This window comes from Xenopus laevis, chromosome 8L (assembly GCF_017654675.1).
Source record: "Xenopus laevis strain J_2021 chromosome 8L, Xenopus_laevis_v10.1, whole genome shotgun sequence".
Classification (NCBI taxonomy): domain Eukaryota; kingdom Metazoa; phylum Chordata; class Amphibia; order Anura; family Pipidae; genus Xenopus; species Xenopus laevis.
In genome coordinates, this window is record NC_054385.1 from 73013481 (window position 1) to 73121175 (window position 107695).

The window sequence follows — 107695 nt, forward strand, 5'->3', positions numbered from 1 at the left end:
TGGGGTGTCACTGGGGCATGGTTCCAATGCTAGTTTCCATACTGTAATGATTGTGAAGAGTAGATATCAAATTCTGTAAAAGTTTGATATCATGTAATCAGCATTAGGTTAGCAACATGGAGTTGTAAAAACAGCACATGCACTGCGCTTGTTATAACAAGGAACAAAGAAAAAAACATAAAAGTAAGTGAGTGTTCAGTGTCGGACTGGGACACCAGGGGCCCACGAAAAAATCTTAGACTAGGGGCCCACAAGAAGACCTTAGATCAGGGGCCCACTCTCAGTACTATTATTATTACTCTCCTCACGCAACCTCTATTCTCCTAGTCTCTTTTCTTTACATACTATAATCTCTTATTCAATTTATTTAGTCTCTTTGTTGTCATAGAAATAGGTAATGGCCATGAAATATGCCAAATGTTTTGAAGCAGGAGGGCCCACTGACACCTGGGCCCACCGGTACTTTTCCTGGTATCCTGGTGGGCCAGTCCGACACTGTGAGTGTTCATACCAAAACGATTAAGACACACTTATTACGAATACAAAATACGTGTATTCTTTGTATTTTAAGTCCCCATTATAGTGTGGATTTTCATATGAGCGTTACATCAGTACCTTTAATTTTCAGGCTATATAATACCCTAAGCCCAACCCCATACTTAGAAGTGCCCAGGCTTCACACCCAAAGGCCAGTCCTGGGTAAAGGTCATCCCATATTTATGCCCTAACCTCGAATACTGCATAAATATGCAAGTCACTTACACTTAAGGTATCTATTAAAAAAAAAACAATGCAGTTCTAACAATGAGAAAAAAACATTATACTATACATTACATAATATTTATAAGGGAGGCGGAGAAGTAATTTCAAGAGGTATACATAATGTATGTAAGGGTTTCTCAGTGTCCTGCTTCAATTGGCACAGTTCAGTTGCACCAAAAACTTGGGGTGCACACATTACTTGCATGCCAAACACCAAAAATAACATCAGCGAACACCAGAAATTATGCCAGGCAGACCTAAAAACATTCAACATGAAGTCCAAAAACATTGCATTGTGGGGAAAAAACATGGTGACTGTGTTCAAAATTGCACTTTCCTCACTGTGCCTTGGTAAGTGAAATGTGCCCTTGTAATTAGATGTAAGTAGATATAATCTTGTAACATATTTCACCAACTCCCACGTTTCCTGTTATGGTTGGTTGTATAACATACAATCAGAAAACCATACTGTGTGCATGATTCTGTACCTCCAGGGAATGCGGCTGAGATATAAAATAGACCTTGGCATTTCAACTATACAAAGGCCCAAACAGGCCGAGATATAACTCTAAATCATAGATCTATGATGACACCTTACAGCAGCCTCTCTGGCATTTGCTAGAGTTTACATATTGCCAGTATGAGCCTGAACTCACCCCAAACAATTTGCCAATCACCATTAGGGTGGTGACACGCGCTAAGATTCTGGGGAGGTTAGAAATCTCTTCTAAGGGCGACTAATCTCCTAGAAAAGCTTTCCCACCAGCTCCAGGCGACTTCGGAAAACAAAGTGTTCCAAGTGCCATCCCGCTGGCGATTTACATTCTAGCCGGTGGGAAGGCATTTAGGGGTGATTAGTTGCACAAAGAAGAGGCGATTTGTCGCTGGGTGACTAATCTCCCCAAAATCTTAAAGTGTGTCATCACACTGAGGGGCAATTCGACCATCGAATTGAAATACTTCGAATATCGATTTTGAACTTTTCTCATCGAATTTGGGTATTCAGCGGTTGCAGTAAAATCGTTCGATCGAACGATTAAATACTTTGAATCGAACGAATTTACTTTGACTTAAAAAAACTGCTGTAGAAGGTCCCCATAGGCTAACATAGCACTTCGGCAGGTTTAATATGGCGAAGTATTGAAGTCGAAGTTTTTTTTAAAGAGACAGTACTTCGATTATTGAATATATAATTCAGTGCTGTGTAAAATATCAGTGTTATATAAATAAGAATACTAATAACACTATGTTTAACATGGGTAGGTTTTTTTTTGCACTAAATAATAGCACTTCAAAAGCTTGCCTTTCCATATTTGTTCTATATACTTACTGAGCACAGTTTAAAGGTATTGTAATTAATTTTTGGCACAGTATACCCTGGGCAGTACCCTGGGCAGTTTTTATTATTTGCCTTCTTCTTCTGACTCTTTCCAACTTTCAAATGGGGGTCACTGACCCCATCTAAAAAAATGTTCTGTAAGGCTTGAAATGTATTGTTATTGCTACTTTTTAATACTCATGTTGCTATTCTGGTCCTCTCCTATTCATACTCCTGACACTTAGGGGCAAATTCATCAAGGGTCGAATATCGAGGGTTAATTAACCCTCGATATTCGACTGGGGAATGAAAATCCTTCGACTTCGAATATCGAAGTCGAAGGATTTTGCGCAAATACTTCTATCGAACGATCGAAGGAATAATCGTTCGATCGATTATTATCCTTCGACCAAAAAAAGTTAGGCAAGCTTATGGGACCTTCCCCATAGGCTAACATTGAGCTCGGTAGCTTTTAGGTGGCGAACTAGGGGGTCAAAGTTTTTTCTTAAAGAGACAGTACTTCGACTATCGAATGGTCGAATAGTCGAACGATTTTTAGTTTGAAACGTTCGATTCGAAGTCGAAGGGCGAAGTAGCCCATTCGATGGTCGAAGTAGCCAAAAAAACACTTCGAAATTCGAAGTTTTTTCTCTTCTATTCCTTCACTCGAACTTAATGAATGGGCCCCTTAATCAAATCAATGCATGATTGCTGAAACTGCAAACTGGAGAGCTGCTGTATAAAAAGCTAAACAACTCAAAAAACACAAATAATTAAAATGAACACTGCAGATTGACTCAAAATATTGATCTCTACATCATACTAAAAATGAATTCAAAAGTCGGGGCGTGGCCTAACCGCTGATGTAGTGAGACGCGTCTAGCCAGAGCTCCGGTGCAGTTGATCCGTTACAGTCGATCCTGTGGCCCCACGGGCACCAACCACGGGCACCAATTTATCCCTGAGGGTGCCGGACTACCCCTGGAAGGTACTAGATGGGAGGCATTAAAAAACAGCCAACACAGCGACCAGCAAGCTGGACAAATATGTGCGACATCCTAACCAAGATGGCGCCCGCTTGTGCAGAGTTGACCCGCCACCTCCACCCCCTCCTGATCCGGCCGGGCCTGAACCTCCACAGCAACCAGAACCAACACTCCAGGAGGTCCTGCAGGTGATTCAGGATACACGGACAGCAGTGGAGGTAAAGATTGACACTAGGGTGGAGGAGGTAAAGATTGATCTAGCGCTGCTCTGTCAAGATCTTCAAAATTTGAGAGAGCGAACAGCGGAGTCGGAGCACCGGATCTCGGACCTAGAGGACACTACAAGAGAGGTTCCACATGCGATCGCTGATCTCCAGAACCAGCTGAAAATCTGTAAGACACGGGCGGATGACCTGGAGGCGAGGCAGAGACACAATAATATACGCATTGTTGGAATACCCGAAAAACAGGAGGGCGCTGCTCCTGAACTATTCCTTGAAAACCTTCTCAGGGACCATCTGGGTCCTGGCCAACTATCACAGATGTTCCTGGTCAAACGGGCCCATCGTATACCGTCACGCCAACCTCCCCCAGGGGCTCCCTGCGCACCATGATTGCCAAAATCCTTAACTACAGGGATCGCAACGCCATTTTGAGGCTGATGTGCACCAAAGAAGACCTGCAGGTCAGAGATGCCAAAATCATGATCTACCCTGATTACACCATGGAGGTTCAGTGACAAAGAGCCAAATATACCGAAGCCGGAGGAAGCTCAGAGAAAAAGGCATTCTTTACTCTACAATTTTCCCAGCTAAGCTAAGAGTGGTGGACGGCAACAACACCAGATTTTTTGCGACGCCACAGGAGGCCATGGACTGGCTGGAAAGAAGATATGTCACCCATGCATCCTGCCTGCCCCTTGGTGTGTGAGTACCCTTGGGGAAACATGACTATTCTCCAGTTGTAGTCTTTTGGCCACCGGGTTCGTGAGTATATACCCTCATAATATGATGTACCAAACTGTGCTCATACTTACTGACCACCACTTCTGCCTTGATCGAAAGATCTCATTGTTACCGGCTGATGGGTCGCTCAGGCTTACAATGCCACCTTTTTCATTCATGCAAGAGGGGTCTCTATCTTAGTTACAAAGGCCTTCACTTTGTACTTCATCATATTCATGTGGACCACTATGGTAGATATCTTATTATGCATTGTACTATTTACTCCTTTGAGTTCATACTGATTAACCTCTATGTACCTCCTCCCTTCACAATGGAACTGATGTATACTGTAATGCAGAAGGTGGCAGCGCTCCCAGCGGTGCCTCAGTGCTGGGTGGGTAATTTTAGTGGCATGATCCCTGTGCTAGATAAGCTCAACTCAACAGACACTAAACCAACTAAATTAAAGGCATGGACGAATTCAATGGGTCTTCAGGATGTCTGGAGGGCCAGGCACCCTGGAACTCAAGTTTTTTCTTGTCATTCTACTTCACTCCAGACTCTTTCGAGAATAGACATGGCCCCGACGTCCCCAGAGATGGCCACCAAAATTAGACACATTCATTATGGAGCTAGGTCCATTTCTGACCATTCCCCCATAATCATTACTATACAACCCTATATATGTGCAGGAACTAGAAGGTGGAGGCTCAGCCCTTTGTGGCTGACCCAGAAAGAGGTGGCGGACAAGGTACAGGAGACAGCAGAGTGATACTGGGCTGAAAACCAGGGTTCAGCCTCCCCTTCTATGCAATGGGATGCGTTTAAGGCAGTATCGAGAGGTACCCTGATTCAATCCATAAATGGAGTGAGAAATAGAGCTAAACGGGAGGTTCAAAAGGCGACCTCAGACTTGGAGGAAGCGGAAATAGCATATATAGAGGCCCCCTCCCCTGAATTACATTACAATTTAATGCAGGCTCACACTAAGCTGAAATGTAAAATGACAGCTGTTACCCAGAAAAAGCTACTATATGCCTCCCAGAGAGGGGTTGAGCAAGGTGATAAGTCTGGCAAAATGTTAGCCTATCTATCCAGAGTTACTACTCCACAGACGATCATACACAGGGTGCTATCTGCTACAGGGGATCCGGATACAGATCGGCGTGAAATAGCGGATGTATTCGCTGACTACTATGCCAATCTCTATCGCTCACAGGTGACATACACTGATGCCCAGCTAACAGAATTTTTACTAGATATTCCTCTGCCTAAATTGCACCCATCACATGTAGCGATGCTTGACAGTCTCATTACAACAGGTGAAATTTGTGAAGCGATTGCCAAGGCCCCTGGACCGGATGGGCTACCCATTGAGTGGTACCGAACCTTGGGGGAAAAAACACCAGCCACCATTTGCCAAATCCTAAATCAGGCCAACCAAGAAAGTAGACTCCCACCCTCCTTCGCTAATGCACTTATTGTTCTGATCCATAAAGAGGGGAAAGATCCAGCACAATGTGGTTCATACTTTGTCATCTCCCTGATGTGGATGCCAAAATTCTGGCAAAGGTACTAGCAGTGCATACTGCTACTGAAGTTAGCAGTATGCACCACTACTGCAGGGCTTGATTTCTCCTCCCTGGTTATCTCCTATAGAAGGCAGAGAAGAGAAATTGAGCGCTGCAGTCTTTCCTCATAGTTTAATTTTTCCACTCCTTTAACCAGTTTAGGACTCCAGTCCTTAAGAGGGATATAAATGAGCTGGAGAGAGTGCAGAGACGTGCAACTAAATTGGTTAGAGGGATGGAAGACTTAAATTATGAGGGTAGACTGTCACGGTTGGGGTTGTCTTCTCTAGAAAAAAGGCGCTTGCCACAAAGCCAGGAATAAAACAATAAACACCTGCTTTGAGGCCACTGGGAGCAACATCTGAAGGGTTGGTGAGCAACATGTTACTCATAAGCCACTGGCTGAAGATAACTACTGTAACAGGAGCCAGCTGATTATCATGCCTAGAGAACTGACTTATTCTACCTATGCAGCTTCAAGAGTCATAATAAGAGCCCTATAATAGAGGTACAATGTCTAGCACTAAGGCTAAAAATCAGTTTCAGTTGTCATTGAAGCTTTACTTAATATGGCACAGGTTGATCTTTAATCTGCTTGTTATTTTTTTGTTTTTATGTTGCATATTTAAGAATTATTGTATAAAGAACAGTAGTAGTATATTAGCATGCCACAGCCTCTGTCTGCCACTGCAAGGTTAACTGCCAGGTAAGAATTATCACATTTTTATTAGTATTCTTTTAATTATAAATCAAAGAACAATAAATATGCTGTTAGTGTTATTTGTTACAAATGGTATGGTTTGCCTTACATAATTTTTGCATTTTTGGTGTTAAAGTCCCTTACTCAATCATTTCCTCTAACACTGGGACAACTCATGCTTGTTGCTGGCTCTGGGCTGCCTGTTGTAGCTGTTTGTGATTTTCAATTGGTTCATCTCTGAAATGGGCAAAAGCATTTTGATCAAGAAAGAGGTAGGCATATAGCAACAAATCTGTTTGTTTGGAGGATTCATTATAAAAAGTTGACAATCTATTTCTAACACACAATTCACCAGAAACCCAATACAAGCTATAAGCCTAAGATCAATCATCAGGATTGTAGCAAGGGCTGATTAGCCTTGAGTGAACAGCACAGCATAGGGCAGATAGTGCTATATAAGAATTAAGATAAACATTATAAATATGATATACATACGAGTTAAAGGGATACATTTGTCTGGAGCCAATCCACCCCTGCCTCGCCTCTGATCCACCCCTTTTCTCCCCTTCCTAGCATTTACATTTACCAAATCCTTGTGGTGATTCACCAATTGATGGACTGACTGCTCTCCCTTGACATTAGGGGGCAGAATCACGAAGCACCGAATTTGCGCTAATGTCCGATCCGCTCACATCTCAACGTAAATTCGGCAAAACAGCGCTAATTCACTAACATGTGAAGTTATGTCCAGGGCGACGAACTCTGGCGAAGTTGTGCTAAAGTTACTTCGGCAAGCAAAGCGAAGTTGTGCTAGCGTTGCCTAATTTGCATATGGAGGGAAGTTAAAGTTTAATGGACGTATATGTTGCAGCAAATACATTACATTACACAAGCCCAGGGAACCTTAAAAAAATAAAATAGAGTTGTTATATTGCCCTACACATGAGCTCAGTGTATAGTTTATGTGCCATATGTTAAGAAATGTAGGGGGGAACCCAGGTACCCAAAACATTTTTTACAGACTTTTGCAGTCTATCACCCAGAAAAAGTGAAAAGACGCCAGCATGTTTTTCAACAAAAACACTCCATTACACTTCGCCTGGTCTGAGCTGGCGAAACAGCTAACATTCAGTAAAATCTGCATATTAGTGAATTTGTGCAGTTACGTCCGTTTGCCGGAGCAGAAATTCGCCTGCCATTAGAGTGCAAAGTTGCGCTAGTGTCTATCTCCTTCGCTAGCGAAGTTACGCCTGTACCCGTTAGTAAATCGTCAAAGTACCGAAATGACGTCACGCTGGTGAATTATCGCCAGCGTTAGTCACTTTGCCCTTTAGTAAATTTGCCCCTAGGAGTCTACCCTGTGCACGCCATCCTGGCTACTATAGTCTTTGTTAAAGGGTGGCAACCCTAGCTGAGGTGTCTAAGTAGTCATAAAGACTGGATGACAAGGTAAGCTTTTGGTTGAGGCACTAATGCTTTATGGAACCACAATGGTTCAAGCCCTGTGCAATATATGATGATATGGCTAAGCACAGAGTCGGACTGGCCCACCGGGATACCAGGAAAACTCCCAGTGGGACCAAGTGTGAGTGGGCCTCTTGCTTCTAACCATTTGGCCTATTTGATTGATATTCCCTATTTCGTTATAGGAACAAAGAGACTTAATAATGGAAGAATAGAATATAGTATGTAGAGAAAAGAGACTATGAGAATAAAGAGCTTGAGAGAGGAGGTATAATAGTTTGGAAAGTGGGCCCTCAGCCTAAAGGTGGCCATAGACTCAAAGATCCGCTCGTTTGGCGACATCGCCAAACGAGCGGATCTTTCCCCGATATGCCACTAAACAGCATGGCTATATCGGGGGTAATTCGAACGTTCGGCCATATGGCCGAACGATCGAATTAAGATGCGCCAAGGGGCTCCGACGGGTCGGTCGGGTAAAAATCAAACCTTCCCGATCGATATCGTGGCCAGATATCGATCGGGAAGACCCGTCGGAAGCCCCCATACGCGGGCAGATATGCTGTCAAATCGGTCCAAACAACGGATATCGGCAGCTTTATCTGCCCGTGTATGGCCACCTTTAGGTTTTCTGGTAGGCCCCTGGCATCCCAGTCCAACACTAGCTAAGCAGCATTACCCCATCTTGCTAATGATATGTGGTTGGCCTTTGCAGACTAGGCAGAACTTGAGACAAGAAAAACTTAAGGCTGTGGAAAATAAACAAGTGGTGAGTGCAGAGGTGTGCATCAAATGTATTAAAGAATTCTAATTTATGCTTCCTCCCATGGATAAAAAAAAACGTTCTAAATACAACCAATAAAAAATTCGGTACCATTTCTGAAATAATTTACGTAGTCTTTACAGAAATCTGTCTTTTTATGCAGGGGTTTCTCTCTCTTCATGCAGGAGAATCTGATTTAGGGATTACCGTAGATATATTGTGGTGTGAGCTGGGGGATGCATTCTTATTGGGGCACATGTATGAGTGAGTGCTCCAGCTTGCTCATTATGCAAATACATGTAATGTAAGATGGCGGGGGCATAAACTGCTCCAACATCAGATGCATGCACATAATGAGTGAGCTGGGACAATTGCTTATTATTCTAAATACAACCAATAAAAAATTCGGTACCATTTCTGAAATAGTTTACGTAGTCTTTACAGAAATCTGTCTTTTTATGCAGAGGTTTCTCTCTCTTCATGCAGGAGAATCTGATTTAGGGATTAGATATATTGTGGTGTGAGCTGGGGGATGCATTCTTATTGGGGCACATGTATGAGTGAGTGCTCCAACTTGCTCATTATGCAAATACATGTAACGTAAGATGGCGGGGGCATAAACTGCTCCAACATCAGATGCATGCACATAATGAGTGAGCTGGGACAATCGCTTATTATGCTCATGCATGCAACCCAACATGGTCACCCACTCTTGGAGCTCCTGGTGTGGACATCATAGTGCTCACTCCAGGGTTCTGTTAGCCCACACGTCAATTAAAGTAAATATTTTTTTGACAATAGGTGCCTACACATTATAATATTTATTAAAATATTTAACTTTTTCTCTGTAATAATAAAACAGTACCTTGTACTTCATACCAGCTAAGGTACAATTAATCCTTACTGGAGGCAAAACAATTCAATTGGGTTTATTTAATGTTTACATCATCTTTTTTAGCAGACTTATGATACAGAGATTCAAATTACAGAAATATCCCTTATCTGAAAAAGCCCAGGTTCAGAGCATTCTGAATAACGGTCCCATACATGTAAAAAAAATCCTCTATTATTTATCTTTTTCAATTACTAAAAGGAACATGTACTCACTTATATATCCCAGGCCTGTAAAGTATATTCAATACAGCAACCCCATACTGATACAGCCACAAAGACTTGATTTGTATGAACAGTGTTTTGTTGGTAGAACTTTGACTTTAAGAACTTGCTAGACTAAAGGTGGCCATAGACGCAAAGATCTGCTCGTTTGGCAACATCGCCACACGAGCGGATCTTTCCCCGATATAACGAGAATGGCTATATCGGGGGTAATCTGAACGTTCGGCCATATGGCCGTACGATCCGATTACGATGTGCAATGGGCTCAGGCGGGATCGGTCAGGTCAAAATCAAACCTGTCCGATCGACCAAATGACCGATCTCCGCCAGACGAAAGATGACGGCACTCTCCACACACAATTCGAAAATCGTACGAATCCTCGTATACGTTTAGTGCAGTAGGATGATCCCAGCATTGTTCACACCTGAAAAATAAACAGGAGACACTCACTGCTTACTGTAAGAACCGTATAACCTAATAAAACTAACCACCCACTAGCGTTCAGCAGAAGAAAAAGGTAAAAAATTCAGTCACGTGACAGTACACTACAGGGCCTAGTGACACAAAAGGACGCGTTGACGCAGGCCTCTGGAAGGCAGCGGGAGCTGTGTATTGTGGGTACTTGCGCAGCTGCTGAAGAACATGATGGCCTAGCAGCTGTTTTCTTCAAGTCATAGCAAAATGTGCGGTATATATAAATGCTGTTGATAAAAAAGTTTTGTGTGACGTTGCGGCTCTTTGAGAACCGCGATAGCATCTGATTATTCACTGTGTTATCTCTTTGGCTTTAGGTTGTAAATCATGAAGGCTAAAACTAGAAAAGCTTGTTATGTAGACCACTGTCTGAATGCTAGATAAAGCTGTTGGTGCAAGGCTTAAATGAGGCAGAGAGAAATAACCCAATTAAGCCTATTACTGTATTAAGCCTATTACACAGTACTAATACGTATAGTTCTTGCACTAAACAGAAAATTCTGATATTTGAAGTAAAGTAATTCTACTTCCTGTTTGTACAAGCAAGTGGCTTGAATGGGCTTCAGAAAGCAGAAAATCAGTGCATGTGATTTAAGATATTAAAATGTGTTAACGTAACTTTAAAAAAGCATTTGGTTGAGGAGAGACATTTTTCTTTCATATGTAAAGCAGAATAAATTCTGGGAAGGAAGCCCAGGACCTAAAGTTTCCATTTATAAGGAAAATTATTGAGACTAAGCCTCTCCCACTGGGTTTTAAAGGAATTGTTCAGTATAAAAATAAAAACTGGGTAAATAATTAGTTAGTATAAAGGCTGGAATCACTGGATGTCTAACATAATAGCAGAACACTACTTCCTGTTTTTCAGCCTTTGGTTACCAGGCAGCAACCAATCAGTGACTTAATTGAATTGAAAGGGCTTTTTGATCCTTGTATGAGCCTGCAATAAAACTTGCTTCCTCCTCGAATGAAGTGCCCAATTTGGCTCTGAATTGAAATTTAGAGGTGGGGACGCTGCGGACAGAGCACCTTACGAGGAGGGATTGGAGCAGACAGAGGGAGGGTAAGCTTGGAGCGGTCCTTTTGGTGTGAAAGAGGTTCTGTTCTATGTTAGACATCTGTTCACTTCAGCATATATATATATATATATATATATATATATTCCGTTCACTCCAGCCTATAACATTCATATATTGAAAACATTTTTTTTTATTTTGCACAGCCTATCTATTTTATAATTACACTGAACTGTTCCTTTAAAGCACAGCCAGAGCAGTATGAGGGTAAGGGCACACCTGGCGATTCAGGGAGATTTAGTCGCCTGGCGACTAATCGCCTCTTCTTTGGGGCAACTAATCTCCCAGAATGGCTTCCTCCTGTCTTGCGTCGGCTATAATGAAAAGTCGCCTAAGGCATGGCACACACGGTGCTTCGTTTTCCGAAGTCGCCCAAAGTTGCCTCACGAGGAAACTTCGGGCAACTTCGGAATACGAAGAGCATGTGCCATGCCGCTGGTGACTTTTCATTATAGCCGGTGCAAGACAGGGGGAAGCCATTCGGGGAGATTAGCCGTATGGTAGGATTTTCTAATGAACAAATGTAAAGCCAGGGAAGTGGATCCACTAAAAAAAGTATTTTGGTCGAGGGGAAATTTTTCTCTTCTTTCTGCTTTGCATATGAAAGAAGAAGGTCTCTCCTCATCCAAAATGCTTTTGTAGTGGTTCCACTCCCCTGGTTTTCCATTATACATTGGAAAACCTTGCCTTGCACTGATGAACTTGTCTGCAGTTTTTATGCAACCAAAACTTGTCTCCAAGTCTGGAATTCAAAAATAAGCTACTGCTTTAATGACACTGGGAGCAACATCCAAGGGGCTGGTGAGCAATATGTTGCTCGCGAGCTACTGGTTGAGGACCACTGCTCAAGAGTATTGTGGAAACTAGGTGAGACCCTGAGTATAACTTTTAGCGTAGTTAAAATTAGTACATTGTTTTGCAAAATATCAAATTATTTGTAAAGCTACCAGTGGGGGTGGTTGTACAGGAAAACTTGTATGACCAGTAATGCAAGAAAAGCCAGTTTGCAATGTCCATTTTTTTGTTGTTTGTTGTTCTTGTTTTACCTATGAATGGGTCTTTATGGTGTTTTCATGTGGCAGTTTGGTAATTCTGTGTAACATTTCTAATAAAAAAGTGTATAAATCAAAACCTAAAGAATTACTTTTGAGTATTTCCCATAAACCATACATAGGCCAGATCACTACTGTTTCCCAAGAACTTTTCACTGATTGCTGGGAGCACTGAGCATAATATAGTAAAATACCCACTCTTGTAAAATATAACGATATTACAGAGGAGTTCCATGATCAAATTTTATTTTTATACAGGTCATGGGACTCCAAGGTGACTTCTAATATCATCATAGGGGTACTTTATTATAATACACAAGCAGGGGCGTAACAACAGCCCCCCCCCCGAGAAATATTTGGAGGGCCCAGCACGCATAGGGGACAACAGCATTGGCATTTCAAGACTGTAGAGGAAACAGACCCTGCAATTCTGGCCCCCCTTTTCGCCAGCCCCCCCCCCCCGCTCAGGGTTTGCTTACTCTATAGTTACGCCAGTGTACACAAGTTTCAGTGAGTCATGTGACAGAAATGATATACCTAAGCATCGATTATAACTGATGACATAATAATGTTCATAAGGATATCATTTACAGGATATTCATGGCTCTTTTGTATTGTATTTTATGTGGATTACCAGTTATTGCTGCAGCTTCTTCCCTAGGATTTGGCACACGTGTCTGTGCGGGTACGCTTCCTGGTGGTTTTGATAAGCACATAATTTTGTTCGGCTTATGACGCAAAATTCAAATATTTAAAGACCCCTCGTCCATTTGTTCAATGTCCAATGTAGGTCTATTGTCAGATTGCTCCTGGTTGTGCTTATTGCCCAGTTTTCCTGTTCTTGACCCATGCCTGTCTCTGGCCTCTGCTGATTAGCTGCCTGACCAGACCATTGCCTGTTTTCTGACTTTTCTCCCGGATCCTGATTCTGTACTGCATTGACAACTGGTTATTGACACTAGCCTGTTTCCTCGACTTTCCTCTGCTCTAAGCCTGTTCCTCCTGTCACACGTTACTGTTCCCTTGTCTGTCCAGAACTCTCACCTTGGTTCTCTCAGTTTAAGACCTGGCGGCATCTGAGTAGTGGAGGGCTCTTCCTGAATGAAAGACAGCTGTTATAGGCAGAAGCATGAGCCGTGACCAGAACCTTGGCATCTGTTCTGGGTTTTGGGATACCATACATGCCAGGATCTGATTGCCTGCTGTGCTTTGTGCCCAGGCAACTAGCAACTCCCTTTAGGTACTGTATAAGTGCTTGGGCTCTTTCTTAGATATGTCATTTTGCTTCTTTACTACTCCAGCATTTGCACCAGTGGTGTAACTACCATACAGCAGACTCCACAATGGGGGCCCAGACAACAGGGTCTGCTGTATGGTAGTGCTTTTCCTCAGCTCTGTCTGCCATTTAACTTTTGCCACCCAGTGCAAATGAGTTGGAGGTCTGGGGCATGGTGAGGAGGGCCTGCTGCATCATCCTGGAAAAATTACTCTTGGTGAAAATATGTTGTTTCTCTGCACTCCGCCAGTTGATCTTGCTGACTGTCAGTGCAGAGGTGGAGAGCAAATAGATGGAGCAATTGCACTAGCGATAGTAAGCAGATAGGCCATACTGATAGTTCAGTTCACACATTAAATGTTTTCGTGCAACATTTTTCAAACTGGGCAACATTTTCAAACCAACATTTTTCTTACTATGCATTAAATAAAGTCAATGGGTGTTTTTTGTGGCAAAAGGCTGCAAAATATTCCTCTCATACCTCATAGACATAATTTTTTTCCTTCTTTAAAAATTGACAAAAAATCACTTAGTGTATTTTAAAAAACATATAAAGGCATTCAACATGTGATTGTAAATGCATAAAAACCTGTGTGAAAGCTCCCTTATGTGGGGAACCTCCTTTTTCAAATACTGAGAGATAGAACACACTGTTCTCTGTTGTCTATTCTGCATGAGAAGTATGGTTGTGTGGCTTCAGAGAGGAGAAAACTCTCATGGAAAGCACAACTTGACCCTTAGGGGGTTATTATCAAAGGTAAAGTGTAAGAGGTTTTTTTTTTACCTCTAATGAACTCGAATGTAGTCAAAACTCGAATGGTATCTTATTTAAGAAAAAACTCACATGGCAAAAACATAAATATGCGAGTTTGAGTCCCGCAGCCTAAAAACTCAAATTGATCAAGTTTTTGTCATAAAAAAAAACCAAAAAAAACTGGAATCGGTCAAATTATTTGAATTTTCAGGCAAAACCATCTGAAAAAACTTGAACATCAAACAGGCTGTTAACTTCTTCAAATGGTTCAAGGGACCTCTGCCACTGACTTCTACAGAACCTTGGCAGGTTTTAGGTGGTGTATTTTTGAATTGAGCAATTTCCAGGGTCGGGGTATAAATAATCTCAAATATTCCAATTTTCTTTTTAGAAAACTCGATCGATTCGAGTTTTTTATAACCTGAAAATGTGAGTTTTGAATTTTCGTGGAAAAAAACAACTCGAACCTTAATAAATCTGCCCTTTAATAAATCTACCTGTAAATCTAAAGAGTGGGGTACCAAATAAGGGCTGTCATTGGCTATTTGGTAGCCCCTCTGTGAACAAGTACCGGCTTTGAGGCCTCTGGGGGCAGGTACTAAAATGGCAATTTAACAGTAGACTGACACTAAGTTATTTGGAGGGTGTGCACTAGGGGCAGGCTGGGGGTCCATGCCTTCAGAGCAGCTCAAGGCCCAATGTGCTCTCATTAAACTGTTACCCCAAACACTTCTAGATCAATATACAGTATAACTTGAATAGATTCCTGAAATAAGGTTAAGGGTGCCCCTAATTACAAAGATGAGCAAATAAGCATGGCCTATTGGCTAGTTTCCACTAAAACTGTGAGTTCACGTTTTTTATAGGCCAAATCTTCTGCTGCTTCAGTATAAAGTTTATTTGTTAGAGATTTAGAGGGGTGAGGGTACGGAAAGCATTTTAGGACATATTCCAGAGAACACACACTCCTGCGTGCAATCTCCTAAAGAAGGAGAATGTAGACTGGCCTGTTATTATACTCACAATGAGGGCCTCGTCTTCCTTAGATTATTATTTTTATTCTTAAAGGAATGTAAGAGGAAAGAGAGGACAATACTAACCAAAAGACCTTTGAAAGATCTCTGAGTAATAGCTATGGATTGCGAGGTGTTCAGCGGCTACTTACGTTTCTGGGCGGGAACTGCTGTGACAGGAGCCAGCACAAAAGAAAATAGGGGCTGTCCGAACTACTGCAGTGGGCGTGAGATGTGACGATACGGGCTCCGCCCACTGCTCTAAGCCTGTCTTCCTGCGGCCGCCGCCCTGTAAGGATATGTTGGTGCTGGAGCAAATATACCCGGAAGTTGCCTGAAGTTGGTGAGGCAGGCGGCAGTGCAGAAAGCAGAGAGGAGCCGTGTGTACATTCCAACAGCACAAAGTAAGCGCAAGAAAGTACTTCACTGATGTGTGTTTATTAGTAGGGAAGCGCTGTAGTTTGTACCAATAGTTACCATTGATTTGTTATGTTTTATGCATTGACATGTCCTGTCACATCTTTGCGTATTTCTTGTCAGCCTTAACCGTATATGAATATAACAAGGAAGTAAAAGAAGGTATGTATGTGCAGTCTGTGCGCCTATATAGAATTCCTTCCCAGTGGCCCCAGGTGCAGTTGTTGGACTGGTGGTGAGTCATGTCGGGCAGGGTTGTCCGCTGCTCACTCTCCTCACACAGTGTTTTCACTGCGATGTGTCCGCACCCTGTAGTCTCTTTCACTTTCCTCTATCCGGGCCTAACTCGCTCCACTACTTTTATTCCGGGAACAAGAACATCCCTCTATGTCTATCCTGGTCCTGAAATGCAAAAAACCCCTCCTGTATTGGGCAAGCACTTATTTATAGAGCTGTAGATAAGCGGGTAGGGCACATTTAGTAACAAGCAGATATCCGCATAATTCAATTCATAATGCAATTCAATTGGCAGCTCAAATGGCCTGTGACTTTAATTAAATCAGACCTAAGCAGCGTCCCACCCCTCTTAAGTCCTAGTGATGTCACTATAAACAAATAGTACGTTTTGTGTATCTATGACAAATATATGTGCCAACTCTATTTTTTTCCCTGAATATTCTTCTCCTGGTTTGAACAATGTATGTAGAGATGCCTGTCTTAATCTGTGCCATCCTTCTCTTTTTAATCCTTTACCCACCCAAATGACCTTACCCTAGGTGTTTTTTTTAGTCAAAGCCAGCCAGCCCATCCCTATCTTTGAGCATTTACACTGGCATCCTGTTTAAATCTCATAAGCAAATTAGTTAATGGTTCCTTCTTCATGCACTAATCTTGAATAACCAGTTGAACTGTATTTTAGGCATATCTTTATGGTTAAAGGGTCTTATATGCTTGATGGGAGTGGCAATGCCTTTAGGAGTTAATACCTTGGGTGTGCAGATTTGACTGCATTCCTGTCATAGTCCTCCCCAAGCTCACAGAACCGGTATGAAATTGTATGCTGCTAACCTTTATAAATGTCTCTGGGCAATTTTGCTTTTGTTTATCTTTATACACAGAAAATGTTTGCCACTGTATATTACTTTATCTAGCTATGCCCAACAAAACATTAACAATATACAAACATATATAGTAGATTTGTAATAATCTCACTGATGAGCTGCAGTATTTTCCACAGTTCTGTTTCCTGGGGTTCCCCTGGCTCCACCCTTTCCCTTGTATAGATTTTGTTGGGAATCACTAAGAATAGTCACTGGAGCTCATACGTAATGTGACAATCAAACCAATGCTTAGTGTGCTGCAAAATGATTTCTAAATCCGTTCTTGTCACAAAGTTGACTCAGGACCCTTGCTCTAGGCTGTGCTCTTGTGTTGGTGCACACATGTAATGACATCTGTGCATGCAATACAGAAAACGTTGAATGTGCACATATATGATTTAGTGCCAGACCCATCACTGAACCCATCACAGCTTTTGAAAAAAGCACAAAGTGTTTCCACTTACAGCCTTCAAGAATTAATAAGGACCATTGCTCCTTTCTAAAGCCCTCCAGTCCAAGTTGGCAGCTTATTGGCCCATGTATAGGGCCTCAGGCAGCACTCCAGATAGGATAAGAGGTTGTTTATTGCAACAGGTGGGTAATCTGCATACCTAACACGTTTCGGGAAAAGCTCCCTTAATCATGGGCTCCATGGAGCTGAATGGAGGGGCATATCGTACAGGGGTAAGTCTGTAGCGGTCATACTCAATTGACTTTCATATATAGAGCCTGCTAGACCAGTATCTGGCATCTGATATTAGACCAAAATCTGGGAGGGGCGGGGTACACCTTGGCAATTTTGCCAAACAAGCGGATCTCTCCCGATTTGTCCATATTGAGGTGGGCAATATCAGGCTGACCCGATCGTGGGCCCTAGGGCCCAACGATCGGATCATAATGTAGGCAATACTGGCGGTCGGATTGTGGGCTGCATCAACGGACAGATACGGCCGAGATCCAATGTAATTTTTAACCCAGCCAGATATCGATCTGAGAAGCCCATCGGAGGGCCTCACTCATGGGCCGATAAGCTGCAGACTCGGTCTGTTGCCAGCTTTTATCGGCCCATCTATGGCCAGTTTAAGAGAGTTGGCAGACGGGGAGATTAAGCGCCCAGCGACAAATCTCCTCTTCAGCAGGCGACTAATCTCCCTGTACTGCCTTTCCTCAGGCTAGAATACTATTGCCTGCGGGATCGCTTTAGATTTCCGATCCAGCAAGCAATTTGTATTTTAGACTGCGGGAAGGCAGTATTGGAAGATTAGTCGCCCGCAGAAGAGGAGATTTGTAGCTGGGCAACTAATCTCCCCATCTGCCACCACCCTAAAATAATCTCCTTTATAAACGCCAGTAGGACTATGAGCCTCAGGGTACCGACCTACTAGCTTCTGTGTGCAATGAGGGGTCACGTGGGAATGGAGCAGAGCCGAGTGGCAGGGGAAAAACAGCTGAACGGGTAATTTGCCTATTGAAAATGGGAGAGAATGGGGATTGATAAAGGTCTGAATATGTGACCAAAACGTTGATTTTGCGCAATAAAAAGTCATTACCTCAAGGTCCCTGTGTGGACCGAAACGTCACGTCGGCTTTACATGTGATTTTTCTAATACACTTTGATTACTAATGAAATATCTCAGTGCTGCTGGTCATTCTTTCCTATATCTGATTTCCTTACCTTGCACCCGAGTTGAAACAAAAAGAGTGGAGTGCTGCCCATATGGCTATATATATATATATATATATATATATATATATATATATATAATAAAGTCCAGTATAAAGAGAGATATAGTGTACCCAAATGACAAAGGCTAACTCTTTCTTAGTAAGATGATTATCTTATTAGTAATTATGACGTTAGGCTATTGTCACACACTTGCTACTGCCCTGCTTCTGTGCCACTGACTGCTTGTCATTCCAAAGGATTTTGGAGAGAAGATACATCCTTGAGTTGAGAAAACACTGTGTCTGATAATAGCCTTCAAAGCGAGTGGTGTCTACACGTCACTGCCTGTGTCTGCTATATGCAAAGCATTTTCTGTGGGAAGCAGTGACATGTGGAAATGCCATATGTAACATAGGCCAAATTAGTCGGTGGATAGTTTTGCTTTAGGGCTATGTCACAAGTGGTGTGATTTACGCTTGTGTACTTGTGAAATTTTAGTGTGGCATAAAAACATTTGTGAAAAAAATTTGCACTAATTCACGTCTGCTACAAACCAACACAACATTGTCAATCTGAGCTTTGTAATGTGCATTGCTGGACTTCGTAACGCAATGTGCGAAGATGACAAACTGTGTGTGTAGGAGTGTATGTATCTACCATAGAAATATTATAAAATGATGCCATGTAATTACACAGAACATTTTCACTATGCTTTGCTATATTTTAATGCAACATGTGCCAGCAATTCAGGTCATTCTTTTGTTTTAATACATTTTTTTTTCACTTAAAATATATATTTTAGCCTGCCCCATATTATAGTTATTATATATTGTGCTATGGCTACAAATATATTAAACAATATGAAAGTCACTCTAAATAGCACAAAGAAAAATAATCTGTTATTATAGCAGTGGGGTCAACTGTTTTCCCTGCAGTTTAACTTTATAACTGGCTAGCAATACCACAGTCACATAGTGTTTTAACGATTTTTTCAAGCTAAATATTGTTTTCTTGTGGTCTTCTACATCAGGGGTCCCCAACCTTTTTTGGCCCGGGGACCAAGAAAGAGCCAAATTTTTTTGCAAGGACCGGGTGGGGTCGGGGAGGTGCCTCACCTTCCATTAGTGAGGCATCTGGATCAATCTGAACAATTTGACCATCTCTAAGGTGGCCATACATGGACAAATCCGCTCGTTTGCAGAGGTCGACAAACGAGTCGCTTGCACTGTCATGCCCACCTTGAGTGGGCGTTATCAGGCCCTTCGACCCAACGATCTGATCACAAAGGCCGGGAGTGCAGGCTATGGGATCGAGGACCCCATAAACGAACCAATTCGGTTCTCGAACCAACAGGAATTCTTAAGCCAGACATCGATCACGAAAGCTCTTTAGAGGGCCCCATATACTGACCAATAAGCTGCCGACACTATAATACTATAGTTCATATAAATAAGCTGCTGTTTAGCAATGGTGGAAATTGAAAAAAGGCTATATGGCACAAGTTAAATGGTGAATAACAGATGACACCATTATGTCCTACAGCTTATCTGCTGTGTAACCTGATCCTTTTTTCCTTTGAATAGCTGCCCCCATTGCTACACAGCAGCTTATTTATATAAACAAGTAGTGTTTCTGAAGCACACAGCAGTTTTACTAGTGCAGGGCAACACTACATTATATTTGTATTACTTTAAAACACTTTCATTTTTTGACGTTACTGTTACTTTAAGTATGTGCGTGTACAGTAATCCAACTTTTCAGCATGAGCTCAGGCTATATCTGCCAATCCATAAAAGCATGGTGGGCCAAGACAAGCATTTTGCTTTTTTTGACCCTTGGTTTCTTTCCATTTTGAGCTGGCTAAACACACCTACATCAACTGCACCTCTAAAATCAGTGCTAAATAATTTGCGTTAACCAATAACGTGAAACTGTGATTAAGAATCTCCTTGTGGGACTGGCCTCTGCAATCCATGTACACCAATATTGTTGAATATGTAAACGTTGCTCTCAATTCAAACAAACTGCTTGCAATCGGTTGTTCCTGTAATAAAGCAGGCATATTACTTATAATATTTATTATATTACCACGTAATTCTAATTAAGTCTGTTTTGGCTCTTTTTTTTTAGGTTCTACATAATCATGTTCCTTATAAACCAATACATGGGAGGTGGTGGAGGTAGATTTGGAGGCGGAGGTGGTCTTATAGGAGGAATTTTAAGTTCCATCGGGTTAGTAATTTATGCAATGAATATTTTATAACATCAAAAGTATGGCATCCATACATGTGAATAAAATTATTTTTAGTTCCCCTGATGACAAAGAAATTAAAAAAGAGTGGATCAATTTTTCTAAAAATGTTCTTCTATTGTTAAAGGCCTCATTCACATTGCTACCATATATGCTTGTTTCCAAATAGACAGTAAAAAAAAAAAACATTTTTGTGATGGTTTTTGTTGTTTTTTGGTTACCGTTTTAATATACAATCCCAAAATTCCAGTTCTAGTAAAGTAGTTGGAAAATGTCAGATCTCTGAGAAGTGTATTGGTGTAACAATGATTTTCTTCCCATTTATTGACCAGCTTGCCTCTTATAATTAAGATTTTATTTAAATATGGGGCTTTGCAAAAGTGTTCAGGTTGTCTTATTATCTCTCACTGTAAACAGCTTTCTGGTAATAATATATATTTTTTTTTCTTTAATGTAGTGAAGCTGCTGCAAACTACAATCCACAGCCCCCGGTAAGGGAATGCACTCCTCTCCAATGCTTGTCTTGTTATTGCTGCTATGAATACTACTAAATGAATACATTTAAACTTTACTTTTGATTTGGCCCTCTACTAGCAGTGTTAATCTATGCATTCCTCACAGAGAAAGGCCCCAAATTATAAGGGTATCTCAGTCCCAGCCCGAAGGTTTACAAGCACTAGAATAGGACATTGCTGGGCAATGCGTCTCTCCTGCATGGTGACCTTTAATCTGAAAACTTAAATTCTCTGTTAACACATTTTTGCTGGCGTTATTGCAGAAAAAGGGGATATTTACAGTCAATTCTTAAAAAAAAAAAAAATCTCTCTCCATTTGCAACCTCAGCTACACTTCTGTACCTGTCTCCCACTTTCGTTTCTATTTTATCTGTTCCATCTTAAATGTTTTCCATGTTTCAAGAGTTAATGTTTCTTCATGTTTTCAGCCTCCACGGAGTCATTCCTCTGTTATACAAGCAAATGAATCTGAAGAGGTCAGACAGTTCCGACGTCTGTTTAATCAACTTGCAGGAGATGTAAGTTAGCCTTCTGCATGTTTACCTATTATTGTCCTGTATAGTCTTGCAATCTGTGATCCATATTCCTTATTACTGTGTTGGGGAAATGCATGTTGATACCTGCTGTGACTAGCTATCTGAAGGTCTTAAAAAGACAAGGCATTTGCATTACCTTTAATTAAAGGAATATCCTCTTACTATGTTATAAAAAAATGTTCCACAATCTGTCCCATGCATTATTAGATGGTCACCTCCATTAATAATAGAGGGAATGATAAGTTACTCATGGCACACTGCCATATTTGTGAAGAGCAGGTGAAATGCTAACCCCCATAATGAATGATTACTTAGCTGGGTGATCACTGCTGGGGAATCAAGAATATTGCTATTTGGGTATATTATTCAGAAATATATTTTTTCTTTCTATCTCGCTTCTTTTCCTTAGGACATGGAAGTCAGTGCCACAGAGCTAATGGGAATCCTTAACAAAGTTGTAGCAAGACGTAAGTTCCTTTAGAAAAGATTGAATGTGTGTGGTCTTCACTTAGGTTTGTTTGAAATCTTATTAACTGAACAGTATAAAGTATCCTGATTCCGCCCATAAGAGGGTGCATACAAAAAATGTGGAGAGTGATATTCTGAGACCATTTGCAATTGGTTTTCATTTTTTATTATTTGCGGTCTTTGAGTTACTCAGTGGCTCTCCAGTTTGCATTTTCAGCAGTCTGGTTGCTAGGGTCCAAATCACCATAGCAACCATGCATTCATTTACATAAGAAGCTGGAATATGAATAGGTGAGGGTCTCAATAGAAAGATGAATAATTAAAATTAGCAATAACTATACATTTGTAGAAGTATCCGCACCTCCAGGTTGCTTTTATAGACCCGTGCTGCCCCACCGATGACGTTACAAAAGTGGCGAGGCGAGCAGGCGCAGCGTCTATAAAAGATGAACCCGGAAGTCAGAAGCCTGCATTTGACGGTGGCAGGCGGAGAGAGCAGGAGAAGAACCCGCCCTACCCGCGGGTATCGGGCCGGCCCGCACATCACTAATTCTGGCCTTACTATTTCACTGACCCACAATTGAAAGCTTGAAAGAAGAAAGCTAATTATTCAAAAACTATATATATATATATATATATATATATATATATATATATATATATATATATATATATATATATATATATATAAAAAAAAATAATGCAGAGCAATTGAAAAGTTTTTAGAATTGACCATTCTCTAGCATACTAAAAGATAACTTAAAGGGGTTGTTCACCTTCCAAACACTTTTTTTAGTTCAGTTGTTTACAGATTGTTCCCCAGAAATAACTTTTTTCAAATACTTTCCATTATTAATTTTTTATTGTTTTTCAAAAATGTAAGTTTAAAGTTTAATGTTCCTATCTCTGGTGTTTTAGTCGGGAAGCTCAGTAATTCTCTAAATGGTTACAGTTTTGCAACATTTAGTTGATACATTTCTGAGCAGCATCTCTGGAGTATTGGCAACTATAGTATCAATTCTAACAGCTGCCTTTGATAACAAACGGATTCTGTTCAGCAGGGACAAAGATAAGAAATGTAACAACTAAATGTATCAATTTAGAACAGTTTACAGGGTCAATGACCCCCCCTCCCAGAGCTGCTTTTAAAGGTAAACATGACACTTTACACTTGAATATTAGAAAAAGAGTCTCGCGTAGAAAAAAAAAAAGTAATTGGAAAAAGTCTTTATTTTTGGTGAACTGTCTGAAACCAACTAGATGTTTGAAAGTGAACAACCCCTTTAAAGGTTAGCCACCCCTTTAAAGATATTATAGCAATATTTTGGAAAATAAAATTCCTGTATGAAGCATATCCTTGAAAGGAACAGGGGAAATTTTTCCCTCTTTACAAATCACAAAACTATGAAAAAAACAAGATATATCCTATATGAAGGACCTAGCCATCCTGAGTGTATAGATCCTTAGCCAATACTCGTGTTTATGAGCAGATCCCTCCACCAAAGGATGTCAGTTGTGACCCAACACCAAGACTCCCCTTGGCACACAAACATCAATCAATCTTGTGTGTAGGGCTGGCATCTTAACTTTGAAGATGGACTCAAATGTGACCCCCCCCCCCCCCCATATGCCAATGCCTTCATGGATTGGTTTGAGGAAACTTTGGTCTACACCCATATATCATATAGATATTGTGAGGTGTTATGCTCACATATGACCTATCTTATTTTTTTATTTTTTTTTATGTTTCTTTTCTGCTTTTTTTGATTTGTAAAGACTCACAAGTACATGCTTGATAAAGGAATTCTGTTTTATAAAGCGTTGCATAATTTTCCTGGGGCCACTTAATACAGACTGGGAGTGAAGCAGTTTGTAGACATGAATGGGAAGACAAAAGCCTTAAGTATTATTGGATTAAAGTAAAAACTGATTCCTTTAAAGGAGAAATAAACCCCCCTTTTGGCAAAAGTCCCCACTGGGCCCCCTCCGCTGGCGCCGCTCCCTGCCTCCCTCCTGCACAGTGTTACCCCTCAATTGTGTCCCCTCTTGAAATACTGATCACGCATGCAAAGTCAGTGCAGCGGAGCCCACGGGCATCATCTTCATTGCTTCGGTATTCTTCGTTACGTGAGTGCTGTATTGACGCATGCGCAGTTGGTGCAAAGTAACGAAAATAGCCAAAGGGAACGAAGAATACCGAAGCGCCAGAAGATGGCCAGTGGGGACTTTTGCCTAAAGGGGGGTTTATTTCTCCTTTAAAGGAATAAGTTGTTTTTACTTTAATCCCCTATTTTTATTTTGTTCTCTGTAAGTGAAGGTGTTGGTATCACAAGAAGGACCCAATTCATCATCATTAAAAAGTTTGCCATCCATCTTAACTAGTGATACTGACATGTTCTTGCCAATTTTAGGAATGTGTCCGTACCAGTTTAAATCTATGTACTAGCCACATGAAGACATTGTGTTAGTGTCTATGCCTGTCTGCATCTCTGTACTGTCTGGGTGTGTCTACCGACTAATGCTGTATATTTTTATATGTTTGGGTTTTTTCTTCTGACAGCTGTGTTCTGTATGTATTATGTCACTGTAATGGAATTGTCTTTGCTGTATTATTTGTAAGCCTTACACTCTCTGTTTTTTTACATCAGATCAGGATCTGAAGACTGATGGATTTAGTGTCGACTCATGTCGCAGTATGGTGGCTGTGATGGATGTATCCTTGTGCATCGTAAAACAAAGCACAAACCATGGGAGCCAGCACTGACAAAGGGATAGTTTATATGTGAAATTAATATATTTTTTATGGTTATGGCCTCTGTAATTTTGGGCATAGTGAACCATTTAAATTTTAAAGGAACAGGAACACCAAAAACTGAAAGTGTTATATGTTATATTACTTTAAAATGCTTTCATTCTTTGGTGTAACTGTTCCTTTAGGTCCATTATTAATGGTCAAGTAGATCCCCACCGCCACCTGTTAAGTGTATTCAATCTGTCACCAGAATAATGGCAGGGTTCTGTAGAGTACCTGCTTCTGTGGCTTTCATCAGTTACGTGGGGGCTGGTTTGATACCTGACATTTACTGTAATATGTAGGCGTTATTTAAGAACATTTGCATCTTTAAGAGCACATACTTCAAATGTAAACAGTTCTGTAGAGTGCGAGAAGGCAATGGGTGGTAGTTGTGTTTTTTTATTTATTTTTCCTTAACTCAACTTTCTTAGAGTGACAGCACAGGGAAGCTTGGGTTTGAAGAATTCAAATACTTATGGGACAACGTAAAAAAATGGCAGGTAAGTCTTTGCATTTCTTTATATCTTGCAGAAATGTTTTTTTATTTTGTAACAAATTATACAAAAAGCATGAACGATCATTTAAAAATACTTCAGGAACAGGAAGTGGGCCCCAGTTTGTGTGAGGAGGATTGTGTAAGTAGTTCAAGTTTAATGTAGCAAAATTTCAGGTCCACTCCGCTCCTAATGCCAATGAATACAAAGTCATAAGTGTTCGCTCTAGATTTATAAAAAATGAAGTTAGCAAATAACTGTGATGAGGTATTTTCTGAAAACTTGATTTGCCAGAAAAAATAGTTTTCTATAGAAGTTTCTCTTGCAAGTTTAAATATTTTCTAAGTTTATTGAAACATTTGAGATTTTAAATGAAACAATGTGATTGAGTGCAAGTTTTTTTTTTTTTTCTACAAAAACTCAGTCTGTGAACATTGTTCTTTTCTTAAATATGGTAGTGCTTGAGGTAAAATAAATTGCAGAAAAAAAAGTTGCACATATTTTGTCTTGTTTTTCTTGTTTTCTTCGACCTCTAAATTTTAGAAATCAGTTTCTGATTGTTTCCTGTAACAAACCCTCTACTCTCTTTAGCAGAATCATTTCCCTTTCTTTTCTTTATGATATGAAAAAGCATGCATATCTAGTTAACTTAATCTGTTATACTCTCAAAATCCTCTGTATTTAGGTGATACAATTAAGTTTAGCGAGAGGTCATCTACAGTTGGTTAAATAATACCTCTGAGTGCAAACAGTTTTGATAGCCCATGGTCTTAACTGTGTCCCTGTTATCTTTCAGGGTGTATATAAGAGATATGACACTGATCGTTCTGGTACTATTGGAAGAAATGAGCTCGCTGGAGCATTTACTGCAGCAGGTACTGGAGAAATCTATGCAGGATATGTACAAACTATTAATGGAAATAAAAGGGTAAAAAGAGTCTCTGGTGTGTAGGGCACAACAAAACTGAAAAAAAAGAATTCCACAAAAAGCACTGCCATGTGTATAGTGCTATGAGTTTACGAATCAGCTTGACAAACAATCGTATATTTAACTTTAGAATGATATTTGCGTGCTATGGCCAATGACTGATGGAGCATCTATTTAAACCAGTGCTGAAATAGTTCACTTCCCCTGACACCAAACATTGACGTAATTGGGACCCTTCTGATACTGCTAGTAAATGTGGTTCTGAAAACGAGTATTTGGTTGTCTTCCATTATAATGTGAAAGAAAACTACCATGGAAGCTCTACTTCCACTAAGGTTGCACAGATACCCTAATTAAGCCCCTGGTAAACCAGGATACTGCTTTGGAGCTAGGTTAATCCTTCTCTAATTCTTATTAAATATCTTTCCTATGAATGCATTGGCTAGTTTTGTTTTCATGTCTCATAATTAACACTTCCCTTTGTTGCTCTTTTTTTATTCAGGGTTTCAGTTAAATGGCCAACTTTATGACATGATTATCCGTCGTTATTCTGATGAGAAAGGAGACATGGATTTTGATAATTATATCTGCTGTTTAGTACGACTTGATGCCATGTTCCGTAAGTAAAGTTTTACTTTTATAACTGCATTGAGGAATTCTATTTTCTGGTATTCGTGAGACTGTCTGCTTTCTGGCAAATGCTAGAAGCCATGTCTTGTTTTAGGTCATGTATTGCAAATATACAATCAGGATCAGAGCCGCTTTCCCAGACAAAAGTACGATTAATAACACTTCATCTAAAATGCTTATTAAAGAACCAGTGACACCAAAAAATTAACAGATTTTGTTTTCAATTAAATACATTGGACTATAAGAGCAATGGCACACCGGGCTTGTCATGATTACGGTACTTCCAGCTGCACGTGACTTTAGATGTGGCTATCGGGTCACTAACCTAGCACAACAGCACCCCAAACACCAACCAACACCCACAAAACTCCTACAAAGAACTTGCTGTCACCACTCTCATACTTCTGATACCCTGGAGATGAGAGAGAGAGACCAGGAAGCCTAGAAGTGAAAGGGTTAATATACTTGCGATGCACACTCTTCCTACCAGCAATCAGACGGTTAATCAGCATGTGGAGGGCTAAAGCTCCCCATAGACGCGACGATTCTTCTTGCCGAACGACCGATTTTCGAAATTAGTCCGACCAATCCTTCGAAATTATCGTGCGACCAATCCTTCGAAATTATCGTGCGGTTAGTGGGATTCGAACGATCGTACGTTTCGAACGATCTTAAGATTTTTTCGGCCGACATCTGTCAGGAAATTGATCGGCCAGGTCAAAAAATCTTTGTCGGTCCCAGTGCAATCTATCTATGTTTGCAGGGCCAAGCAGGCAGCTCCCCTTTGTTTTCCTGCCAAATTGGTCTTTTTAGTTGATGGTAAATTCGTACGATCGTTCTGAGAAGATCGTGGTCTCACGATGAGGATCTGATCTTTTAAAAATCTCAACATCTATGGCCAGTTTAAGGCTCACAGTTATACACTTCTGGACTAGGAACGTTAAGAGCATCAAAGACAAACTTATTACATTTTATATTTAGTATTATAAAAGGTTTAACACTGCAAATGATTAAAGGTACAACACTGCAAATTATTAAAGTGAAGTTATAAAAATACATACATTCAAAGATACAAATAGTTTATAAAATAAAATATAGAGTTTGCTATTCCTGGAGGCAAGAGGAAATAGGATAAACCCCCACGGAAATGGGTCCTCCTAAGTCCGAATCCAATTTTTAGCCAAAAGATTTGACCATTTATTACACTCATTGGAATGCAAGGGGGTGTGGACTAGCAGGACACAGATTGAGTTTTTTTACAACCTCCTGTGAGTAGGAACTGGAACACAGTAGAGAAATGCTTTAATATGCAATGGTCCCATTTCTTCATACTGGGTCCATAGATACCAAATATCTTTACTTAGACCTGCCCAGATATTCCCATCTAATAAACCAAGGGCCAAACCTCGTTATGTATGGATTCCTTTGAATCGTTGAATCCATAACCAGTTTTTTTTTTTTATAGCTTTGGAACAGGTATGGATTCTGAGAAGATAGATGTATTTTAGTTATTTTATATTGTTACCTCCACATCACCTATGAGGTTCCTTAATATGAACTCATAAGGGCTTCCCACTCCCCCACATGGTATGGTATCAGTCAGTTATCAGCCATGGCTTAGAGCAGGGCACCAGAGGCTGTGATCCCTTTCCTGATTACAGACCTTACTGAGCAGGGGCCTGTAATCTATCTGTTTCTGGTACATATAGTTTGTTTTCATGATACCTCAGCCTGCTTTATTAACTCTTACAGGCCTGTATCATGTTCCCCAACATGAGCCATATTCAATTGTAAAAAGAGTTGGGGAGCAACACAAGCTTGAAAAAAGTTCCTGGGGTACAAAATAATGGCTATGATTTGCTATTTGGTAGCTTCTATGTGCACTGGCAGCATACAGGAGGCTTGCCTCCAAGCCTGGAATTCAAAAGGAAGTACCTGCTTTGAGGCCATTGGGAGCAACATCCAAGGGGTTGGTGAGCAACATGTTGCTCGTGAGCCACTGGTTGATAATCACTGTCCTAAGGCAATGTCTGTATTTATATTATGAATCCATTTGAAGTCCCTGTTCTTTATTTGTGGTTTTTAAGTTACTTTTTATTCTGCTGCTCTCTAAACATAGTAGTAGTATTTAGCCTCAGAATGCTCTGCTTTTTGGTTGCCGGACCTCTGCTTGGTCAGCCATCCTGCAGATAATTCTACGGCTAGCTCTGCTTTTTTTGAAATTACATTTATGAAATTTCATTTATAAAAAAAAAAATAAAAAAATACTTGTGCTTGCCCTCTTTATACAGTAATGACTGCCTATGCTAATATTTGCTAGTATATTTTTTAAAAAAAAAATACTTGTGGGATGTACACATTGTGATTGAAAGTTTGACAAATAATTTACTATTTTATGCTTTTTAAGCAGCAGTATTTTAAGTCCTGAATCATGGATCTATGATTTAGTGCAAAAAGAGCACAAAACACATACAATTCTGTACATGTATGGATAACTTAATACAGGCTACAGTCCTTTCTTGGGAGTTTGTGTTGTCCATTTCTCGCCACTTTGCTCCATCTCTGAGATAACATTATTGTGCATTGCTCCCATAGCTCTTACATTGCAGATGAGGGACTTAGCCAACATGTCCTGAGCATGGTTTAATGACCGTGGTGAGCAAAACAATGCAGTACATTCACAAAATTGTCTGTTTTCCTTCCACCATCTGGTTGATTCCACTATAGTGATGTGTAGGTGTACAGGATACACTGGAAAACTACCACATCAAGGGATTTTAATTTTTATTTCACTGAATCATCCTCTGATGATTTTCTTTTTCTTTAAGTCTGTAACTTGTAATATGGTGTCCGAGTTAAGAAAATATCTGTGTAACAAAACTTTTGTTTTCTCCTTTTGCTTCTAGGTGCTTTTAAAACTTTGGATAAAGATGGCGATGGCCAGATTAAAGTTACAATACAGGAGGCAAGTATCTAGGAAATTACATCTCTTTTTGGTTCTGTCTGTATTGTTTTAATTGTCCTTTGTTAACTACAGAACCAGCCCAGAAAGGATATGGTTTAAAAACATCTTTATTCAGTAGCTCTCCATTTATTGGATTTCAGCAGCTACCTGGTTGCTAGGGTCCAATTAACCTAGCAGCTAGGTATTGGTTTAAATTATGAAATTGAAAATGAATTAGAGGGACTTAACTGGAAGATAAGTAGTAATAAAAAGCTAACATTAGAATTTGGCTGCCAGGGTCAGTGACTCCAGGCATTTTAAGTTTCAAACTGGAAGATTCAGGGGGGCAAAGGAAAATAATTGAAACCTTAAGATCAACAAAAAGGTACTAAGAACAAGATCTTTCCACAACTTCCCCCACAGGCACAGTTGATGTAGGTCACATCATTTAAGTACCTGGGGATATGGGTACACCCAGACCCCCAAGTTTTCCTAAAACTCAATTTAGATCCCATAATTGACTCTCTATCTAAAACCCCCAAAAACTGGACCAACCTACTGCTTACACTGTGGAGAAAAGTGAATATTATCAAGGTGATATACCTGCCCAAGCTCCTGTATATATTCCACAACACCATCCCTTGGCTCGTCTTTAAAAAAGTAAATAAAATCATAATGCCATTCATCTGGGCCAACAGTACTCCTCACATTTCCCGGGAAAGACTAACATAAGCTATTGAAAAAGGGGGCCTAGCCCTTCCACACTTTTACTACCTAGCTTCCTAAATCTATTACATACATTGGTGTTTTTCTCCCAACCCCTACAATCCTAACACAGTACTCCCAAGTATCCATCCTCCATTCAAAAGAGGTCCTAGGCACTTAACACTACAGGCACTACTCTGATATGGCCATCCTACCAAACACCTTACTGACTCCTCACAAAGCATGGACTATGGCCTTGAAGATCCTGAACCACCCATGGCATCTTCTCTCACCCCACCTCCCACTTTGGGCCAACTCACTCCTAACCTACATACATGAACTACAAGATTTTATTTACTGGCCAAGTTTGGGATTTAAAAGAGTCACGGCCTGACAGGTGCAACTTTTTTTTTATTTTTTTTTTAAAGATTTTATTTTCCAGCTTGATACATCCACGAAAAAACATTAATAAACAGTTCAAATTTACAGTTTATCGTATCCCTGCATATTCATCACTGCAGTAATGTCTACCTAGACTGAAACAGGAAAAGATGGTACAAGCATTTATAATCCTTTTTAACAGAGGGAAGGGTAACAGAAAAAAAAGGAGGGGGTAGGCCGAGGGTGAAGCATCATACGTGACGCAGTATATAAATCTTGTAGCACCTTAATCATTGTCCTGCACAGAGGACAAGTTCATCTAATCATGGGCCCCAGATCTTTCCAAACCTGTCCGGGCAACCTCTACTCAGGCATGTTAATTTGTATAGGGGAAGAGCTGCATTCACTATGGATTTCCAACGTTTTAAGAAGGGGGGGCTCTGGGTAGCTTCCAGACTAGGGTAATCGCTTTCTTTGCGTAAAAGTACAGCAACCTCAACAAAATACGTTGGTATTTGTCAAATGTAATGTTTTCAACCAGACCTAAAAGGCATGCCTCCGGTGTCCGCACACTCGGTATATTAAGAGTTTGTGTTACGTAGTTAACCACCTTATCCCAGAATTTGATCAACTGCGGGCATGTCCAGAAGGTGTGGAGATAAGTGCCCGGATCCATCCCACATTTAAAGCATATATTATCTGATTTAAGGCCCATGGAGTGTAGCCTTGTCGGAGTGAGGTAGGTTCTATGTATCATACGATATTGTATAAGAATGTCATTGTTACCTATTACTGAAGGCAGATATGAATGTGTAATATCGTCCCAGTCATCCAGGTCTAAGTGTGGTATGTCTTGTATCCATTTGGTATGGCATTGTGCATAGGGGTTGCCCCTTTGTTTATTAAGAGTGTTATAAATGCGAGATACTAACTTCCCCTGGTTTGGTGACCTTAGAGTTTCCTAAAGCAAGGAGAGGGACATCTTGGGGGCAGTCGGAAACTGACAGGTGCAACTTTATAGATCTCTCCAACTCAGGCACACCTTTCATGCACAATTTCATGCTCTCTCCCCTACAGTGGCCAAATTAGATCTAAAAGATACCCTCCACGCACAGATAAACTTCTGTCTAGACTTTATAGGAGATTATTGTAACAGTCAAAACACCCTTTGACCAAGCCTGCCTCCTTTTGGGTGCAGGCCATACCGGGACTCAACCAAGAACAATGGGAGGAAGCCACAGACAATGCATATAATTTCCTTGATAAATGTACAAATTCCTCCATCAAACCTACATAACCCCCCTCAAGTTGAGGAAATTTGGTAGGAGACAGGATGACTTGAACAGAAAAAACTTGGCACTCCATGGATAGTGGACCCAACAGCCTGTTTACTAGGGGTAAGCAATGAGTTATTACCCACCCCCATGCTGGTGCACATTCATCTTGCCTTTCCTAGGCATCCCTTGGCAAACTTTTTACTTTTCTGCACATGTGCAAGTCTTAATTTTCACATTTTTTGCTACTGTGTTAAATCTGCACTACAGCCACCTGGGAAAGGCAAGATGGTTCAGCACTTCATTTGTTTTCTTAAAGGTGTACATGCCCTCAGGGACTTGCAATTGTTCTGTGAGGCATATTGACACACCCCATGTATACTGGGCTTTTCCTTGTCCTTGAAAAATTTTGATCCTTTACTTAGCAGTGTAAATTTTAAAGTAATCAAGTTTTTTATTCGTTGTATATTTGTGTAATGGATGACTAATTGCCTCTCATCTTTTTCAGTGGCTGCAACTGACTATGTATTCATGAGATGTCACTTGTGTGGTCTTGAACTTATGGAGCCCTAAAGTTACTTTTCTCACCAACTAAAATACTGTTTGCTGTATACAAAGCGTGTTTTATAAGTGATTATATATAAACCTATCCTACGTATTGTAATGGAAAGAGACTTCTACCAAGTTACAGAATTTTGAATTGAAGCACCAGACATGTAACAGCTTGTATGTGTGCATGTGTATGCAAATGTACGGATGAAAGATTTTTATACTCTGTATGCATACATCTACAAATTTGGTGTCAATAAATAAACATAATTTGTTATTTTCTCTATGAAAACTTTGTGTTAAGGTTTACCTTTCTCCCAGTTCTTTGTAATGCAAAATGGATGAAATTAAAAGCTCTAAACAGAAATAGACCTGCTGTTTGTACTAAATCTAACGTAGGATTGTTGTGGTGCCATCATTGGTTTATATTCACTTAGTTATCATCCAGCAAATGGTACTGTTTTTATTACAAAGGAAAGGGGCATCGTTTAAACAATAAAAATTGTTTGCTTAAATAAGACTCCTGCATGAGACATTCCTATATTTCCAAACTTTTGCATAATAGATCCCCTACCTGTAGATACATTTTTTTTCTTCATCCTATTTCCTGCATACTGGTGTTGTGTATTTATCTCTGCTCAGCCCTCTAGCAGTTATCTCCTCACAAAAAACCCAGCAAAAGTCATTTATAAATTTATTTTAGTATTTCAAAAAACTGTATATATGCAAGTACAAAATGCATGCTATATACACATGCATTTACACAGGAACACAATGTATCTGCTGTGGTCATTCAGTATTTTATGAGAGACTATAAAATATACTGACACAAAATAAATTATTAATATAGTGCTGTAAAGGGGTTCACTGACACATGCTGCCTTGCCCCCTTAACATTTGTTTTGCCGATTACTTCTTTGTCTTGACAGTGGAAGAGGTTTGCTTTTGTTGTGAGTTTTTGCTTTTGCTAATTCTTACAGGACAAGCACTGTTGACTGTATTACTGCATTATTTCTTTGACTTACCAGATGTACACAAATGTTTCTATTGTTGACTTCATGCATGCTGAATAGTTTATTTCCACTAATTTAGCACCAGGCAATCATACATTACCCAAAAATGTTGTCTGCTCAACTCACTGAAACCAACTGAATAGACGTTTGATGGGTTAATTTTTTTTCATAGACTTGCTGAGCTGGGGAGGCGTATATAGCCCATAGTTTAACGATCAAAACTGAAGTATGTGTATTTTCCACTTTATTTTGTCTATAGTTATAAATAATTACAGTATACTCTATAGGGTCATTTACTAACAATCGGATTTCAATTTTTCTTTTTCACAAATCTTTAAACATTTGTGGTTTATAAAGGGGATGCAAAGGCAAAAATAAAATCCAATTTTTACTTTCTTTAGTGACAAAGAAACCTATTCCCAATTTACTTCAATAAAAAAAAAATCTGTACCTTTTATGAAAAACCCAATTGTATGCAGTAAAATTCCCCCTTCCCTTGACTTAAGGTGGCCATACACGGATAGATCCGCTCGTTTGGCGATGTCGCCAAACGAGCGGATCTCCCTCCGATATGCCCACCTTGAGGTGGGCAATATCGGGCTGATCCGATCGTGGGCCCTAGGGCCCAACGATCGGATCCTAGCGTTCGCCAAACGGGCGGTCGGATCGCGGGACCGCATCAACGAACAGATGCGGCCGCGATCCGACGGGATTTTTAATCCCATCCGATCGAGATCTGGCCGACTTTCGGCCAGATCTCGATCGGGGAAGCCCGTCGGGGGCCCCCATACACGGGCCAATAAGCTGCCGACACGGTCTGTCGGCAGCTTTTATCGGCCCGTGTATGGCCACCTTTACTCTGACTGCTGCAGATACCAATCTCTACAGGGAAACAAACAGCCCGAGTTTTGCATGGCTGGGAAGGAAGGTGCAGGGATTGAATGGCATAGAGATTAATTTTGATTAATGCAATCAAAACATAACGTAACCTTTGCACATTGCTTATTTCCATTTGAAAGTAGGATTGTTTCCCTGCAGAGCAACTGGGGATCAGCTAAAGTTTCCTATTTGCAGCAGTCAGAGAAAATAAAACGAAGGGGAAATTTCACAGCATTCAGTCAGCTTTTTTGTAAAAACTGTACAAATTTTTTAAATAAAGTATATTCATTAATGAAAGTAGAAATTGAATTTTCTTTTTTTTTTTTTTTGCCTTTACCTCTCCTTTAAGTGTAAAATATACTCTATAAGGGGTCATTTGCTAACAATCAGATTTCGATATTTTTTTTCACAGATCTCTAAAAATTCATGGTTTTCTCATTATTTTAAAAGCTAGAAATTGAAGATTTGTTAAAGGGATACTGTCATGGGAAAACATGACTTCTGCTCTGAAATCCGGTTTTCTAAAGAGCAAACATTTTTTTATATTTAATTTTGAAATCTAACATGGGGCTAGACATATTGTCAGTATCCCTGAGACATAAGACTGTCCTTGGTTTCCTGACATCTTTTTAAATTACCCATTTTTGCACTTTTGCCTCCCTTTTCAGCTCATTCACATACACACCACATATGTACCCGACTTTTACATCTTGTAAGTAATATGTGCACCTGTAGGGAATAGGGTGCAAGTGTATGTGTGTGCAGTTTTCTTCCATACTTCAGTTTCTTGAATGCCTACTGGATCCTTCCTGCTCTGTTTGATTGTACAGAATTTTCTGTTCTACAGTCTGGTGTGTGAATCTGAACTAGACAATGCAATCTGAGTTCTGTTGTGCCAATTTATGCAGAACACAAAAAGATAAAATGTGACACTTTAGCTGATCATGCCATATTGCTTTGTACTATTAGCGCGTCTTGCTTTGTTCTATTAGTGCTCAGATGTTTCTTATTTTCTCTCTAAAAAAAAAAAAAGAAAATGATCTGTACATGTGGTACATGAAAATAAGCCGTGCTATTATATCTCCATGGCTCTTTAGTTTTAGGGGGTAGGCACCTGTACGCTGGGAAATATTCCTATTCATTGTCATCAGCAAAGCCAAAACCATTCATATAGTATTCACCATTGTCAGTGTGTTCCTCTCTAGTCGTGTGTACAGTCATTTCCATTCCTTCTTGTTTATGGTTACCAGCTTTCTCTATTGAGTTGCTTCAGCCCCTGTGCCCCATCTTCCTAAATACTCCTCGTCTTATAAGTAACAGACCTTGCAGTGTTCGAACCAAACTGTATCACTATCTTTTATTGTGGTTAAAATATTGGGGCAGCTAGTTAATCCACTTCAGTCACTTTTGGTGTTACCAGCTTTGCAGATTGCATGGGAGCGCATGGCTGGTTATTATTTGAAGTGGTTGGGTTTGCACCAAAGCTATTGTAGTTGGTTGATCTAACAAAGCTCCTGGGGCAGATGAGCTTCCTCTTTAGTTTTGGCAGTGGGTGCTTGTGAAGCAGCAATTTCCATCTTGGGCCTTTACAACACTTTGATACATTCTGTAATATCAAATCCTGTAATAAACTAAACTGTAACAGTTGCCACACAGGCCAATGGAAATAAATCCAAATACATTTTTTAAAATATGATTATGAACAACACGCATTGCTTGAGTTAATAAAGCCTAAACTAGTATGAAGTGATACATGTTCTGTTTTAACTGGAGTTATGAATTCCCACCCTTGCCTCGGTTTTCTTAACTTTCCCCACTCTTGCTAATACCCATCAATGTTATTCTAATTTTGTATTTTGCAGATTTAATTGCATGTCTTCTCCTACTTATATGAATAACCCCGCTGCCCACACAGACAATGCACTTTTCAGAACAGATAATACATTACCCTAGTAACCCTGCTATCTTGTTCAATAAAAACTCCCTTACCCGCCCATTCCCTTCCAATTCTAGCCAGTACATGATTCTGTTTCCATGGTTATGTCATCTCTGACGTTGCCATGCAAACTGCTACTTTTGTTTCCAAATTATACTCATATAAACCAATAAAAACATATATATTTTTAACAGTATTTGCTCTGGCCAATAGGAGACGAGAAAAGGCAAAACCCAAATCACCCGGGAAACGTTCCTGAGTCAGTGCAGGCAGACGATCCTGAAAGAAGACACAGGTGGGAGTGTTGAGCTGTGGGAAGTCTTTGTCCCAATATTGTCGAATGAATGTCACAGCGTGATTGAATATATCATGATATTGACGACTGTCTTCAAGTCAAGTTTTTTATGTTGTGTGTTAGGAACTTGTATTGTCATATGTTAATGGGGGCTGCATTTTCCTCATCATCTATTTACACATCCTACATTTCCAGTTGTGTCTCTTTCTTCTACGTCCATGTGATTCCAAATTTTCTCTCTCCATTCGACCTTTCACTCTCAAGCTAGTAATTTTTTTCTAAATAAATACATAAACAAAAACTTTGCACGTTGAGCATGGTGATACCAGTAGCTTAATGGCAGAATTTACCTGTTATTATTTAATAATAAATCGTGTACCTTTTATTTTCTTAAATTGCCTGTCCTTACTTTGTACAGCTGGGCAAGCTGGTATAGTAGGCAGAGAAAATATTATTGCAGTAGGTAGCAGCTAAAAAGAGGAAAAACAGCACAAAATAAGAAATTAATTTCAACAGATTGCATAAATGTATATATCACAGAGTGACAGAAAGGATGTATCCACGGTACAATATATGTATAACAGCTGCATCTTTGTTTCTATGATCATGTTTTTTTCTTAGGCTTTACTTTAGATTATGAATCTAGCTCTGTTCATGTCTAATGCTCTCATTAGCTTCAAGTTGCTTTGAATGGTTAAAGAGAAATCCGTTTTTTTTGCCGACAGAGCAAAAAAAGTAAAAACAGGTAAAGTATTCTCTTTTAGCCACTAACCCATCATTCTACCCTCACTGGCTACTAGCCTCTATTTCCCTTCCCAACAAATAATACATCAATCTCCCCTGAAAAGCAATAACCTCTATATTTATTCTAACTTGCCACTAACAGTTCTCTCTCCCCACACGACTAATTCCCTCAGTGTTCCTTCAAAAAATGTTAGACTCTCAGTTAGATTCTCAGAAGCCCAGTAACCCCTGTTGCAGCTTTCATGTCAGTAGATGTCCGTTTTATACATCAACCACTTCCCTGTCCTTCTGCCTTCCCAGCTACTGCCCTTAGAGATACTATCAGTGAAAAAAATCTTGACTCAAACTTTTAATGTACATGCATATTTTGAAGAGTAGTTTTTTATTGTCGAGATCACTAAAACTATACCCCCAGAATGAATACTTAACCAACATATATAAACTATCATATTAAGTGGCCTATTAAAATAGCTATCAAACTGGAATATCTAATATCTTGTACCTTCAGCCACCATTTTGTGATGGTCTGTGTGTTCCCTTAGAGATCACATGACAGGAAATAACGCAACTCTGCCTGTAACAGGAAGAAGCTTGGGAGTAAAAGTCACAAAGTTGTTCATTAACTGGCTGATGTTACCTAACATGTATGAGTGCTCTTCAGGGTAGGACTTCAGGGCCCCCAAACCCCCCGGGCCCCCAGCAGCGAAGACACCTCAGCCCCCCCCCCCGCACCTACCTTTTTTTCCTGCTTGCAGAGGCTAACATGGGCTTTAAGGGAGTCCAAGAAGCAACGCTAATAGCAGGTCTGCAGGGTTTTTTCCCAGTGTCCCGCCAGCCCAGTCCGACCCTGGTGCTCTTGGTTTGTGTCTGTGCACCATGAATCGTATGATCCCAGGGGGGGGGCGGCCCTCAGGAAAAAAAACAGTAGGCGCGGGGGGCTGGAGGTGTTAATCATAGCAGTTCAAGCAATATTGGACTGTACACCAAAATACCAGGAACACCACTCCATTTAATAATGGATTATTCCCCCCCCCAAAGATTTAGGTTTCTTAAATGTCAGTAGAGTGTTGTTGGTCTTTATTCCCCTAATGTAGCCTGACAGTTACAAATAAATGAATTAAATTCCTCTGATATTAATTCATTATGAATTATGAAAATTGAGTGCATGTTTTGAAAGGCGTTTTCCCCTTTTTGTACAATAAATCTCAATTTTATTCTTCATGGCTCTCACTCCTGACACAATGTAGCAGAACTTGGAAAAGAACTGATTCTGCTACAAGAGTCAAAACCAAAAAACAGAAGGGGGTTGCTGTTTATCCTATTTGCATTCAGCAATAAATATTTAATTTATTAATATTATGTGGCCATTTCAGCCTCGATGGAGAATACAAGAAAATCAGAGTATGAACACCAACTCAAGAAGCGCCTAGACAAGGTGACTGATGAGGTAAGAGCTGACTGAAGATGTAAAATATGTGGGTAGACTGGAGCTAGCTGTAATTAGAAAATATGGGATTTGCTGCATATAACATAAGCAGACAAAAGGTAAGATCAAATGATAGTCGGGCTGGCCTAATAATAATGCTGCCTGACTATTCATCTTGCATTGGAGGAGGCGCAAGTGAGAGGAGCAACAGCTCCCTCTCAGACCCACTTGTTCAAACCATCAGGCAAAACAAACAGTGCTAACAGTCACTTGTGTGAATATCCATATCTCATAATAACAAAATAGATGGCCACTCAGTCAAATAACAAAATGGTCATCAAGTGTATGGCCAACTTAAAGTGATATTGATACATTGCTATAATTCATAGGGATATTTCATTAATACTTGAAGTCTAAGGTTACAGTTTGCTTATATTTAAAAAAAAAATTCGAAGTCAGCCCCATGCCAGAGGTACTTACCCATTCTGCATGCAAAACAACTGTTTATATTTGTGCTGTAGCCTTAGAAAGGCTTGTATGTCCCCAGCCCAGAATGACTGCCTCTGCGTTAGCGACCAATATTACATTCACCCCATAGTGAGCGAGAAGTTGTATTTTAAAAGAAAATAACACTGGTGTAAACTAAAGCTATTTGTTTTGCAGTCTCTGCGTTAGCGACCAATATTACATTCACCCCATAGTGAGTGAGAAGTTGAATTTTAAAAGAAAATAACACTGGTGTAAACTAAAGCTATTTGTTTTCCAGTCTCTGGATGTCACAAGGAGGATGGTGCAACTTGTAGAAGAGGTGAGAGCTACACAGAAGACATATTAAAGATAGGTATACCTTGCAATTCTGGTCAAGCTGACATTGAAGGAGTCAAATTAGGTTTGTTTTATATGACCTGTTGAAAGAATAAGAAACCATGGTAGTCCGTATCATTTGGAATGTTGCATATGTGTGTGATGAATTGCTAGCATCAGTAAAACAGTGGTTAAATATATTAAAGGGGTTGTTCACCTTCAAACAACTAGTTGTTTTCCGATAGATCACCAGAAATAGCGACTTTTTCCAATTTCTTTCTATTTTATATATGTCACCATTTTTCTAATATTGAAGTGTAAAGTGTCTTTTTTTCACCTTCTAAAGCAGCTTTGGGGGGGTCGCAAACTCCCTAAACTCTCTAAATTGTTACATTTAGTTGATACATTTCCTATCTTTGTCCCTGCTGAGCAGCATCTCTAGGTTTCATTTCAGGCAGCTGTTAGAATTGATACAATAGTTGCTAATACTCCAGAGATGCTGAGAAATGTATCAACTAAATGTTGCAAAACAGTTCAGAGTCTGCACCTGAATTACTGAGCTGCCAGACTCAAACACCAGAGAGGAACATTAAACTTTAAACTTAGATGTTGGAAAAATAGTAAGCAATAAATAATGGAAAGTAACTGAAAAAAGTCTTTATTTCTGGGGAACAATCTGAAAAAAACTGAACTACTAACTGAAGTGCAATCGGTGCAGCCCAATAACTTGCATTTATTTAGGGGTGCAACGAATCCAGGATTCGGTACGGGATTAGGCTATGGATTCGGCCTTTTTCAGCAGGATCCTAATTTGCATATTCAAATTAGGGGCGGGAGGGAAATCGCGTGACTTTTTGTTACAAAACAAGTAAGTAAAAATGTCCTTTCCACCCCTAATTTGCATATGTAAATTAGGATTCAGATTCTGTTCGGTATTTGGCCGAATCTTTCGCAAAGGATTCGGGGGTTTGGCCGAATCCAAAATAGTGGATTCGGTGCATCCCTACATTTATTAGAGGTTTCCCTAAATGTTTAGGTTATATAACTTTAACTTTCCTGCATCATATTATACATATTATACATATGTAACATTACACTTTGGTTGCCAAGTACGTGTGTATATTTTATTGACCCAGTAGCAAATACACCAGAACTACACAAAGCATGATAAAATTCATTACTCCATGAATGATTTCTCCTTTTAAACTTGAGCTTTTGTTTATATATTTTGTTTTGCTGCTGTTCACTTTTATAATCTGCTATTTTCCCACTTTGACTGCTTTATGTATTTGCTATCCAGCTTCCATAAGTGTAATGTCAACCCAGCAATTGTTTTTCCTTGTCTGTGCTGCGATTATGTGCTTAAGGTTTAAGTAAACCTTAAAATAAAACAAAATGTAAAATTGCTCTGGGTTTTGCAATTCACATTAAATATTTTTTCAATTTCAGAGCTATTAAAGATTTTACCTTTTAATATGGAACTAACCAGCGCCACCTACTGGTTAGTTCCTGTAACTGTACAGTCAAAGACAGTGAAAAAGATCTACCTTCAAAAGGTAAACAGAGAAGTGTTCTGATGTTGCTTTTCTCAGAAAGGAGATGGGAAAGGGCATCTGAGGATTCCGATCTTCTGAGAAAACTCTTTGACTATCTTGGACTGTAGAGTTACATGAAAGGATCATAAGTTGCTTACAAAATTTAATTTATTGGCAGTTAATAAAAATGTAGTTCTGAAACTGAAAACAAAAATAATTAGAAAATCACCCTGAGCAATTTTACATTACACATTTTTACTTATCCCTTAATAAAAACATGTTTTGTACGATTCTCTCAAAAAAGAGCTTTACAGCTGGCCTTTGGCAAAAGAATGACGTCAAACTTGAACTAATTAGACATAAAGGAATAATGGAATAATGGATGCAGCTTTAAAAAGGGCTGAAATAATACAGAAAGCAGGACATTGTTTGCCTGTAAATTGTTGTGTTATGTTTGCATTCCAGTTTTCTTTTACCAGATCTGGTAGTTAACTATTTTAGACTACAAGACAACATAGGCTTGATATTTAAATCAGTGTCTAGGATAAAATTGGCGTGAGTGTTTTGCCCCCACAATCGTGGTTTGTTATCTGATGTTCACTGTGATCTGGCCAGTTTACTGTGTGCTGATTTCTACCCAGACTATGAAAATGATATTCAATGGATTATACGGCTCATTCTGGTACACAAGGAACAAAATGCACAGTAAAGATTTTTTTTTACCCACATGTTCACACAAAATGCATGAATAATAACAGGAACGTGTAAAATAGTTGCAATGGTACATTATATTACAAGCTTTTAGTGCAGCTGCCTGGAGGTTCCTGGGTAGCCCAAAACATAAAAAAAGCCTTGATGCTTAAACTCTAAAGCTCTGTGTTCGTCTTCTTGCTTGTGCCACCGCTCAAAGCTGATGTAGATTCCCTACTGTGATCAGTACTTTTCCTGTCACTTAAACCATCTTGCATGCTTACTGTAAGAACAACTTTATATGAAATATAATAATGTAATACTGTTTGTTTCTCTTTGTATCACAGAGCAAAGATGCTGGAATAAGGACTTTAGTGATGCTGGATGAACAGGGAGGTGAGATGAATGATCTCCTAATAGAAAATGATTTAAAGAACAAACTATAGGAAGGGAAAAATGACAGATGAGAGCTTACAATTTAAGGTTCCCAGTACATTCACACACTAACAGATGCTTAGAATGTCCAGGCTGGAATCAAACGTACAACCTTAGCACTGCAAGGTAGCAATGCTTATCATTGCGCTACAATGCTTAATTTCTTCTTCTTCTCATAGCCATTGATCGCTTACACTCCTTCCCTCTACCACACTGTTGCCAATTCCTAGCTCACTCTTCCCTGTGTTTTGTTCCTTGTTTAATATTTATGATTTCTTACAGTGGTAGAAACTAGCAATTGTGTTATTTGTGTTATTTCTTCTTATAGGATTTTAGCCTGCAGTTCTTCATAAAGCTGCTCCCACAAAATCTCTGATATTTTGCTTGCTTCCTAATGCTTATGTAGTTTCCACCCCACTGCTACTACTTTCTTATTTCCTCCTTATGTACACACTCCTAATAAAATGTACTTACTACAGATGTTCTAACCCCCCTTCATACTACAGTTCCTTTCCATTATATAATCTCTTGAGCCAGGGCCGAACTAGGGGTAGGCAGAGTAGTTGGCGTCCGCCTAGGGCACAGTCATGATGGGGGCGCACTTTTTTTTTAACCCTAGTTTGCTTGGCCTTTAATAGTTTAACAATTTTATAAACCACCTATTCCATCCCCCTCTTGCCCATGATTTGTACTGCGGGCACTCCCCACCTCCCTCTTGGCAACTGCTGGCACAGATACATATTTGGGGGCAATATGATGGATTTTTTTGGCTGCTGCTGGCATAATTACAGACTGGGTTAACACTATGATGGATGTTTTGTCTTATGCTGGCACATGTACAGATTTGGGGCTTGGGGGCAATCTGAGGGATTGACTGCCGTACAGGTATAGGTACAAATGGGGGTAATATTATAGGTGCTGGCACAGGTACATGAGGCAACACAATGGCTACTGGCACAGGGGGCAATATGAATGGTAAGGTGGCAAATGGTAATGTAGGAGCAGGTGGGGGGGCACTGATTGAAGCCCTTGCCTAGGGTGCCAAAATACCTTGGCCCGGCCCTGTCTTGAGCACCCTCCACCACTTTAAGGCCTATACTCTACTTTGTGAATTCATCATTCAAAATGCATCATATTTTTCATTTTCTCTTAGCCTACCACCCAGTTATTCTGAAATTGCTTCCAAACTGTGAACACTAATTTTCCTTGGCTTCTTCTTGTCATCTATGAGCTGCATCCTCATAAATTATCTCTACTGTTACTATACCATTGCTATTACCCTTACTGTGCAACTCTAACTTAATGTTTCCCCAATCATTCCCTACCTTATCACATTCCACGTTATTTCTATAGAGCAGCTTGATCGAATTGATGAGGGTCTGGACCACATTAATCAAGATATGAGAGAGGCTGAGAAAAATCTGACAGATATGGGGAAGTGTTGTGGGTTGTGTTCCTGTGACAGGTAGGAGCACAAAGCTAAGGTGTATTATAATAGCAGCAAAACATTCTTTCAATTCATATGTTTATCACAGTTTGTATATTACTGGTTATTTAAACAGATACCTTGTATTGATCTGTACCTTGGCATTAATAGGTACCCTCAGCTGGTTTCATCATCTGTGCATGTTAGCTTTGAGCCAATGTGTGCGAGAATGCAAAATATTACAAACTCAAAAAATTACACTGTATCAAAAAAGGATCTTATCTAGACCTACAGAACAATTGATCATTACCGAACACTGAACAATGATTCACACACAATAAATTAAAAAGAATAATGCAAACTGAAATTAAAATAGTTGTCCATACACTTAGGGGCAGATTTACTAAGCTCGAGTGATGGTTCGGATTTCAAAAAGTTTGAATTTCGAAGTGAATTTTTGGGTACTTTGTCCATCGAATAGGCTATATTCGACCGTTCGACTTCGATTTGAAAGATTCGTTCTATCAACAAAAAAAATCGTTCTATCGATCTATTCGATTGATCGAATACGGTAAAAATCCCTCGACTTCGAATTTCGAAGTCGAGGGATTTCAATTCGAGGGTCGAATTTCGACGTTTTTTTTACTTCGAAATTTGACCGTTAGTAAATCTGCCCCTAAGTAGATCCAAAACCAACCTACTAAGCACAATAGCGTTGAGACAACACTAAAAGCATGAATCTTTTATCTGCCAAAATATGGATAATCAGTTTGCTTGCCTTGTGAACAGTGGGGTGGGATGCAATCAAAACCAAACACTGAGACTGAAACCTCATCCTAACTGGCCTACTTGGCCTTTACATCCATTTCCCTTCTTTCTATATGGTTCCTTTCTGACTTCTTCCTGTTCCCTCTTCTTGTACCATGAAGACTGAAGTGCAGTGCCACATACAGAGCAGTTTGGGGAAATTCACATGATGGGATTATTTCTGCTCAGCCTTCTCGTGTCGCAGATGAAAGGGAGCAAATGATGATGAGTGGAGGCTATATTAGGAGGTAAACATTTTGAAAACTGCCTTGTGTTAGTCCTTATCATGAGATTGAAGGGTTAACTGGGTATATAGGTAATAAATGCCTGCACAGTATAGGCAGGTAATATATATGCACTAATGTTTCTACTAAATGTCAAGAGGTAGCTCTTGGCCTGCAACTGATACCCCAAAAGTCATCCATGATATACATCAAATACAGGCTAAAATATCAGCTGACCAGAACTTGTAATATGTTTAATTAACACAGCTGGGTAAGCATTATATTTGCTTAAAGTTTCTCCCTTTAAATATACTGTATACATATATAATATTTAGTGCTTAGACCATTCCTCATATTTATGTAATATCAACCACTACTCTATCAAGGTAATCATTTATTCACAAGAATTTTCACTGTAGCTTCTCCTAGAATGCTTCATGTGTCTATTCTATTGATCTCTTGTTTCAGAGTGACTAATGATGCCCGTGAAGATGAAATGGAAGATAATTTGGCTCAGGTGGGAAGCATTCTGGGTAACCTCAGGAACATGGCCCTGGATGTGGGTAATGAAATTGACATTCAGAACAAGCAGGTGGAAAAAATAATGGAGAAGGTAAGTTCATAAGATGAGTGACAAATACGTGGCCACAATGGTATTCTTGGAGTTCAAAAGATAAGATAACCCAAAGTAAACAAGCAGTGGAACAAATATCATAAATATCATTCAGAGTATAGACAAGGAACTAAATCTTCCAATGAAGGTAGAAAGGTGAGCATAGTCCATAGATTAATATATCCAGCTGCAGACATGATGAAGTTCCTGCTCATCAAATGTGTTTAGTAAACTTGCAAGGTAGGAATCCTGCAGGTTACTGAGATTTAGCTGGTATAAAGTCATGCAAGTCCATTAACCTTTGTGTAAGGGCATAGGTATAGTCTATAGTTTTATTTACTTTTATTTGTGTTTCTACTATATCCATGTACTATATTTACATTTCTTTCTTATATATACAAAGTATAGATAACTTTCTTTGCTACTAGGTTAAAACTAATGAAGATCGCATTAAAGATGCCAACACTAAAGCCAAAAAAATTCTCAAGAGTGTCTGAAGCCGAACTGTATCTATTTGTGGAAGAAAAGATCTATATTCCCTTCACCTCTCATTAAAGGCAGTCTGATCATTTTATATTTACCATGGAAGACCTGTCATACTTCATACTAAACTTAGATTCAACACAGAACTTAAATTATGGACTCTAACCCTTAGAAAATTAAATGTAAGTTTGATGTAGAGAGTGATATTCTGCTGATAGCAACATGTACTGATATGGTACGAATGTGCAGCAAGCTCTCAACTTTCACAGAAGGAAATTTCCTTATATTATCTTTATAGAGTTTGCACAAAACTACAGCTTTCACAATTGATATAACTTAAAGTCTAAAATCACATTGCTTAGCACAAAGGAGCAAGTACCTGTTTTTATTTTATGTGAATCGGGGATATTCCCAATACTTTCCCTACAGTGCACTTACCTAAGAGCATTTTAATAAATGGTGTTATACTGAACTGATTAGTATTCTCCAGCTGAGAGTCACTGTAGGCTCTGTACTAGGGAGGGATCAAATGTTTGAAGCTTAAAAGAACCTGTATAAAAACAAGTATAATAATATGTCCCTTTAATAATCAAGAAGAGTCCATTTCTACTGAAAAAAAATATCACGAAGATCTGTCATTCTTAACATTAAAGGGGTTGTTTAACTTTGAGTTAATTTTTAGTATGATGTAGAAAGTCATATTATGAGATATTATTATTTGTGGTTTTTGAATTATTTAGCTTTTTTATTTAGCAGCTCCCCAGTTTGCAATTTCAGCAATCTGGTTGCTAGTTACCCTATTAGCAACCATGCACTGATTTGAATAAGGGAAGGAGTATGAATAAGAGAGGGTTTAAATAGAAAGATGAGTATTAAAAAGTAGCAATACCCATACATTTGTAGCCTTAGAGAGCACTTGTTTTAGACCCCCATTTGAAAGCTGCAAAGAACCAGAAGAAAGAGGCAAATAATAAAAAAAATATAAAATAAATAAATAATGAAGACCTATTGAAAAGTTGCTTAGAATTGACCATTCTATAATATTCTAAAAGTTAACATAAAGGTGAACCACCCCTTTAATGTCTGAATATGTATTTATGTATGTGCTATATTTTGTAATAAGAAGAATATACATTATATCAACATATAATACACAAAAGCCATAAATATCTTGTAAATTATATCCTTATAAACGGTGAGTTCTGATGTCATTTCTGTCACATGACTCACTGAAACTTGTGTATTATAATAAATAAAGTACCCCCAGTTGCAAAATATGAGGATATTAGAAGTTACCTTGGAGTTCCAAGGCCTTCGGCCTCGTGTTTTTATATGGTCATGAAACTACTCGATAACTTATAATATCCTTATATTTTACAAGAGGGGGTAATTTATTCACTATATATCCTCTATTACAGAGTAAAAATATTATAATAGTAGAAGAGGTTGAAAAAATCAAGTTCTAATTTTGAGAATCACCATAATAGGAGGGTGTGTGCCCTCCAGGTTACCCAGCATTTTTATGTTTAGAGTGGCTTTGTGTGAGTGCCATAGCAGTTGTTGGCTATCTAAGAGCCTCAGTCATGAAGCTGTTATTTATAAAACTACCTGGAATATCTGTGTAGCTATACTTTCTATATATTTCATTTTTTTATATAGTTACACATATGCTTTGGTGCCTATGCATGCACAAATGTTCTGCAGGTGTGTTGTTTTTGTACATGAGCAATATGAGTACACTATAACTTCATGTGATAAGTGCCCTGACTAACACCTGTTTTTAAAAAGCTTGAACGTCGTTATTGTAACAATAATAAATGTATTTATATATGGATTGCCTTGTCATTATTATAATAATAGGAGATGCAGGCCTTCAGATGAATGTATCTCTAGACATTATGATTGTGCAAAGCCACTTTTAAAGGTATTAATGGAATTTGCCATCCTCTGGACTTTTTCAAGAGGCAAATTTTTGATCCAGTGCTAAGTAAGTGACTAACCATCATGCTTTTGCCTGTTGCCGCAATGAGTACGGCTGCCTTGGGCAAGGATACACAAGATAAAAATAAGACAGATTGTGGCAAAGCCCATTATGTGTGCCAAAATGTGTCTACCGTATATACTCGAGTATAAGCCAAGTTTTTCAGCCCCCAAAATATGCTGAAAAACTCTACCTCGGCTTATACTCGGGTCAAGCACAAAAACGGTCGCTGGCGTCTAAAAATAGTCGCCGGCGCCTAAGAATAGTCACTGGCGTCCAAGAATAGTCGCCGGCGTCCAAGAATAGTCTCCAAGAATATTTGCCTGCGTCCAAGAATGGTCGCCGGCATCCAAAAACGAGACGCCGGCACCTCCAATGGGAGCAGAAACCCTCAATTTTTTGATTGAAACTTACCAGAAACTGCTGCATTTCTCACCCTTGGCTTATACTCGAGTCAATAAGGTTTCCCAGTTTTTGGAGGTAAAATTAGGTACCTCGGCTTATACTCGGGACGGCTTATACTCGAGTATATACGGTAAGTAGACTTAGGTATTAGAGTATACCCCTTTAGTGGTATGGGGTGTAGTGCAAAATATTTGCTGTCCACGATGATAGAACACACAGACACTACAGAAGCCTTGCATTTTAATTTAAATGTTTTCTTCCTGAGCTCTTCAGTCCTGTTTAATTCATTTCACCTTCTTTGGCTGAGCTGCTTCGAACAACTGGAAGACTGAAAGACAGGTCCCTGTAAAAAGGGACAAGAATTACAAGAAAGCTACATACTAACCATGTATATGGACATGACATGGGTCTATAACTATATTGAACAATCTTAAAGGATAAATATAGCAAAAATGAAAATTTAATATACGCTTCATCATACTAAAATAAGACACTTTGTAAATATAATTAATTATAAATTTTGGCCAGTTTGTAAAGTAATTAAGCTACTCTTCACTTTCTTGCTCTCACCATCTGTTTTTCTTCATTATGTTTTCAGGCAGGACTTGTGAGTCTGATTTTGATTTTCTAATGCAGCCTTTGGGGGGCTCCTTTCGCCTAGAAGATGTCTTAGAGCTCACTTTTTAAGTGACCATAACTCTTGTTTCCCTACATGCAGGGTTTGTGCCAAAGTCAGTTATTTTGTTAGATTTTGTGCTGGAGTCAGTTTTTTGAGTTAGCTCTAATACATTTGCCAGGAGCCCCCTATAAGATATATTGGATCTAACGGTCATGCAGACAGAATAAAGAGAAACAGATGCTGAAAAAGGGGCAGTGAATATAAACTTGATTATTTCTGAAATGTTACAGAATTTTGAATTGATTAGTTCCCCTTTAAATTAGAATAATTACCGTAAATAATTATTTACTTGAAACTATGGATGTGCATAAAGAAAAGGACATTTTAGATGTCATACTAACCAATGAGAATTCTTTAGAACAAAGCCATGCGACAATGATCACATTTACTGTGTAATGAAGAGGTGATGTTATTGAATTTCATCCTGACTATGACTATAATTTCTCCATTCCTTTGTATGCATACATGCTGACGCTACCTTGTTTTTTGTGTTATAGTACATAACGTTGTACCTTTATAACCAGAGGAAGAAATGTACTCATGTAATATAGTAAAGCTTGTTACTAGGCCCATGTGTTACAATGCAATGTTATCACAGTATATTAAAACACAATACCACTGCAACTCGTTAAAACATGTATTTATATCACAAGAATATAATTGCAAACTGGAATACAGAATCCTCATTTGTGTTCTTGTAATACTAGGCACAATTCTCTTTATCTTTAACTGACAACTTTTTTTGTGAAAATGGGTTTCCTTTCCATAGATCTGCTCTTCTGTCTCCATGTAACATCCTTGGGGTTTAGTTAACATAGTGACAAAGTTTTAAAAACAGCACAAATTCCTCTACTTCCAATTTTCTCCATTGCTAGAAAATGTTGTCCAGCAGCACACGGCATCCGCATGTTACAAAAGCCTGGACATTGTAGCTGTAATGCATAATTAAAGGCAGGCATCTAGGGCTCAACTTATGACTTACTTGGGCCTTATGACCTTTATTTCTCAACTAAGTTAGTGCTTAAAACCAACCACAGTATCATTATATACTCTTAATGAGAAGAGCCACAGTGCTGTCATTCAAGGGATTTTAATTAAAAATATAAAAATTCAAGAAATGTAACATTTCATTAAAAGAATTGTGCCCATTGTATTAGTTGATTAAAAGGGATCACCAGCTACAACCAGCTTCTTTCTCCAGGGCCAAGATGGCAGACTACAGTTTGTACTTTATGTGCAGCAGATTTTTAAACACTATTTATTTTTTAGCATCTAGATATTGGTGTAAAAGGGTTATATTGTCTGTATGTTGTGCTCTATATGTGATATTTATAAAGCATCATAAAGCTATATTCCAAAGGGCTGTACCTGCAATGCAGATTCCCATTGTAATTCGGTACAAAATGGCATCTCCTGATCCTCCTTTTAGGTGAACAGGTAGGTCATTGTCTGCCTAAGGTAGGAATGATTAAATAACATTTAGAACATTTGTGAAATAGAAAAAACAACAGTAAAAACCAAATGAATGCCCAGTGGCAACACATTATATATAAGTAGTGTTTTGTTCCTTGCTAAGCCAAGTCTTACCAACCAATACTACTCACACCTGATTCCATAGGCATCCATCTTTCACTGTGCACATGGGCAGATTTCAGCTAAACAAAAATGCACACATGAGTATTTTAAATGCTCTCTGTGTGCCCAGTGACAGTCCAATGTAGTCAAGTACATATGACACAGGAGATATAAGGCATTCTCAGCATTGCATTAACCCTAAGACTGAATAGTCCTATCTGTACCCACACGCCCAATACCATTTACAGATAATTTTTTCAACTTAATAAACATGTATTTTCTGTAGGGATAAAAATAAATGCCCCACAGAATTAACAAAATAAAATGACTAGTTGGTTCATGAAGTTCTGCCATTAAATGTTTTCATTTCATATATTTTTGGTGGTACAAGTAATTTTGCAATTTTTAATAATTTACTTAATTAGTAAAGTATTAGTATTGAGTAAATTTGCACCTGGGACCCTGTCCCCTTATACTTGCCATCCTCCTTACTACGGTTCACGGCCTGGCAGTTCAATATAAGCATTTGACTTAAGTTCCACACGTTTATCACCACTGTACTATTACATTTACTAACTAGACGCCATTTAACTTTCTGAAGAGCCATATACCTAGAAGTTACTGAGCCAAAGAGCCACATTTTTAGGGCCACTTAATTCTTTTGGAGGAAGAGAATTTGTAAACTAAAATGAACCACCAGAGCCCTACTTGGTCCTTCAAACTCCAGTGCTCTTGGCACCTGCTGGTTTTTCTTCTTCTCTTGTTATGCCTCTGTTTCTGACAATTATGTTTTCCTGCAATAAACTCAAATCTAAATAATATATTGATGATATAGAATTGAAATTACATTTTCCATTCCACAAAGCTAATGAGCCTAACCTGGAATATCTTCTGTTTTTCAAGCACCCGGTTCTGAATCTGTTTCCGGCTGGAGCTGGAAAAGGTTCTCAGCAGTTGTTGCCCTAGAACCTATAGTGATAATGGACATTAAGTAGATCAATGTATCAGTCCTTGTGCTATAAGAGACATCATGGCAGGGTTGCACACTCAATTGTAAAATAGAAGGATAGATGCATGTATACAGGTCATGGCACTATACACAGTACAACAAAGATCATACATGTAGTAACAGGTAAACAACCAATCCTATGTTTGCTTTCAAACAGCAGACAGTGAATTCTACTTGTTCTGTACTACTGATTGTTTGCTATGGGTTACTAGATTACTTGCAAGCTTTGTACCTATTGCTATATCACCCTTAATTTGTTGGTTAATAGCTGTCCATGTTGTGATGACTGTGGAGGGAAGTGAGTGGTTTGTTTTTTAGCTTTTGTATTTATTACAAGCTTCACCATTACAGAAAACACTCATGGCAAACAAAATATTTCTCCTTATTCATATCAATGCATTTAGATTCAAAGGGGATTGTCATTAGGATACTGTATATATATATATATATATATATATATATATATATATATATATATAAATATATATAGACAAATACAAGAGTCCTCTGCAGTCAACCCATTATCAATATATTTTTGACAAAGACATTTTGTGCATACTTCTACTAAGAAATGCCTTACCCTTTAAACAAAACAGGGATTGTTTGTCCATATATTGAAATATATTTAAGATATATTTAAGACGTCAAAGTCATCCTATAGCTGGCCAGTCCTATGTTAAATTTTCATATATATATATATATATATATATATATATATATATATATATATATATATATATATATATATATATATATATATATATATATATAATTCTCTGATCACACCTACATTTTGATACCCAGTAGTGCCTATTCATATTACTATGAAGATTTTACCCGTAGGTTAAATCAGCAATGTCTTTGTTTCATTTGTTCTTGGGTTAGTTAGCAAGACTATTATTTTTATAGACTATTATTAGTGAATCTGCATTAAACGTGTAGGTTTTCACTGGGCAACTTTTTAATAACGTTTTATATGAGAACTAATAGGATAACCAATCACACGTGATACCCTTTAATACTGCTTCTACTAAAAATGTGTATTTAAGAGAAATATTGTAGTTTTTTAGTTGGGGGTAGTAGTTGCCAGCTCTTTTTTATTAGAAGAGTTGCATCAGCGTTGCTGTGTAGGTCCCAGCAATGTACTCCTCTTGGGTGCATATCCTTCACTTACATCTGTATTTTCTGCTTGTAGCTGAATTCTTAGAATATGTCATATTTAACTTCATAACATATGGGAATTGTCCTCTATGGTTGTTTAGTGCTTGACAAGTACTCTTTCTAGTGTGTATTCATGCAGGCAGCCTGTGTACGGCTCTAAGCACAGGGTAGCTACCAATTTTGGAAGTAACAAACGTGGCCCCACCCACAGCTATCCAAGTCATTAGTAACGCTATCCATTGTGGATTTTCTGTATTCAGTGTCTTGTTCCAAGAGGGAAAAAAATTATATGTGAGTACTGAATGCAGCTGTGTGCACATTTTACTGAACAGTGCTGCAAGATCTGGGAGCTTAAGTGACTTTTAATCTTAATGGATACTTAATTTGTCCTTGGAGTCAGTCTGCTACAAATGTCTCCAGTTTGAGATGGATATATATTACTATATATATTACTAATATATATATATATATATATATATATATATATATATATATATATATATATATATATATATATATATATATATATATATATATATATATATATATATATATTGCTGCCAACCAGCTGTCACTGAACTAGAGTATCTGGTGAAATTACTTTTTTGCCCTAACTCCTAACTGGCGTTGCTGTCTGGCCTTGTTTTTAACTGCATAGCTGGAAAAAGAGGAGAGATGATGCCCAAAATCTTAATAGGCAAAAAAGGAAATTTAATGATAATAATAGACTTGTTTTTACAGAAAATGTATGTACATGACTCAGTTCACAGGAGGGGGCTCAACACTGAGGCAAATGCATCATTCTGCATACAGTGCCTACTAGTGTAATGGAGACTGGGGTAGGGCTGGGAACAGTAACAGCCAACCATAACAGGTAATACAGGACTTCTCTACAGGTTAAATTATATATATATTCATAACATGATGTCTGTTCCTATAAGCTACATTCAGTGCCACATGCAACAGTTTGCAAGTTACAAGAAATAAAATATGTGATAAAGCTCTGTAGCATATACTAATGTTAGGATTATGTGTATAAGGATGTCAAATTTAGAAGTACCCGATAATTTCTCATGATGCAGGCTCTTCGATCGCACTCTGTCCCTGCTGTCCTCTCTATGACTTCTCACAAGGGCACCCGTATCCGTATAACCCAATCCAAAAGTAAGGGAAGCTTAGCAGGCCAAACAACTTCTTGTAACATGCTGCTCATGATTAAAAGCCGAGAGCATTACAGTGAGGGGGGTGAGTTGGGAAGCTGGGTGGGATAAAAATAACACACTTGTTCTCAGTTAAGCTATAAACACTTGATATTTATCAGTTTGAAAAGTCAGTTATTAAGCAAAATTATATGGAAGAAATATGAATTTTAAATGTTTGGGGGGGGGGGAATTATAAAATCATTTCCGCAAAGAAATGTAGTGAAATTATTACAGAAAAAAATTATATAATTTTGTTTAAACAAAAAAGGAAACATTTGGTGGAATTATTGGGTCCAATTACAGTATTAGGATCACACAGTGGCATCCTTCCCTATAGGTGAATTAAAGCAACAGCTTTCCCATTTGTGCACTATGGTAATTGTCAACTCTATGAAATTGATATGTGTTTTTACAGTGATATGAACAATAAAGTACTCTTTCAAATCTGTGGTTTTACATATCACTTTAGCATTAAAACTGAGGTTGCATTTATTATAAATATTGAACTAGGGAATGCTAAAGGATTCCCAGGAGTTTTATGCTTTTTTTATTTACAATTTACTGACAGCCAGGAAAGTGTTTTTATGAACTCACATAAAAATAAAAGAAAGAAAAAAAAAAATATGTGTCAAATTATCACCACAGAACATTTTATGATTTGGACGTTCAATGAAAAGGTTTAGTGCCTGGGTGGTAAAGCGCAGTTATTGTGATCTCCGAGAAGGTCAACTTCCTAATTATAATCTGTGTCAGGTTAAATAAAGCATTAGACAGTTTATTATATGGTCCCCTATATATTTAGACATTGTCATCACATAGCCCCTTAAAGAGGTGGTTCACCTTTAAGTTAACTTGTAGGGGGTTATTTATCAAGGTCCAAATTTATCTCAATATCGGCTGCTACAAACTCCAATCTAACCCGCTCGGGTTGTTAACGTTTATTTATTATTAAATTTTCCTGAAAATTACCGGTACATTTGCCGGAAAAGCTCAGATTTTCACGATTTTTTGGTGAATTTCCCCCGAAAACTCTGTATTTTTCAGAGTTTTCACCCAAAAGCTCAGAAAACATTGTGAAATTGCCTGAAACCCCTGACACAACCAAAAATCAATGGGACTGTTCCCATTGACTTTTATGCAGCCTCGACAAGTTTGAGATGCCGTGTTTTTATATTCTGGCTTTTTAGCCCTCGCAGTTTAATAGATTCCGAAAAATTCGTGATTTTTTTAAAAGCTTACTATAACACAAAAAAATCACAAATTTTTTGGATTTCAGGGAATTTGGAGTATTCGGAGCTTAGTAAATAACCCCCTTAGTATGTTATAGAATAGACAATTCTAAGCAACTTTTAATTTTGTCTTCATTATTTATGTTTTATAGTTTTTGTCATTATTTGCCTTTTTCTTGTGACTCTTTCCAGCTTTCAAATGGGGATCATTGATCCCATCTAAAAAACAAATTCTCCAAGACCATACCTTTATTATTATTGCTAGTTTTTATTACACCTCTTTCTATTCAGATTACAGTCCCTTAATTAAATAAATACATAGTTTCTAAGGTAATGTGGACCCTAGCAACCAGATAGTTGAAATTGCCGAATCACGTGATTTCCCTCCCGCCCCTAATTTGCGTATTAAAATTAGGATTCGGATTCGGTTTGACCGGGCAGAATCCCGAACGAATCCTGGATTCAGAGCATCCATAATTTTTACATCCCAAGTACATGACTTTAAATTTAACAACAGTGGCAGAACTACCAGGGGTGTAGGAGGTGCAGCTGCACCAGGCTCCATGCCCCTGCCCCCTGATGGGGGGTATACAGTACACTGAATAACTAAGCACATTTGCCTTTCCAGTATCCTTTATAAATACATTATTTCCATTATTTAATAGAGCCACAGCTTTTTACTATTATATTATTATATTTTTGGAGGTTTGGGGTCAGTCTTTGCCTCTGCCGCAATCCATTCCTCATTTTATATCCTTGCCTTTCTGATTTCTATTTTACAACACTTGTTATTGTGTTTATATACACAGTCTCTGTACTCTCCAACGTGTAGTTTTTAAATGCTTTCCTCTTCTTTCCTGTTACCTTCTTTCCAACTTCAAATGAAGCCACATACATTTACTTGATAAGGGAAGAAATTGATTATTTAATATAATTTTAAATGTCAACCATTTCTGTGTTTTTAGCAGAAAAAATAATGCTCCGATCTATGCTCTGAAGTACTTCAGTCTGTCAAGTCTTGTTTATTTGCTTTATGCACTAAACATTATATGAGATAACATTATGTTACACAGGTGTTCAACTACTTGTACATTTACTATATGTTCTGTTTAGTTAACCATATATCCAGTAAAGTATGATTTCTGATTGGCCTGTCAACAACCTGTGACATAAAATTGTCATGCAACAAGTTTATAAACTTGTTCCTATTTAATGTCCTGGTAGTACTGATTTTGCACAGAAATCCATTTATCTGCATGCCCCTGAGCAGAGGCAATGTATTTGTGCGCAGGCACATTGACAGCAGAGCAGTAGCAAAGATCTGCATTGTCTGGCCCTACCCTTAACGTTGCTTGTGGCATCGGTAATCTCAAGAGTTATTTAAAGGACAAGGAAATTTAAACTAAAGAAGTAGGCTAGAACTGTTGTACATATTGTTTCTAGCTTCTGTGCCAGTCCAAGGCAACCAAAGCCCTGTGTCTCCAAATATGCCCATGTAGCTCCCCATCTTCTTTTCTGCAGATTCACTGCATGCTTTGTGCTGCTGTCACTTACTGAGCTTAGGGACCAACTCAAAATATACAGTACACATAGACTATAAATGTCACAGTACAAGGCTGATTAGTAATTAATTATTACATGGCAGCACAGAAACCAATGCAACTAGCATCAGAAGTTAATAATCAGCCCTGTAGCATAATCTTATTTTACAGTCCAACCTCTTTTTCTGATAATTTAAGACGACCCCTAAGCTTCTCAACAGCTACTCAGAGCCGACTGAGCGCGTGAGTGTCACAGACACTTTCCAATATGTGACAAGTTTGAAGTCCTGGATCATTGCTGCCATTGAGAAGCAGAAAATTTAGGCTGGTGCAATAAGTTCAGTATATAAAACATGGCATTTCTAGCCCTATTCATTTTTAGGGTTTAGTTCTCCTTTAAAGGAAATCCTCAGCTTTTCACCCATTTTTTTTAAAAATCATTCTTTAGTATTCTCACCCCCAACTTTGTCTTTGTACCGTGTCCCTAGTCCCTACTTGTTGTACCACTTCTACCAAACCGTAGCACCAGGCAAGAAACACAGTTTTCATGCAGTGTCCTGGAGACAAATTACCATATCCACCTTGCTAATGATTGAATTCCCTATAACTATAACCTGCATTTCCTTCCTAGCACTCCCTCCTCCCCCACCTGTATGAGAGACACTGACCCCCAGAGCGTTCTGAGAGTTGGCTTACCCAGCATCTTCATCCAAAATGGCAAATCTGTTGTGATGTGACCAGCCTCCCTGCCCTTCCATCCCCTGCTTCCCCTCTTAACTGTAACAAACCTGTCTGCCTCATTAGCCTCCACTGTCCTTCCCTACCCCCAACTTCATTGCCCCTGCCAGTGGTTGCTCTCGGAGCCTCCTATGTTCCTACATGTTTGCAGACCCTCCTCAATGGTGCAGGTTGCCATTCTTTAATAAAGATTCCATGAGGAAACCCCACCTGTATCTCTCACAAGTAAATGCTGCATAGAACTGCTGCTCCAAGATCACATACATGTGACAAGATACACAGAGCAACACCAGACAACCTGCTGGAAGTCATCCTTACACTGGGTACTTACAGTCTCCCTACTGCAATTCCTTGCAGAACATCTTTTTAGTGTCAAACACCTTTTGGTTTGTAACACCTGCTAAACACTTAATTCACATTCCACACTAACTGTGCAGAGTGTATTTTATTGAGATTTCAAAACCCTCCAAAAAGAGATAAACTTAAAATTAGAACAATTTTTTTTTCAAAGCCTTAATTGTTAAAAGTTTCTGATACACTTTGCCATTTGAGTAATTTTGTAAAGGGAGTGCACCATCTCTTATAGATTACTATATTGAAAACGACAACTATTTAAGCCATCTACAAAGAAAAAGAAAAAAAAAAATATATATATATATATATTTATAAAAATAAATAAATAAATAAAAATATAGAGATGTACAAAAACATTCATAAACGTGGCCCACTATGTGCTTAAGTGAGTTTAAAGCAATTTTACCCTTCTCTAGTTGATAACCGTTCACAAGCTGGTTTAATAGAGTCTTTTCATTGTCTTTTTTTGGTGTGATCAGTGGAGGGTATGGATTCTCTTTGTATTCAATCACTGCCATTTTAGCACGATCCACGTTACCTCGGCTGGGAATCTAATACATTTTTGTATAATTATTGTGATGAGAGTTGAAACGAGGAACAAGGACCTTGGGAATTAAATCTTTCTCCTGCAAGAAAAAAAAAGCACACTTAGTAGTTTCTTTCAAGGTAAACAACAATAGTATTTAGCATAGCATTTCTAGTTTTATTCTGCTGTGATATTATAATAGAGGGTGACAGTCTTCCTATGTCATTTAATAAGCTAATCAGCCATTTTCCCAATTTTATATTAAACATACCCTAAAGACAAGATAATGGCAAAAAAATTGGCAGTTTTGTGTTGCTACATCTGAATACTGTTATTTGTTCTACCCTGAATAATTCTTACAATAAACACAGCTACATTGAATAAAAACTGAACCACTACTGAATGCTCTAACTGAATGCGATTATTTTCTATGCACTTAATTATTACTCTCCAACCAACCAAGAAAGTCCAGAGAAGAAACGATATCTGCAAAGTTCAAGCTTTTATGAAGACACAGGAACATGTGTATATGGCATCTATACCAATAGAATATCCTCAAAGATATGTGTCAAGATGAATATTGGAGAGGCAGAGTTATCTCTTTTCAAGCATGAGGGGGGGGGGAAAAAAAAACAAAAAAAACTTTATTTCCCCATGATGATATAAGATGTACTTGGGGGCTGAAAATGAATATTATCTTCAAAAATGGCCCCTTTATTGGAGCTCCCTAAAGATCTGCTATGGCCCCTGTCTGTGTTTCAAAGGAGGGGTGGGTGTGTCCCAACGGTCCCTGCCAGAAGCACAGTAGGAAGGGGATAGCCAATCACAGCCCTGCAGTCACACAAGCAAATACAGGCTTCAGTTCCCTATCATGTCAGGACTTCATAATGAGATCAAGCAAAGTGAAGTTTATTTGTCAACGTTTCGGTCCAGTCTGGACCTTTCTCAAGACATGTCTGGACCAAAACAACCAATAACATTTTTTTTTTCACTGGCCAAAAGAAGCTAATCAAAGTTGCAAATGTGTCTAGTGCTGATAACTAGACAGTTGTTTTTTTAGAGCTTCAATATAGCAGAGCACACCCACCTATATATGTTATTTAATAACAGACAATGTTCTTTACTAAAATGTATAATATTATGTATAATAGGAAATAGCTGCACATGGATTAACCCTAATACCCTCTAGGAACAATAAACCATCAATGAACATGTAAAAGATGGCCAATGCAGGCCGTGGGATATCAGGAGCCCAGGAAAGAGTCGCATGCTTAAAAGAAGGCTAAGGTGACAAGTTGTGAAGTACTTCCGTCTTCTGCAACACAATAAATGACATGACCTGTGTCCGTACGGAGTTAATAATCCCATGACATCCGGTTACTGTACGAATTGTCAATACTTCCGGTTCCTGCGAGAAGTGACAGTAGCACGATTTCTAGTCTAGAACATGTCTTCAATGCGTTATATTTAGTAAAATAGCATATCTACTTCCGGTTCCTTTATAAACAAATAGCAAATCTCCAGACAGATAAACTACTCTCTTGTAATTTTTTTTTGTGGCTCTTTTAGACCCGCCCCTTGTACGGAATGTTGGCATACTGACTTCCGGTTTCTGTGCTCAAGCTGCTCTTCCAAAGAGAGAAAGGGGAATTTGTTTGGGTCTAGTAGATTCTGTGTTGTGGGCAGATCACAGATTAGAAACGGTGGAAAGAAAGCGATCGCTGGGAGGTGAGAAAAACTAGGTTAAAGAATGTTGGGAGATTCTCTGCAGGAACAAAAACTCTTGAGCAGGACCACTACACTATGAAACTTGCGCTGAGAGGCGATGGAGAAGCTGTAGCAATAAATAGAGCGGCTCTAAAAAAAAAGAAAGCATTTTTCTTAAGGGCAGTTCTCTTCCGACAGTGACATTGTGATCCAGATTTCAGCTGTCAGATTCTGTGTTATATCTGTCGACTTCAATAACAATAGAACCGCATGTGGATTTAAAGGGATATTGACATCTTTTAAAAATATTACAGGATATTTTGTTTTTCTTCAAAACCAAGGATTTATGTTGAAACAGTCACCCAAGCTTCCTGGCCATACTCAGAAACAGTAGGAGTTGCTGACTAGATTACCTGCAGAAGCAGAAACCAACCTGACTTCCTAAGCATCTTTAAGATTGAAACTAAGCCTACAATAATAAAAAGGCCTACACTAGCAGGCCTGGGACTATTTTTCAATCAGAGGGGCGATTGGTTTGACAAGTCATAACCAATTTGTTTCAGTAACAAGCTGGCAACTCTTGGGCATAGTGTTGGCATAGATAGATGCTAGACTAGTTAGGCCACAAGTGCATGGTCCAATGACACTAATCTGATGGATGGTCCCAATAACATTTGTTCCATCAGTTTGTAGGGAGTGTAGGCCACGCATTTCTGACCTAGTCACACTCCAAAGCAGGTTATTCGTCATTGGTTTTTATGGTTTTGGCTGAACATTATTGATTCAGTGGGGGTTTGGTTACCCACACTGTTCAGCTAGGAAACATTTATAAATGCCAACTTTGTACATTTTAAGAACCTTTTTATGTGATTACAATAGATTTGGTTCTTTTGAAAAGGAAATTAGGAGCAGGAAGCTAGAGTACATACTTAATTCTGGGCCTATCTGAAGAGTAAATGCTTTTACATAACTGTGTCATTCATGATGGAACGTTATGCAAAAGGACAGCAATAGTGATTTATATGGTTTCATTTCAGGTGGTTTCCTCTCTGGATCTGCTTTGTATTAGAACTGTACCAATGTTATCAGATGAGCTGCAGTCCAAACCAGAGGTGAGCATTGGATCTGCCTACAAGACTACAGTACAACTTGTTCTTTCATATTTGGTGACTTATTCTTTTCACTGGGGTTTGCTCTGACTGGAACTAATCTTGTGAGTTGGGTAAATGTTCTCATTCTCAGACAGTCTTTGGTAATTGGATCCTTTCCTTTCTCTGCTGCTTTCTCTTTCCTTCCTATCATTCTGCTTCAGTCAGTATTCTGTGGGTTTCCCTTACACCAGTGATGTGCAGAAATGCCTTACCTTATTTCTAAGTGCCGACACAACTTAGTTTACCATTTTCTTTCTTACGTTTCATTATTACTGTTCACATGATTGCATTTTTTTTCTTTTTAATTCAATTTAATACAGATTAATTCAATTTAATTACTAAACGTTAGAGGTACATATTTCCTATATGTATTATATAAGTACATTGGTCTAGTTTCTGTACAGTAGCTTTTATTAACATGATGGATTTTACAGTAATACAAGTTTTGCTACCATAAGTATATCTATGATTCTTACGACAGACACCATCAAAAGATCACACACTCCATAGACCTGTGAAGTGCGCACTCTTTTGATAGTGTCTGTTGGTTGGAGTCTCCTCTTGCTGCGGGTTGAGGGTGCTGCACCCAGGCCATCAAATAGGAACGTTGATTAACTCTGTTTCATATGAAACTTTATTAATATTTCCTAGCAACGGGTTCAGGGCATGGGCAATCAAAGCATCAGTAATATTTGGTGAGCGTTGTTAATGAGGCACAGTTTATAAAGTGATGAGTCAGCGTTTGCATAAGAATGTTTCATTATATATCAATATCAGGCTTAGGAGCACCCAGTTTTTGTGAATTTAATATGAAGGGTCCCTGCCATTACGCAAGGTATGGCAACAAGTGGAAATAGACGTAGTCACTAATAGCAGGGAATGCACCTCCACATACAAGCACAAATAGTATTGATAATGTTTGCAACCATTAAGTAAATCTTATATTACATAATATATATTGTGTTAAAGGGATAGTGACACATTCCAGTTTAAAAGGGATTTGTCACAATAACTATATAGAAAGGACTAATCCCCTATTTGACAAAAGCCTTTGGCAGGGAAGCTCTGTGTCTCTAAAGGTGCCCCCAGTAGCTCTCTGTTTTCCTTTCTGATAATTTACAGCACAAGCTCTGGGCTGCTGTCAGTTTACTGAGCTTGATGATTTTCAACAACCCCTAAGCTTAACTTCGCAACAGTTGCGCAGACCACACTGAGCATGTGCACTGACACTCCTAACAAAATCCAAGATGGGGGGAGCTTGTATGCACAACTTTTAAGGCTATTGTTATAGTGATTTTGAAGCTTTAGGCTGGAGCAGTAAGTTCATTATATGAGTGCATTATATAAAATATGACATTTCTACACATGTTTGTTTTAAGTTACATTTAGTGTTTTAAGTTAAGTTATAAGTAGGCACTCCTCCTACCAGGAACTACTCTGTTTGAAACATGTCATCTCTTGCAGCTGCTGGTTGAGTTTGTACAGAATACTTCCATTCCTCTGGGAGAAGAACTGGTGGAAGGTGACCCAAAAGACATAGCATGTTTGTCTCTCCTTCCCGAACCCTCGGAATGTGGCTCCTTGCTGTTACCAGGTATTACCCTTTTCCAATAAAGGTTTGGTTCTACATAATTCTTATTTTTAAAAGATTTTGCACTTTCACATAAAGTAACTATGCTCTGTTAAGTTATTGAGTTCCTATTGAACCAAAATAAAATTACTTGAAGTATTAGAAGAGTAAACATAGTGGCCCTTACTTTACCTTCATACATCTGTTTTTGTCAATTAATAGAGAACATACACTGGGTCTTAAAATAATATGGTTTGAAAACTACAGCAAGGTGGAAGCAGTCATTACCGAGGCAGGAAAAGAGCCCTTTACATCAAAGTGAACCATATTTGTCAACTTAAAACACACTCTTTCCCTAAAAGCTTCTACCTACTCATTAAAAGGGGATCTAAACCTAAACAATGAATTGATGTAAACTTAAACAAATGATGTTGCTGACTTTTGCAATTTTTATTAATTTTCTATTTTTCACTTTTAGACTGCTATTGGCAGGCTTTTGCCTGCAACTATAGGGTTAACTGACTATATAGAAAGCACATGCACATTTAGGGCCTTATTTATCATGATTGGAAAAAAGTAGTGTGTAGTATTACCAGTGATGTTGGCCAGAGCAACCAATCAGCAATTCGATTTCAACAGTTAGAACACAAAGTAAAGATCTGATTTGTTGCTTTTAGCAAAATCACTGGTAATTTTTTTATTCCACTTTTTACACAGCATGATAAATAGACCCCTTTGTGTTACTGGCACTCTGCTGTTGTGCTGAAAGCTTGGTATTTGTAGTCTTAAACTGATAATATCTTAGAAACCACTAAATATGTAAAAATAGTGTACATTTCAAAAATGCCCAGAGGACCACTCAAAGTAAATTTACATTCATCCATTTATTTGGATTTAGATCCACTTTAAATGAGAAAGTAAAGGCTATAGCATACTAAAAGTCAACTGAAAGGTGAACCATCCCTTAAGTGGGCCAATTAAAAGTTCAAATATAGACTTTTATTTAAAAGGTTTAATAGCAGTTCAAAATGGGTCTTGAGTTGCTGGCAGTGGCACCATGTTAAGCCTGTTTAATCTCAGCTGTTGGCAAAAGTATTAGCCACGTAGAGAGTGTGCTGTGTCAACTTTCAGCTCTGATACGAGTAGATACCGCTAATCACATCTGTACTATAATATTTGTGTAATTTTGGTGCTTAATTATTGTTTTTTGGATTCTTAAATATTTTATTAATTCTGGCAATTTCTACAGATGCTCCTGTAGCTCAAGGTATGCCAGCTAAGGATTCAGGTACTTCCTTGCTGAACAGCCTCCAAGTGGACATTGATCACTGCACAGATTCTAGAGACGAGAAACCCATTGCATTGCTTTCACCTTCTGAACCTTCCTCGCTGCTCAGTGACTTACCTACCAATGACAATTCTTCCTTCATTCTCCTCAATCTAGCTAGAACAGGTAATTTGTTGTTTCCTGGTGTTCTACTGTTTTTACAAAATCATTTACTGCAGCTGGATTTTCTCTTATAGAGAAATATTTCAAAATTCTTTGAGTGCAGTCTTATGGTGTAGAAACACCTGGCAGGCGTTGGGCTCCTCTCCGCTGCAAGTCTTCTCCTCTCCGGGCGCACGCCACGTCTGGGGTCAAGGATTATTGTACTGAATTTCACTGATTGGTGGTAGAAACGGGCTGGAATGATACTGCCTTACGCAGTCAGTTCAGAGTAGGACTTTCAGATGCTATCAATGATAGCATAATTAACCATTAATAATTTTCCTGCTTCGTCCTCCCTTGATGCGTTTATGCACCTCGCTGTACAAATTGATAGGAGGCATAGGGAAAGACTTCAGGGGAGAACTGCTTCTATCCCTCATAATTTACCCTCAGAGTTGATACCCAAACTTCAGTAGCACCCATGCAGTTAGTCCTCTGAAGGCAGGCTAATGGCTAGTGTCTGTATTGTGAGGATAGAGGGAACTTCTTGGATGTTAATTTTGTACAAAGACATGGCACACCCACACAGCCCCGTGTTCCATCAATCAAACTATTTGCTATCGGTGGTAGTTCCTTAGAATGTGGGTTAGTGTCTTCCCAGTCTGAAAATCTCTTCATATCTATGGGTACTAATCATTCTGAACAGATATCTTTTTTTTTTTTATCAATTGTCCTCATACTCCTGTGATTCTAGGCCTCCCCTGGTTATAGAAACACAATCCCCAAATGGATTGGGTTACTAACAAGATCCTTCGGTGGGGGCAGGCTGTGAGGTATCTTGCCTAAATCTTCCCAGGTTCTTGCTGTGTCTGTAGAAGGGCTACCTTCCTGCTACTCTTCCTGCAGACGTATTCTCTAAAAATGCTGCCGAGACCCTTTCTTCACACAGGCCTTACGACTGTGCTATTTATTTAATTCCAGGCTCCTCTCCCTCTTGGGGAAGGACATACCCTACTTATCTTCCAGAATCTCAAGCCACGGAAGAGTATATGATGGAAAACCTGGAAAGAGGGGTTATAAAGTCTTCCTCTTCACCTGCGGGTGCCGGCTTCTTTTTTTTGTAGAGAAAAAAAGATGGTGGACTAAGGCCGTGCATAGATTATAGAGGTCTTCCCTTGATTTCAGAACTCTTTGATAGAGTTAAGGGTGCCACAGCTTTTTCTAAACTTGATCTTAGAGGTGCATATAATCTTATTAGAATCAGAGAAGGCAGTGTATGGAAGACTGCCTTTAACACATTATGAATACTTGTGGCATATGCAATGCCCCAGCGTCTTTTCAAGAAATTGTAAATGACGTTTCTGATCTTCTGGGTTGCTGTGTAGTGGTGTACCTAGATGATATTCTAATTTATACTTCTAATTTAACCGATCATCATGCCAATGTTCAGAAGGTGTTATGTAGGTTAAAGAGATACTGACACCAGAAATTAAACTTTTTTTTTACATTTATCATAATATTGCCTTTGAAAGCAACTTATAACTTTGCCATAAATTATTTGCACAATGCTTTTACATTACGTTAGCATTGGAAACTTTGCCTGACAGTCAGGTTAGCAAAGCAGTCAGGTTTAGAACCTTCAAATAACAATTGCTTACAAAAACAAACCTCTCAGCAAAAAAACAATCATTGATGACCTATAGGTGAATTTTAATGTACAATCTTATTTTAAAAAGTAGTTTTTCTAGTGTCAGTATCACTTTAAGGCAGAATCTGTTATATGCCAAGTGCCCTCTATTCACTTTCTGGGGTATATTATTTAACAAAAGGGCATCGTAAAGTGTCACCTGGGTATTAGGTTGGTGATAGAATCTTTCAAAAATATTCCATTGAAAGTTTCTTCTGCCAAGCTGGGACCCAAATTCCAATTGCTGGATCAGAAATTATTTATCCCAGCACTGTTTTGGTCAGAACTTCCTCCTGAACACAGAATTTCTAATTCTTTTCATGTTTCTTTGTTAAAGCCTGCCAGAACTGTTCAATAGCATTCTCTTCCTCCGATTTCTGTTAAAAATCAGTCTGAATATTTGGTACAGAGGTTAGTAGATTCTAGCCTTTCCAGAGATAAATTACAGTACCTGGTACACTGGAAAGGTTATGGTCCTGAGGAGATCTTGGGTCCCTGCCTCTGATGTTTGGGGCTATTTGGCTTATACGGCAATTTCATGCAAAATTTCCTGATAAATCTAGGGGTCCGGTGGCCCCCTCTGGGGGGGTAATGTGAGGTTACCTGGCAGGCCGCCCATCACAAGTCTTCTCCTCTTCAGATGCACACCACTTCCAGGCTTGATGCATGTGCGTGTATATTCTTCTCGGCACGTGTGTGGCATTCTCTTGGCGCAAATTTCAAATATTTACAGTCTCCACGTCCTTATTCATGTTGCCCAATGTAGACCTATTTCCTGATAGTTCCTGGTGTGATTCAAGTCTGATTATCTGTTCTTTGACCCTTGCCTGTCCCTAAATTCTGTTAGTTCGCTGTCTTTACTGACCTTTGCCTGTTTCTGTCCATTCTCTCGGATCCTGAATTTTTACTGCATTGCTGATTGGTATTGACCTCCGTCTGTCCCTCAACTACACTTCCTCTTTCCCCTTTCCCAGTCCTTCCTCTCATACATTATGGTTCCCTTGTCTGTCCTGAACTCTCTCCTTGGTTTTCTCACTTTAAGACCCGGCGGCATCCAAGTAACTCCTTCCAAAGCCAAAGGATTTTTTTCTCTTGCCTAGATTGGGGGACACAGGCACTATGGGGATGAAGACCCTGTTGCTTGGAGAAAGGACACAAAAAGGTTAAAGTGGCTCCTCCTCCTGCTCTAGGCTTCATCCCCTGCCTACTTCCTCAAAACTTAGTTTTCTTTTAGTGTCCTCAGAAGGAGGACGAACACTACGTGGCTGGGAGCAGTGGTACAGACTATGGTCAGGACCATGCCACTAAAGGGGCAAGTGTCCAGAGTCCCTCCAGCCAAGGGTCTTTGTTCCACGAACAGCTCATGGGCCTTTCCTCTCTACAGAGGCTGCAGGCTGGGGGGGCTCCACCCCATCACCCTGGGCAACTGGTTCCCACTCCCCTGAGGCTGAACCAGCAGCCAACACAGGGTGCAGTTAAATGAGCACACATGACTGGCCAAGGTGGTAAGTATTACCTCCCTCTCTCCCCATTCTTTCTCTCTCCTTTCTGTTGCTGACTCTCCAGCGCCCATTCCCCACCCAGTTTCTATTCTTATGGGAGCCTTGTTCGCCTACTATTCCAGTCAGGGGGGGAGCGCAAACTTAGTGATAACCAGTGCATCTACGGGCGCACACTATTTTCCCACTGTGGGCTGGAACTCTAGCAGCGCGGTTCTTCTCCCTACACGTCCGACTGCATGCCCGACGGCGCAATCTTGGTAAGGTCCATTCTCTTACCGCACAACTTCTTCCATCACATCCGCAAAGCAATCTGTTAATAAGGGAAGCCTCCCTACTATACTATTTTTCACAGGGTTTTTCTGCAAAAACTGTGACACGTAAAGGGAGCAGTGGTTCCTCTTCTGCTGGGCTTCCACCCTACTATAAAGGGCATAACAAACTTAGGGGGACCCCTCTTACCGATGTTACCCTCCTAGCTCCTTACCCATGACAGACAGGGCAGGGGAACAGTCCCTTCCCAAGTCCCAGGCTACAGCACACAGTACTCCCATAATAACCTATTTTACTTGCACTTCTTGCAAGGCTAAATTGCCTAGCGCTTCGACTGAGCTTGTGTGTGTTTCCTGCAGACCTGCCCCTACAACAACCCCTGCATCCTACCAATCAAATACAGCCCTACCAGCCAGCTCTGCGACAGCTACGGCTACTCAAATGGGCTCAGATTCAGAGCAGGTCTGCAAAACCTAGCCAGAATACCGAAAACACTGGACAAGGTTCTAGATCGCCTGTCCACACACCCCCACAAGATAGGCACTCAAAAAAAGGGCACCAAAGTGCCAACCTATTTCCCCACGGGGCTCTCCCGATGAACAGGAAGAGGGCTCAGGGGAAGAAAGGGCAGATCCTCTTTGGAGAGGCAGGATGCTCCTAGATCACAAAGGGAGGTTGAGAGTCATTCAGGCAGTTTTACAGGCTCTATGCCTAGAGGACTCTCTGGCTATGGCAGACCCAAGGAAAAACATTTTTAAGAGACAAAAGAAGTCCTCTTGTGTCTTCCCAGCGTACGAACAGCTGGACGACATTGTAAAGACACAGTGGAAAACACCGGACCAGGGTCCAATTTTCTCTGTGGTGGACCCACCGGTCTCAAGACTATCCAAAACCACCACTATCCCTGTCGCCGACTCTGCATCCTTCAAGGATCCTATAGACGAGCACCTTAAGGGTTTCTGTAAGGCTATATTCACAGCGGCTGGGGGAGGGGCACTACTTGACGCAAGAGCCTCTGTCCAATCCAAGAGAAGGCCATTTTTTGTCCCTTTCGCCAGAACCATAGTCCAAGGCAAAGGACAAAACCGGAGAAGCACCAAGTATCCAACCGCCCCAGGTTCCAGTCAAGACAGAACTATTACTGGTCTGGAAACAGGAGTGCAGCAAAGCCTCCCCAGGACAAACCACCCTCTGCATGAGGAGGTGCCCACCCCAGAGAGCATTCTCTTAGGTGGGCGCTTAAGAAGCTTTCGGGAGGTGTGGTGGCAAAGGGTCTAGGATCCTTGGGTTCTGCAAATAATTTCTCACGGCTATCTTATAAACACACACACCTGCCCCAAGAAAGGTTCTTCGTCTTGAGGCTTCCACCAGGAACCCAAGCACTCAGCCTTTCAGTAAGTTTTACACACCTTAGCTGTGGCGGGGTAGTGGAAAGGGGCCATGATTTCTACTCAAATATGTTTATAGTACCCAAGAAGGATGGGTCCTTTCGCTTGGTCTTAGACTTGAAGGCTCTCAACGACCATGTCAGAAAGCACCACTTTAAGATGGAATCCGTTCAATTACTGCTCATGTCACTGGAAAGGGAGGAATTCATGGCTGTGATCATCATCAAGGATGAGTATCTACACGTGCCAATGCACCCCAACCATCATAGTTTTCTTTCATTTCTATGTGGCAAGAGAACACTGGCAATTTGTGGCTCTCCCATTCTGGCTATCTTCCTCACCAATGGTTTTCACGAAGGTGATGACAACAGCCCTAGTGGGGCTACGTTTGCAGGGGGTGGGCGTCATACCATACCTGGATGACCTCCTGGTCAAGGCCCCATCTAAGGCCTTGGCAACACTGACTCAAATGGGTTGATGCATCAACTTCCAGAAAGCAAAGCTATTCCAGTCTCAGAGTACAGAATACTTAGGACTAATTCTGAATACTGTGGCAGGGAGAGCTTTCCTCCCGCAGGACAAGATCTCTTCTTTTCACAGCCGGTTGTTTATACTTCAGATGACAGAACATGTACCACTACTCTCTGCCATGAGGGCCCTGGGAACAATGGTTGCATCTTTTCTGGACATCCCTTGCACACAACTACACACCAGACCACTACAAAGACTAATCTTACAACACCAGAGGTAGAACCAAGTGGATCTGGATTGCAGAATAACCGTATCAAGCACAGCTCGGGCATCACTCTCCTGGTGGACCCAGTCGACGACGCTTCACTCCATTCCCCAACCACTAGTGGATGGTCATCACAACCGATGCCAGTCTGCAAGGATAGGGAGGAGTCCTAGGGAATCAGACAGTGCAGGGTCGTTGGACACCAGAGGAGCAGTCGCTCGCCATCGACATATTGGAACTCAGAGCAATATACCTCTCATTACTTCATTGGTCAAACACTCTTAAGAGGATGACCGGTAAGAGTACAGCCAGACAACGTGACATCGGTTGCTTACATCAACCACCAGGGAGGCACAAGAAGTCAAGCTACTCTTGCAGAGGCACAAAGAATCCTACTGTGGGCGGAGAAGACAGTACCAGCAATCTCCACAGTACACATTCCTGGAGTGGACAATTGGATGCCAGATTTCCTCAGACGTGAAACAATAGATCACTTAGAGTGGACTTTACAGGGTCTTTCAGCAGATTGTAACAAGGTGGGGCAGGCCAGACTTCGACCTGATGGAATCCAGGTACAACAACAAGCTTGCAGAGTTCATCGCAAGAAGCAAAGACCCCCTAGCACTGGCGGTAGACACACTAGTGGTACCTGGTTTATGTCTTCCCTCCTCTGGCCAAGGGGGTAGAGACAATACTGGTGACCCCATACTGGCCGTGTTGCACATGGTTCACGGAACTAATAAGCCTAGCAGCAGATGCCCCATTCCATCTTCCAGACCAAGAGGACCTCCTCTCACAGGGACGATCGTCCACCCGAGTACACAATGAATGAAGCCCTAATTCTATCCAGATCAGGAGTTCCACAGGAGGCCATACCGACATTATTAAGGGCCTGAAAACCAGTGTCGGCACGTATCTATCCCAGAGTATGGAAAACATTCATTTCCTGGTACGAGTCCAATGCACGAGACCCACAGATCTGGGATGAGAGTAACTTCTTACGGTTTCTTCAGGAGGGCCTAAACAAAGGATTGGCACTCAGCTTGCTTAAGGTACAGGTATCAACCTTATCCAGACAAAAACAAATGTTTCAGGCATCAGTTGGTAGCTCTATCATACAGTGATCTGGTTTTGCCATATCCAGAGCAAAGGTATCATGTAGAAGAAGGTTCACTGGAGAGCTGTATTTTCAAGTGATTTTATTCAAGTTGCAAGCACAACATGTTTCGGACCTCAAGGGTCCTTCCTCTGGTGCAATCGACCTTATCCATCCTTTTCCAGCAGCAGTTGGCTCTAATGCCAAACATCAGGACTTTCCTACAGGGCGCATTATAATTGGTGTACCGTCATCCTATACCTCCATGGGATGTAAATTTGGTACTCTCTGTAATGCAGGAACACCCGTTTGAGCCTCTGAAGGCACTTCCACTGCCTACACAATCCCAGTCAAGGTGGTATTCCTACTCGCGATCACCTCGACTAGACGAGTATCTGAGCTGGCAGCTCTATCCTATCGACCTCCATACATGTAGGACAAGGTGGTCATGAGACCAACACCGGAATTCCTTCTAAAGGTGGTATCGGAATTTCACCTTAATCAGGACATGATAGTACCCTCTTTCTGCCCTGAACCAAAGACAACACCAGATCGAAAACTACACAACCTAGATGTAGTTAGAGCCCTTCAGACGTACACTAAGGCAACTAAGGGCATTCAGAAAACGACAATCTATTTGTCATACCAGAGGGACCAAGAAAGGGTCTTCGAGCTTCAAAAACAACCATTGCTAGATGGATAAGGAATGGCATTCTAAAGGCCTACACAGTTCAAGGTAAGACACCGCCATTTGGAGTCTGGGCTCATTCTACCCGCTCAATCAGTACTTCTTGGGCGATTCGCCAACAGGCTTCAGTGGAACAGGTTTGTAGGGCTGCAGTATGGTCCTCCATTCACGCCTCCTTCTCCGAATTTTACAAGGTACATACACTTGCCTCAGCCAAAGTGAGCTTTGGGAGGAATGCGTTACAGGCGGTTGTTTCCTGAACACTAGGGGTTAGTCCCGCCCTCATGGGTAGCTTTAGGACATCCCCATGGTGCCTGTGTCCCCCAATCTAGGCAAGAGAAAAATAGATTTTTGTACTTCCCATTAAATAATTTTCTATTGTCCTGCATTCCCTGCATTTCACTAAAAACTTAGTTCAAGTTTTGTTAAGTTCAGTTCAAATGTTAAATCCGAACTGGTGTTACCAGCAGGACAGTATACCAGTAAAGGTTCGAGAAGAAGCGTGCTTAACTTGCCTTGGGGAGGAGCTCCTGCTCCACTGACCTTGGGTTACAAGGTAGGGCTAGTCATCCTTCTTCGGCCAGAAAACCGAGGTTTGAGGGAGTAGGCAGGGGATGAAGCCCAGAGCAGGAGGAGGAGCCACTTTAACCTTTTAGTGTCCTTTCTCCAAGCAACAGGATCTTCATCCCCATGGTGCCTGTGCCCCCAATGTAGGACAAGAGAAAAGGATTTAAGGATTTAAGAAGTGTGAGCCGTGACCGAAACCTTGCCGTTTGTTCTTAGTTTTGGGATACCGAATGTGACAAATAGGTTTCCAGTTGTAAGTTATTGTTTTCCACAGCTTCCTTTCCTTGCAGCTGTGATGTTTAATATTTAGACTTTAAAGTTCAGGATAACTGAGGTGATGCAAATTTTTTTTATGTTAAATTTCAATATGCAAATTTCTTTCAAACTTGTTGTTCGGTATGTGGTCCCAATTTATGGAGGATTATTGATTTGGTGCTTGCTTAGTGTTTATACAATTAAATAAAGTTTTACATTTAAATTAAATACCTTGTCACAGGCACAGTATTTTAAGTGCAGTGGCGTATATTGTGCCTGCAAGGGCCAGGGGATTTAATTTAATTCAATTTTCCTTTTAGGTCCAACAATTGCTTTCACTGAGCTTTCAGCAGTACAAATCTGATTTTCTATTACACTAAACAAAAGGGGGTTGCACAACATTAGAACATACAGTATATAATGTTTTTGGAAGAAAAGGTTTGATATAAAATGTAATATATACTTATAATATTTGCATCTCCCACGTGAGACTTGTATTTTTAAGCAGTCTTCAAATGTGTATATAATGGCTAGCTCTGGAAGATTAGAGAATGCTACAGTAAGAAGCAGATACTGGTTGTAATGCTTAACTTTGTTTTCCTTTAGGCCTGACTTCTCCATCAGAACACCTTGTTTTTGTCCAAGATGAGGTTGAAGACTCTGGCAGTGATTTCCTTTCCAATGACTGCACAGACAGTAACACACCCTGGTACTTACGGGTACAGGAGCTGGCCCATGATAGTCTAATTGCTGCCACACGGGCACAACTGGCAAAAAGTGTCAAGACAAATAGTGTTGGTATGAGAATTTTTTACAAAATCTACTACTTATAAATGAGAACTTTGTGCTTTTATATGAACTTATTTCATTTACAGGTATTGCATTTGAATGTTTTGTCCCTTGTTATTCTAGTCTAACACTTGGGTGTATTTTGCTAAATAATGCAAATGTCCTGGATCACTCTTGGTATGTTATCAGCCTAACAGGGTGCAAAATGTACTTAAAAGGACAGACAAAGGTATTTTGTGTTACTTCTGGGTTTTTGTTTATGTAGTCTGAAATAAATGTAATTGCAGTAAGGTGGAAGGTTACTGGTTGGATGAAGAGCAGGTGTACTCACACAGCCATTTGCACAAATCATGTGTAGTAACCACTGAATTGAGATGGTGGCATTCATCCTGAATAAAGTCCCTGAAGGTGATGCACAACTAAGTTCAGTAAATCACTAACCATAATTCTCAGCAATCGTGAAGGAACAGATTGAAACATTCACAAAATATTGTTTATTTGTTTCATAGAATATATTTAATTTTCTCTTTTTTGTTTCTTTTAATTCTAGGAGAAACCGCTCTGAGCAATTTTACAGAAACAGACACACGAACTTCCCTGCCACCACCAAAGCAGTCCCCTCGAGAGAAACGGCTGCATTGCTCTTTCCAAGGCTGTGACAGGTCTTTTGTGTGGCCAACACACCTTCGTTACCATCTAAAGACGCATAGGTGGGTTGATACTATGGCATTTCTCAAAATGATTATAAATTAAATCAGAATAATGTAGTAAGGTAACCTTCTGCCCTCTTGGTGTAGCATAAAGGTTTTTTAAATATTGGGGGTTCAATTCCACTTTTGCTGTCCAGTGCATCATAAAAAAGTGAGCAATCATACCATGGAATATCACTCAAAGAAAACTGCCACCAGCCTCATATATGGCCATTTTTTATTTAAAGGCTGTACCCCGTAACCTACTTCTCCAAAGTGTAAAGAGGGAGGACTGAATTAACAATACAATGTGTGCTGTGGCCTAGAGTGTGCTTAGGCCATGGCAAGAGAGAAAATCCTATGATTAAAAAGGGGTACATCTGCATGTTTCCTCCAAGACTTGTTTTGTTTTCTTTCTTTTTTTTAAAGGAAACTTTTTAATTGTTTTTATTTAAAGTTATACAGTGAAGCATAAAAGAAAAAAAACCATAAACATTATAGATAGATTTCAGGTATGCAGTGGATATAGTGTGTTATATAATATAAAAAGCATATTGGGAGTCATGTTTGATTAAGTATGGAGGTCTACTAATTCCCATGTAGGTCTCAAAGGCACTGGCAGCTCTGACTTCGGTTAGATTGAAAGTTGCTGAGGCTCCCAGTCTTGATTCCCACCAGGGGCTCCATATTTTATCAATTTTTTTTGTAGCTACCTCTGGCCTCGCAAGTAAGTTTAATGAGAGGAATATTGGAGTTAACCAGGCGCATCCAGGAGTCTCTGGTAGGTGGATTAGGGCTCATCCAGTGCAATATAACATTTAATATAGTAATACCTCAAGCGGGCCTGGTTGGTTGTGAGGACATCATCCTGGATTCCTAGTAAGCAGAACGAGGGAGATACAATATGTGGGGACCCCAGCTCCGTGGCCAGAGTTTGGATTATTTGTGCCCAGTAAGCGCCTATGGTCGGTCATTTCCAGAGCATGTGGTAGAAATTGGCTTGTTGGGTGTTACATCGAGGGCAATGTTCATGGGGAGACTTCCCCATGCGTTTAAGCTTGATTGGGGTTACATATAATTGGTGGAAGAGTTTGTATTGTATTAGTTTGTCTTGAATCGAGGTAAGAAGTTTATACATATGCTCAGTTGCTTCATCCCAGTTATCTTGGGAGAGAGTCGGTATTTGTTTTGACCACCGCGCTTGGGCAGACGTGAAAGGTGAGGGTGTTCCTGCCAGAATATTGTGGTATAAGATTGTTATTAGTTTTGTGGGATTATCAGAGGCGAGGTTTTGTTTTCTTTTTAGTGCCATTGCTCAGACCATCCTCTCTCTTAGTGCAGAATCCCTATTCCTTCTCCTACACTGTGGTAGGAAGAAAATAGTGAATCCTTGTTGGTGCGTTAGTAATCCTTTCAGGCACTCCAGTGGTGCTTTTATTTATTTAGAGATGCAGTGCCAAACCATACAGGAATAAGAACAGGAAAAGACAAGTAATCTTTTCTGAAGCCCTAGAACAGTACTCTTCTTCAGGAGACCACTGAGACATTTTAGAATATGGATGATTCAGTGGCAGCAACAGAAAATACTAGGATTTTAATGTACCCATTGGAAGAAGTGGAAAATTTTTACTGCAGTACCTGTTAAGACACTAGGCTGCCTTACAAATTGAGTCAGTGATGTGGTGAGATGGACCAGTTGGATTGTTTTTTCTAATTCTTCATACCCACACATGGCAGCCAAAATGCTGGTAATTATTCTGTATTCATATAGTGCCATATTCTGCAGAACTAAGAAATCTAAGGTCCCTACACTTGTAAGAAATTGCCATCTTGGTTTTGATATAATTTTCTATTCATGTGGTCATGGCAATTGGGTTTTAGTTTAATTGTAATCCTTGTGTAACAGTCAATTTATTTATTAAACAATATAATCACTTTAATATACACTTATTGGTGTGGAATCTTTGTTTGCTTGCTCGAAAGAACCGTAACCCTAGTAAGAGGGGTGAGGTATATTATTATTATTAATATATCATAATCTTACACACTTACACACATTGTGGACAATTTTATCAGAAACTTATGCAAGCACTGGGAAAACGTATATACTGCTTGTAGTGCCTGCTATTGAACCTTGGGCTCCAGGCAAGGCAGCAGTGCTTGCTATTGCACCATCATCAATTGAATCTTGCTTGTCCTTTTTTTCTTATCAGAAATGACCGTTCCTTTGAATGTCCGTCAGAAGGTTGTAGAAAGAGGTTCTATGTCCTGCAAAGACTGAAAGTTCACATGCGCACTCACAATGGGGAGAAACCTTTCCTGTGCTCAGAGCCAGGCTGCGGTAAACAGTTTACTACAGCTGGCAACCTGAAGAATCATCTCCGTATCCATACTGGTGTGTTTGTGATTTCTACAGACCTGGAATGGGTATAAGGGAATATTATGGTTAACCCCTGATCATATGTTTCTACAGGAGAGAAACCATTTATTTGTGAGATGGAGGGGTGTGGACGTTCTTTTGCAGAATATTCAAGTCTTCGGAAACATCAGGTTGTCCATTCAGGTACCTTCATTTATTTCCTTTAACATCCAGTATTCCAGAACTGATTCATGTGTTTAAGCTCTTAATCTTGTTTTTCAGGGGTAAAATCTCATCAGTGCCCTGTGTGTGGTAAAACTTTCTCTCAGAGTGGTAGCAGAAATGCCCATTTAAGAAAACATCACTCAAGGAGCACTGATGGTACGTTTTTATGTGACCAATAAGAGTAGCCCATAGAGCTGAATACAGGCAGTTGAAATCAAGGATTTGAAAAAAAAACCTGGTATCTTATTTGTATCTGATTGCATTGCTGCTACCCTATTGCTATTGTGGTAAAAATTAGGGAGCTTGGTATTTTTCTGTGTAGCTTTTAAAACGCTTTAATAACAAATAACACATTGCTTTTTGTCTCAGATTCCAGTTGAAATGTGTTAAGTAAAGGGAATATAAAATATAATACAGAGGGGTTGCTGTAAGATTCCATAGACCTGTGCTTTCATTTGGGTCTGTGAGAGGGCCAAAAGCATACATCTATATTGCTCTGGGTAGCAGAATGTAAAGTGCACATAGATGTTAAAGAAAGGACCTAAAACTTCCTTATAATGGCAAACTACTGACCTTTCTTAAAATGGCAGACTACTGGCCTGCTAACTGAACAGATGATCCGAAGATTTTTAATTATTTGTGGATTTGTTGTTTTACAGACCAGAATGCCTCATCCCACTGCACACATACTGTACAAGAGACTCTGCAGCATTCCCATCTGCTTTCTGTGGTATCAGAAAGGCCAACATACGAAGAGGATGTGTCCATTTTGTTGAACTAAATCCAATTATTTTGACTTTTTTTGTTCATCATAAACCCTTTGGTCTACGTGGGATTACAAGTAGTCCTTCTCTAAAGAACAAAGCATAAGCAAATGATGTTTCAGTGACATAAATGAGCTTGCTGCAGAGACGATGTGGAAAAACAAACTTGGATTATATGAATATAAGACCCTGTAGCAGAACAAGCATGGTACTTGTCACTCCTTGCAAGTGGATTCTGCTGCTAAAATGAGACTCCAGCTGGAATTTTCATCTTTGGGTTGGTACTATTTCTGAAGTACCAGGACATAGTTTTGTGTGTACATTTCAGGGTGCACAGCAGCTCTCACACAGGGCCCTGCTCCCAAATGGGTAATCACATTTTCTTTAATTTATATTCAGATACCTAAACAGTAAACCAGAATGGAAGGGCTCATAAGGCTGCACACTCAAAAATAAACCGTTAAACCACAGATTTAGCCAAGAAATGTGATAACTGTTTGTTTTTGGTATCTCTATATAGTGTGAATTAAAGTCCATGGGTATTGGAATATCTAAGGGTAGGAGGCGGAAGGTGTGTCCACTTGTAAAAGATTTGTGGATGACAGAATCTATGATAAGGAAGAACATTTTTCATAAAAAATCATCCAGATAGCTATCCTTTGGGATTAATGGCTGTGTTGACACGTTGATGTGGCCTCTCTAGATTAGCCTGCATAGGCATCAATTATGATCAGATTGTTGGCCAAGAAGCCAGACTACTGGATCAGGCTTCTTCCAGAATGTCGGTGGTCAAATCAGTTTATTTGCCCTAGAGTGTAGGTGGCCAAATCGGGTAAAGATCTGCTCATTTGGCAACCTTGTAAAAGTATGAGTAAAAGTCAGTTTAAATTAGGGATACACCGAATCCAGGATTCGGGTCAGTATTCATCCAGAATTCTGCCTTTTTCAGCAGGATTCCGCCGAATCCTTATTCCTGGAATCGTTAAAATCACGTGACTTTTCTTCATAAAACAATGTATTCAGCCAAATCTTTCACAAAGGATTTGGGGGTTCAGCCAAATCCAAAATAGTGGATTTGGTGCATCCCTAGTTTTAATGGTACATATCCTACATCACAGAAACATGTCTTACATATTCTTAAAGGAAAACTATACCCCCCGAACAATGTAGGTCTCTATAGAATAATCTAATCTTACAAATCATTTTTTAATGAATCTCATTGTTCTCTTGAATGTTTTTTACAATCAAGCTCTGCAGTCAGCACTTCTGTAACAACAAAAATTATTAATGAACCATGTCAGAAAGTAGTAGCATCTCCCATGCAATTTACAGACAGAGAATGGTCTGAGATTGATGAAGCTAACAGCATTAAGTACATTCCTCTGAAACCAAGCATTGTGCGACTGATAGAGCATATAAATTAATGGAAACATTTTCCTAGTTATAATATTTGCTGTATTTGGCAGTTATCTATTCGAGATTTTACGAGTGTTCCTCCCAGGTTTCTTCTTGTATAGATTCCTTTTCAATTACATTTTCCTGGACTCCTCCTTTGTGTTGCACAAAATCCTTTGTTATCACAGCTTCTTGCAATGTGGATTTAAACTTCTGCTCTACTTCTTTCACTGCATTTCTCTAAAGAAGGGGAAAATAGTGGAGTCAATATAATATATAATAACGGAAAAAACAGCTTCAAGACATTGGTGCAAGAGTGCACTCCTTACTGCTCATTTAGGGAGCTTTTGCACCCAGGGATGTGCTATTCTTCGCACGGAATGTCAGATCAAAAGTCCACTGCTCCGTGCAAAGTGCAGCACCAGAATGCGCACCCCAGCACAGTTCTTACCACCTGCCTTAGTGTATGCAGAAAGGACAAGGCCCCAATGCAGGCTGCACCTCCTTCCATTCTGTACCTTGTGTTTTTGAATGACATGCAAGGTTTGGGACGGGTGACTACGTGCCTCCCTCCACCCGCCTCTTTTGAATGGAGCTATGCCTAACACAGGCAGTATGCCATTCAAAGCGCATTCTGCAGGTCTCTGCACTCTAAAATCAGTCACTAAATACTGACTTTCTATGGCACCTTATAGTAGCCCCTCTGGCCAGAACCCACAGATTGTCAGTCCGGGCCTGCTTCAGAGCTATGTAATTTTTTTTATTAACTGCCAATATGAGTTTTGTAACAGCACCACCCACTGCAGAACAACATCAGAACACTTTTCTAGTTGCCTTCTGAACGTATGTACAGGTGTGGGATCCGTTATCCGGAAACCCCTTATCTAGAAAGCTCTGAATTACGCAATGGCCCTCTTCCATAGACTTTATTTTATCCAAATAATTGAAATCTTAAAAAATGATTTCCTTTTTCTCCATAATAATAAAACAATACCTTGTACTTGATCCAAACTAAGTTATAATTAATCCTTATTGGAAGCAAAGCCTGCCTAATGGGTTTATTTAATGTTTACAGGATTTCTAGTAGACTTAAGGTATGAAGATCCAAATTATGGAAATATCTGTTATTCGGAAAGCCCCAGATGATGAGCATTCTGAATAACAGGTCCCATACCTGTATCTCTTTTACTGACGGTACAGTTACAGAAACTGACCAGCAGGTGGCAATGTTGTTACAATAATCTTTATATTGGCAGTTAATAAAAACCTTACAAATGTGCTCAGAAAAGCACCCTGAGAAATGTTATAGTCAGATTCTTTAAAGGAGAATACAACACTTTACAAAAAAAAAAAACATCCCCCCCCACGTAAAAACCAGCCTAACTGCCCTCTGGGAAATGCCCCTAACTTTTAGGCATTCAGGCATCGGAGTTTACTGCAGCCATCTTCCGGCTCTTCGGTAAGCTGAGCGGCGCATGCGCGGTTGGAGCAATTTACTGGCTTGTGACAACTGCGCTTGAGCCAAAATGTACGGAAATTGCCGAAGTCCCGGAAGAAGATGCAAAGACCTGGAAGATGGCTGCAGTGAACTCCGATGCCCAAATCTCTGCTGAGGGGTAAGTAAAAAGTTTAGGGAAATTTCCCTGGGAGGGGGGGGGTCGGTTGGGTTGGAAGGGTTTTCTTAGTAAAGGGTTGAATACTATAAGGGTTTACTATCCTATAAGGGCTCATCATTTACGAAATGCAGGGTAGGGTGCAACATGCATGTACAGCTTAAATGGAATTACGGTGAAGATGCTCGTGTAGTTGTACCCTTAGGCTACAAATGTATTGCTATTGCTACTTTTTATTACTTATCCTGCTATTCAGGCCCTCTCCTATTCATATTCCAGTCTCTTATTCAATTCAGTGCATGGTTTGCACCCTAGCAACCAGATTGCTGAAACTGGAGAGCTGCTGAATAAAAAGCGAAATAACTCTAAAACCATAAATAATAAAAACTGAAAACCTACTGCAAATTATCATAGAATATCATTCTTTACATCATATTCTTTACATCATATTAAAAGTTAGCTGAACAACCACTTTAAGTGGATGTTGTAATTCTGCTTATTAATGCCTACATTTTAAATCAATGTTAAATCTGCCCCTTGAGAAAAACTACACTTGTGCACCTTCTATACCGAACTAATAGCAGTCTCTTCCATTCATGCACACTCCTCCCACCCATATCCATTCCCTTCTGTCCTCTGTGCCTACCCAATGTGACACCCCCATCCGTTATTATATTTCCCTTACCATTATTATATTTCCCTGGGCCCACCTCACCCAGCCATGATACATTTTATATTCATACACATTTTTTTTCTCAAACACAAAGGTGTTGTAATGTAATGTTCTACATTTCGGGGTAAAATAAAATGCAGTATAAAGGCGCAAATAAACCAAAAATGGCAACCATGGGAAAAGTTATGTGATATCTAGGGCTAAATTTATTACAATACATTTAGGAAGACAGAAAAACAGCCGTAAGGGAATGCTGCTTGGCGATGAGGCCACGGGAAGCCTGGGGCCTCTTATCTATTTAAACAATCACGCTGGGGCCTGGAGACCACCCTCCGCTCACAGGGACCCCATGATTATTGTGAGGGGTTCTCCACGCTCTTTTGCCACCGCCCAATAGCGACTATTTGGCTTTTCATTGGCAACCCTTTACTATAGTAACCGGAATACAATTTCCGGCGCTGCAAAATTGAACCTCTGTGGAGCCATTTCTGATTCGGGCATTTGCCAATAGCTTCCTGGCAGTATACAGGTAGGCGGTACCAGAATCTGCTGATTGGTCATATTATTAAAGAGTGATGTCATAAGATATGCGACAGACAGGCAGCCTGACAAAAGAACGTATTTGGTAATTTGTCTTTCGGCACCTGTAGATAATTCTATTTGTCTGCAGTCTAGCTTCTCTTGCTCAGCCTATTTATTTATATGCCACGGCACTCATATCATTTTTTGTAACCCCTCGTGTCCTTGGCTGGAGGCATTTGCTGTCTTTAGAGGGGAGAGTTGTTCTCTCCTGTATTTGAGGTCATTGATATGTTTCTCTTTAATTCTGCATTTGCAGTGAAATTGTGAGTTTTGCACTGGGCCTTTGGCCCTCCAGGAAACCCAACAGAGCTTTTAAACCCCCTCGTATCCCCATGGTTAAGAGATTGAGTGTTCAAATGTTTTTCGAAAAAAAAATTTGACCATTAGATTTCAGTTAACTGAAGTCTATGGGAAATATTTTATTCAAAAAGACACATTCAGGATTACTGTGGACAGCTGTGTGTTCTGTTTGATGCATTATTTCTAATACAAGAGCACACGCTGCAGACAGACAGGCTGAACTGTTCTATATCTTCACTGTATACAGGCACGATTTATATGTTTGTTTTGGGGTATCTATTCTAGAGCTCTTGCTCTCCCACTGTATAAATTCTTTCTGAAAAAAATCCATGTGCCATTTTAGTTATATTTCTAATCTGTGAAAATAAATTTGCCCTCATTTATTTTGCTGACTCCTAAAAACACCTTCCTACCACTGTTGCTGCTGTGAATAAAAAAAAGACCAGCAGAACCTGTGAAAAGCATAAAAGAGAAAATGCTCAGGGCTCCATTAAGGTCAGGGCCCACAGAAAAATCCCATTACTCCATCAGACCAGGCCGACACTAGGTTTGCACTTTCCCGAACCTGTGTGTCAGTCTTCTGCACTGGTCTATGCTTTCTGCTACTGACTACTAAGTTGCTGTGCATTTTGTGAAGCCTTGTGCTTTATGCTGTTTAACTGGCTTTCAGGTTAGAACTGTAAGTAATGTAGAATAGACTTTTAAGTAGTATTAGTGCAGTGTTAACTATTTTACCTTTGTTAAAAAGGTAGCAAAATATTTTTATTTTCTGAATTCATACAGACACTGCTTGCTGCTACTTGTAGACTGCTAATAACATGTTTGATTGATTTTGATTTTCATGGTGGGGCAATAAAAAACACATTGAACAATAGAAAAAAATTGTGGATTTTAGTTTCCCGATGTCTTAGAAAGCAGGCAGTCAAAAAGGCTGACGCAACCTAACTCACAGGATACTCTTCTTACACTTGCATACTTTTGCTTCTTCAACCTTGTTTTCATGCTCGACCGACTCAAAAACTGTCCATTTTTTGCACCTGCAGACTAACAATAGCACAGCACAATGCGGTGCTTATGTGGCTCATCCATGTCTAGACTCGTGCGGATGCTGTCTCAGCCTCAAGGCCGAGCTTTGAGTTCCACTGGTCCTGCTGTATATGATGTGATTATATCTGGCGGTGGTATGGTTGGAACGGCAATGGCCTGTGCATTGGGTGAGGATTTATGGAATAAATAAGATGTGTCAATAGTGGAAAACATGGGTATGAAAGCAGAAAAAGAGAGTTTATGTGAAATAATAGGATTTATAGTATTGGTGACTGTATAGCAAATAAAGAATAGATTTGGTTAAGGGGTTTGTACATTTTAAATGCTTGCAACAATTTGTTACATTTATTCTTGAAGGAGGTAGGGCTCCCCCACAAAACAAAGAACTCACCAGGCCAAAATTGTGGCTATTAATAAAAGAGCCATTTTTGGCAGCTGAGCACATAATCTTATTTCCTGAATTATTGTGCAGCAAAGAAAGCACCTAAAAAAGCAAATAAGTAATTTTGGAATCCCAGTATGATTAAATGCATGCATGAGTAGAGATTAGGTTGTTTTATGTAAAAGACTATAAAAGGAAGTCACAGATTGTGTAGGAATGAGTGTAGAAAGTGACTTAAAAAGCACTTTGCCACAGCTAATAGCAAGAGTGAGTTTATTAATTTTTGGTCAATTTAGGCTCGGATCCTCACTTGCAACACAAGAGAATTCTTTTGCTAGAAGCTGGGCAAAGAAAACCATTTGATCGTCTACCAGAGAGCTTCAGCAACAGAGTGAGCTCCATTACCCCAGGCTCAGCAACCCTACTTGCCAGTGAGTCTAAGATTGCAGATATTTTATATTTATATGAACGATAGACTATTTATTTATTTTGTTATGCCCTGTAGGTTTTGGTGCTTGGGACCATATCTTGGGCATGAGGCTAAAACCATATAAGAGAATGCAGGTAGGCTTAATGTACGATAAAGTTTTATCACCATGTATTGAAATCCATTAAAAAGGGGCAACAGAACACCACTTGTTCTCCCATCTGTTTCTTGGAATCAGCCCTAGTCTACCCATGTGAAAGGAAAATGTATTTTTAAACTGTAAAGACCTCTTTACCACACTTTTTTTGTATTATACTGTGGTACAGTTAAAAGCAAGACATTATACCGTACTGTGCTTTTTGCAGGTTTGGGATGCCTGCTCAGATGCGCTGATCACATTTGACAAGGATGCAATGGAAGATATGGGATATATTGTGGAAAATAATGTTATTATTGCAGCACTTACAAAGCAGCTGGAATTAATGTCTGGTAAGACCACAGAACAGGGAACATGGTTATGACAGTAGGGCTGCATATAAAACCAAATGGAACATGTGTTTCTTAACTGATCCTGAGTAACGGGCTCTTACTGTGGAATATTCAATTTTTTTATTTTAGATCATATTGAGGTTATGTACAGAAGCAGAGCTTTGGGCTACACATGGCCCCCACCATATAATAATGGTGAAGCCACCCCTTGGGTAGAGATAGAGCTAGCAGATGGCCAAAGGCTCCATACAAAACTCTTGGTAAGGTGTTTTCTAGTCTGCTGTGTGTCTGTGTTTTACTCTTCCTAAAATATTGTGTACTTTCAGATTGGTGCAGATGGCCACAACTCCATGGTGCGTAGTGCAGCTGGAATGCAGAGTGTCCAGTGGGATTACAATCATGCTGCTGTAGTTGCTACACTTTATTTGTCTGAAGTAAGTTCAAAATGTCTAACATTTTACTGCATAAAACCCTGTAGAAGAAAAATTTTTAGCGATTTCATCATTAAATCCAAGAACTAGAGGGAGAATGAAAAAATAATCATACATATGTATGGATAAACACAGTTCAGAAGTAATACACTTAGAGATTTTGGTTGCCTTACCAACCCTTTTTTCAAGATAACAAGTATACCCGAGACTGTAATATGCTGAAGATACGAAGGTTTATTAAAGAAAATTGTCTTTCTTTATCATTTATCATGAAACAAACATTAAAGTGAGATTTCTGCAGTTGAGAACAGTCAAAGTTAAACTCTGTATACTGTATATAAGATCAGATAGCAGCAAAAGTGTAAATAATAAAAACATATAAAATAATGGTTCAATTCTCACCAATGCATCCAAACCTATACTGTGATACTGTGTGTGTATTGCACAGTTAGTAGTTGCACAGGTCCAGCACATTCCCGCCCCGCTGTGATGTCACGGAAGGGGGTGGGGAATGGCTGGCACAAGCATATAAAAGGGTTTGCATGGAATCGGCAGTGGGGCAGTAAAAGGTTGCTTGCAGGGTGTGCTTAGGCTAAAGTTCATTTGATTGAAGAATATAAAATGTTCAGAGTTGCAGGTACTAGTTCTGGCCTAGCCACACACCAGCAATATACTTTTAAACAAAATGGAACACCAGTACCTTGTTGTGCTTCAAACGGGGTAACCCTAACTTTTATTGCAAGTTGCTTCAGACACTGCACACCCGATCAAACGTTTCAAGACCCAAATGGCCCTTCCTCAGTAAGTTCAGCCTGCATGAATACAGTGTGCACAAGTTGGCCCTACTTGCGGATCCCGCAGCCTTTAAGCCGGCCTGCACATCACTATTGCTATTGCACAACAACATTTATTATACGTGTGTTCACCTTTGAGATAACTTTTAGTATGATGTAGAGCATATTATTCAGAGAGTATCTGCAATTTGGTTACACTTTTTATTATTGAAGGTTTGTGAGTTATTTAGCTTTTTATTCAGCAGCTCTTATTTTAAGCAATCTGGTAACTAGGGCCCAAATTACCCTAGCAACCATGCATTGATTTGAATAAGAGACGGCAATATGAATAGGAGAGAGTCTGAATAAAAGGATCCGTAATAAAAAGTAGCAACACATGTGTAGCCTTACAGAGCATTTGTTTTTTTAGAGTGGGATAGCGACTCCCATTTGCAAAGAATCAGAAGAAAAAGACAAATCACTATAAAACTATAAAAAAAAAAAATAATGAAAACAAATTGAAAAGTTGCTTAAAATAGGTGGTTCTATAGCATAATAAAAGTTACTATAAAGGGGTGGTTCATCTTCACACAACTAGTTGTTTTCAGAGAGATCACCAGAAATAACAACTTTTTCCAATGACCCTATTTTCTATGTGTGACTGTTTTTCTAATATTAAAGTGTAAAGTGTCATTTTTCACCTTCTGAAGCAGCTCTGGGAGGGGGGTAGCCAACCCTCTCTGTTGATACATTTCTTATCTTTGTCCCTGCTGAGCAGAATCTCAGGGTTTCATTACAGACAGCTGTAGAATTGGTACAATAGTTGCTAAAACTCAGAGATGCTGCTGAGAAATGAATCAACTAAATATTGCAAAATTGGAACAGTTTAGAGTCTGCACCTGAATTACTGAGCTGCCAGACTGAAACACAAGAGGCAGGAACATTCAACTTTAAACTTAGATTTTGGAAAAACAGAAAAAAAAAAAATAATGGAAACTAATATAAAAAGTCTTTATTTCTGGGGAACAATCTAAAAACAACTGAATTGAAAAAAGTGTTTGAAAGGGGAACAACCCCTTTAAAGGTGAGCCACTCCTTTAAGCGAAGAAATACCCATGTTTGACATGAGCTTCTTCAATTAGACTTATGTAAAAATAAAGTACATAAACACATACATAAAATCAGAACTGACACAAAATACACATTTATTTAATATTTTACACAGACACACACATTGAAAGGAAAAGAATTATAGTCTATCTCTGACTCTGAATAAGTAAAAAGGTTGTTTAATGTGCCGGATTCTTATTTACATCTCTTTTTCTGTCTTCGATATAGGCAACTGATAACAACGTTGCCTGGCAGAGGTTCCTTCCCACTGGGCCCATCGCATTACTGCCTGTAAGTCCACCTTGTTACTTTAGCTTTTCTGTTTCATCTTCTATTGTGTAATTGAGTATCTAGTGGGCCTCTTCGTGTAATGCAATGAGGATACTGTCATGATTATAGCACTTGCAGCCGCATGTAACTTTTCCCGTGGATATAGGGGGGTCACACACCCACCTTCCACACAAGTTAGACTGGCGTAACTGACCCTGAAGACTGTCCCAACACCCACAAAATTCACAAAACTTGCTGCTACCTCTCTCTGAACTTTGAGAAGCACCCAAAATTGTTACACAAACACACTTGGTTCCACCACCGCCAAAGAGTTAACTAGCATATATCCTGCAGAGGGCTAAGGCACACGGTTACACATGTTCAGGGTCTGCGTTTATTTAGAGCAGCAAGGACAAAGCATATTACATTTTATTTAACGTTATAAAACAGTGCATGAGTACAAAAAGATGTTACAAAATGGCATACATTAAAATAGTCCTAATGACAAACCGCTAATAAAAATGAAAGGGAAAAACATAAAAAACCTATTCTGGCTATAAAAAAATAGCCAGAAGAGGTGACTATTTATCACACAGTTCAGGGGTATCTGGTAATCGGGCACTACAAACCCCCCTCCCCCAGTATTGTAAAAGGGGGAGTGGCCTAGCAGGGCACAATTTGTTTTTCCATAACTTCCTGTTAGAATGGACTGGGCAAAGAACATAATGATCATAACTCCTTACAGGAACATAGGAGATAAATGATATTATATTTGTTGGCCGTGGTTTTTCCCACTTGTTCCATACTCACCAACCATTAATACTGTGTGATGTGCACCTGTCAAGATATTCCCATTTTATAATCAGAGTACCAAGGCTAATCCTGTTTGGACCCATTTTACAGCTTATATTGTATTGAACAAAACCATATCATAACAATACAATACAACCAATTTCTTTATATTGTTGGTACAACAGGTATGGATTCTGGATTGATAATGTGTTTAGGTTAATGTTATAGCGTGACCTCCACATCACTTATGAGGGGTCTTTATGTAAACTCTAAGTCACCCCTATGTGGGCTTTCACGTACCCACCTGGCATGGTGCTTATCAGCCTGCTATCCGCCATGGTGTAGAGCAGGCAGAGCCGTTTCTATGTGAGGAGCTGCCTGAGGTGGCTTCTGCAATGCAGCCCTCTCCCCCAGCATACCACAGGTTGTGTGATTACACATGGCTCGTTACACATGGCTGACTTCAGACCTTAAAGAATAGAGTCCTGTTAGGCCTGTATGTTCCTAATGTTCCCTTCACCAGCAGCAGAATATTTTATAAATACCTTGCTGTACTAGGAAACTCTTACATGGCCATTATTATCACAGGTACATATTCCATGGAAGTGTAACACCGGAGCAAGACAAATGCGGCTTTTTACTTACATTAAAGATTTTTACTTATATTTCTATAATATTTTTATATTTAAAATAAAGAATAAAAAGTGATAGTGTTTCTTTAAGCAGATATATGTTGGATGCAACTGAAGAGACGCCCATTGGAAATTCTTAATAATGATCTTGCTTTTCACAAGCAAAATGAACGTACGCACATATAGCATATTCCTACTTTATCTTTGTGCTGTTGGCCATAACAATTCCCCTGCTTTTCTGTTTTTGCAGCTTTCTGATACGTGTAGTTCCTTAGTGTGGTCTACATCTCCTGAACATGCATCAGAGCTTGTCAGTATGGACGATGAAAGCTTTGTAGATACAGTCAATTCGGCATTTGTGAGTATACTCAAAAATTACACAAATTTTCAGGCTGTATATTTTTCTTTATTTTCTGTGCATCTGTTACTAGTACTAGAATGTAATACGTCTTAATCTGAACATTAGTAGTTTTAAATGTTTGTTTAAATAATAGTGGAATCTATGTAAGGACTGACTGAGTGGTGTGACTGTGAAGAGTGATTGGTTGGTGTATGAGCTGGCAGCTGCATTTATTATGACCCATTATTATGTTTGTAATGAAAGTTTACAGAAACAGCCCTAGCATCTAGACAAAGGCATTTCCAACGCCATTAGAAATGACTGGACTTTTTTGCTATAAAGATTATCCATTTAACATACAAAGCATTTTATCTATAAACCAACAGAGTTTTTGCATGTTGTTGCCCACATATAATTCATAAAATTGGAAAATGTGCCTTGAAAAGGCAGCACTTTTGCTTAAATCTGGCTCAGGGACAAACTATTAAATCTGCAGGCCAACTGTTGGTTGAGTATTTTATCAGTGTGCTGTTGAGGTCCTTACCCTATGGGATTTTCAAACTTGCCCAATAGATATGTCTGGTTTTCGCATGGGCACCAAACACCAGCCAATAAGTTTCCATCATAGTCTGGAGGGGCCAAGTTGGCAGTTTTCTTTTCCACAGTTCCTCAGTCTTTATTGGCTGTAAGGTAGCATATTAAACCTTTTTACTCGCAATCCTACAGCACATAAATGACCATTCATGCTTGGCCCCTTCCCTCTATTCACCTTTATTCCTATTTTCTTCTTGTTGTACATTTTTTATATGGTTAAACAAAAGCAAATCTACCAGACCTACTTTTTTTTCTTCCAAATTTCTCTAAATTGTTTTGATTTTGCTGTTTTTTAGTGGAGCAGTGAGAATCATTCAGAGTTCATAACTTCAGCTGGCTCTATACTTCGCTCAGCTTTGTCTTTCTTCGTGCCATCTGGCTCCTCTCCTCGTCAGCTCCCTCCCAGCGTGTCACGTGTTGAGCAGAGCAGTAGGATTGCCTATCCTTTGGGATTGAGACATGCCACTGAATATATCCGGCATAGAGTGGCACTTATTGGGTATTAGAATCAGACAATATATAATTTTTATACGAACAGTGTGTTTTTATTTAAAGCATGATGTGACATCTGTCTGTATCTGCAGTGACGCAGCACACAGAGTGCACCCTCTGGCAGGTCAAGGAGTAAATATGGGCTTTGGGGATGTTGCCTGTTTGGCCCATCATCTGAGTCAAGCTGCATTCAATGGAAGTGACCTGGGTAAATATATACAATCTGCAAGAGTTGGCTTTTTAATGGGACACAGGCCATAATAGTGTTTGTAAAACAACTAGTGTAGGTCTTTTTTAAAAATGCTGCTGCAGGGATTGGGTATACATGATTTATATACTGCATATATCGGTGTGCTTGAAAAACTATTTCCAACCCTGTAGGGCAATTGCCAGGTAACATGTTGGGATCATCCCACCTATATCATGTTAGTTGCATGTGCATAACCTCTTGTAATACCCACACAGACTTTTCCCTTTAGGCTCAACAAAGCACCTTCTAGAATATGAGACTGATCGACAGAGGCACAATATTCCTTTAATGGCTGCAGTTGATCTGCTAAAGAGATTATACAACACAAAACAGCCCCCAATTGTACTTCTCAGGACGCTTGGCCTGCAAGCTACGAATGCACTGACTCCAGTAAAAGTAAGAAGCTGATTTTGTGTTGAAACATCTACCTATTTAGTGATGGGGAATCCTGGATATATTAACTCCCCAATTTTTTTTCAATGTTTAGGAGCAGATTATGGCCTTTGCAAGCAAATGAGAAGATTCGCTTTGGATACGATGTCTGATTTTGACTATTCAGGGTTTACAGTTTTTGATTAAAAATATATATATATATAGTTTTAAATAAATAAAATTATATTTTACTTTGATTTCTTTTCTGTGAATGCTTCTGCATGTTGCTTTGCAAGACATATTATTTTATACCATATGTTGTGTTGCAGAGTTTGCTCTCTAACTTAATTTGAATCCCACCAAGAAGTACTGATGTGGAAGAAAAAGCAGCTGCGTAAATGGCGCTGGTGGACCATTCCACAGTGCCGAGTTCACGATTCTCCCTTTACCCTAAGCACATGCATAATCTTAAAGGGGTAGTTAACCCGGATATTAACTTTTTTTTATTCAGTTTTGGTTGCCAGGATCAATGCCCTCTAAAAATCAGAGCATTTTCTGTTGCAGGCTGAATATGAAGTTTAATTATTTTAAAATTATACAAAATAAAAACAAATATATACCAGTTGAAATGGTGCTGTTCCTGGGGAATTTTTAGTCTTGTTGTTCAAAGGCCATGCAACAATTTTACACACTAAGCACTGAGACAGACCTAATATTTTTTATCTTTTATTTGCTCATACAGCTCATAATACAAAGTGGGCATTTAGAATGCATGTCATAGCTTTACTCATTTTGTCTGTGTATAAATGAAATACAAATGTAATGTATGGAAAGTATCTGGAATGTGCATGCACCCAGGCTGCAGAATATCATAACAAAATGTGAATGTGCCCAGCATTCCACGTATAATTAAATCAGTAATGTACATGCTCAGGGTTAAACTGCACATTAAGGCATGTGTTTATGCACAAGCCTAAAAGAAATAATTATGTATACTGTATGTTTCATGTGAAAAATATTTTGTTGTATTTTAACCAATAATTATACATGTAACATTTTGTATACATTAAATTTCCTTCAGCATGCACGACACATGCATTGACACTTCATAGTTATTGTTAATATGCACATTCATTTTTGCATACTTAATTTTCCTGTGCTGCCATGAATCAGCATATCAATGCAGGCTGCTTTACACAGTATGCCAAAATATTGCTGTACGCACTGGCATTATTATACAGAGAAAGTATTGCTAGCTGCTCTGTCACAGCTGCATAAATTCACATACTACCATGAATGTGCACTTGTCAGAACTGAAATGAGTAAACATGTGTTGCAGCTGAGGATCATTGGCACCATTTTGTCATATATAAATCTATGCTGTAATTGGCTTTTCATGACTAGGTAATAGATGATACTTATGAGTGTTAGGTCACATATTCATTTAAACACAGGTGGTTTTGAAACAAATAAATTTGATGTTTTGGAATCATCTTGCTTTTGGAAACAGAACTAATTTTGTTGGTGCAAGGATTGTAGGACATGGAATGTAGCCCCTAAGGTCCAGCTCATTTCAATATCATACATCTTCTTGGTAAACTGTTGGGAGAAATATACACTTACTTATTTGTACAGTTGTTTGGGCAAAGAAAACACATACAACACCCTGTTACCTTACATATTATGTGACACTTATTTCTGTGTGCAGAGCATTGAGAAAGGTATACAGATTTTTTGAATGATCACTACAATTGTAGCCTTGTAGAGCAATCGTTTTTTGGCTGCTGGGGAAAGTGGCATATAGGTTAACTACCCCTTTAACTAGCACTAAACACTTTGATTTATTACTACAGCACCATACCTAACATATACATAGTTGTATAGTATCTGTTTATAAATATGATCAAACCTAGGAGCTTCTTTCATTCACAGAAGTTTTTCACTCTTGTCTCGTTTTAATTGGCCATGTCCTTGGTGATTTCATGGAGTATTTATATATAATATCAGTCCATGATTTGGAAAGGGATGATAAGGATTATTCAAAGAAAGCAGAGAACAATGACTGAATAGATTGGGCCTAACCTGTTCTGAGTTATAACACTGATAGCATGCAAGCATGTTTCAACTGGCAGAGAAATGCCTGAAACTGCCTTGAAGTCTCACATTCACTTGAATGGGAAATACCTGACTACTAGAATTGGCATTCAATTTGGCTGAAAAGCACCAGTACTAGTGGTGTCAGACATACTCTATTTATTTAAATGGGAGTTGCCAAGGATGGTTGCATACTTTGCCATCTGAAATGTGACATCAGATTTACAGAAGCGTTTCACCATACATAATTAAAGAGATAAACCAAAAATTTTATAACATTGCCTTTGCGTGAGCTTTAGAATGATGCCATAAAAGTATTTGCCCAATGCTTTTACATTACGTTCTAATATCCTTGTTCCTTTGTGAAGGGGCTGCCATATTTGTGCTTCCGTAGTCTGCATTCTAATTGTCAGGTTGTGTAAAATAAAGGGGATTTTGCTGAACAGCCATAACTAACAAAATGTAGGCATTCCTTGAATACAGTATGAAGTAACATAAATAGTCCAAGTTGCACTGTGATAAAAGATTGCTCAGATTATCAAACTACAGAAGATAGGTACCTGCAGTGAAGTGGTATCTTCAAATCCAAAGCCTTCTTTGAGTAATGCAGTAATGAACGTAAGATCCATACACAGGAAGGGGCTGTGAGTGGAGGACAGCTCTGTGTGCTCACAAACTGCAAGAAGAGGCTACATCAGAGACTGACATGCAATGCAACAAAAAATATGTGGGACTGGACTCTCTGGGACTTCTGGCACACTACAAATCTTACAGCAGCCCTCCCTGCACTTAAAAACATGGCAAAATAATTGTACATGTTCATTGTAAATATTCATTGAAAATAACAGAAAATGATCTAAATACAATGGGTGCCCAAAGACTAAATGAGAAATGCGTGACGGCACAAGTACTTCGTGACTGGAAAGTGCCAGTATCAGTGTTGTTGCATTTTCCATTCAAATGAATATAAGGCAGAAGTTGTGGTTTCAAGAGCTTTAGCAGGGACATATACAAATAATACACCTTGAGTGTCATCTGCCTAATGCTTTGATCACACTACAGACTTTTATACTACTCTGTATCTGAAGGAACATATCTGAATCTTTATCTGAAAAATTATTTTATTTTTTATAAAATGATATCCAACTGCCATTAGATTATGAATGCCATGTGAATGAGTCTTGCCTGTAGGTATTCTATAGGAATATATACCTTCTTTGGCCCTTTTAGCAAAGTCATGGACTTGGAGACTACCACCGTGCATATGATCTGTAAAGAAGCATAACACATAATTAATAATAAAGGTGTCAGATGCACCAACCACATAAATGGAATTCCACTCACCAATTAAATTTGTATCCACAGCACGGTCATAATAATAGGAAAAGGCATAAAACGGGCTGTCTCGTATTTCAGGGACTTGATGAAATTTGCCCTGTAAGATTGGCAGAACCTCAGAGTAGCATGCATTGAACCCGCACTGCCCTACACAGAACAGAAACAGATGAACGCATTGATGGGAGCCATGAGGAATAAGGCAAGTGAGAGGAGACACAATGGTGACAGAGAATATAAAGCAGCATATATGATTGCAAGCTCATGAGGAAAAAACTATGCACATGAGTAGGAAAAAGACTGCAATGAAACATTCATTTGCTGTTATTCAAATGAAGTTCTAGACAGAATAAATACAAATATTATACACCCTTTGAAAACTTCACATGCTTTACTTACCATCAGATTTCTTTTCATATCTTAACGTAATACCAGCAAAGTTCCATTCGCCTTTTATTCCATGAGGAAAACAGTTACTGTAAAAGATCTGCTTCTGTTGGGCTGGAGAAGTAAAATGTAAAATTGAGTGGGTACTTTCATCAGCCCCATATGTGTACAGTATGTGCTCTGTGTGATATATACACAGTACATATATAATAATAAAAAAAAATGTTAGGCACCCCCAAGTGATTGTATTGACTTACCTGAAACCCTGGGCCGGTGCTCCTATCAGCAGAAAACTGCACCGGCCGGGGTTATACCAGTGAGCACCACGGAGCGATCTCCTTCCGTCCTCCTCCTTCTTTGTGAAGAACGTTAACTAAAAAGTCAGCTATTTCATTCAACTGCGCAGGTGTTTCCCCTGGGAAATTTGAAGAAAGAAGAAGACGGAAGTGGATCGCTCTGTGGAGCTCACTGGTATAATCCCAGACCGGTGCAGTTTTCTGCTGATAGGAGCACTGGCCCGGGGTTTCAGGTAAGTCAATACAATCACTTTTTATAATTCAAAGGAGAAGGAAAGGCTTGGTGGCACCCCCAAGTGCACCAAGCCTTTCCTTCTCCTTTAAATGATAAAAAGTGTACAAACTGACATTTCACCTGTAGCAACAGCCTTTTTCAAAGTGAATAAATTATACAAACACCCGGTTAAATACTTTTCTTGGCGGGAACCCATTGTGGCGTAAATTACTGACGTATCTCGTAACACAACAGCTTAGTAAAAACATACTATAAAACATCAATAAAAGCCTCCTTATTGGTTTAAGAATTAGTGGTGAGCACAACTTTCCCTTGTTTGTTATAATTTATACAGGAGCAGTGACCAGCTCCATGTTGTAGCTCCCATCCTTCCCAGCTATAGTCAGGTGATCCCACTGGTGTCTAATAAAAGGGCAGCCAAGTTTGGGAGTTTTACTTTGAAAGCAGTTAGTAAGTTGCAGGTAAAACTTAGTCCCTTTGTAAAATGTATAATGAAGCAATAGAATTCTTAATGAATCAGATAACATTGAGCATAGGACTGGCCAGATATGGGATGACTTTGACGTAGTTGGCCAGCTTAAATGTATTGCAATATATGGACAAACAATCCCTGTTTTGTTTAAAGGGTAAGGAATTTTTAGTAGCTTAAGGCACAAAATGTCTCAATGTCCTTAATATATTGATTATGGGTTGAGTGCAGAGGACTCTTGTATTTGTGAGTATATATATATATATATATATATATATATATATATATATATATATATATATACCTTTATTTCTCCCCAATAAAAGGTTATCTCAGGTTAATGGTCTGTTTGAATATGTATCTGTTATTGTTGTCTTTACAGTACCTGGCATACAGATCCCATTCATAAATCTGTGTTTTGTGTAAAATGTGTACAAATGCCTAGGGTTGCCATCTCGTCATTATTTTACTGACCCAGTGAATACAGAGTCAAACTTGGTGGGTCCTGGTTCTTATGGGCCCCACCACCCCAGGCTTGTTTTTTTTTTTGTCCATTTACCAGTTCCATGACTATCAATGATATTTGTAGTACATCTACATTAGGTAGCTGAAAGCAATGACAGCAGATGTGGGCCCCACTATATGGAAGTTCCTCATAATTATTTTATTGATTTAATATAATTGAATATTTACCATTTTCTGCAGACGCTCCAAGCACTGCAAGGCGAGCAACTTTCAGTCCAAGTCCCAAATAGCTGCAGAAAACAAATAAATGCATAACATAAGCCCCCATTTGTGAAATCAAAACGTGTATTTAAGTATACAGTCATCATACTATATATTTTGCAATTACATTTCCCACACAGAGAGCACTGTAAGACACTCCTAACTACAATATACTAAGAACCATGGATCAGTAAATATTGATTATCTAAACACACAAGTACCATACCAGAGAAAACCTCCCAGATTGAGCATAAGGCACTGTGAAATATTTTAGTGACTAATAATATTACTTGGGTAATCTGGTTCAAACAATGAAATGAAGAACTTTCTGATGCTACAATCAGAAAATGCAATATTTAGCTGTGTGTGTGTACATTTGTAATTTGTGATCTCTTGTCAGTGTGCAGTGAATATTTATTATCTACCTGTGAGTGTACAGTCGGTATGTGCTGTTAAACAGCTCAACAGAGGCAAGAAAGTCATGTGGTGTCTGATCCAGTGTATTCTGAAATTGAAAGAAGTCACCATTAGCTTTAAAATAATGATTTAAAATAAGACCTGTCATGCTGAAAAGTGACCAAACCAAAGAGGAGAGTTACAATTCCAACCTTTTACCTATAACAGTCCCCCAGCTGTAAGTGTGCTTGTAGCATGAAGAGTGTGATGGTTCTTTTGAATAGTCTAAGCCAAAATTTGAGGGGTTACTTCCCTATGGGGAAAAAGCCTATACCCATTAAAACTAAGGGGCTCAATGCTTACAATTTGACTGACTTGTTTGAGTCCTAAAAATGTAATTAGCTTAAAAACAGTATATTCGTTGTTGGTTACAAAACATAAACACCTTACCTTTGTTAAAGGCAGGAAGGTGATTTGAGTGGATCCGCCCCCTAAATCCAAAATTCCAACACTTCGATGACTGTGTAACCTACCTGAACAACATAGTTATGCAGCTCTTAATTACCATAATTACAATGCACATGTTGTGGGAAATACAGCTTTATGCCACAACATACACAACATTATTTTTAATTTACCTTTTAGTTTTTTGAATTGTAGGCACATACACTTAAGCCTGTATATATATTACTATTCCAGCCAACACTCACAGCTTTCTTTTCTCAATGAAGTGAAAAGCCTATGTAGGACTATGCTCCACTTAAGTTTTGCAATTAATTATTAAATGGAGACGCCGGTTGGCCAGCCTGGTTAACATGTCATTTGCCTACAGGGATCCCTTTAACTGCAGCCTAGTAGGAGCCTTCAATCTAAATGATATTAGGATAATCTCGTCACTAAAATAACCCAACATGATTACAGGTTACTATAGGGCTCATTTACTAAGGCACAAGCGCTAAGTGCATTAATGGGGAAAAATGTAATCTATTAAAATGCTGTTCATTGTGCCTACCTGTTCTACCAGGACATAGTACATTGTCCTTTTGAGAAAAATTGCACTGCGACATATACTCCAAGTAAAAGGGGTGCATCTAGACAAACCCATGTACTCCCCACATGCCAGGTACAAATTTTACCCAAATGTTCTTCATTCAGTACTCACCACAAAATAATTCCATATACACATTAGACAAATGTACCTGTTAAAAAGTTCACTGTAATCCAAGCAAAAATTCCTGTAAGCAAACAACAAATATAAAATATATTAAAGCCCAGCTGATACTAGATGGTAGAGAAATGTTGCAGCCAGGATTGGAAAAATGTAATTCTGCCCATCATTTTCAGTTTAATTTCATTTAAACAATGTCAAAGCAGATAACAAATGTAATTATGGGATGTCACAATGAAATGCTAGGACAATTATGAATTAAATGTTCAAGGCAAGGGGTAACCATACCAGAAACATATCATAAATAAATGACCCACCTTCATCTGCTCCATTTATGATGCTGACACTGTTCTCTGGAACTAGAAATGGAGATTCTTGAAATACTTCTCTTACCTGTAAAGAGATTTTTAAAAGGACTACCATGCATGTACCATGCAAGATGGTAGTTTCACTGTACAATTCAAGATAAAGAGAGAAATACCACTGAAAAAAGCCCTCTCTACAAAAAGAGACAATCTAATCTTTTTGGTCAGGGTGGCCCCTAACCACACAAGAGTATTATCTTGATGATACTCTTGTAAATTCAGTTGTATCAACCCAAGAACCTTTGTTCCAATGAATAATTAATTCCCTTGAGTATAGGATATATTTGAAATTAAACAGGAGTTTGAAATTGAGGTATGTCTTTAGTTCAGCCTCAACAATTACGTTTTTGGGAAATTTACGTTTTTGGGCAATCGATCCATGAGTCTGATTAAGGCATGATTTAAAAATAATAAATAAATATATCCAGATGACAATCATTGTTTATCATAGCCGTTTTCTCTAGATTTAAACTGAAGCCTATGAATAAGTGTCCCAGTGACACGAAACGCGTTAGGCGTGAGATGTTTATATATAGATAAAATTTTCATATTTTTACTTATTGGTCTGATCTGTGGGTGACCCATCAGAGTGCCTTGGTCCAACTTTTTGTTTATCTGTTCACGGCTTATCCGCTCCCTTGCGCTGAGGGCCTGGGGCAGGAGCACCTGCTCCATTTGTGAAGTCTTTATGCTTAAATATACTTGGTTTGGAGCACTGTTATTTATATAGCACTCACATATTATGTAGTGCTTTGATCTGAAACAAACCTCACACATTTCATGCATGTATTCAAACCCAGAACCCTGTCAGTACAGCTACTCCTTTTTTTACCAGCCATCTCACCTCTGACAATAGAGCATCTGACTGATTTACAGGAAGCAGTCGAAGCCCAGCAGTTGCTCTTAGAACAATTGGAGTGTGTGACCATTGAGTGGAGGGAACTTCCTTTTGTGCTAGGTCCAGCAACAAACGCACTGTGGCTGCACCCTGAAGAAACATGATATAAAATGCTTTATTTCTGAAATAAGTCTTGGTTTTTGGTAAACTTAACATCAACTATGTACATGCAAATCTGTCACAAGAAAGAAAACATTGCAACAGTTAATGGGACGTTACATTTCAATAAAAAAAAGTGAAAGTAGCAATCCCTGACAGTAGGTTAATATGTAAGGAAATAAGTTGAATCCAGTTATAGATAGCTACATAGTTACAGACAAAGTCCATCAAGTTCAACCCCTTAAAATGAAAACCCAGCATCCATACACACACCCCTCCCTACTTTCACATAAATTCTATATACCCATATGTATATTTACTATAGAGTTTAGTATCACAATAGCCATTGATATTATGTCTGTCCAAGAAATCATCCAAGCCATTCTTAAAGGCATTAACTGAATCAGCCATCACAACATCACCCGGCAGTGCATTCCACAACCTCACTGTCCTGACTGTGAAGAACCCCCTACGTTGCTTCAAATGAAAGTTCTTTTCTTCTAGTCTAAAGGGGTGGCCTCTGGTACGGTGATCCACTTTATGGGTAAAAAGGTCCCCTGCTATTTGTCTATAACAGGGATCCCCAACCTTTTGAACCTGTGAGCAACATTCAGAAGTAAAAGTAGTTGGGGAGCAACACTAGCATGAAAAATGTTCTTGGGGTGCCAAAGAAGTGCTGTGATTGGCCATTTGGTAGGCCCTATGTGGATTGTCAACCTACATTGAGACTCTGTTGGGCAGTACACCTGGTTTTTATACTACCAAAACTTGCCTCCAAGGCTGGCATTCAAAAATAATCACCTGCTTTGAGGCCACTGGGAGCAACATCCAAGGGGTTGGAGAGCAACATGTTGCTCACGAGCTACTGGTTGGGGATCACTGGTCTATAATGTCCTCTGATGTACATGTAAAGTCTAATCATGTCCCCTCGCAAGCGCCTTTTTTTCCAGAGAAAACAACCCCAACCTTGACAGTCTACCCTCATAATTTAAGTCTTCCATCACCCTAACCAGTTCAGTTGCACGTCTCTGCACTCTCTCCAGCTCATTTATATCCCTCTTAAGGACTAGAGTCCAAAACAGCACTGCATACTCCAGATGAGGCCTTACCAGGGACCTATAAAGAGCCATAATTATGTTTTCATCCCTCGAGTTGATGCCCTTTTTTATGCAAGACACTGGCAGAAGGACACTGTCCAGAATTAGACAACTTGTTATCTACAAAAAAACCCTAGATCCTTCTCATTTAAGGAAACTCCCAGTTGATGAATGGATCAACCTCACATCCAGCCCAGTATTCATAGCTTTGTCTTTCTTTGCTCTGTATCACGGGAATGGGTTTGATTTACATAGTAATAGTTACATATTTAAGTTGGGTCCAAAAGTCTAAAGTATTAACCTCCTCCAAATGTACCCCAGTGCACATACATACATACACACACTCCCACCGACCCCCTCCATACACTCCATACACATGAACTTTATATACCAATATCTATATTAATTGTAGATTTTAGTATCACAATAGTATCACAATAGCCTAGAATATTATGCTTGTCCAAGAAAACAACCAAGCCACTCTTAAATTAACTCTTAACAAATTTAAACAAAAAAAAGAACAGAAAAAATGGTTTACGTATGTGAGAGGAAAAGCTAAAAAGAAGACATATCAGTAGAAGATTTGGTGTTTACTGGGTAGGGATACAGTTGACAAAATAAAGATCTGTGACTGAAAAGTAAAAACAAAATTTGGGCTCAAATGAATAAAAACAGAAAACTATAAGAGAAGGTAGAAAGGAATCCAGATAAGAGAAAGTTATGATCAGATCTAGATTTAATTAAAACTGGCTTTGAAGTTTGTTCAAAGGAAAAGGATAAGGAAAAGGTTAGAGACAAAGTTGGATGTCATGATCAGGAAGTCAATGGAGATAATGGTAAGAAGCCATGGTAAGGAATCCAATATGGCTTTCTTGTAGAGGGATACAAATGAGAGGCATGAAAAAGATATAGATTAGGGTAGGTCCACACAGGGCAATGCCTAGTTTTTGTGGCGACCAATCTCCCCAAATGCCTTCCCTGTTGCTGCACCGGTTAAAATGAAAAAACACCAGCGCTAATCACACATGGCGATTCGTATACCGAAGTCGCCCGAAGTTTCCTTGTGAGTCAACTTTTAGCCGGCGCAGGAACAGGGAAGGCATATGGGGAGATTGGTTGCCGCAAAAACGAGGCGATTAGTCGCAGGCGACCAAATCTCCCCAAAACGCCCTGTGTGAACTAACCCTTATAGCAACTCTTTGTATACAGAGGCCAAATACAGTCACTAAATCTCAATGGCAAGGTGGCATTGAATATATAAAAAGGAGGGAATTATATAGGCAGTATGTAATTAATGTCATTTCAGTTCAGCCAAAGCAAATTTAATAGCATTTTCCTTAACCTGCTACATCTCAGCAGAGTGTCTACCACCCAACCTCATACAGACTGGTTTTCCTTCACTCTTTTACACCAGTCAGTCTACATTTTTACTTCTGTCCAGAACACTATTTAATGAGGTCTTTCATCCACAACTGATGGATCTGCTCTAATTTTTCCCTAAACCAGGAGAGCATCTTTTAGCCTTACCCTATATCCAGAATGGGACTAGTTATTTTCCTTTCAACAAATGTTCACTTTTTACCTTAGAAAAAAATATATTGGCCTTCTCCACTAGATGGGTACCAGGCCAAGGTGATAGCTAGTTATAGCTTCATAATTATTTTAGCAGAGAAGAGAACAGCTTATATTTTTCTTGCTTCTAAGCTGCTTCTTTATACTGTATTGCTGAGCCTGTCTAATCTTGGGTAGGCAGTTTGCACATCTCACCTTCTTTGGCTGATCAGCAAAGGCAGATAGTCCTGGCTTTATATTCTCAAATACTTCTCCTTCAAGCTCTAAAGGAGACCCTGATGGACAGAAGATAAATAGAGAATATTATGAGGCAAGGCAATAATTAAGGTAATTATTACATATGGAAATTGTGACATTCTATGTAAATGAGGCAGAAACAATGAGAAATGCGACACTAAATACTATAAACTATTTATTCTTTCTTGGCAGTTAATCGTCACTGATCTAATGTTTGTGTTGAGATTCTTCAATGTATCCACTGTAGCAAAGTAGTGATTCATTGCCACAAAAGATGGAATTCATTTTCTCCTGACACCCAACCACTTGTCAATCACATAATTCCACACGTCCCTGTATATCTTCTGCTAGCACCTGTAAACATGGATATTCTTGCCCAATAAGTACGACTGGTTTATTTAGTCTTATTTGATTTTAACACCCAACAGAAACAGAAACTAATGTATTTGTTGTATGTATCCACTGGCATACCCTGCTGATTTTAGTAGGGTCTTCTTTCACTTTCATCAACATAAGTTAGCATGCCTAAAGTAGTTCGTTTCAGTGTACCTATATCTTTACTGTCCATTCTTTCAATTTCCTTGAATCTTTGCAAATCTGAATTTCCCCTTCTAAACTGTTAACAGTATTGTCCATTTAAAAAACCCTCATTTTACCTTTGTAAACTACACCTGATATAATAGGAGTATGAGTAAGTAGAGGACCTATCACAGATCCATGACATCTTGTTAATTCTCCTATAACACTGTCTACAGTTCTTTCGTCAAAACTGTGTAAATTAAATTTTATTCCAATCCTTGTGGCTTTAGTCCAATCTTGTGTTAGTTTATTGTGTGGGAACAAGTCAAATAACATGCTTTAACTGATAAAAAAAAAACATTAATATATGGTCTTTCTACCGTCCCCCTCCAATTTGTTTCTTAGACTTTCTCATTAATAACCATGAACATCCTTGTACCTGAACACTATTATGGGGCAGATTTACCAAAGGGCAAAGTGGCTAACGCTAGCATCAATTCGATAGTGTTACCGCCCGCAGGAACATCGCCAATTTACTAATGGACACAGACGCCAATTCGCTAGCGAAAGAGACAGGTGCTAATGGTCATTCGGACTCTATCGCAGGCGACAATTCGTTACTAGAGTTGCCTTCGCCACCTCAGACCAGGCGAAGTGCATTCAATTAGCTAGATCTTCCTCAATCTTCTGTCACTTAAATTATATTCTGTGAGCTAAAAATGCATCAAAGTCCAAAAAACACTGGTGTCTTTTGCCTTTTTTAGCTGGTTGCCTGCAAAAGACCTAACTTAAACTTTTTTTGGGTAACCAGTTTTCCCGATACATTTGCAAACATATGGAACATTAATTTTATAGGGGGCACATGTGTAGGGCATAAGAATAACTCTATTGTCTTTTTTGAGGTTCCCTGGATATGTGTTTTTAAAAGTGTAATTTGTAAGTATATGCACCAACATTTAACATAAAGACGTCCATAAAACTTTAAATTTCCCACCCTATGCAAATTGACCTGAGAGCAAGATCCCTAGAGAAGTTTCGCTAGGCAGAAATGAACGCCAGCGCTTCTTCACTATCAGATGCTTGCATTGCCGAAGTAACGCTAGCGAAAAGTCGCCAGCATTCAGTGAATTAGCATAGTCTTAGTATAGCATTTGTGCCTGGCAAAGTGTAGCAATGGGTGTGAAGACAATTCGGCCTTTAGTAAATCTGCCTCTATACTATAAAACAGTCTCTTTCAAAATAACCATGAACATCCTTGCAACTGAACACTACTCTAAAACAGTCCCTTTCTAAATATTCTTAATTCTTCAGTGTTTTTCCATTGATTGTGCTACATTTCTAAACCTGAAGGATGTGTCTTCTTTCCGTTACATTCATCCCTATATAAATTAAGGGGTTTGGCTGTATAAGCACAGAGCCTCACTCATACCTGTAGCGCTTTGTTTAAATTTGTATATGTGTATCCTTGTCCCAGTACTTCCAGCATCAAACATAATACCGTAAACTGCATCATCATGGGAATTTTGTCCACTTGTTGCCAATGGTAAAACTGACTTAAAGGTATTTGTTGGTTCCATGTGACAGAAACTGTAGTCAATCATGCATGCTGTGACAATTATAAATACAAATGATAACCACCATTCCATTGTCTTCTTAAAAGTGAAGGTCCTGTAAAAAAAACATAGCCTGAGTGCATTCAAAAATAATGGCAAGTCACATCTGAAAAGAGAACATATTGAACATAATACAGTGGTGTACCTTGTGCTCTATTCATATTGTATTGTATGATATTAATTATATCTACGACTTGTTAGGATTACTTGAGAAATGTCTGTCACATCTACATTTTCCATTATTGTAAAGATTTATACACGAATTAGTCTTTATGGCGCCTATTTATCATGATGTGTAAAATTATTTACACTCAGTCCCGGACTAGCAATCTGTGGGTTCTGGCAAATGCCAAAGGGGCTGCTGTAAAATGCTATAGACAGTTACTGTGTGGACCTCTGTGTACTTGGAATGCCAGGGTCTATAGTGAATCCTAGTCCAGAACTGTTATAGATTTTATTTTATTCAGGTTAAAGTTTATTTGCCGTCTAAATAAGATGCACTTTATTGAAGTAATAGTGATTTAGTATTTATTGATGTAACACAATATTATGCTTTAAATTAACGTTATGTGATTATTGCAGATTGGTATATGCTAGTGTGCACTTTTAAAGAGGTGTATCTTAAAATATAGTTAAATATAAATATAGTTGTGCAGCTAGTGCATCTAGTGAATCATCTATAGAAACCAACCTTTGTGTTTGTGTTCATCTGAAGGCTAGGGCCAGATGGGGCTAAAATCTGCCTGCTGAAATCCACAGGCTAATATAAGTTCACTTGCTAAATTTTGCTCCTTTTATCTTCTGTTGGGATATGAGGCCCATTACTATTAGTATATTCTGCAGATATTCAGAACAGAAAGAAAAACCTGTATGCCTACATGTCTTGTAACTAACTATACATGCAGATAATAACTATACATGCAGATAATTACCTTAACTTGGATGTAAGTAGCCGATAACTTGTCCGTAGCTGGTTCTGTGTCCTTTTCTACTGATGAATTCCTGCCAGAATCTGACTACTCACCCTTGTTTTAATATAGCTTTGGATATTTGCCACAAATGGAAAGCAATAACCTTTTTCTGGCCAAGTCAGAGCACATTCTGATGTCACCTCTGCTGGTATTACAATAAGAAAAGATCCATTTCCACTACAGTTGCTGAAAGCTGCCGATAGACAATCCCATGATGCATATGTTAATATTTACACAGATAGCGCTGGTTCAAAAGTTATTCCAGATCACTGAAGGCACGGTTTAATTATTTTACAATCAGTCTGAACTAGTTACTAGATACCTTTTCTACTCTTCTCACGGAATACTTTACATTATACACAGATAGAAAATCATCTTTAGATTAGGTTATTTTTCAAATATATTTGTGCCTAATGCTAAGGCAAAAATTTATTTTCAGTGAATAGTTAATACATGGTAATGGTTAGCATATTTGTAAGCTCAGTGAATCATAACCACTGCAGAAAACTCTAACACAGAGCATGCAGTTCATGTATCAGTATAGCTAACATACCACTAGCTAGACTGTTGCGCACTGTTTTATTCATTTTTAAATTAATTTATATGTTTGCTTAGAAATTAGGTAGGGGTGTTTGTAAAGATCTGTTGAAAAAATTTTTTTTACCACCAGCTCTATTTAGCTTTCTATTTAATCTCAAAGATGACCGATATACAGATGAATTTGAATTTAGTGGCATACCTGGTACCCAAATGAAACTCACTTCAATGCCATATTATGCCAAATGTTTCAATCAGATCTGCTACTATTGCAAAGAAGAGTAGAACATTTCTCCAATCTTTATTGCATGTATGAAATGCAAATCAGCTGATAATGTATTATCTTTAGTTCATAATCCTTTCTTCTCACATTTGTTTAATCAGTCAACTATTAATGAAACAAAGGTCATGCATACAGAGTCTGGCTGTTTGCCCTAGTTCCCTATGTCCCACTAAAATGAACTGTGTGAACCATACTTGGGTCAATTTAAATATCATTTTATTTGGTTGAACAGCTTACTTTATAATCTTGGGTTTACTCTATAATCTTACAGGTGTTAGTTAAAGTTGAACAGATAGAGATCCAATTGTGCAGTAAACTATCACAGTGCAGACTATGTTATGCTCCTTTGGGGCTCTGTAGACTATGGAATGTGCTTTCTTTGGGCCACAGAGACCAAACGGAAATATAAATTGTGCATCCCCAGATATTGTGCAACTATGAATCAGAACCCCCAACATCTCTTTTCCATGACAGTTAGTCTCTGGGGTCAGTCTGGACTTCTGACTGTGGCAGTAAAACTTTGATTCCTATAACACCTTAAGAAATGAAATATTTAAAGTTAGCAATATGCTCATAAAGGAAGATAATACATTATTGGGTGATATAATGCACATCCATATGAGAAGAGAGTCCCTTTGTAAGTTTTCATCAACTTTCAGGTAATAGTTCTTGAACTGGGTCTCATTTATAAACACTGGCCAAATTGGCACCTGGTCAGTTGAACACTGAATACAAATATTTAATTGGTTGCCATGGGTTACTGCCCAGGTGCAAATTTGCCCTTTGAGACCCAATGTATCTGGCTCTCCCATAGTTTAGGAATCCACAGTTGAATGGTGTTTTTGTTATGATATGCTTCCCTTGCTATGCTTGGGAAAGTGTGTGTGTCCTGGAACTCCTGCCCTACCAAACACCACAGGGTGTAATAGTAAGGTAATAGGACGTCTTTATAAATGAAATGGCATGTGTATTCTTAAAAATGTAGTAGGAGGCAGGACATTAGATAATGTGGTCTTTAGGATTGCCATTAGCTTGTTATTTAACCAATCTCTGGTTTAATGTTGGTTAGATGGGGCAGATACTACTTCCCCATGGTGTTATATGTGTAACCCTGCCCACACTTTAATCTCTCATAAACAGGCCTGGATTTGTGGAAAGGCCACCAAGGCCCGGGCCTAGGATTTTATGGGGCGGCATGCAGCCCAACCGCACCCACATTGGTTCAGAAACACTGTGCATTATGTTTTGAGCTTCTGTACTATCCCAAGGCAACCATAGCCCTTTAGCAATAAATATCTGTGTCTCTGAAGTCACCCCAGTAGCTCCCCATCTCCTTTTCTGTTTATTCACTGCACATGCTCTGTGCTGCTGTCACTTACTGAGCTTAGGGACTGATTCACAATATACAGTACACATAGAATTTAAATGTCACAATATAAGGCTGGTTAGTAATTAATACAGATAATTATTACATGGTAGCATAGAAACCAGTGTAACTAGCATTAGAATTTAATTTGGTATCAGTTTACATTACAGGCCAACCTCATTTCCTGCTTGATAATTTGTAACAACCCCTAAACTCAGTTCAGAGCCCACTGAGCATTTGAGTGTCGCAGACACTTTCCAAGATGGTGACCCTCTGTGACAAGTTTGAAGTCCTGGATCATTGCTGCTATTGACAAGCTGAAACTTTAGGCTGGTGCAATAAGTTCAGTATATAAATTATGGCATTTATCCATATTAATTTTTAGGGTTTAGTTCTCCTTTAAGGAAATGCTAATAGCTAAAATAAGTCTTCAATAGTAGGTGTCTTCTTACGAATGGTTCAGAAATAGGATTTTGGAGAACCAAAATTGCTGATTCAGTGATTCATTTATTCAAAAAGTGCACAAGTTTCGAGCCAAGTCGCTCTTCCTCAGGTGCTTAGGAAATG

At 39.2% G+C, this 107695-nt stretch overlaps 6 protein-coding genes across 9 annotated transcripts; 4 read left to right on the forward strand and 2 right to left on the reverse strand.

The window, feature by feature from the left end:
- The first annotated feature begins 15526 nt into the window (after positions 1 to 15526).
- On the forward strand, positions 15527 to 33286 carry capns2.L (calpain, small subunit 2 L homeolog). Its single transcript, XM_018230321.2, has 11 exons — positions 15527 to 15671; positions 20581 to 20682; positions 21159 to 21192; positions 21645 to 21734; positions 22162 to 22219; positions 24869 to 24933; positions 25446 to 25514; positions 26305 to 26383; positions 26939 to 27055; positions 29973 to 30031; positions 32879 to 33286. The coding sequence occupies exons 2-11, from the start codon at positions 20594 to 20596 to the stop codon at positions 32903 to 32905; spliced, it is 687 nt and encodes a 228-aa protein (XP_018085810.1). The 5' UTR covers positions 15527 to 15671; positions 20581 to 20593; the 3' UTR covers positions 32906 to 33286.
- A 2049-nt stretch (positions 33287 to 35335) lies between these two features.
- Positions 35336 to 46915, forward strand: LOC108698666 (synaptosomal-associated protein 25). The gene is made up of 8 exons (XM_018230322.2): positions 35336 to 37042; positions 39160 to 39233; positions 39979 to 40020; positions 42589 to 42637; positions 44030 to 44141; positions 45032 to 45157; positions 45602 to 45746; positions 46175 to 46915. The coding sequence occupies exons 2-8, from the start codon at positions 39165 to 39167 to the stop codon at positions 46241 to 46243; spliced, it is 612 nt and encodes a 203-aa protein (XP_018085811.1). The 5' UTR covers positions 35336 to 37042; positions 39160 to 39164; the 3' UTR covers positions 46244 to 46915.
- A 1923-nt stretch (positions 46916 to 48838) lies between these two features.
- Positions 48839 to 54228, reverse strand: LOC108698667 (cytochrome c oxidase subunit 7A1, mitochondrial). Its single transcript, XM_018230323.2, has 4 exons — positions 54100 to 54228; positions 51749 to 51838; positions 50663 to 50747; positions 48839 to 48958 (listed from the first exon to the last, which is right to left on the reverse strand). Exons 1-4 carry the CDS (start codon positions 54112 to 54114, stop codon positions 48900 to 48902), a joined length of 249 nt encoding a protein of 82 aa, XP_018085812.1. The 5' UTR covers positions 54115 to 54228; the 3' UTR covers positions 48839 to 48899.
- A 5813-nt stretch (positions 54229 to 60041) lies between these two features.
- znf410.L (zinc finger protein 410 L homeolog) lies at positions 60042 to 77982 on the forward strand. 2 transcript variants are annotated; one of them, NM_001091532.1, is given in 10 exon segments: positions 60222 to 60357; positions 61374 to 61448; positions 62952 to 63081; positions 64307 to 64510; positions 73282 to 73473; positions 74015 to 74174; positions 76367 to 76548; positions 76627 to 76716; positions 76795 to 76893; positions 77397 to 77982. In NM_001091532.1, coding segments are annotated over 9 exon segments (1212 nt in total). In that variant the 5' UTR covers positions 60222 to 60357; positions 61374 to 61415; the 3' UTR covers positions 77519 to 77982.
- A 3811-nt stretch (positions 77983 to 81793) lies between these two features.
- On the forward strand, positions 81794 to 90722 carry coq6.L (coenzyme Q6 monooxygenase L homeolog). Of its 3 annotated transcripts, none has more exon segments than NM_001096095.1 (13): positions 81794 to 81807; positions 83108 to 83278; positions 83790 to 83924; positions 83999 to 84057; positions 84286 to 84409; positions 84539 to 84669; positions 84736 to 84843; positions 86952 to 87014; positions 88668 to 88775; positions 89648 to 89850; positions 89936 to 90051; positions 90323 to 90489; positions 90581 to 90722. In NM_001096095.1, coding segments are annotated over 12 exon segments (1395 nt in total). In that variant the 5' UTR covers positions 81794 to 81807; positions 83108 to 83127; the 3' UTR covers positions 90611 to 90722.
- A 456-nt stretch (positions 90723 to 91178) lies between these two features.
- On the reverse strand, positions 91179 to 104991 carry entpd5.L (ectonucleoside triphosphate diphosphohydrolase 5 L homeolog). The gene is made up of 14 exons (XM_018230324.2): positions 104904 to 104991; positions 103788 to 104026; positions 101798 to 101877; positions 98781 to 98924; positions 97889 to 97964; positions 97603 to 97638; positions 96854 to 96936; positions 96433 to 96512; positions 95975 to 96036; positions 94294 to 94395; positions 93904 to 94044; positions 93772 to 93828; positions 93120 to 93235; positions 91179 to 92064 (listed from the first exon to the last, which is right to left on the reverse strand). The coding sequence occupies exons 2-14, from the start codon at positions 104002 to 104004 to the stop codon at positions 91978 to 91980; spliced, it is 1281 nt and encodes a 426-aa protein (XP_018085813.1). The 5' UTR covers positions 104005 to 104026; positions 104904 to 104991; the 3' UTR covers positions 91179 to 91977.
- Between the last annotated feature and the right edge of the window lie 2704 nt (positions 104992 to 107695).

Coding starts and splice junctions, on each gene's coding strand:
- capns2.L (XM_018230321.2), top strand. CDS start 20,594: ATGTTCCTTATAAACCAATACATGGGAGGTGGTGGAGGTAGATTTGGA. Junction 21,735..22,161: donor TTAATCAACTTGCAGGAGAT/GTAAGTTAGCCT, acceptor TCTTTTCCTTAG/GACATGGAAGTCAGTGCCAC. Junction 27,056..29,972: donor ACGACTTGATGCCATGTTCC/GTAAGTAAAGTT, acceptor TTTTGCTTCTAG/GTGCTTTTAAAACTTTGGAT.
- LOC108698666 (XM_018230322.2), top strand. CDS start 39,165: ATGGAGAATACAAGAAAATCAGAGTATGAACACCAACTCAAGAAGCGC. Junction 39,234..39,978: donor TAGACAAGGTGACTGATGAG/GTAAGAGCTGAC, acceptor TTTGTTTTCCAG/TCTCTGGATGTCACAAGGAG. Junction 42,638..44,029: donor GATGCTGGATGAACAGGGAG/GTGAGATGAATG, acceptor TTATTTCTATAG/AGCAGCTTGATCGAATTGAT.
- LOC108698667 (XM_018230323.2), bottom strand. Junction 50,748..51,748: donor AAAAACAGAAGATATTCCAG/GTTAGGCTCATT, acceptor TTCCTACCTTAG/GCAGACAATGACCTACCTGT. Junction 48,959..50,662: donor AATGGGAATCTGCATTGCAG/GTACAGCCCTTT, acceptor CCCTTTTTACAG/GGACCTGTCTTTCAGTCTTC.
- znf410.L (XM_018228842.2), top strand. CDS start 61,416: ATGTTATCAGATGAGCTGCAGTCCAAACCAGAG. Junction 61,449..62,951: donor AGCTGCAGTCCAAACCAGAG/GTGAGCATTGGA, acceptor CATCTCTTGCAG/CTGCTGGTTGAGTTTGTACA. Junction 73,474..74,014: donor TGTCAAGACAAATAGTGTTG/GTATGAGAATTT, acceptor TTTTAATTCTAG/GAGAAACCGCTCTGAGCAAT.
- coq6.L (XM_018229195.2), top strand. CDS start 83,128: ATGCGGTGCTTATGTGGCTCATCCATGTCTAGACTCGTGCGGATGCTG. Junction 83,925..83,998: donor CTCAGCAACCCTACTTGCCA/GTGAGTCTAAGA, acceptor TATGCCCTGTAG/GTTTTGGTGCTTGGGACCAT. Junction 84,844..86,951: donor CTACACTTTATTTGTCTGAA/GTAAGTTCAAAA, acceptor TCTTCGATATAG/GCAACTGATAACAACGTTGC.
- entpd5.L (XM_018230324.2), bottom strand. CDS start 104,004: ATGGAATGGTGGTTATCATTTGTATTTATAATTGTCACAGCATGCATG. Junction 101,878..103,787: donor ATTTAAACAAAGCGCTACAG/GTATGAGTGAGG, acceptor TCTGTCCATCAG/GGTCTCCTTTAGAGCTTGAA. Junction 98,925..101,797: donor TTGCTGATCAGCCAAAGAAG/GTGAGATGTGCA, acceptor ATGTTTCTTCAG/GGTGCAGCCACAGTGCGTTT.